Source organism: Patagioenas fasciata, chromosome 2 (genome assembly GCF_037038585.1).
Source record: "Patagioenas fasciata isolate bPatFas1 chromosome 2, bPatFas1.hap1, whole genome shotgun sequence".
Lineage (NCBI taxonomy): Eukaryota > Metazoa > Chordata > Aves > Columbiformes > Columbidae > Patagioenas > Patagioenas fasciata.
Window position 1 is genome coordinate 70,350,243 of NC_092521.1, and position 144,179 is coordinate 70,494,421.

General features: G+C 38.4%; 1 protein-coding gene across 3 annotated transcripts; it reads left to right on the forward strand.

The window, feature by feature from the left end:
- The first annotated feature begins 491 nt into the window (after positions 1-491).
- Positions 492-87,829, forward strand: TMEM245 (transmembrane protein 245). 3 transcript variants are annotated; one of them, XM_065830594.2, is made up of 19 exons: positions 514-1,293; positions 13,241-13,358; positions 14,592-14,693; positions 15,644-15,751; positions 19,705-19,791; positions 21,176-21,391; positions 26,412-26,581; positions 31,402-31,425; positions 37,473-37,577; positions 38,804-38,886; positions 40,148-40,238; positions 41,015-41,113; positions 44,333-44,464; positions 52,171-52,293; positions 58,003-58,148; positions 75,283-75,383; positions 76,818-76,992; positions 79,715-79,909; positions 80,897-87,829. In XM_065830594.2, the coding sequence occupies exons 1-19, from the start codon at positions 667-669 to the stop codon at positions 80,940-80,942; spliced, it is 2,748 nt and encodes a 915-aa protein (XP_065686666.1). In that variant the 5' UTR covers positions 514-666; the 3' UTR covers positions 80,943-87,829. The 3 variants fall into 3 exon arrangements, with proteins under 3 accessions (XP_065686667.1, XP_065686668.1, XP_065686666.1); XM_065830595.2 differs by lacking the exon at positions 31,402-31,425 and having other exon boundaries at positions 492-1,293; XM_065830596.2 differs by lacking the exon at positions 19,705-19,791 and having other exon boundaries at positions 492-1,293.
- The last annotated feature ends 56,350 nt before the right edge of the window (positions 87,830-144,179 follow it).

Genomic DNA, 144,179 nt, shown 5'->3' on the forward strand with positions numbered 1-144,179 from the left:
TCTCTGGGCAGCCTGTTCCAGTGCTCTGTCACCCTCAATGTAAAGAAGTTTCTCCTCATATTCAGATGGAACCTCCTATGCTTGTCTGTGACCATTGCCCCTCATTCTGTCGTTGAGCACCACTGAAAAGAGTCTGGTCCCAACCTCTTGACACGCCCCCCCCCCCCGCCTTGAGATATTTATAAGCACAAATAAGGTCCCCTCTCAGCCTTCTTTTCTCCAGGCTGAACAGACCCAGCTCTCTCAGTCTTTCCTAAGAAAGATTCTCCAGACCCCTAATCATCTTTGTAGCTGCTTCTCAGCAGAGGTAACGATGATGCTGGAAAGCCTCGCTCAGCACTCCGCGGTAACCGAAGCGGGAAGGACGAAACGAAGGACTTCCAGTTCACCCCCGCCGCTCCGTCAGGCCGGGCTGCGAGAGGGGGCGCTGCCGCCGGTTCTCCCGGTGCAGAACTACATTTCCCAGCACGCTGCCCGGCCGGCAACTCCCCTTCCCCGCCGGGCTGGGCGCACGCCCGTGCCCGGAGCCGTGCGGCGGCACTACCGTGCCCGGCGCTCCCGGCCGCCTCTCCGCGCCCTCGCCCGTGCGGCAGCGGCGCGTCGACCCTGGCAGCGGCGGCCGGAGCCGCGGCCGTGCCCGGCGCTGGGCAGGAGGGGGCGGGCGCCATGGCTGACAGCAGAGAGCTCCCGGCGGCTCCGGCCGCGGCCCCTCCGGACTCGCCAGCGCAGAAGCGGCGGCCGAAGGGATCTCCCAGCGCGGGTGCGGCCGGGGCGGAGGGCGCGGCGGCGGCCATGCCGCGGCTGCCGCTGAGCGGCCCGGGCGGGGCGGCGGGGATGTCGCTGCCGCGGCTGGAGAAGCCGATCAAGCAGGCCTTCTACAACACCGGGGCGCTGCTGTTCGCGGGGCTGTGCTGCGGCGCCGCCGTCCTGGTCTACTTCATCCTGGAGGCCTTTCTGCGACCGCTGCTCTGGGCTGTGCTCTGCGGCACTTTCCTGCACCCCTTCAAGAGCTCCCTGACGGCGCTGGGTCGCCGCTGGCTGAGCCGCCTGCACCGGTCCCGCACGCCCGTCCTGCTGGCCGCCCTGCTCCTCCCCATCTGCTTCGCCAACTACGGGGTGGAGGCGCTGGGCGAGCAGGTGCTGCGGCGGCGGCGGCTGTTGCTGCTCCTGGGCGCCGGGGGGCCGCTGCTCTACGGGCTCTACTGCCTGGGCAGCTCCCTGGGCGTGCAGGTGCTGCTGGCCCAAGCCGCCCGCCTCATCTGCCAGGGGCTGGACTACTTCAGCAGCCAGTGGGTGAGTGCCGCCTGGGACGGGAAGGGGTCTCGGAGGTGGCTGAGTTCCCCCGGGGCGGGGAGCTGGGCGGCTGGTGGCAGTTGCCTCCGCCCCGCTTCGGAGGTGCGCGGCCCACCGGGGAGGGCTGGGATGCGGCCCGCCTGCTTGCAGGGGGGCGGCCGGGCTACCTCGGGGGGCGGCTGGGGACGCAGTGCCGGCCGCCATCTCACTTGTTGCGCCGCGGCGGCAACTGGCAGCCGCAGACGTTTAAAACCGTTAAGGTGCCTTTTCGAAGCCGCCGCAGCCTTTTTATCTATTTATTTATTTATTTTTAGGCGAAAGGACGCGGGGAAGTGTCCCCACAGCACGTAAGCCTGACTGTGGCCGCGGCGCTGCTCGGGGGGTACAGCAGAGCCAGGGCTTCCCCGGGGCAAAGCACCAGCGTCGTGGTGGTGTAGGGCAAACCCAGTCTTCACTGGAAAAAAAAACATATGCAAAATAGCTTTAGAAAAGCTCCCGAGTTGTAACCCACGGCACAGAGGGGTGCTGTGTGTACCCGAGTGGGCGTAGCAGGAGCAGATACGTTTTCTCTGCCAGTATTTTAGTCACGCTGCAGTTTTGAGATGCTTTTAAGTCAAAGGTAATTCAGGTGAGGTCTTGGGCAAACACTGTCTCCTCTTGAGCTGTGAGATGTGTATCAAGTGTTGTGAAACAGCAGCTCAGCTCCGCTGGTGACTTGGAGTGGGGGGGCGTAGACTTGTTTCTCAGTATACTGATTTTGGGTTTTTTTTCAAAGTATCAAATGGTGCAAACTCAGTTTGAATGTTAAAAAATAAAGCTGGGGGTTTTAACTTAGAAATTTTACTTATAGTAATAAGGATTCTGGGAGGCTGCTTTTTTCTGTGTTGTCTTCAGTAGGTAGACTAATTAAAACCTCTGGCAGGACTAGTTTTCACTTTGTTAGTTATAATTGAAAATGCAAAAAATACTATAAATCTGAAGTAAATGGTTATGTGAAAGTGCAGAAGTTCAGTAAATTTTACTTTTATTAAATCACAGAATCACAGGTTGTTGGGGATTGGAAGGGACCTCGAAAGATCATCTAGTCCAATCCCCCTGCAAGAGCAGGAACACTTGGATGAGGTTACACAGGAATGTATCCAGGTGGGTTTTGAATGTCTCCAGAGTAGGAGACTCCACAACCCCCCTGGGCAGCCTGTTCCAGTGCTATGGCACCCTCACTGAGAAGTTTCTTCTCAAATTCAAGTGGAACCTCCTGTGGTTCCAGTTTGTTACCATTGCCCCATGTCTTATCATTGGTTGTCACTGAGAAGAGCTTGGCTCCATCCTCATGACACTCACCCTTTAGATATTTATAAATATTAATGAGGTTGCCCCTCAGTCTCCTCTTCTCCAAACTAAAGAACCCCAGCTCCCTCAGCCTTTCCTCATTAGGGAGGTGCTCCACTCCCTTAGTCATCTTTGTTGCCCTGCACTGGACCCTCTCCAGCAGTTCCCTGTCCTTCTTGAACTGAGGGGCCCAGAACTGGACACAATATTCCAGATGTGTTCTCCCTAGGGCAGAGTAGAGGGGAAGGAGAACCTCTCTCAACCTACTAACCACACCCCTTCTATTACACCCCAGGATGCCATTGGCCTTCTTGACCACAAGGCCACAGTGCTGGCTCATGGTCATCCTGCTGTTTATCAGGACCCCCTGGTCCTTTTCCCCTACACCGCTCTCTAACAGGTCGTTCTCCAACTTATACTGGAACCCAGGGTTGTTCCTACCCAGATGCAAGACTCTACACTTGCCCTTGTTATATTTCATTAATTTTTGCTCTGCCCAACTCTCCAGCCTGTCGAGGCTGATGTATGATTGGCATGCCCAGATTGCCTAGTGTCAAAAACACTGCTCTAGTTCTTTAAACAAACAAAACAGCACCCACCCCCCTGTAGGTGGAAAATTACATACAAGGTTTAATGGGGATATAGAGATACATGAAGATAAAAACGAAGAACTATCTAAACCTGATCTTTTTATGTGGGCAAGAGAGAGGAATTGCCAACAAAAAAGAACCAAAAAACCCCCAAAAAACAAAAACCCAAACTATAACAAGCTTGTCCATGTTTCTGATTTTGAATTGCACATGTTCTTTGAATACTAATTTTATCCCTTTGATGGAACTGGTGCATGCTGATACCTCAAACACAGCTGTGAAGGTGTATACCTGAAACAAAAAAGTAATAGATCTGCTGGATGTACTGACAAAGGATATTTTGAGCTATTTCTAGTGTGAATAGGATGGACTGGAGGATGTGTTTTGTCTCTTGAAGGTGAACAAACAGTGGAAGAAGGGATTTTCTAGGCTTTCCATGCTGAAGTGTTGTCATACACTGGAAAATGTCAGGAGAGGTCTGTTTCTGGTCTGTTTTGTCCTTAGAAGTATAATTAAAACTGAGTAGATAGACAGAGACACTCTATTTTTATAGAGGCAAGATGCAACCTTCTTTACCTTCAGCTGAGTGGTGGAGGAATGTAAGCGTGGCTTGATACTGATGGGAAGCTTTGGTTAGTTGCCACACAATTTACTTGATAAACTTAAGACTTTCCTGTGCATTGGCCTACCCGTTTTATTTTTAATAATTCAGCGATATTGCTACACTAACTGACTTGGCTACATCCAGTCCTTTATTCAAACTTGGTTAATTAAGCTGGACTTACACTGGGTACATATAAGGGTACAAAAGGAAGTTGCAGTGATTTAACCTCATAGCTATGGTTGAAATGCACTGCTGGGTGTCTGTGCATGCTCAGTGCAATTTTGTTTAGCAGTATCTGATACTTCTGTTTTGCACTGGTGTTTCTCTTATAACACTTGATTTCATTGAAGTGCTGTTATGATTTTAACCAGGGAAAAGTTAAGTTCCCAGAACTCCTCTGACTTGAGTTCCATTGGAAGATTTTGGGTTCATGTCAGAATAACTGGCCGTGGACTTCCTTGAGCAAACCAGTTGCAGTAGCTTTCCAAGCAGACTGCTTATGTTTATTTCTGGGACCCTACATAAGAAAGAAACTGTGAGCTTCCCTTTGTAAATAACCTCAACTCAACCTGGAATCATCTGTATGCTTTACAGTGTTTCATCGTTCCAGTTTTTTTTAATTTTGCAGCTACCTGAGTTGTATTATCTCAGAGCTGTAGCAGAAAAACTGAATTTTATCCATGCTGCTGAGGAGCCTTGAGCTGGAACAGTTAATAGCATCTGATTTAACTTTAGTTAGGCATTTTAAAGCCATTTAATTGCTGTATTATACTGTAGGACTCTGCATGTGTACAGTCTACCTGTTAGCCGAACAGGAATTTTGGGTATTGTGAGTCAGTTTGCTCCATTGCACTGTTCTTCCCTGGGATCCGAATCCTCCATGGTTCTTTCTTTATGTTATCTAGCATGAGCATTACAACTGTTATTGTTAGTTAGATACTCTATGTGATAAATAAAAGTAATGGTATTTTCATTTCTTTCAGTGTTTCTTTTAGCAGCCCACTAAGCCAGTCTTTATTTCTGTGTTTTGAAATATTTTGATACGGAGTAACTTAATTAACATAAAATAAGTAGATTTGCCCCTTAGCAAAGAATACGTTCTTGCCAAGAATATGATATATAAATCATTAAAAGCATAAAAGAGATGAGCAAGTGTGAAACCAGTATCTGACTAGCACAGTACATTTGTTTATGGTAATTTTGATCTTGTGCTCCAGCCACCAGTGATTTTGCTGTGGGTTGCAAAGGTGTACAGGGTATTTATTGTTATTTCGAGCTTTGCGCCGCTTGGATGGTGCTGATACTTACAGAGAGGAAGCACATGCAAGGTTGCCTTCTCCTATTCTGGTTCCTTCTGCTGTACTAGAGAAATGAGAGAATTTGACTTGGAACAGTATAGATTTTGGGATATCAATTTGGTGTTTTCTAAAGGTATTTTTATGGTATCTACTAGGCCATGAAACAGAAATTCTCTTCTGTTCCAGGAAAAAAAAATTGTTCTCCAAATGCAGCAATGGCATGTGAAAATGTTATAGTGAACTGTAGCTTGGCACCAGTGTGTTACAGAGCTTTGTTGTACTGTTGTCCTTAAGTCTGGGAAGGCCATTCATGGTGTTGATGAGTGAAGGTATGCAAATGGTTATGTTCCTGTCTGTGGTTCTTAAGTCACACCTGCAATTTAGGAATTAAGAACCCTAGATACCTCCAGGATAGGACTGTTTGATCGATGATTGCAAAACACTGTATTTGAAGAACAAGTCCAAGATCTTAGGTTAGTCTACAAGTGTCTTGTTCCCACTGTCTCCTTTTCTCTCTCTTTGTGCTTTACAGTTCCCACATCATCTTTGAAGAACCTTGCTCAAGAAATGTAGTAGGCTGCTGGGCCTTAAAGCTAGGAGCTGGTTATAAATTCCAGATGAGTTCCTTGCTCTGACTCCAGCCTTCTCTGTGGCTTGTTTGTAGAAGTCTTATGTAGAGGACATGCAGTCTACATGGACTTCAGTTATGTGTGATAGGGAAGGTCAATACTTTTCTGTGTGGTGTTTTGTTTTTGTTTGTTTGTTTTGTTTGTGTGTGTTGTTTCTTTTTTTTTTTTTTCCTTTTGTGAAAAGGAGTGGAGTTTGTCCCGTAGTGGACTGAATATACCCTGACAGGTTTATATGCTATGGCAATTTCAGCATGATTACCCTTGCAGTTAGCATACCATCTGCAGACTAATCATGGACTTCCTTGTCATCCTGGTTTTGTAGCAAGTATGCCTTGTATCCAGCATTGTATCTAAGGTACGGGAAATTGTTCTGCTTTGTGGCAAGAGTTCAAACTACTTTAGCCTGATGTTTTACACTGATGGTAATATACAGGAAATGCCAGCTATTGGTTGTATTTATTTTTTTTTCAGAAGGGTTCACATGTTCATGTTTATTTAGAAAACAGTTAGTTTGTCCTAGCACATGAAATGAATTATACAACTGTTCTACATTGACTCTGAAGTTCATCCTAGTAAATTAAATTGGGTGCAGTCATAATTGACAGAATTCTTTGGAGTGAACTTGGTTACAGGGCTGTCAAAATCTTTCTCCCATGGCAAGTCTTTCTTCCTTGGTTTGTCACAAGTTACTGGTCAGGGTCAGAATTGTTTGCTCATGTGTGTGCATGTCACTGTATTTTTGTGTCTCTGTACTAAGTACAACTTGCGTTGTTCTAGCACAGTTAGCATGCAGTTAGGAGGCCTAAACAATCCTTTCCTCACTACAGTGCTGGGCAAATCTGGAAACACTGGAAAACTCAGTTTGTGTTGGCACTATATATCCGCAGTCCCTAAAGTAACCCTTGCAGGCTGGAATTCTCAGACATGCTTCTTGCAAACGTTTTGGGTTTCAGGTGCCAAGATGCTTGGTTTCCACAGTGCTGTTGAATATCACCTATGGAGGCAAAAAAAATCAATGTTTTGTCAAGTTTATCTGATGCGCAATTTCTATTGTAGCAAAGGAAAGGGTAATGTTTGACTATAATGTAGGTATAGCTATAAATGAGAAAAAGAGAGTTCTGATTTTTAAGGTGCATATAATTTCTGTTTCTGGAGTGTTTCAGTAGGGGTTTTTTTGTTGTTTTTTCTTCCCTTCCTTAGAGCAAGCTTGCAGGTTTCTAAAACTTGTCCAGCATAAAAAACCCCACACCTGAAAAAGCCCTTAAGTATTCTTTCTGCTGTTTATATTAATCCTTTCATTATTTGGTATCATGGCATATCAGTCATACAGCTAGGTACTGACGGCAAACATATCTTACCAAAACCACAGTTTTGGGTTTGTTTTCACAACTTGGTAGAGATCAACTGTGTAGAGACTATGTGTGGCCTATTTAAAAACAGGATGAGGAAGGGCAGGGAAAGACTGAGATGTTGATAGTGTTTTCTTTTCCACCTTTAATTTTTCCCTTCCACACCCACCCCCAGCTTTGGGAGAAACTGCCGTGAGGTACCTTTCATGAAAAGGCTTATCAACTTATTTAGATTTATATGTATAAACTGCAGTCGCAGGCAGTAAGCTGAAGCTAGCCTTGAGCCTAATGATATATGCTACATAAAATTAGTTATATTTTTGTATTAATATGTATTATTTGAACACAAGATTTCCTTTTTTTACCACTTCTGAAATGCATGGCTATTATGGAACTGTCCAGCAAAACTGTGCTCTCTGTAATAAAGCAAGAAAATGAAGAAGTTGTGTATGGTGAGGTACAATTTCTTGTCAAAGTGTTGTCATGAAGCGTGTCAGAGGACTGTTACTCTGTCTGCAGGGGGAGAATTTGATGTGCTCTGAAAAACCCCTTTTCACAAGTGAATCTTGAAAAGTTTGATTTCTGAATAGCATTTTTATTAATGGAGTTTCTCATAAATAACATCTGTACTAAGACAGAAAAAGTGAACTAAAGGGGGAGTACTTTCAACATCTGTAGCTGCAGGCTTCTGGATATCTTAGATTTAGTGGATTTCCTTAAATTCACAGAGTGGGAAGGTTGCAGGACACATTGAAAACACTTTTAACCTGTGTGTGACAGTGTTGACTCTGATGGTCAGTTCTCTCACCTGTCCCAGGATTCTAATTGAAAGTTCATAATGTTACCGTTTCAGAACGGGGTAGTCTAGCTAAACACCAGGTTTCTGTTTCACATGGTTTAGCAGTCTGTGTGTTAATGCCAAACATGTCTACATGGATATATGAGGGTTCTAGAAGAAATAAAACTGATCTGCTGTTCTAGTCCTTTGGGTAGAGGACTAGGAATAACCCAGTCTGTCATGTTTATGTGTACTTACGTTCACTTAGGAAAAAAAAATCAGGATGTCATTTACCTGCTTAGAGGAATGGCAGCTTCCTTAAAGAAGGAAAGAGGTGGTCAAGTTTGCTCTGAGGTGGGCAATAGTATTAAATGCGTGATTAGTTGGTTTTGGTTGTTCTTTTTTTGTTTTGTTTTATATCTGTTCAACAGAGACTGTCTCTATGCTAATTGAAGGGCAGTTATACTTCCTTTATTCTACCAAACTCTGCACATTGTGGCATATTTCCTCCTGTGTACTGTGGAATGTATAGTAAAGCCACATGGAATCAATTTTGATTCTGAAAATTGTCATCAAAATGATATTTTCGTAATTCCTCACCTGCCTCATTATGTTTTTATTGTTTAGAAAACTATTTTCAAATGAACAGACAAAAAAAACACTGTGAGGTTCATATGGAAAACAGTTTGGCTTTTAGCAATGCATTTAATGCCTTGTGTCACTTCTATTTTCAAGTCCAACGCTATTCTGCCCAGCTTTTGCAGTAGGTTCATTTTCCTTCACTGGCCTGCATTGCCACTGAGGAGGAGGTAGAAGTAATGAATTGCTGTAATAAGATCGCTTCTTCAGTCGGGGTTGCTCAGTGCAGCACTGTTTTACAAGTTTGCAAAAGTGCCGTGTGAATGTTTGGTCCATGTTTTTAAGGATTTCCTATTTTAAGAAAAACTAATGAAAATCTCTATTTCCAAATGAAAATTTTATTTTTAAATGTTAAAGGGAAGTGGTGAGGTAGTTAGGACCTTTTTTGATCATAATCCTGAAACTAACTGGAAAACAGGAAACCGTTTGAATTGGATCCATAGTTTCATCAAATGGCTTTAGATATCTCAATTTAAAATAAACAAGCAAAACCAACCAAGAAACAAAATAACCAAACGCACACAGAAACCCAAACCCAAAACAAAACAAACAAACAAAAAAATCCCACCTATACAAACGCTAAAAAACTTCGCTGTATGATATTCAAGTGGAAAAGGGCAACCTGGAAAAAAAAACTTTGAAATGGCAAAAGGAGGGTGTACAGCTACAACTAGAAAACAAAAGAGTTGAGACATACGATTTGGTATGTCCTGAATTGTTAAAAATTGGGAACTTTTGGAAGGTTGGCAAAAGAAGTAACTCTGGTTATTCTACTGAGTCTTCACTGTTGTGTTTACCATGGGGTGGTTTGCATGAAGCAGGTGGGAAATGTGTTCCCTGCAGGGTACTGAGTTGTTGAGGCGACGTTCTGCAGAAGTCTGAGTCCTTCCAACAGCTTTGCTGCCCCTGAGGAACTGTTCTTGCTTATCCAGACTTCTGAGATATGCTTCAGTTGCCCCATTGTCAGTGCCTGTCATCTCCGTGAGTCTGTTTAGCTATCACTGACTTAGATTATAAACTCTTGGGTTTTTTTTCCAGGTAGTTTTTTATCAGCTGTGGGAGCTTGAGCTGGCTGGCTGAATGTTGAAGCTGGTGTGCAGAAGAGGTGGGACCCACCTGACTGGCAGTGGGAGGAAATAAACCTCCACTTTAAGTAGCAGTGAGCTATTATTAATGATTAAGCTTATCTGTAAAACCTCTCCCTTAGAGATTAGCATGCTGATAGGGGAAAAAAAAAAGGGAGTAAACTGTGTAAATAAAGAATTTTACTCATCAGTATAAATGTGGTCAAGAGTTTAGTAGTAAGAAAGAGTTTGTTCTCATTGAAAAATGATGCCAAAGCCACCAGTGTCTCACATTGTCAAATTCTCTCACCTTTAATTGGAACTGGAAGCAGACTTTCAGTAGCACTGGTGATGCGGTCATGCTGATAAATACTAGACTTTCCAACACTGTAATTTAAAAGAAAAAACACTGAAGCAGATGCTTGAGTGTAACATAAAAGCTGCATCTTTCTATGGTGTAATTTTGCCTCCAGTTGGCAATTTAAAGAGAACTGAAGCCCTTCAGACTTGCCTGGACATCTCTAAACCTGGCCTTTTAAATTTACCACTGCAACACAAAATTGGATGCTGAAATCCAATAAGTTGCCCTGCAGTATTCCAGCTGTTTATTCAGGGAAGCAGGCAGTTTTACTTTTTATGTCTCAAGGCAAACCAGCATTTCGTTCAGTTTGCAAGGGGTGCTACAAAATGCGGAGGAGATGTGAGAAATTAGGTATTTGTTGTCTGTTCAGGCAGTGAAGAGATGTGAGAGAAGGAAGAAGGAAAGATAACAGTATTAAACTATATATACTGGAGTTAGAATCTTTTGGTTGGAAGAGACCCTCATCAAGTCCAACCATTAACCTGACTCTGGCACTATACCATGTTCCTGACTTGAGCTACAGGTCATTTAAACACCTCCAGGGATAGTGGCTCCACCACTTCCTGGGCAGCCTGTTCCAAAGCCTGACAACGCTTTCCATGAAGAAATTTTTCCTAATATCCTATCTAAACCTCCCCTGGTGCAACTTGAGGCCATTTGCTCCCGTCCTATCACTTGCTTTCTGTTAATTGTAGACAGCAGTAAGATCTCCCCTCAGTCTCCTGTTCTCCAGGCTAAACATTAGATTATAATTTATGATATAATTAGAGTTGTGCATGTCTATAAATACTGTGAGTGAACAGACATTTAAAATCTCAGAGTATGTGGTGAAAGGCATCTGCAACTGACTTCAGCTTGATAAATAAATAGTTGTGGTAGCTAATGTATTCTGCAATATCAAAAGTGTTACTGGTTAGCTGTATACTCTCATAAATCAAATTTATAGGTGTTTTGGTTTAGCATGGAATCTGTATCCATTCTAGTTTCAGTGCAGTAATTGCAGTAGCTTAACTTTAATGAAAGTAGGCATTATCTTTTATTCTTCGTTTCCATGGTGTCAGTTGTTGAGATGGACATGTAATAGTAAAGAGGCTATTAATATTCTCATGCTCTTTTGACCAGAACTATTGGAGGCCATTCAGAAAAACAGTGAGAAAGGTTCCATAACATGCATTTAAAGGGTTAAGGGAAAAAATAAGGCTGTTGGCAAGTTAATATGGGATGAATTCCTAGTCCATGTCAATTTAGATTAATTTGCTTTGTCAGTTGCTTTCAGCTGTGAATTGTTGGAAGTCGGCTACCCTAGTTCCCATGCAGCGTAGGGAAGTGCTTGGCTATAACATTAACTGATAAGGAACTGATTACTCCATGGTATCACTGAAATTAAACTCCTTGCACCAATCAATTGATTCCACAGGTTTTTAGGATTGTTATTGTTTGATCTCTGAAACAAGATGACTTGTTTACTTTAAAATAAGCTGTTGCTCTCTATTCAATAGAACTAAGAAATAATTTTGCTTGGATCATCTGCTAAGCTTTTAGAAATGAGAACTGATGAATAATTGTAACTTACAAAAAATTATTGAATACCTAAACCCTGAAATGCTAGCTTCTAGTTCAGCTACCTGGATAGCTAAAAGCAGTTCAACATGTTTTGCTTTGTTGGCTGTTAAACTTAGCTTTGTGCCCTTTTAGCCTCCTTGCTTTTTTTTGGTGTTTTATCATACAAATATGCTGTGTGGCATATGTTAGGGAGTAGGATAGAATCTTCATGCTGAGTTCTCTTGCAGTTACTGTTATGCACTAATATGTCTTGTGAATGAATTTGTTACGAACCTTTGCTGTTAAATAGGTGCTGTCATGTATTTAATTTTTTTGTTGTTCATGACTTTAGTCTTAGTGTCTAAGAGTTGTGTTAGTTTTAGGCGTTTGTCTTGAGTCCACATTTGGCCATACACAGCTCTGTTGATGCAAAACAGAGCTACTTATAGCAGTGAAAAGCTGGACTGATCAATTTTGATAAGAAAGATTGGTATGAAAAGGGTACATCACTGCTTGTCTGCTGAATTCGGTACACTTAAGATTTCCTCAATTAGGTGCATGGGAGTAGTCGCACAAACCTGCTTTTCACAGGGACTGTTTCCTCTTCAGCGTGAGTCATACGGTGCAGAGTAAAGAGGTGGAAGCTCTTGTGGTGTGTTCTGTCCAATGGCTCATTCTGTGCATCTGCCGGTACACTCTTACTTCTTATGGTGACATCTGATTCGTTAGATGCTGTTAACAGAAGTTATGTTTAAACTCCATTAGGCTAGTATTGATTTATAAGTGTCAGTTTGAAGGTGTCTTAAGCTGATTGTGGATAGGGAATGTTTGTTGACTTTCAGCCAGAAATGTCAGATTTTTTTTTTTTTCTTTTAAGAATGCAACACAAGTCTTCATATCTTCACAAGTCTTCATATCTTTCTTATTTCACATCTGCTGAGTAGCTGCTTTTCACCTCCTGTTACGTCTTTTGGTTTCTGCTTGATTCTTTTCAGCATTTTCAAGCTCAGATTCTTCATCTGAAGTTTCTTAATTAGAATTTTCTACTGTGATTTATCCAATGAGCAGAGGTGTAGAAGGCAGTGAGAAGCAGCAATCTGTCTCTTGATATGTTGTCACAGACATTTTTCTGTATCTTTAGTGGTTTTAGTTAAATATTTGATACAATTCTGTGTCACGAGTCATTTAAAAGCATGGCTCTTTTGTGGAAAAACACTGCTGAGGAAGAGCAGTTTTTGTTCTGCTTTCTAATGGCCGTGTTTGGCTTAAAACCCCCTTTGTCTCTTTGGACTGGAACACAGGAGCTGGCAAGCTGCTCTGTGCTGGAACGAGTGGTGCTCTGCTGGCTCTGTCTCCCTGTGGCCCCACTGGTGCCACTGGTGGCCCCGTTTCATTGAGGTTCTCACCTTTCAGTAGTAGTTCAGAGTAGCTGCTTGGTCTCAGCTGCAAAAACATCTTCGTTCAGGGTTTTTGTCCAGCAAAGCGTGTATACTCATTTGCATTAGACCCATACTGAAGGCAGACCAAAGATATGTCTAGCTTGTCCATACACTTTGCACAAACTTTACATTTCTCTTACGTGGAGCAAAAACTCCTGTAATTAATAGAGAGTTCTGAAATGTAGGCTTCTTAATGAATAGAACTTGACTTCAGTTCTCTCAATATGACAGGGGAGTGTGCACATGTGTGTATACACACACATCAAAATATAGTTGTATTGTACTCCTGTATGTATACATACCTGTGTGTATCTTTTTCTTAAAGATATGGACGCTGGTAGTTGGTTACCTGCTGATGGTTTCATTCAAGTGGAATATAAGCACTGAGCGTTACTTAAAAGCAGTCTCTGTCCCTGTCTGGATTATGCTGCTCTTTCACTTAGGTGAGTAACAAGGAGTTATTATTCTAATGTGTCTTCTGGGATTCTGTTGTCTGGCAAATAAAGCTGCTCGCTTGTCCTTCTGCTAAATCGTTATAGTGGTGTCTTAGCTGACATGCAGGCTGTTTTCTCTGCTCAGTAATTCTGGCTGCATGTGGCCAGCAGAGAGTCTTGGAGTAAGGAATGGGAAGGCTTCAAGATTCTGAGCGACATACATCTTCCACTCCTTCTGCCCAGTTGGTACCTCCCATGGCTTTCCCTGATTTGACTCACTGACCTGGTACTGACTCCCTGACAGTGAGAAAGGGCTGGGGTCACATGGGGGTGGATTTAGACATACACTTGTGAAGATTTTTAATATTAGTATTTTCTTGAAAGCCTGCTATTAACCGAGGCTCAAGCTTTAAAATTAGTTTCATAGTAGGAATAGGAGAAAAAAAAATACTATCAATAGTCAACAAGAATGTTGATATGATATCAACAATGTCAAATAAAACTTCTAGTAATCTGTATAATCTGTTAATACAAATATAACATTATAGTAATCTATTGGTATTAGATTTATTTTACATATTTAATATAACGGATTGTCAGATTATATTATCACATCAAAGAGTTTATGGTAGAAGTATCATGCAAATAATAGAATGCTGTCATGATGGAAGGCTTCACAGCATACTTCAGGATTTACTTTGCTTTAGCAGCAGGTTTCAAAAGTTGTTCTGGCTGTGGGGGGACACTTTCCTGAGGCTTTAAGCTACAAGTAATGGCTTTGCATTTGCTTACATTTTGACAGTCTTGTATTTGCTGGGGAGTACTAGCTGAAAAACCAAAACCCAAGAAGGCACTGCTTGCTGCCACTCAGTGGAGATCTAACATAAGTGTAGACTTTTTGGTGGAACTTGATTTGCCTCTGATATCTAAAAAGTTTTTATTTTGTGTGTATTTTCATGTAATTTTGCATATTTTTTTTAAAAATTGTTCACTATATCAGCATAGTTTAAAGTCACTGAAGACAGGAACAGTAACAACTTGGCTTATTCATTGGGAAACTTGTCCACCTGTGTTTTACATTCTTCCTTTTCGTGAATGTAGAAAACTTGTTTGCTTTATGGCAGTTAGTTTCTGCCCAGATTGTTCCTGGTTGATGTGGTGCCTTTCTTGGTTTTGTTAAATGTAGAGTTTATTAATAGTGTACTTTTTCTTGTGAAAAAACCTCAGTGCTCTATCTTTCAGCTTCTGTGGCAGGTTCCTGGAGAATTCCTGTGTTTCTGGTTATAGTTGTTCTGATGACTGTAGGCATGTTGCACGAACAGCAAAAGGGAAAGGAGTCTTCTGGTAAGGAACAAGTCACTATTTCTTTTATTGTTAGAGGCAAAGTTTCTGTAAAATTCAGTGAACAAATCTGGCCCATATCGCTGTAAACTCAATATCATGTGGATTGCAAAATCTTACTATAAGATTTTTTAGTATGCTTGTTTCAAAGTGGTTTATTCATGCTGAAGTGCATCTTCTATTCTTTACAGAAAATCATTGTAATAGACTGATGTTTCTTTTCCATAGGAAAGCAGCAACTCTCATTATCAAACCTGATTGCTCAAGTTTACAGAATCCTATATGTAGTTTCAAGCATAAGGAAAGCCCGGGAAATTTGGTATCCGAGTCTAATTTTGAAAGAAATAAGCAATATGGGTTGGGTAGCTCCTATAATATTGAGTATGAGAGAAACAGAGACAATTCCATTCAGCGAATTTCTTCATTCATTTTTAAAAAACAGTTTCTTAAAACTGTGGTTTGTGTTTAGATTTTGAGAAAGATAGGTTTTGCTTGTTGCGGGTCAATTTTGCAAAAAAATAAATGCCAGGTGTTCTTTTCCCATATTAGCTGTATGAATATTTGGGGAAACTTTTGTCCTGTTTTGCTGTTTTAGTTTTCTTGAAACTCATCATAATCTTGGTTAGTAAAATTTGATTATCTGCTATAAAGATTTTTACATTAATCAGACTGCCAGCAACTGTGAATGACTTAGTTGGTAGCAGTTCATTGGTAGGGAAGGTGTTAAACAGAACTAGTTTTGCCTTTTGACTCCAAGTGTATTATAATATTAAAATTATTAGCATGCATTCCTGTTTGATTGTACTAACTGCATATAATACATAGTATAAAAACTAACAGTTTCTCTGTGTAGAATTTCTGTTGCTTGACAGCTTCGGTGGATATCAAGCAACAAATAAAGTGTTTTAAGACTTAAGCTTTGATTTATTTGCATACACATATACATTTTACAGGGGCAGAGCTTCGTGGTCAAATGATTTCCATTGCTGCTTCAACAATTGCCATGGCAATTTCAATGACAGAAGATGAGTCCAATAATGAACGTTCCTCACAACCCTCAGGTGACTGAACACTCTGTAAGAAACATTTGAATTTGCTCTAAAGACATGACATTAGAGGGAATTAGGAACAAATTTCAAAAGAATTCCTATCCTCTTCATCCTGTCCCAAACAGCATATTGATATTTGCCTTGTGAAACAGGCTTATTTGTTTTTTAAAATGTTAAGAAGACAATAATATAAAAGCTATCTTGCAAATGATGGTTTACATGGATGTGTGTACATTTATAGTAGAAGGCCTGACTAGAAGGATTTTTTTTTTTAAGAATGAGGGTGTTTTTAATTTTTTTTCCCCCCTTCTTTCTTCTTATTATTTTTATTTTTTCCTAACCTTCTTTTGATTTGTTGGCAGTTTGGAGATATAACTGGATTTTTGGACCAGGTACAGACAGACTAGAATAATTTTTATGTACATCACAATGACAAAAAAACCCCTTTGTTTTCTGTTTGAATGTGGTATGCTCAAAGTCTTTCCTGTAGTGAGTTTACTTGACATTAGCTTCAGTCATGATACTTTCACTTGCAATAACACAACTATAAATCTGTAAGAAATTACTTGAAAGAGTTGCAAAGACGATGTTTGGATGTCCATCACTGATTTTGAACCTTACCATCATTTTTCTGGGTAGGCATTTGACGGAAAAGATACAAGAAAAATAGGTTATTATGGAGAGCTCTGGAAATTGAAAGGTTTCATCCATTTGCTGCAAGTAGACAGAACAGGTCATTCAACTTGACAGAATGTGAACTTCCAAAGCTTTAATTTGAAATTGGCCGTGTCTGAGAGTTTCCTGCTTCAAGGCAGCATGTTGTTAATATTGTCTGTAATGTGTAAATCGTGCTCCAGGGGAGGAAACATAGTGATTGTGCAGGAGAGAGTGGTTTGAGCATGTGGCTTTAAAAACTTATGTCTAAAGGCTACCATTTGTGAAACTGAAAAGTTACTTCAATGATCAGGTGAAATGGTGTAGAACAAGCTCTTCAGAAATCTTTTGATGAAATATAAACACACTTCCTGATTTTAAATAAGCCAAAAGAAGCGGCACTTGAAAACGTTTCATTTTTAAATATAAAAAGGCAGCTTTAAACAACTTATTATTTTCTTATCTTTGTTTCTACATTTTACATAACTATCTCAAAACCAAATATAGAATCCTAAGAACGTTATGTACTGAAATATGAGAACGGAGCATTACTCTAGCCTTTAATTTTGGAAATGAGATAATTTATTTAGCTGGCTTTTGAACATCTGCTTAAGCAACAGACTCCCACAAATGTGCCATGTAAGTGTTTGTGTTTTTTTTTTTTTTTTTTTTGTTTTTGTTTTTGTTTTGTCTTACACAACAGATTTAATTTTTTTCTCTTCAGGACAGGTTTTGTCTTGTTTTTTCTATTTTCAAACTGTAACCTCTCTTTGCCAGAAGAAAACTGCAGTGGTTTTACAAACGTTTTTTTAAATGAATGTTTTTTTGATTTATTTTCTTGAGACAATTAACCAGATGGTTTTTTTGTCTTGCAAATTCTGTTGGTTTTCTCCTTCAAGACAGGAAAAGAATAAATATGAAGTTTCCTGTTTACTCCTAACAATAGCTCAAATAATTTTCCAACAATCTGTTGCAAATTAGCATTCTATTCTGTGTTATGTGTTAAGCATCCTTTTGGTCACCTTTGATTTGGATCTTCTGCATGAATGGCGATGAAACATTATTCTTGTACACCAAACGATTTTACCTGCAGAGTTAAGAAATTGCAACTCTCTTGGTTTTCCTCTGCAGTGATTTTTGGATGTTTTGTTATCTTGCTTTGGAACTTGTAGTGTAATGCACATCTATTTTATGACAAGTATAAGATTTTGGAAGTTTTCACATCTTCAGCCAACTGTATAGCAGACTTCAGGAGGAGATCTTCCTTATATCTATTCTAAATATGTCTATGGTTGTCAAGGTTGATTAATTATCAGTAGCAATAAGAATTCTTATATTGTATTAAATCAATTATAGTACAGTCAATGCTTCATGTTTTTCTATTCTGCTTACACTTAAATTTGTTCATGAAAAAACTAAGAGGGGACACGAGCTGTGCTGATTTATTGGTCTTTCTGAACACTCATGTTTTTCCTAATTTTTTGTCAAATACTGATATTTAGTGTTGGGGATGAGGTGTTTGATGATAACCAGTGCAGGTGGTCTAACTTGTCCTTCCTGGTGTGCCGAGAGTTTCTAGATGGTACAGCAAATGAGAAGTCCACAATTTAAGAAGTAGATACCACTGCAGTATTTTGTTAGCTGCCTTGTAGGCAAGATTCAATTGTTTTGTTTGGCTTGAATGTGATAGCTACTGAAATCCTTGAATGTATCATGACTCTTAGCCTCCCTTTCCTCCACCAACTTATTTATTTTCTTAAAAAGAAGAATAATCTTTCTCTTGAAATTACAGAAGGACGTTGTTAGTAATGAAGGGGTACCTTCATCCTGGTGTCCTGAAAGACATTAATAATAATAAAGTCACTATTTCATCTAACCCTCTGTTTCTTATGACCAAAACACTTTCTCTTTTTAGGAAGACTTCTGTTTACAGGTAACTTTCTCTACCCTTACAGAAAATGAACTTGTCTTTCTCTCTGAAGTGTAGTTTTTAGGATAGGGCGGGCCTTTGTCCCTTTGAGACACAGAATCATAGAATTGTTTTGATTGAAAATGACCTTTAAGATCATTGTGTCCAAACATTAACCTGACACTGCCAAGTCTACCCCTAAACCATGTCCCTAAGTGCCCTATTTACACGTCTTTTAAACAGCTCCAGGGATGGTGACTCCACCACCTCCCTGGGCAGCCTGTTCCAATGCCTGACAACCCTTTCCATGAAGAAATTTTTCCTAATATCCAATCTAAACCTCCTCTGGCACAACTTCAGGCCATTTGCTCTCATCCTATCACTTGTTACTTGGGAGAAGAGACCAACACCCTCCATGCTACAACCTCCTTTCAGGTAGTTGTAGACAGCGATAAGGTCTCCTCTCAGCCTCCTTTTTTCCAGGCTCAACAGCCCCAGTTACCTCAGTCGCCCCTCATCAGACTTGTGCTCCAGGCCCCTCACCAGCGTCATTGCCCTTCTCTGAACTCTCTCCGGCACCTCAGTGTCTTTCTTGTAGTGAGGGGCCCAAAACTGAACAGAGGATTCAAGGTGGGCCTCACCAGCACCGAGCACAGTGGCATGATCACTTCCCTAGTTCTGCTGGCCACACCATTCCTGATACAAGCCAGGATGCTGTTGACCTTCCTGCCCACCTGGGCACACTACTGGCTCACGTTCAGCCAGCTGTCAATCCACAACCCCACATCTCTCTTTGCCAGGCAGCTTTCCAGCCACTTTTCCCCGAGCCTGTAGCGCTGCCTGGAATTGTTGCAACCCAAGTGCAGGACCTGGCACTTGGTCTTGTTGAACCTCATACAATTGGCCTTGGCCCATCAATCCAGTCAGTCAAGATCCTTCCTGCCCTCAAGCAGATCAAGAGTCCCACCAAACTTTTTGTCATCTGCAAAGGTGCACTCAATCTCCTCAGCCAGATCATTGATTAAACAGAACTGGCCCCAGTACTGAGCCCTGGGGAACACCGCTTGTGACCAGCTGCCAAACGGATTTGGCTCCACTTACCACAACTCTTTAGAGCCCAGCCCTCCAGCCAGTTTTACCCAGCAAAGAGGTTTGCCAAGAAGCACTCCATCTCAAGCTTTTGCTGTGTTTAGCTGCTTACAGAGTTCCTTCTTTCAGGTTACATGTTGTAATTCCTTTGGGAATATTCTGAAGTTCCACCAAATATGTTACCAGCAACCAGCAGATGTTTCTGTCATGATCCCAGTGTCTATCAGTTGGGTAAATCAATAGATTTGTGTTGTCGTATTAGTGTGGTGGGGAAGTTTTTATAAGCTCTAAAAATAATTCCACTTACTTGTAGAACACCAGTGCAGACTTCTACAACAAGAGAAGAGTGTTTATCCAGTGTATGAGGCTGCAGAATTTGTCACTGACTACTACTGTACACGTATGACAAATCGGTCTTGTCTTTTTGTACATTCTAGCTGTCATGCTTTAGGCCAGGAATGGCTTTAGTGACACAGTGCAGCTAAAACTGCATGTGTGGAACGTAAGTTGTTTGGCTGATATGCATGTAATGTATTGTAATACAGTTTTTACAGCAGTTTTTCTTTATGGAAGGAAAGTGGCTGGCGGTGATGGGACACAAGTCCAGTGAAAGAGTTGCATTCATTGCTTACCTGCTGCAGTATGTACCAACATAACAAATTGCCTTTTATTGTTCAGCATAGAGTAACTATCCAGGATTTCTTCTGTGTGCATTCTTCCACTATGGCTGCAAATTTTTCTCAAGTAATGATGTGTGGGAAGTCCTTGCATTTTGCCACCAGCATGGGGCCTCAGGATAAGTTAATACTGGTGTTCTCAGGGAGAGTTTCTATATACAGCGACTGAAGATGGATTCGGTGTCACCCATAACTAGACAGATTTACCGATTAAAAAGAGAAATAAATCAATAAATTACTATGTTCTTTATAGAAGAATTTTAATTTGGACATTAAATTTTTGCCTGAAATTACTATTTACTGTTTATCTATAAGTGCATTTAATACATCAGTTTACTTTTCTTTTTTAATTCAGTTTCATGTTTACTAACAATGAGAGAATGACAACATTTGTTACCCATTCATTTATGCTTGCTGTTGTTACTAAAATATTTTACACAAGCAAGTAATTTAGGATCACAGTGTGAGTGCTATGTTTGTAGTGTGAGTGTTCAGGAAAATAAAAAGTGTAGTAAGAAATTTGTAAGATAAAAGCTTTCTCTTCAGTGTTTTGTTTAAATGAGCTTTGAGCAAATCTAAGATTTCTTTTTGAGTACTTAAAGAGAAATCACAGATTTCTTTTAAGACCCCTGATTTCTTTCAGAAGTGAATTACACTTTGTGTTTTTCAGGGTTTTGTGGTTCTTTGATATAATGTATTTGGCTTGTAATTTACCTGCAGTGACAGGAGGCCTCTTAGAGGCTGTAGTATTTTTTCTTCTGTCCTCCTCCCAGCACTGCTTGGCATGGTGTTGCATGATGTGGGAGAGCTTACGCACCCCTGTTCTGGCATTTCAAAATTCAGATCAGCACCAAGGCTGTATGTGTCTTGAGAGAAATCACAAAATAACCCCCACAAACAAACAAAACCAACCAACCAACCAAACTCCAAAACAACAAATAATAACCCACAAAAACCCTGAACAAAACGATAAACCCCAAACCAAACAAAATCCCAAACCAAAACAACAGCAACAACAAGAAGTTAATTTGGGACTATGGAATGTATTCTGTTCTGTGGTGAACATTAATGTGATAATTTCCACTTATTTGTTTGCATTTGTTTTAGGAGCAACAGAAGGTGATCAGTCTCCACAAGCTTCATCATCATCTTTATCCTCTTCTTCATCCTCTTCTGGGAGCAGACAAAGACCTGAGATTGGAGCTTTTTTTAGAAAAAAGAAAACTAGTGATATTTACTTTGTTACACTTGTGTGGGCCATTGTCATTGTCCAGATTTGGCTAAATTTCTGGATTGTGCAGCTATTGCCTGTGCCTTTTGCAGGTAATATATCCATTTATTGTACTTAATGTATATTAAATGAGGACTTTGGATAGCCTTAGGCTTTGTGTTTAAATGAAATAGAAGGAAAGGCTTGTTAAGGCTTTTTGTTAAGACAAGATGAACTGGAGCTTCAGATAGGAAGACAGATACGCACTGTCTGTTGCTATGTAGCAGACAACTTTGTAAAATTGATTTGTCTGTTCACGGTTGTAGTTATCTGGAATAATTTAGTGCCATACCTTACATTGTAACAATACTTCTGGTTTAGAGTACATCTTTCATGGTTTTTGCCCCTATAGATAAAGACTATTTTAGCTGTTTTTCAGTAGCCAAGTACAGCTCACGCTAACTTTAAATTTACATTAAAAATGGGTTGCTAGGCCCTGTGGAGAAGTCACAAGATAAAATTGGTTCTAATTCTAGATCTAAGGTTAATTAGCGTTGTTCTTCACATCTACATGCATCTGTTCTCTTATATATCAGGCAAGATTGGAGTAGTTATGATAGGTATCGAAAGAGTTTATTTTAAAACTAAATTACACTTTTTCCAATACTCTTTTGGGAGGTGAATAGGGAAGATGGGAACTCTGGAAATATGCATGAGCTACTATGAATCTGTAGGCATTTCCTTTCATTCCCCTACGGTAAACAAAATTAGTTTCATAATTTGTTTGGATTTTCTCTAAACTTCACTTAAAATGCTATTTTTCAGCAGTTCTAAATGTATTTAACACTTAAATCTAACTATTTTCCCATTTACCAAGTGTGGTGATTTAGCCCCAACTGGCAACCAAGTGCCTGCAGAGCCAATACTGTTGTCCTGTCTTCCGTCGTGGGCTCCCATCATGAGCTGCAGCTCCCTTTTGGGAGGTACCAGCTCAGGCATCTCCTTATCCCTGGGCCACAGTCCCTCTGGAGATGTGCCTGCTCTGGCATGGGTCATCCATAGGCCACAGTCCTTCTGAGGGTTGTGCCTGCTCCATGGTGGAGTGCTTCTGCTCCCCTGGCCTTTTCATTCACTCTGTTCATCCCTTTGTTCTGTCTTCCTCTCTACTTGCTTGCTCTGTGTTCTTTCCTCTTCTCCCTCTCTAGTGTTTTCTGCCCTTCGTTAAATACGTTTTCACAGAAGCACCACACTTGTGCCTGATGAGTTCAGCTTTGGCCTGTGGTGCGTCCATTGTGGAGCGCCCTGGAATCAACTGTGTGTGGCACAAGGCAGCCCCAGCCACTCTGCATGGAGGCCACCCCAGTGGCCACCCTGCTACCAAAACCTTGTGATTTACACCCAATACACAAAGCCACGATAAACCATCTTGTTGTGCATCTGGAAATCACGACTGTTGGGGCTGTGCTTACAGGTTCGAGGAGCTGTGAACTCTGAGAGGCACAGTGAATGAGGGACATGGTGAAAGGAACAGCTGCAGATTTGGCTGCAATACTGTAGGAGCAGCTAAAGGGTAACACGATGGTTAGGAATATAAATAGCTGAAAACAGAGTAAGCGGAGAGAGGGATTTGATCTTTGTTTCATTGCAGTGTAGTTGCAGCAGAAGAAACTGCCTGGTTTTGTTGTCTGGTCATCAATGGAACTGGAAGGCTGGATGTAGCTCATAAATAGATAATAAAAATTATAAAGGGATTAGAAAATAAATTTTAGACTTCCTAGAAACAGAGACTTGCATGGCTTAACTTATTGAAAAGTCAAGGAGTGACTTAACCACTGTTAAGAAATACCTACTTGGATGGAAGAAAAAATCGGTACAGTAGTTTTATAATTAGGTAGAAAACAATAAATGGTTTTAAGCTTGAACCAGATGAATCTAAATTAAAGTACACACCTATAACTGTAATGGGTGAATACTACTGCTTCCAGTCATTAAGTCCAAAATAGCTACCTGAACAATAAACTCATGCCAAATTAGGAACTGAATTTGAGAATATTTGTCACTTGGTGCCATAGTGGTGACATTGGACTATTTGAGTGCTTTTTCTTGGCATATAACTGAGTATAACTAGATCACCACAAAAATATTGTGAGAAGGGATTGTAATGATGAAGAAAGCCAAATTTAGAACAGTGATTCACATTAAGTGTCAGAAGGTGAATGATGGTAACCTGGATTGTTAAAAGAGAGGTGATATTAAAATATTTAGTAGTGGAAAATAGGGAGGCTTATAAAGCAAGTTGCCTTACAGCTGTTCAAGTTTGAGGACACTAATAACTTTAAGCAGTTCTGAGACCTTAAGAAGAATGTCTCTAATATGTAAAAAACAAAAACTAAACCACCCCAAAACCTTAAATAGAAAAGTGTTAAACTCACCAGAGTTCATTATATTGGTAGACTTCTGTGAGGTACCATTTAGATTATTAGAAATATCTTGGTACCATTAACATTTTTTCTTGAATGCAGTTGTACTTCAGTAGAATGAGATGCTCTTTTAAAAATGTTAATATAGAGGCTGGAAAAATTATACCATAATTATACCATAAGATGAAAAGGTGAAAAAATGACTTTTGAATTTAAAAGCTATGCAATAAACCAGGTTGTGGAACACTTGTAGGATTTTGTTCAGTGATATGAGCCTGGGAATCCTGGTATTGTCTCTTTTTAAGATCTTACATTTACTTCCTTACTTGTTCTGCTGTCTCCTTTTTTAAGTCTATTTTTGTCCTGAGGTCATTTTGTGCTTCCTGGAGATTATTATGCAGTCTTCTCTTCTTTTGCTCACAACTTTTTAATAACAGTCCTCTTTTAACTTTTTCTCTCTTGCCTTTTTTTAACTCAATAAAATTACAGCTGCATGATTGTAGCACCTCCTGACATCGCCTTTGCAATAAGTGTACACTCGGTTATTTTACAAGATACTATTTAAACACTTATTTTTAAATAATAGCAGAAGGTTAGAATGCCATTCAGATATGTTGTTCACCTTGTAAAATTCAAGGTTGCCCTGCTTTGCAGCATTAAGTCTATTTACCATGAGTTGTATTTCATCATACAAAACTTCAGCCTGCAAGTTAGGTGCTGGCACTTGCACTATATTTTCTCCTTTTTTTTTTTTTTTTTTTTGTTTGTTTGCCACATGATCTTTAGTGGAAAGATTATTTCTTCAAGAGAATAAATCCCATATTTGCCATGTGGTGGTGCCAGAGGGTAAGTAAACCAAATGTCAGCAAATTGTTGAATGAGCTCTCCATGAAAAAGAACTATTACACAAATGGCTTACAGACAGTAGGTTCTTGTTGAACTTTGATAAATGCCCTCTGGATATTAAAACTTAACCTTTTTGACTATGTGTGTCACTTTACACATCTCCAAGTAGAAGCGTGATGTGAATTTTTGAGGATGAGGGTGTTGATGTAAGGCAGTAGTAAGTAATGAATCTAGCTTGGAGAGTAGCCTTTGTAATAAAAAACCACTTTATTAAAAGTGCACTTCAGTGTAATGATGGGGAGTTCAGTATCAAATGTTGCTATAAATATAATATAATTGGAGGAGTACTGCTAGCATTTTCACATTTTACTGTGTAAGTAGAATTTTTAATACTAATTGTAATTTTTTATCTACATGTGACATTTGTGGTTAATAAATTCTGGGTTTAAAAAAACAGGTAGAAATTAGGAGAATTATGTGATTCTTTTGCTAATGGTTTCACTTTGTTTTCTGTTAGAACTATAGTTTTCAGTGTTTGGGGATGTAGCGTTAATTATTTCAGAGGTTTGTGTATCAGTAGTTCGTGTCAGGACTGGGTTGTGAGATCTTCTGGTCTGTTACTGCTATATATAATAATGCTTTAAGTTGGGGGATCTTGTAATGATATTTTTGTGACTGGTATGTTTCCGTTAATGCTCAATTAATTCACATTATAAACAAAGATTTGTATTACAACTGATGGCACTTAACTCCTCTGTTTTGATGTTAAAGTTGCTAGCGGCTTTGGAAGATTACTCACTTTTCTTCTTTTCAGTGAAGACAAAATAGATAGTTTGAGTGATCTAACATTTTGTTGAATTGAAAAAGTATATGGCAAATATTTCATGACTGTTAAAGACCTATTTGCTTCCAAAGAAAGTTTCATATGTACCATGCTTTTTTGCTTTTATGTTCCTGATGGTGATGATTCACAAGTGTTGCGTGTATTGTCAGTAAGTGAGAAAGAGCAGTGCCCTTGCAGAATTGGAACCATAAGCCTTGTGCAAAAGTATCTGGGCTTTATTTCATGGCAAGTAAACAGACATGAGCTTTTATTTCTGTGATGATAACACTAGACATTTCTAGTGTTGCTGAGAAGCTCTTTATTTTACAGTGGATATGTGTTAGGAGTGTTGGAGAAAAGCTGTTTGCGGTAGCAAAGTGCTTCTTTTGGGGGGAGAAAAAGTTGAAAATTTATTCTGTTGTCTGGTTTTGAGAAGTAGTATGGGTTTCTCTGAAGCGTTGTGATCATCAAGATTGAAAGCTGATCTCAAAATAATGTTTTTAGGTTTAAAAGTAAAATTAATCAGTAGCTGTATTTCAATTGAAGGTTTAAATGAGCACTTCTTTGCTGTGAAATTAGGCATGATCTGCTGTAATTGTCTAAAGGCCTAAAACTTAAGAATTGAGGCTGAAAATTTTCTTTCATGCGTAGCATACTGTTAAGTTCTGAATGTGGTATTTTGTGTGTAGTTGTCTGGTGTGGTGGATGTGTGAAGATGTGATAAATCCACTGTATTGGGACTGTGCAATGGCAGCTTGATACGTGCTTATCCCAGGCCTTGACCAAGTCTGTTAGCTGCATGATTGGGTAGTGTGCAAGCACCTTCTGCTGCCATCTAAATTCCATGTGGATAAGCATAACTGTAAAATGAGGGATGAGATTAATACTAAAGCCACTTGAAAATTCTAAAAACAGTTTCTAATCGGAAATAAAACTCAATAAGGTTTTTATTTCTTTTTCATAGGTCTTTCAGAATGGAGTAGATGCAGTCTTGTGGTGCTCCTCTGAAATCTCTAATACTTAATTTCCTTCTTGTGGTTACAGTTTGGGCACTTAAAAAACTCGTGGTTCATTTTGGAGTTTTGAACTTCATGGCAAACCATTGCAAAAGTTGGTGGCAACTCATTGAAAATTTTGTGAAGGAACGTCAGGAAGCTCTTGCTCCACGGCCCATCAGAGGGCTTGGAAGAGTCATACTAAAGCTTGACAGTAAGGTATTTCTACTTATTTTCTTAAACAGCCTGAAAGTTTTATTCTCTGTTCACTGTATGCTGAAGTGCTCTAATTCTAAAATAAATGTCTGTCTCTAATGGACATGTCTCTCATGTAAAACTTTATCTGTTTTATGGTGTATTTTAAACCGTGTCTCTTCTTTCACTATTCACACTTAAGTACACATTTAAACTTTGTTAAATGATTACATGCAAAGCTTGACAGAAGTCACTTTTTAAATGTTGAGTTAGTTTTAGAAGATTCCTTATTTGAGAAAGGCGAACTTCTCATGGTTCAGTCACCCTACCTGATTACAAAGACTTTAAAATAAAATTTAATCAGATGTAATCTGAAGGATGAGATGTTCCTACTTCTGTTATGAAAACTTAATTGAAAAAGCAACCCATTTTATTCTGTAAATAGGGCCTGAGCTAGTTTGAACACGTTTGTTTACACTGTGTGGAAGTATAGTTGTTGAATATGGTGGGCTGGTGGTACAGAAGGGAGGCTTCCCTCTGTAAGAGAAGAATACGGTATTTGGGAAATGGCATAGAATAAGGCTTCTGTGCTCCCCTCCTTTCTCCCCCTCTCAAAATGCACCCACATTTGCATTGCAAATGGAAGAGTTGGAAAGCTCCATAAAATCTATGAAGGCTTCTCAGTTTTAACTTAATCTGAAAGATTATTTGTTCTAGTAGCTTTCTGTAACTGTGTTGTTGAAGTATTTTCTGCTTTAGAAAAAGCTATTGCGTCAGACTTCCTATAACTGAAGAGCTGAACCCTGTAAGTACATTCGTCAGAGCATCTGCACCTCAGCAGATCCATCTCCAATTTATAGCTCTGAATTCCTATAGGAAAAGGAAGAGCTTAAGTCCAGATATAAGGGGTAAATGGATGTCAAAAGGTCAAAAAAAACCATTACAATGACTGTAGGAAATAAGTAATAATTTCACAGAGTTCATTAAGGAAGAATTTGAAAAAGGAAAAAAGCCTTTCGGAGTACAGCTATGGACAAGATAAAAGGAGTTTCCAAAGGCAGTGGAAAGTATTAACATATTAGGATAAAAGCTTACATTACACAAATCTTTTAATTAAAACTTCTGTTTTGTCAGTAAGAACACTCTCTAGACACAATGTCATATGTATTGTATTTCATGAGTTGTTGAGATTAGTATCCTCGTATTGCGTAGCTATATCGTATAGTATCCTTCCTAATTCCACTAAGACTTTTGTCCTCAAAGGAGGTAGGGCTTTTGTCATAATGTGCAGCAGATCTTACCACTCTTCAGCTTACATACATTTCAAGTCAGTTTATATTCATGTTGTTCTTGTCTAAGCAAAAGAACAGTGTAAGCACAACTCATTTCTCTATCTCCCTTCTCCTCCCCATTTTTTAGGTGACAGTCATATTCCTTCTGAGTCTGTGCTGTGTGTATTAAGGCAATTTAAGCTCTTCTGGTCATTATAAGGACACTTGATACTCTGCATGATGCTGTTGCCCTTGTTTGTGCCTATTCTAATTACAGTTCGTCTGGCTTTATCATGGGTGACTGGAATTATAGGTGGTCTTCCAGTGCTTATCACACTAATGCTTTCATATCTTTTAAGTTCTACTGGATACGCTTATTCTGTGCATTGTAGGATCACAGATGCATCTTACCTCTGAGAATTTGGGAAGCAATGAGATAGGATATTGGCAATTTTTATTTTTGCGGGGACAGGAAAAGGAGAGGAATGAAAATGACATCCTTGCAAGTTTTTTTTTTCAAAAGGATGGATGAGTGGTATTTAAATTCAATTACCAGACATTTTAGCTTAATTACGCACTGTTGAAGAGGAAATAAAAATAATGCAAACACAAACCAGAAATTCATGCAGTAAATTGTTACAGCTTACCGTTTGCGGGTATGTGAGGAACCAAGACTGAAGGATGATTTCATTTGCAATTAGATGTTTAATTTTTTAGTATTTTATTTGTGCTTTCCTTTCTTGGGAGCTGAAGCTTCTTAGTAATTTTTTGTTTGTTTGGCTTGTTTCTGTTTTTTTTTTTTTGCATACTAAGTTAACTGGAGGCTGAATCTCAGGCTCAGGACATATTGGTGCTCTTAGCCAAGTACAACAAGCCATTGACAAGGTCTGTTTCACACACCTGTCTAGTGGTACTACTTGGTCTTTCTAAAGTAGTATGGCCTGTTAGGAAACAGTTCTAGTTCTGAGTAAAAGGTAGTGAGGATGATGAGACGTCTTCAAATGGCACGTCTTTTTCTCCCGTATGAGGTTTAGGACGCTAGTGTAGATGATCCAGAAAACAATGCATTGTGATAAATAATGGGGGAATACTGTTTATACGTGCAAATTTCTGAGCTTTACTGATTATGTCTGTTTCTTAAATAAAAGCAGTAAGGAAAGAACTGCTCTTCTTCTTTCCCACTGTTCATCAACTTTGAGTTATGCTGGAAATCAGGCTACTTTTCACTCAAGTTCTGATCAAGGCAGAAGAAAGTAGGGCATTGTTTTTCATTTTCTTTATAAACAGTAGATCAAGCTGGGCCTGTATGTGCAGGCCTGCTTTAAATATGAACTGTAGAAATAGAATGTTCTTACCATATTCTTTAGTCCCTGGTTGTGCATTTGCCCCATGGAGCCCACAGAAGTAGCAGTTCAGAGATGAGAGACTTCCTGGAGGAAAGAGAAGTTTCTGTTGTCACCCATCAAGTCATCTTAAAGCTTTATAGATATGGTATCATGTGTGTTTTTATCAACAGTCAAGAACTAATGATTTGTTTCACTGATTTTTTTTTTTTTTTTTTTTTTAAAGACTGTCCTTTAATAAGGGCAGTTTTATTTTAGCTGGAGTTTGCAAGAGAGTTCAGCAGCACGCACTACGCTTTTTTAATTAGAATGTGCTAGTATCAGTGAATCATGTAGTTATTTTATGCTTTTCCTTGGTATAGCGTACTACAATTTTATATATGGAGTACCGGAATAGTTTTTTTTGGACTTCGGGTAAAGTCAAGGTTTGGTTCTTCTGGTACCAAGTTTACCGTGCAGTTAAAGCAAGGACAGAAAATAGGGATAATCTCTGCCAGTGCATATATTATTCTAGGAAATACTTCCGTAGACATGTAAGGTCTGATATAAGTGGTTGTTCAATAAAATACTGGGAAAGTGGCTGTAGCCTTATTAATTTTGGGTGACTTGAAGATCAGAATTAAGCTGTAGCCTATTTTTAAATGTAGATTGATTACATTTGTAGAACTACTTAAACATTAGTAAGCTCGTAGGCAGGTGAGGCCTCCCAGATATAATCTAAAACATTAGTAAAAAAGATTGATATTTTTGATATATAGTGTTACTTCATAGTTACTGTATTTATAATGAAATTCTAGGAGACTGAAATTATAGAAAAATACCAAAGACTTCCTTTCACATTCTACTAAAATCTCAGGGTAACAAGAGAGCTCTAGCTTTTGTTGTGTTGGATTTGCAAAGTGGAGAAATACAGGAAGAAACTTAGATCTCATGGCTAATATATAGTGGGTTTTAATATGCAGAAGTAAAGTTAAAGGCAAAAGTGTGTTGTTGAATCAGTAAACTACCTTTGTTCACTGATTAAATTATTCCATAGTTGAAGAGGTGGAATAGGAACAAATTCTGCTGTCAGTTTGAGGCTTTTGAAGCCTTGTTATTGCTTTCCATTACTGTGATTCTTTTGATGAGTAGTAAAAATGGATGCTTTGTAACATATTTTATTTTAATGTTTCCTGTGTTCATGTTTCTTTCTAAATCTGTTCCTTGCTTCTGATATAACTTAACATTCTGAGATTTTATTTTATTTTATTTGAAAGGTTCTTACATTTTGCTTTCATTGGGAGCTAATATAATTTCTGGCAACTAGTCAAAACTCTAAATTTGACCATTCAATGATCTTGTTTTCAGGGAGAAACAAATTTATCTCACTTGATCTTAACCTCTAACAGAGATGAATAATAACGATAAAGCTTTTAACTGTTGTGCTGATGCTGCTAACTGATTACTAATGGCAAGAATTAGGAGTATCATCCTACGTAAACTAGGTCCTAAAATGAGTGTACATGAGCAGTATGGGTGAGAATTAGTTAAGAAAAATAACTGTAGTACAAAAGGATGAATTGCCTGTAGACAAGTGCAAAGAACTCCTGCACAACGAATAAAATTATATGAAATCCAAACATTTATTTGATCTACAATTTGCTGTTGTGTGTATATCAGATTTAGTTACGTATTTTATATTGTGCTGTTGAACGTGAATGTTGTAACATGAATGTGATACTAAAAAAAATATAAAATTTAACAGTAGGTGACATAATAGGAATGTTTTGAAATACGTAGGAAACTGCCTGAATGGGAGTATTAATGCAGTGAACAAGTATCTCCTGTTAAGTTTTGGTGTTTCAGTAAAGTGCTCTTCTCAAAATACTTTTGCAAGTCCTGCTCTGAAATCTGAAATGTTAGCTCTCAGTGTAATTAAACTGGAATTGCCCAGATTGTGCTGATAGCTCTGTTAATAGCATTAAAGTTGTTCTTATTTGTTATGACTCTCTTTGTTTCAAAAAGCGCATGTTAATAGTAAAATCTAGATGCATTCATTAGAAATTATGATCTTTTCTTCCTATTGCAATTTACCTTTCTGTCTGGAAAAATTTCATTTTCGTTCTGTGGATGACTTTGCCTGCCTCTCATTGCTTTTATTTCCCCTCTCTATTACTGCATTTTTCAATGATTTTCCACTGTGTTCTTGTCTTTTTTTCCCTTTCTCCCATCTCCCCCTGCCACTGACAAGCTGTGGCACTGGCTTAATAAGAAGGTAAATAAGCAGAAAAATTGTGATTCCAACTAATGGATTCTGTGGTTTTGGGGAGGTTTTTTGGTTTTGTTTCCTTTTTTGCAGCATGAACACTCCTTAACATGCCTTGCTTCTTAGTTTTCTCATCCAAGTGTCTCTCTCCAGCTCTTGATATAAGCTACTGAAGGTCATATAATTCTACCTGATCTCTTGTCTTCTACTAAAATGAATGCACATAGTTAAGTGTTTGGTACAGCAGAAATATTACACTGGCCTCTCGAACAGTCTGATTTAGTGACACTCTTATTTAGGACCAGGTTCTTACTTGTATGCATAACAAAACCAGTTCTCTTCTGGATGGGAGAGCTGTTCATTGCTCAGAGAAAGCATCAGTTAACAGGATTAACATGGGAGTTGTGAGGGTGAAGCATGCTTGTAAAGCCATGAATGTGCTTGCAAATAGCGCATTGACCGGCTTCAGTCAGTCCTGTTAGTCTTGTACTTAAGATGTGTCAGACTGGCCTGTATATTCAGTGGTATTCAGTGTAGCAGGAGTGAAATGAGAATACTCACAGTCTCAGAGCTGCTGAATCCAACGTCAGTCTTAAGGGAAGTGAGGGTTTGTAGAAAAATTTTTAAAAATGTAAGTAAAGCAGTTGGTATAGCTAAAATATTGTTTCTTTTGTGTAGCTTGTAAACATGTGGTATGTGTTTTCTATGAAATTTACTCCTCAATTCCTGTGGTTCATCTTAATCAACTAGAGTTTATTGTTCTTTGGGGAACTGTCACACCAAGAGAACTTAAAACCTATTCAGTCCATGTTTGACCTCATGTGTGACTGAAATCTGGACAACTCCTCAGAGCAGAGAGATCTCTGGGACTTGGACAGCGTCATTGCTTCCAACCAGCACAGAGCTGGAGAGGGATACCTGCAGCATGTGTGACTGCAGGACCTCAGAGTTTTAAAGATGAAAAACTAGTATGTGATCAAATGTATGAAAACCAGGTAGGGAATAAGACTGCATGTAGTGTGCAGGCTGAGCAGCTGTAATGAATTTAGAAAGGTTGATCTTCAGTATTTAATCAGTAAACTCAGGGTTACATGGTAGGGGTCTTTCTGTGTTTCTGAACAAGAAGGTAGAGTTTCTTGGTTCATGATTCAGTTATAATTATCCACTAAGAAGGCAAATTTTTGGATGTTCTCTTACCCTTGAACATAGTTTGGTTGTTTTAAAATTAGATTTTTACTTCCTGACTTTGAAATTTTTGCATGATGTGAGTGACTTATAATTAGTAAATATGTGTAACCATAACCCTTCATAATTTTTTTTTATTAGATATTGGTTTGTTATCACAGTTTAGGTGAAGAGCTGAGTTCAGTGGGCCACAGGTAAAAGTTTAGTCTTGGCTATGTTTTTCTGGCTCCAAGATTGTCATGTGCTTGTTTGAAAATTCATGTAGGTAGATCAATTTTTTTGTTAGTATTGATAGGTTGCAAAAATAATTTCTCTGTAATTGCTTTGAACTTTAAAATGTCTAGATTTTATTTTTAGTTTAGAGATTTGCGTTACTCTGTAGATACAGTTTCTTAACAGCATTTTTTTTAGTTCCTAGGAGCTATTTTTGAAAACTACTGGTTTATTTTGCAGTTTCATAGGAAGAGATCCTGGAAGTCCTGTAGTGTTACAGGCAATGTTGATCCCAGTGCATGAGAAAGTAGCAATAATATTATAATCAATATTTTAAAAAAGGTAAAAAAAAAAAAATGCTGTGCAAACTGTGTCAGGTTCTTGCAGGTTTGTTCTGTTGAGTTGTGTTTGGTTTGGGTCTTTTTAATAATTACGTTTAAACAAATCATACTCTACTAGAGGCAAATAAAGGAGGACAGTTGTAAGACTGGGAGGCAATTAAAAAGTTGTTTCCTTTGCACCTTTCTCCTTTTTGCCTGTCTTTGGAGGGAGGTACTCGAGAACACCAAGATAAATTTCTGATAATCTACCAAGAAACTAAAAATATACCGCCTAGAGATGGCAGAATTTGAAATGATGGCTTATTGTGGCTGCTAGTGATAAACTTTTTTTTTCTTTCTTCCTATTCCGGTTCTAAGAGCTTCTGTCAATGACCTACTAGAAACATTTTGAGGTTTTTTTGACAAACAAGGATAATATATAACCACATAGTTTAACACGGTATATGTAGCCCAAAATATAGAATAGGTTCAGTTGGGCTAGCATGGTTTATTCTTCATAACATTGTCTATGGCAGGAGTCTTTAGAAAGAATTGCTAAATTTTGCAGTTGGAGGGACACAGGTATGAACAGACTTGAGATCTCATATAGACCGTTCTGTCTTTTCTCACTCGACTAGTCATCTGACTCATTTCAACGTAACCCTGAGATGTGTCCTGATTATAGGCTTCCACTTCTTCTCTTCAGATGATATTAATAAGATGATATCCTCAAATATTAACTGAACTGAGAGGAAATGTCAACAAGCCTAAGAAATGTCTTGGGGGAAAAAATCCTGGTAGATAGTGAAGCTGTTTAAAGAAAAAAAAATAGTCCTTTTTGGTAATGTTATATAGATAAAATTGGAGCAGATGTTCAGATATGCTTCACTGTGTGGGTAATGCAATAGATAAAACATACCAGAAAAACTAGCGTTCTGATGGCTGTGCAGTGTGAAACATGACAATATGAATTAATAGATGATGTATCATACCACATAACATGGAGAACTTGTTTAAATAGTAGGATTCCCAGTTGTTAAGCATGAGCTGTAGTTATGTTACAGCTCAGTGTATTTTGGTTTGTTTCATCACCCAAAAGTTGAAAGCAGGGAGTATTTGCAAATTGTTGAGAAGCATTTTAACAGAATGTAGTTTATCTTAAAAACTTTTTTTTACAGTGAGCTAAATTGAAAAATTTAAAAAAAAAAAAAAGTTGAGACCTTTCCCTTCAAAACTGTGACAATTAAGGGTAGTTTTTTTGTGGACAGTGTATCACAAATCAGCAATATTTCAGTTTGGTTTTTCAAGTGTGACCTTCTGTAGCTTAGGAGCCTTGCTTTCCTTTACCTTTGCATAATATTGGGTGTTGCAGCAGCATCAGCTTCCTGCTATTGACTAATCTTTAGATTAAAAACTCAGAACTGAATTTAAAACTTCATGATCTCTGGCTAATGACTAGTGTTCAGTTAGTGTATGTTTGTCTTTGTGTGCATGCCCATGATTTACAGGAAAGGCGTAACGAGGGTCTGGCAGGGTTGGGGTAAGAACAAAGTCTGGACCTGGTTCAGTGGTAAGTACAAGCGCACAGGGAGTTAACAGTCCAGCTTACCTGCAGTAACATGGCACCCGTGCATTATTTAGCGTGAGTGTGCAAATGTGAGTGTTTCCTAGGGAACTGTTGTGGCTAAATGTAGAGGAAGGAAGAGAGGTTTAATAGCAAGCCAGTTAAAGGAGGGGGAGTAAATATAGCCCTAAATGAATGTTGTGCATCTGATTTTACTTGTACAGTACTCAATCCAATGCAGTCTTCTCCTGTGATTTGTCTGTACCAGCTGTATAACTTGGATCTCCTCGAGACTGGGCGAGGGCTGTGCTTGCAGTACCTGCAGGAACACCAGAGCTAGCTTTCATCTGGCTTGCTTGGGCTACCGACCCAAACAAATAAACACAAGGTGGGCTTGGATGGCTGCGGCTGCTGCCTGTACTGGTACAACACCAGTGCTGCCATTGCTTATTGACTAGATTAAATGTAATTCAGGACTTCTGTGTGCTGCAGCCACAGCTCAATGGCAGTGTAGGCTTGCTCCAACCCACAGTAAGGAGAGTCTAGAAAAGATGCCCTGTTTGTCACGTTCCAGTTCACAGAGCGTCCTGATCCTGATCTTTTGGAGCTTGATCTTCCAGTAGTTGCTACTGTGGTGAAACATCCAGCTTCAGCTGCACTGAGATTTCATCTACTGGATACCACTCACGCAACCATTGAGGCTGGCGTTTTTAGAGATTTCTGACAGTACCTCCAATTTCTTGGATTCAGTGAGCCTCATTAGGGTGTTGTATGTAAGACCAGCTAGCAGATTACTTTTATCTCTGCCTTAGAAAGCAAATAGCAATTAGTTTGAACTTTGTTAACTAAGAAATAACAATGGCAGCTTGAATTTTAAATAGCTAAAATTTGAAGCCCATACTATAAAATTTCTATCCCCTGGCCATCCAGTATTTTTCAATGATGTTTTTAATTTCTGGCCTTTAAAACAGAGGCTTTTATTTCTTGCTTCTCTTGCATAATGCTTAGATGTATGTGAGGCTTGGAAAGACACAGCAAATCCTGTTTTCAGTCTTATTTCCAAAGAGGTAGCAGCGCCGTGTATAGGCTACTCAGAGTTTTTCAGAAAGCTGCAGTACTGCTGCGGGCAGGTAACCTCTGTCTGGCACTGGCAGGGCATTTCTCATTGCTGAAATATTTCGGCATTGCTGAAAAATGTTAATATCTAAGACAAAAGATTTTGCAGATTCTGTCAGGTTCTCTGAATTCCTTTCTACAGGACATAATATAAGTACAGATTTTGTTACAAAAACTTGCTGGGTCAACATCTTGCTTCCTTTGAAAGGATTTTGCTGTCTTCCAGTTTTCTTCATAATTTCCAACAACAGTTCTAAAATGCTGAATATAATCCTTGTGTTAATTTAGATCAAACAAGGAGCTTGTTGTAGAAGAACCTGAAGTTGAAAAATAATTGCTTAAAGTACATTAATTGCTCAGATGCTACAGGATGAGCACCGAAAAAAAGACCCTTACTTTTTTTCAAATAAGAGGTACAACTTCAGTGTTAACCAATTCAATCATCACACAGCAGTGTGTGGAAGTTAGTTGTTCCAGGGCCAATTTCACATGTAGGTGTAGGGGAAATAATGGAGAAAGAACTAATGTGAACCATCAGCAAGCATATTAGTAGTTTAGTGAGATCTCTAACTAATAGGTTACCAGCCTAGTTGCTGAATGTGTAGCTTGTACGTACTTGGAAATACTTTCATCTACCACACACTGGCTTTGACCTCAGTTCTCTTAAAGCACAAATCTTACAGCTGTACTTCTGCAGCTTTTTTTTCTTCAGTAGTGCCAGATGGAGTAGAAATAACCTTGGTATTTGACCCATAGAAGCTAGAAAAAATTCTTTGTTTATTCTTGCATGGCTTTCCCAGCTTTTTATGTGAACAGTCAATATATGTATGAGACAGAACTCAACTTGCGGTATTGTAGAGCACTCTGCATAGTCATGTGGCTGAGCAGTTCTGTCATTTTGAATGACATTATCAGAATTTTTCTAATCTTAAGTGGTATCACTATTTGTTTGTGGACATGTGTACAATGGGCCTTTCCATAAGCTGACAGAACAACTTACATGCCTGTTTCCTGTATCAGTAGGTTTAGCTGATGCGTATTTAATGCTGAGCATCCTTTCAAGATTGACAGTGGATAGAAATAGTCAATGCTGAATAATTGGCCAGATGTTCAATAATGTAGAAACCTCCAGCCCCATTTAAGTTCAGAAGATGATAAGCAGCTTTAAAAATTTGGTTACTTGCAGAAATGCATCATTTGTTGTTTAGATGCCAATTAGCTATTAATATTTGAAAGTTATGGTTGTCCTTTACAATATACCTTGATAGCTTCCAAGTCCTGTGCATACAGTGTCTGGAAGTTTCCAAGCTCTGAAGGACAAGAAACAAAGACAACTTTCTTGGTTCATAGCTGTAATGAGTGCTAGCTTCTTTAGGTCTAGTAAGCAAACATTGCATTATTGCTTGCTTTTCAGAGAGCTTGCTGTGTCTTGTGGTAGTGTGTAAATGTCGTTTGCAAAATCACATATCATGACCTTAATCATGCTAACATCGCTTGTTAATTGTTCATCTCCAAGCTTGAGCATAAATGCTGTTTGATTAGCGCCTGATTTTGCACTTTGATTTTAAATTAAGATAACAATACTGTCGTATAGCATTGTTTTCATTAATGATTGATTTATATGCTGTGATTTTTTTTTTCTTCTTTTTTCTGCGCAGATGATCGTGTGGTTGGAGAAAATGCTAGATAAAATAATCAGCATTTTCATAATATTTTTGCTAGTGATAGGAACCCTTCTGCTAGCCCTGCTACTTACTGCAAAGGTACAGTGCTCTAAGGAATGTAATGATAGAGCTCATTTTAAATGCTGAATTAAAATTACTGATATTTGTGCAAAATTATGTAGCTTAAAGAGTTCTTTGAAAAATTTAGCAACTAGATGCTCTGTAGTTGAACTTGTTGCCATTGTTATATATAAAAAAATCTCTATATATGTATTTATATCTTTATTTACATATATGACAAAACTAATATATAGACACTTGGAAATAAAAAATATATTCTAGTAAAAGAATTACTAGCTTGTATTACAGGGATAGATTTCTTCTGCATCCTGTTACACTTTTCTTGTCAACAGCAGAGCCACTTAGAGTTTTTTCTTTTTAATTTACATTGTATCAGAATCTTATTTGCAAAATGCTTAAGGTGTATTTGTCAATTTGTGTAATTGCCTGTAACAACCTCATGGTATCCTGTTTGGAGTTTAAATGTGCTGAGATTCATGATTAGATGTTTTCAGAACTGATTTTTTTGTCTGTGGTTGGGTTTTTTTTGCTCACCAGAAGAGGTCACTCATGTACCTATTTTCCCACCCCTTTTTTTTTTTAATGGGCTGTGTTCATTCTTGAAACTGTCAATGGAGATTGAATGTTTGACTTGAATACAGTTACAGAACAAAAATCAATGGGTTCTCTTTTACCCAAAATGTAGGCTTATATAATGTTGAGTACTTAAAATTGAAAGCTTTAAAAGTTGTGCAAACATTCGTGCCTAAAACCTCCTTATATTCGTAAAAGGAACATGAAGGTATTTATAAAAGGTGTCTTTTATCATTCTTATTGAAGAATTAATTTGGTGAGCCGTTTCATAGCATGGTTGGTCATGTTAGAGCTGAGCATTCATTAATTGTTATATTTCTTTGATCCATGGCTTAAAAAGAAATATCTGAAACTGTACTTTGTATTTTAGCACTTCCCTTAACAGCACTGCTGTATTGGTGATTTTTTTTTTCCACGGATGAAGTAAGGTTTGCATTTCCGTTTGCTATTACTAGTCACACAGTGTGTGACCAAAGCTGTCAGAACAGGCTGATGATATTTGTATTGACTACTTTTTTTGGTTAATGGCACTTCATTCTTCGTAATGACTTGTCTGTGTTGGAAGAATTATTCTTTAAATGTACAGACTAGTCACCCCCAAGAAAAAAATGAATGTAGGAAGAGTTCTAGTTTGCATTACATAACATTTCTCCTCTCTATATTTGATTTAGGTACATCAAGAGAGCGTTCACATGATTCAAGTCACAAGCAGCTTGATCAATGAGACAGTAGCCAGTCACCCAGAATGGGCAAAGTAAGAATGCTGAAGTTAAGCGAATAGTATAGGGTGGATGAACAAGCTTCCAGGTGCTCTTTTGCATAGTTTTTAATAAAAAAAATTCCCTAGGTGTGCAGAAATAGGAGTGACCATTACAGACAAATGTAAAAGCTGAACTCTCGTTTAGGAGTAGTGTTCATGCATTACTCTGGAGGACTGTCAATGTGGTATCTCATCTGAGATCTCATTGGACTTTGGAGAACGATGGCTGCATGAACTCTAGTTACAGTTTCAGAGAAAAAAACTTGCGTAGTGCAGAAAATCAAGAGGTCAATATTCTTTTACCTACGAAGAAAAGTAATGGCAAAGAGTGTTCTCTGTGGAAGGTTGTGAGATGAGCCCAATTATTTTTTCAGTTTAGAGAGCTGGCTGCAGAATGCCTTTGAGGGAATAGGAGTTCAAGAAAATGTTTTTGGAGTTAACTGAAAAATGGTTCGATGGTGGAGAGAAGGGTGGGTGGGGAGAGTTCTGCCAATGCAGAACCTTTCTGAAGGGTTAGACAGACAGAAAAACTTCCATGTTGATGTTCAGTCAGGCAAACGTATAAAGCAGTTCTATTTCCTGAATGCTTTCTTGTTTTAGAGGGGCTCGACATGTGCCATTGAATCATGATGTGGAAAGAAAATCAAGGCAGAGAACGTGTGCCCTGTGTTCCCAAGTGTTGAAATGCTGGCAGCTCAGTAGCTCCATTGCTTGAAAGTGACATGAATCACTGAAGAAATTCGAGAGCAGATAGTTTGGTGGGGATGTAGAAATAACTAGTGCCTAACCCTGTTGCTTCATCTGGTTGCTTTTTCAGGGAACCTAGGTTAACAGTTTACATTCGGCTCATAGTTCAGAAGATTATCTTTACAGCTCGATGAGACTGCTTCATATAGTATTTCCAGAAAACTAGAACAGTAAGAAAATTTGTAAGAATGTAGTGTGAATAGCACATATGCAGATTGAAGAGCAGATCTCTTTTGAAAAAGTTGAGATACCAATTTAACTGAAGTTTCAGGAACCTTGGAGAATTCCAAATGCAATTATATGCCCCAAATTCAATTGTGCCTTGCTTATGAGAAAGTCTGTTCCTTGATCTGTAGAAGAAAATACGCTAGTTGTAGTAAGTTTATGTGTATTTAACCTTAACTGTTTGTTGTTGTTTAAAAATGTTAATTTGTAATGTGTTTCTGGTGTAATGAAATGGGTAAAATATTCAGCAGTTAATTTTGTTTTCCTTCTCTAAAAAAACTAGCTGGCTTCCAGAGGCCCAGGTTATTCAGAAGGCACTCAATTCAGCAGCTAATAATGTATACCAATATGGCCGAGAATGGATTACACATAAGGTAAGAGTGAACTCCCCCTACCTTTTGTAATGTTTTCATTTCTTGTATTTCATAAAAGTAAAAAGAAATAAAAAGTTTTTTTCTCAGTGATTCTCTTCTGTGTGGTTAACAATTTTGTTAGCAGATCTGTTCTTTCCATTCTGCAGTTTGTGAGTTCAAGGAAGGCTGGGTGTGATTTCAGTAGTCTTTTCTGCTCAGGGGAATATTTATTTTTAAGAGCTGAAAAATCTCGTATTAAAATAAGATTGCCAATGAAAATGCCTCATTTAAAGATGAGTAATATTTTTCTCCTGGCTTTAGCTGTCCAGTTTTAGGCAATTGAGACATTTTTTTTCATCACCAGTATTCTAATTTCTACGTGGGCTGGACCTGGTAGATTGGATTTTTTAAAAAATTATGATTTTTTTGAGTTAACTTTGTGCAGGAGAATTTACCAAGATTCTTATTTATGCATTTTTGTATCTACCACACATCTCAAATTATTTGAATTATTTACTCTTAAAGGTTATAAAGGATTTTGGATTAAGCATTTTAGAGGCAGCCTTCGTTTTTCAGTGCAGAAAAAAGTGCAACAGAATATTTTTTACAGACAAAACCTTCATGTTGTGAACCATGTTGTCTGAACTGTATTCCCTACTGATACTCAGCTGTTCTAACCATTTGGGTTTGAGCCATGCTTTTACTGACAATCTTAAGTGACTCTTCTAGCTTGGAGTTTGTCAGTAGATGCCAGCTTCATTCTGTCCTGTATAATAAAAGATTTCTATATGTTTTAGCTCCATAAGATTTTAGGAGAAAAAGTGAATAACACCGCTGTGATTGAAAAACAAGTGCTAGAGCTCTGGGACAGGCTTTATCACTCTTGGTTTGTGAAGGTGGGTAACTTATTCAAATGGTATTTATATAAACTTATCACTTAATGCTTTGAGGTAATTATGCTAAGTATGCATTTCTGAGAAAGAGATTAGCAAACAGGTGGAATGCTGAGTAAAGGTCATAACAAAAAGCTGATAAAAATGTCAAGTGTGTAAGACAGATCATTCTTCAGTCACAGTTTGAGCATAGCCAGAACCATGTCCTTCACTTAAGTAGTTATGTGTTTTTATGTATGCCATTTAATTTACACTTTGCTCACCTTTATATTTAGTATTTCATAGCTTACAGTTTTCTGTTGTTTTTTTGTGATCTTGAGGGGTTAGGAAAAGGGAACTGGTATTCTACCTGATTGTATAACATTATTAATTTGAAATTTTGAGAAAAATTATCATTCCACTAAGTTTCTTACAATGCAATGTACTAACCATTCTGTAGTAGGTTCTGCACATTGCATCTTGAAAAGGTCATAAGAGTTAAATAATTTTCATGCTGCCAATGCTGTTTACCTTTTAAATTAAAAAGCAAGCAATTTGTTAGGCATGCTGCAATGGAAATATCGAAATCCAGAAGTCATATCCTTGAAATACTTCTCTATATTTAAATAATTGCAATTATAGTATATTAACATTTTTCTTTATACAGTCATTTTTAAATTACCTCTCAAGTTTCAAGATCTCTTACTCTGAAGGAAGAATTTCAGTACAGTAGTCAAAATAGTAGGGGAAAGAATCAGTTTCTTTTTGTGACAATGCTGTTGAAGAGCATGTGGAGAGATAACATGACTCTGAAGAACATGGGACCATGCATGAGAAACTGAAGCTCTATCTACAATAGATCTTGCTGGCCTTAAGCAGTTTAGTATTCAGCGCTGAATGCTTAACCGAGAAATGTGCCTACTTTAGATACAATTACACTGATCAACGTGTTGCTGTTACTAATCTAACCTGTGTGCCAAGTGGTTCAGCGAGGCTGTGTGTCACCCTGCGTGCTGTGGTGTGCAGCACAGGGGGTGTTCACTGCACTGTGTGATTTCTTTCCTGCAGCTGTTACTTGAGGGAATACTATGAGGCTTCTTCCTTGTAGGTACTCTTCTGGTAGGGTAAGAAACAGCTTTCCTGGCCACCAAAATGGCAGAAGAAGCTGCAGGAACGCACTGATGCTCACTGCCTTCAATCCTGAAGTCTGTTCCCCTGGCTGCTGTTTGCATATTAGAGACTCCATGTTACTATTCTCATGATAGGCTGCAACCAGTTGTCTGTGGGCTGCAAGCATCTCCTCCGGAGTAGATTTCTAATCTTATTCCTTCTGTTGCACTCCATATCCACATAAATGTCTCATGCGAGTGCTTTGCACCTGGACATTTCCTTCTGTAATACTGCAATAGCCTTGCATGGTCCTTTGGTGCATCTGAAAACTGGTATATGAGATGATAGTGCAGTGTGGAGGACATCTGTATCATATCTAACTCTTCTGGTACAGCTTTCAGGTTGTTTCAATTTCAACTATTTCAGTTGTACAGGCGTAGTTTTGCTGTAGTCTGTAGGTGACTGAAGAACCCAGGCGCAGGTGATAGTCTTCTGTGAAAGCTGTAGAATTGAGGAAGGACCGCCAACAAAATGTAAATTTAACCGTTATCTGCTACTTTCTCAGAAGATCAGTAGATTGCAAATAGCGTATTTGTCAACAAGGTCTGGGGATGTTGTGATAGATCAGATATCATTGTGTCTATGTACCAAATGAAGTGACATAGAATAATAGACCTCTTGGAAGCTGATGGCCTAAGTCTGCAATCAAGGTGTCCTTTTCGAGGACGAGAATCTCTTCTTCCAAGTCCATTCAGGTGTGGAGTTTTGTTTTTAAGATCTAGTGACTTTGTTCAAGAGGAACCAGTTGACAATTTGAGTCCCTTATTTATCAATATCTGAGGCCTTAGGTGCTACACCAGTATAGTTGCTTAAAAACAGTGAACTTTGAATGTGTATTAATAACAATGTTAAAAAATTGGCCAATGATACCTGATTCTGCTAGTTAATGATGGGAGCTGTCTTTGAAAGTAGAGCTACATGAATGGGAAATAGGTTCTTGACACAGTTTACAAATACAGAAGTCCTACTGGAGGAAGATTTTTGACATTTACGTGTTTCTGCTCTAAATAGACTACCAGCTCAGAAGAAAGTTCTCTGTGTTGTTGTGGATTGTTAAAGAGCATTGCTAGTTGTGCATAGTAACATGTAACAATCCATTTAGGGAGAATTTGTAATAAGCAAAAAATGTAATTCTTAGATAAATCGGTGCAGGGACTTCATTTGGGATACTACTTGCCATGTATGCCAAAAAAGATGTCATTACAAACGCAGGCTGGTGAGGTTTAAAATCTGTGGAAAATTCTCACAGAAATAGTGGGATGCTTATCTAAACATCAGAGCTGAGAACTTGAGGAGTCTCTTGCTATTGAAGAGTAGGATGAGATCTGTTGTAGTCAGTGTGTTTGCTTAGACTAGCGTACAGTAGAATTTTGACATCCTTCTCTGAAACATTTGTCACAGTTCCAAACTGAGTCAGTCTCATGCTAGTCTGTGATCAGGTGTGATTTAGTTGGACAACAAACAACTTCCTAATTAGGGTGAAGCTACTTAAGAAATTAGTTGTGGTTATGCCCGTTTCCTGTTGTCTTGATGTGTTGTAGTTACAAAGCTGTGTAATCAGATGAAATCCTTGTGCTTCCAGTTTAGCTTCTAGCTTTTGCATGACTGAACATTGCCAGTGGAGAAGTAGACAGTAATTGTGAGAAGACTTGGTTTGACTTCTGCTTGTATTTTCTGTGGTGGGTTGTACTGGGAGAAGTTGTATGTTGCAAATAGTAAATTATGTAGGCAATAACTGAAATCATTACTTCTTTCTTGTGTGCTTTCATAAAGAGCAAGGTGGACACCACTGTGTCAGTCAAGCAGTAAAGCTAATGTTTAGCTGAGGTCCATCAGTACAATATACAGAACTGTAATTATTTGGGATAATTTACTATGATTTTCTGCCAGATTTTAATTTTTCCAGTGTACAGAGTACTCCCAGGCATTTTTGAGTATGCCAATTAACACAACTCTAAGTATCTGGATGTATGATTGATCTGTTCCTCATTAAGAAAATGTTAATCTTTGGCTTTCTCATATCTGAGTTATTCAAATGCTTGTTTTCTTGACATCTTTGTCTCTCTTTTTAAGAATGTAACACATTCTGGAAGACACAAAGGACACAAATGGCACATAAATCGACAAAACAGCTGGCTTGGTGATATTCTGGACTGGCAAGATGTTGCATCATTTGTTCATGAAAACATTGAAACATTTCTTTCGGTATGTATTGTTTGCCCTTATTACGAAATTGGTCTCATTTTTAGCTGGTAACAATTCCTCCTTAGACTACCACTAAGGTTATGGGTTCAAGTACATGGAAAATTATGGAAAGACTGTTGCTGTTACTTATAATAACCTAAGCAATTACAGCAAGCCTACTTAGGATGTAACCATACTATAAACAAAACTGTTTGTGATGAATAAGTTTCCTGATTTCAGCACCTTCATTAGTACTAAGTTCCTGGATTTATTCTTGAGAGAGAGTGTTACTGTAGGAGTATTACCTGTGTCACCCGCAAGCTGGTTTTAAATGCTTTGTATTAGGTAGTATTAATTTTTTAAAAGAAGAGGCCAGTTTATCTAGATTATAGTTGAAGAAACTATGGGCCAAGAGTTTGTGGAAACAAAATAAAAAAATTAAGGCTAATATATATATTTCTCAAAGTATTGTTCATTGGGTTGAAAGCACCTTTCTTGCATGGAAGTTCTGTGGAGAATGAAATTAATGTTTTGCACTCTGTGAATTCCTGTATTAATGCACTGGACCTTTTACCTCATGAGAAAAAAAGCATTGAAAGCAATCCAGACTGAAGCAACTACATTTCTTTAAAATTGATACTAAGTCTGAAATACTAATTACTGTTTATACTAATAATATACAGAACAAACTTCTGATATAGTTAATCTTTGACTTCAGCTGTTGTCATAAACTAGGAAGTATCATCTGGTTACTACTTATCCATTTTGGAAGAATATGATTTATACCTAATTCACAACATAACTTTAATTGCATCCACAGACACGTTAGTATTTGCCTCAAGGCAGTTCTCGGTTTAGACTGATGAGCATGTGTGCTTTTTCTCTCCTCCCTCAACTGCTGCTGAAATGGTTACAGTTTCTATCATAGAATGTGATGTGAGTCAAGAAAATTTGAAACTTTTTATTGCAGTGAACCATTTTTCAGTTAATAGTGGAATTTTCATAATGTTTTCTCAAAATTGACCATGCATGCTTGAGGCAGAGTTACAAAAATGCACAACACATTGTCATTTAAAATCAATGTGGAGTTTCCTTGTAGGCAAGAGGGAGAGAGGGGAGGAGTAACTACACAGTAAGTAGGTTCTGGATATGCCATTTTCAGCATTGCTACACAGTGTTCAGAAATCATGATGATAAGTGTGCTTCAGTAATCTAAATAGGCTAGAATAATGCAGGAAATAGGTAAAGATAATAAATATTTAAGACTGAAATACATTAGTATTAAAACTTTCATCTAGCTAGCCTGCTTTGCTTTACTTCTAAAATCTGGTTTAGAAGCTCAGGGAAAAAAGTGCCAGCAGTTGACTTGCTTTCCTGTTTATTTCCATGAACTCATTACTCATCAGCTGTGGGGAAACACCTGTCCTTTTTCTCCATACGGTCATGTCCTTACTGACAGACTGTAAACCAGTCTGCATAGTATATAGCTCTAAATCCTGATTTCACATCCTTACTGGGCAGCATTTTCTTTGCTGGCTTTTTCATACACAATGCATTGCATAAATATTACTCAACACTGGTATTTCAAATTAAAATTTATGAAAATCTGATTTCTGTACATGTTTAAGTCATTAAAACTCAGAGATGATAAAAATAAGAATAGTTTTGACTTCAGTCTTGTGTTTCTAAGCAAGTAGCTTACCTACCCTAGGGTACAGTGGAAAGTTACTGTATTCAGGATTTACATTTTTATCAGAGCATGAAAATCTTTCTCTTGGTATTTTCAATAGGAAAAATGAGTTATTAGAATGGCATACTGAATTGGGAAGGATCAATATTTTAAATCCTGTGGGTGCTTTTGAGGGGGGCTCTTTTGGGGAGTTTCTTTTTTCTTTTGGGTGGACTTCATGTTTGGTTTGGGATTTTTTGGTTTTTTTGTTTGCTTTTTGTATTTTGTGGGACTTTAAGTGAGATTTTTTGGTGTGTGTGTGTGCATTTTGTATGATGGGAGGTTAAATAGGTTAACAATAATTCAACATGTAGGATGTTTCTGCATTTGGACACTTGAAATCAATGCTAACCTGGCACTTCTTAAAAATATAGCAAGACACAGTCCCAAAACTGCTTTGACTTTTTTTTTTTTTAAAATACATACCATTTAAATACAATGTGATAACTGTACAGAAGAATGTGAATATGTTATAGTGAGATTTTGTCCACTTTTGGAAAAGAATAAACTGAGATTACACTACTTGTACGTAATAAATATGTATGCATAGGTTAGGCTAGAGTCTACCGTATAATAACTGTCTTGCTAGTAGCCCCTTGGCTTTCTGAAATATTTTGGAATAGTACTGATGACTCTGTTCTCTGAAATCACAGCTATTTGACAGTGTCATATGGCAATCCCAAGTGGTTAAGCTCTTTTCCATTGATGGAAATCATAGGAAGTGTTCATCCTCTTTAGTAAGAGAAGGAGCATTTGCTGTAAGAAAAACGTGAAAGAAGACAAATGCAAGTGTTTCACTTCAGGCTTTTTCCATAGTGGAAGAAACTTTCATATTGGAGTTGCAAGCATCTAATTAAATCGTTGGTACAGCTGTACTGGGGAATTACTGGCATTCATTTAATTTGTAACAATATGCATTGATTTGGTACTTTGAGTATCAGATAAAGCACAGAAGACTTCTGTACCACCCTCAAACTGTGCTGTTCATTATAGCACATATGCTTAGCTTTAGTTTGATGTAGACAGATTTAAAGTCATTCCCTACATAAACATGTAAATTGCTTGAAGATTTAATATGAAGATAAGCTTTTCCAAATAATTAGCTTTTTTTCTAAAAGATTTGGTGTTAGCAGCCCTGCTGTCTTTCAGCTTTGGATTTTTCTGGTATTCTTGAGAAGCAGTAGTGTTACAAACCAGTTTATCCAGTGATGTGTTTCTGAAGTGGAGTTTATTTCATCCTATTCTTAGTTTGGGGAAAGAACTAGAGTGGATCCTCACTATGCCTTGATTTTTACAACCCTTGCTGTATTCTAAGGTAGTTGTTCAGATGAATGAAATATGCAGTACATTGCTGGACTGTGAAGATCTAATTTCTGAAAAATTAAAAAGCTCATTCCTTCCTTAGTCACCTGCTTTTCCATTCATACCTTTTCCCTCCATTTATTGAAGGCTTGAAACTTGAAAAAGTAAACCACTGCTGGCTAAATCTGTGAATGATCACTCAGAGCTCAGTTGATGGTCTATGAGACGTTACTAATGTCTCCTTTAATTGATCATTTTTGCTTCTTGCACAAGAAAACTCATCATTACACCAGCAGCCAGTATCTCATTCAGAGATTTCTCAGACGGGAAGACAGAAGACCTTCCATCTCATCCGCAGTGAGCTTCAGCTCAGTTAAGCTTCTCAATCTGTGCCCTTAGCATGACTGATCTGTGTGTTCCAAAGCAAGTCAGTTCCTCAAATATTTCACTGAGTTACCACATATCCTAATCTTTTCTGTGGCCATGAGAATTTCTTTGAGTAATTCCCTAAGTTCTTCAGTAATAATTCAACTGCCATGCGTATTTTTTTTTTCTAGTAAGGTAGGCATTCAGAGGTTTGGTATTCTCCTTCTCATCATGGGTGTTGTTTTTTTCAGGGCAGGTGAAATTCAACCTTATGCATATTTTTAGAGTAGGAGTCAATTATGATCAGAAAGACAAAGATACGATGCTGGAGGATAGTCCTTTTTCTCTTGCTGTTTTGTCTCTGTTTCATGTAATGGTCAAGCAAAGATTTTTTTTTTTAACAATAAGCAGTGGAGCCCTGAAGGGTTAGCCCAGAACTTTATGGGTAAACGTTTATTTGGAAATCAGCTTTTAACTGGAGCAAGAAGCCTTTGATCTTGTGCGTGCTGTATTATTCTTCACAGAGCCCACTGCTTGCATTTTACCTTAAAGGTTGATTGGCTTGGTCTGTTGCTGTCATTTTTGAGTCATCAGGATGGTACATCTTTCTGAACAGAAAAAAGTACAGAGAAAGACAAGTTTTTTTCCTAATACCTTTGTGTTCAGTTTTATTCCCTTTATAAATGTGTTCATGATCTCTATGATCAAATTAGGTACATTAATCTACCTGGCTTCCAGAAGTTTGTTGGCTTGAAGTTCTCAGCAAATAATTTCTTTTGGTCAAGTGCCTTTTAAACCTTGCTTTCAGATATTGGCCAGTTTAAGTAGCTACTAGTATACTAGTATACCTTGGATGGCTAACAGCATTATATGCAGTTTGGATTTCTTGCCTGTTACAGGTTGGAAAGGCAGCACAGCCACTGATACTGATGGTGACACATGACGGTGTTATGCATAAGAGTCTTGAATTCCATACAGCTTTGTAGCTCTTTTAAACACAGATCTCTTAAGGTTACTTACAGAGCAGTATTTTGAGGAAAGAGTTGTGGTTTTCTGTTATTTAATAGCAGTAATATTAAAAGTATTATTATTGCATAAATGTGCACACTTAGTTGTGTTTTGGAGAACTAGTCTCAGATGATAAGGGGTTAGAAATTTTTCATGCATAGTAATAGAACTCATTAACTCAGCTGCAGGATGCTCTGGGAATCAAACAGCATTATGAACTGTTAGGTACAGGTACCTGTATTTTTATTTTGTGACTGTTAGTGAAGTATTTGAGCACTTCCTGATATTGTATTTAATAATGATTAATGTCAGCTATGCTTGTCTTCTCATCCTAGCAATGAGAGGCATGTGTCTTGAAATTTTAATGGTACATGGGCATAAAAAGGAACTTACTTTGCAGCTGGAAATGAGTCCAGAAATATGCATGTGCTTTCATAGAATGTACTGAAGCTGAACAAAAGGCACTGTCTGCACTTACTCTGAAGCAAATGCTATGATAACTAGTTCAACAGTAGTTCAACAGTTCTGATCAATGACTCTACCTAACGAGGATGTTTTTCTAGGAGAACCATTCCCAGTATTGATTGAACCATCTTATAACTGCATTCAAACTAACTGCAGTTGCATACTCCTGGTTGTCAGCTCCTTAGGCTAAAGCTTCCATGGAAAGTGGTAAACAAATGCAACCTATGCTGGAGGAACATACTATTTTGAAGGAAACTTCCCCAGCCCACACTAGATTTATGTTCTCTTGTAGCAGATGGACCAAACCCCTCACCAGTATCAGCTCAGCTGAAATGTTGCAAGTGATGGGGTGTGGGGAAGGGAATTAATGAATGCTGTGGTTGCTATTTAGAAGACTGATCAATTAGGCTGATTTTAATCTTTAAACCAAAATTTTACTAGACCAATTTTCATTAACAACACACCTCATGCTAATGGTTTGGTGTAAAAACTATTAACTATCATTATATATTCAAAGTGGTCAGTCCTTAGCAGTCCTATCCTTCATGAACTGTGAGGATAGATCACCATCGTGGTGATGCTGTGTAGTTGGCACCAGTATCCACTATCCTTGATGGTCTGAGTCATAGAAGTCAAAGTGAGGAAGCTCAAGAGCTCTTAAATAAGGAAAGCTGGAACTGAAATGGACATCTTCTTCCCTCAAATTAAGGAGCTTGTCCTTTTATTAGGTGTTTTGGTTTCTGGACAACTCCCACCCCTGGTCCTCTGCCCTGGACTAAGTCTTGTGTGATATTTGGAGAGGCATTACTTTCCCAGGTCATCGTAGGTGCCTTGTCCTGTTGCTTGACTGTTGCTTGTTTGGTGTTTTTTGGTTTTGGTTTGTTTGTGGGTTTTTTGTTTGGTTAGTTTTTGTTTTGTTGTTGTTGGTTTTGTTTTGTGTTTTTGTTTGGTTTTTCTTTCCTTCCATAGTTGCTGCCATGTTTTCTTAAAGCAAAACAGTCTTTTCCTAGCTCTTAAGTTTGTGCATCTTCAATGCCTTCTTCCTCAATGAATTGCTTGTGTTTCAGTGACCGTTGCTTTCAACTTGTGTCCCTATTGTCAACACCTATGTTGCTGTTCTTTGATTAAACACCACATCATAACAGGAGACCTGTAGCACCAAGCTCCTGTTCACATGCCAAATTCTAGTAACAGGCTTGAACAGCTGGGACAGGAGCCTTGCACAGTTAGCATACAACTTACAGCAATGGCAGTACTGTTTTTGTTGAATACCAATGGAAATGACTCTGCTTTAGCTACAAACTGTTCCCTTGAAAATCACTGTTCTCTGTGTTTACAGTCCTTATAGTGTAATGTACATTTAATAAAGTACCTGGCAGCTGCATGAATTTGTACCACTGCTGCACCCCCAGAATTAATTTTTAATCCATAGAAGAAGGGACAGGTACCAGTGAGAGAATATTTTTCAGTAGAATATCTTCTTGTAACCTCACTTGAATTCTCAGGAGACACTAATAAAATCTGTTCAGAAGATGAGCCTTAAAATTAATAATTGCCATTAAATAGTAAGAAGCATGCACTAAGTAGATCTTTCTGGTTTTACTATGTGTTGTAATTCCCTGTCACTTCTCCTAGCACTTATTCCTTCCCAAGTTAATGCTTAATAAATTATTTTCTATATGTTTCACTCAGTTCCAAAGGAGAGGTGATCGCTTGGCTCACACTCTTTTGCCTGCTCTACAAATGCCAACTACTGGTGTTTTTTTTTTTGTTTGTTTGTTTCAATTGAGTCTGACTGATTTAAGATATTCATTAAACCAAGAGTAACAGAGTAACTGTTGCTAGTTTTCAATTCTTCATTTACAGCTTTGAACCTAGAGAAGGGCTTTTGTGGCGGAACTTCTACAATTTTTCCAGTGATATTTGTCCGAAAGAACTTACAACTTTTTCTTTGTAACCCTGCTTCTTTTCTTTGTTTGAATCAGTTTGGCTAATACATGCTTACTGTATTTCTTCTGAATGAAATATTTGTTACAAAATGATGGTGCATGCATTTAGGATGCCTCCTCGTGCCATGTATTAATGTTCGTAATGTCTCATGAAGTTGTTGCCCTATTCAGATTGATGTGTCTGCTTCCATACATAAACTGATTTGGCAGTAGTGGGTATTTTGTGTTTAAAGGCATGTCTCAAAACCACTCCTTAACTCATAAGCAATCAGTTTCCTAAGCAGTACAAAATTTAATAGATTGTCTAGCATTGTTTGATTTGTTTTCCATAATTGCTTGACTAACTGATGTGCCCCTTCTCAAAATCACAAGTTGTGTGATCTGCAGACATTATAAAAAATATGCGTTTCATTACCATAAAATATTTTTAAAACTAAAGTAGTAACTCTGTTATTTCATTTGAAACTTTCACCAGATTTATTTCTACCTTGTGATGTTACTCCTTTTTTGTGTCTTAGCATTTCTTCTTTTGAAAAGATGAGGTTTTTTTCTCCCAAGACAAAATATGCTTTCAGTTGATGGTGATGGTAATGGTAATCGAAATAAGAAAGTGGCTTAAAAAAGTGATTTAGATTTTTTGCAATTTTGTATAATGAAATAATTTTGATCATTGGGAGAAAAATTCTATAACATTGTAACCATCTACATAGAAACTTACCTTTGGTAAAGTAGACATTTCATTTGATATTATCTTCTGTAATTTAAGAGTGAGGAAAGACTTTTTTTTTTTTTATAAAATGTCTTCTTTGTATGGCTTGGTGGAGATGAAACACTCTGTAAGCAGTTCTCTGTCCTAGCTAATACCCTCTGGTCCCTGACTTTGCCTTTGCTTCCTCCTGCTTTTCCAGATCCTGGAGTCCCTGTGGATAGTCATGAGTCGCAATGTGAGCCTCTTGTTTACTACAGTTACAACATTAGTGACAATCGTTTTCCATAGTGGGACAGCTCTTCTCAATTTTGTGCTTTCAGTGGTAAGTAGGATGTCATCGGTTTACATGGTCCATTGTACTCAAGGAAGCTGATTGCACTTGTTGTAACACTGAAAAATCAAACCTAAAGCATTGAAAACATCTTTTGACCTTATCCAATACCAAAAATCTTTTAAGATGGTGCAGCTTTCAAATCTGGGGCATTCTAGGCAAAGGGCAAGATTTGTGCAACTTCCACATTAAGGAGCTGCCACTCTTCCTATCATTCATGGAAAACTCTTGTTTCTGGCCTTGAGGATACTGAGCTGTAACTTGTGAAATACTATGTAACTGAAATCTTAGGGCATGCCCTCATAAACATAAACATATCCTTAAACAAGCCAATGCTCTTGGAAACAGCTTAAAATTGTTACAGGGAAATGTCAGCAAAATAATTTATTATTTCACAAGGATTACTTTATATTCCCATTTTTAATGAAGTGTCTTCAGCAAATCTGTGTGAAGGGGTTGTTACATTGTTTTTATTTAAAAACTGTGAGCTCTTACTTGCAGAATGCTTCCTCCACAAAGTTAATTCCTATTAGTATTATTGCTCGCACTGACTAGTAGTCTCTGAAACCCTTTTATTAAAGATGTTTTCTTTAAAGGATGTATTATTAATACTTTTTAGGGTATTATGTGAGCTAGATGTTTATAGTTTCTTTTGTTTCTAAATGCCACAGCTGTGTGGAGTAGTTATAACAGTAGAGGTAACTTCTTCTCATTTGCTATGACAGCTGTTACTTAAAATAAAAAACTCCTAAAACGCTGGCCTGGGACCTTTTCCTGCTTTAACTTAACAAATACTGATCTTGGAAGCTTGACTGAAATACACGTCCTGGTTTTTAGTTCAGGATTCAAAAACATTTGTTAGAAAACAAAGTGTTTTGCCAGTTTAACTTTATCGCCTTCATTGATACTTGCTTGGGAGAGAGGTCTTTGTAGACAAAGCTGCAAAATTGAAATAATATTTAACAGCATTTCAAGGCAGCTGTGTGGATTCTCTCCAATATTTAAGAAAGAACAGATCACAATAAGACTTAACGGGATGGCTGTCTTAAAGTGAAGAAAACACTGCCACTTCATTTTGTTGTTCTCTAATTATCCTTCAGTTAGTAAAGAGAAGATTTCGTGGGAATATTTCATTTATTTTCTTCCTTAGCTCACAATTTCACCCATGATGAGAGATTGAAAACAGTGTCTGAGAAGTTAGTATACGTAATATTGGATAGTATTTGGATAGTAGCTACGGATGATTTCAATGCACTTGTTGGTCAGACACAAAATTTAGCTCTAGGTGCCTAATGGCTTATACCGAGTTCATGGCATACTCTTGCTGTGATGACTGATCCTGCCTTTTTGTCGATCAGCGGGATCCTGCTGCTTGCTGGGGACACTGTGCAGTCAACTGGTTTAGCAGAACTAGTTGGGATATTGCTATGGTGGAATTATTTGAAAGATTAGATGCCATAAGGGCTACTCTGTTTCCTCCACTGCTGTTGTAGGTTGAACATGTTACTTACAATTGTAATATAAAGCTTTCCCCACCAAAAGACATCAGTCCTGTACTCTTGATTTCTTGGATTTGAACCATGAGCTTATATAGGAGAGATCTGTTTTATTAAATATATGGATTCTTTCTGTAGATTCTTGATAACTTTAGCTTTTGAAATGCAAACAGCAGAACTGGTAAATTAGAAATACTTAAACTTCTAAGAAATAAGGCAAAAAAAATCACTGAAACACTTTGTTCTGTTAGCCCTACTTTAAATGCACCAGGGTATGGGGAAATACTTGCTTCCATTTCTATGCGCTGGAAATGTCTTAAGTCTTGGTGTTCTTGTAACTGCGTGAATTATCTCTTTTGAAGGCATTTAAAATTTGCCTGCCTACCTAAAGAGTAGTTATTAATGCTGTTAAGCTCGGCGGGAGAGTGCTATAACTTAGTCTTGTTTGCACTGTACATTTTACAGGCCATTGTGTCTATTCAGAGGCTTGGTTTCTTATCTTTAAGAAAGTCTTTTGCAAAAACTCTTGCTATAAAAACTAAACAGATTTTCTTAAAACACGGAAAGATAAATTAATGAAACTTGTTTTAATAATGTTTGGTGTGGGTTTGTTAACAGCTTATGACTGAAAGGACTTAAATTTAGGATATTCAGTAAATAGCCTATGCTAAATAAAGATTAATACAGTCCATTATTTTAGGCAATAAATAAATGAAAATGGTAGTCATTGTGGAAATTTAGCTGACCCTTAAAGTACTTTTTAGGATAACTTAACTGTTGTGGAGACCATGTAGAAATAATAAAACTGGTTCTTAGTTTTTCCTTGTGTGTTTTTGTTGTTGTTATTGTTGTTTTCCTCTTTCCCTACTGCAACAGCTTAATGTGATAAGCAGAGAAAATCCAAATATGACTCTAGGATAAATCACTGCAGATTTCTTGACTTTCGTGATGTGTATTGTGACTGAATCCTATTTGGTATTATGTCACTGTTAGGTCTGCCCGCTATTCACATTCCTTTCTTCAGAGCTAAGGAGAAACACTCTCCAAGAGAGAAGATGATGACCAGAAGTGACCTTGATGGTTCTTGTTCTTGTGGGGTCTCAAGGCATACTTACATCTTTTGCTGTAGCTTGATTTTTTTTTTTTTCAATAATTTGCTTTCCAAGGGTGCATTTAACAATTTTTTTTTTTTTATGGCTGAGATTTCAGCATGAACTGTTTCCTGTTCTCTTTTGGAAAGTCTTGAATTAGGAAGTTTACAGTTTCCTGGGAAAACTCTCACTGTTCTCCAGTAAGGAGAAAGAGTTTTTGTATAGAGCTCGTTTTGAATGTGAAGGCAAATAGCTTCTGAGTTTTTGACTGTTCTAGCCTAGTTCCACCTCTGACTGCTACCTCATGCAATATCCTATCCCCACCTCCATTGCTTTTTAATGCAGTTTTGGAAAGGAATTTTTACATTTTGAATGGACTGAACCCTAGAGCTAGGTAGACAGATTTTGAGCACGTTTTATATGTTGCTGTGGTCCAGCCAGCTGTGTCAGTTGAAAAAACTGACTGTCTTGAAAATGCCATGTCTGTGTTTTGACAAAAGATATATTTAATGGGCTACTGAGGGAAGTTTTTTTTCCTAAATGTGAAACAGGAGGAACTCTTTTAAATTGTGTCTAGGTGGAGCTGTGTTTAAAAGAAAGCACTCTCCTCTAGCTTTAATTGTAGTCTTATTTTTCCATTTTGCAGGATTCTTAGTTGCTACAGAAGAGTTTTTCTAGTTTGAAGTGGCATAAACTAATTTAAATTTTCTAACAAGATAATTCCTGATATGGTTAGCTTTTCAATCAATTACATTTCAGTTTAGTTTTAGTCATCTTGAATAAAAATTGAAATAGTGAATTATCCTTTAATTCAGTCTGTGCCCCCTCAAATTAGAGAATTTAATATTTTGGGCTACCAGACAAATTCTACAGCAAGAAATAGTACTCCATCAATTGTTTAACAATGGAAAAATCTTATTATTTTGTCTTCAGTGGATTCTTCCTCATAGTCATCAGCAGGAAGTTGAAGTGTTGCATAGGAAACAATTGAAGTAATGTCTGAAATCTCAGGTGTCCTGTAAAAGAGGTCTGAAAATGTTCAGACTGCAGTTGATACAGGATAGGACATATCTTTGTGCTGCTGAATGTACTATTGAGGCTGTTCTACTTGCTTGAAGAGTCAGTAAGACACTTCATAGTAAATTATCCTGTTTTGTGACTACTGCTTCTTTTTGCATTTCTGTACCTATTAAGCTAAAGCAAATATGTTAATTTCCCAAAATGCTGATAACCTAACATGCAGTTGATTTTGTATGGTGCTGTGGTTACATACATCTTGTCTTAACAGGAAATTAGTTAGATTTGTATCTTTTCCTAGGTTGTAATTCAGTTTAACACCTTTTTATTCCATTGCTGTTCATCCTCAGCTGTCACTTTGCCTTTTACAGTTCAAGTGGGTATGTGTAGATTGGTGTGCTATTACTCTCTGAGAAAGCAAGTTTCTTCTGTAAAGATCAGGGAAGAACAACCTTTCCGGTCAGTACAGGTGCTGTGTGTGCTGCCACGTGATCTAAGTTGAAAACTGCACTGCAAGAAGGATCTGTAGCCAGATCCCAGTGGAAGGAAAACACTACCTGGATGCCTGCTTCAGGATAGAGAGTTTTGCAGTGAAATCAGGAAATAGCACAGTAACTTAGGCCCTATCAAGGAGGAAAAAGAAAATATTGCAGCATTATAGAGGATGCTAGAATCTGATTCGGGTTGTAAAATTTACTCATTTGAAATTGTAACGAAACATAGCTGATACTGCCACTGGTACTGGATCATTGCCCTTTAAGCCAAGGCCTAATTTAGATTGTTTCTATAATACTCTCTGAGTGATTGTCAACAGAATGATTTTTAAATGTGCTGAGGTAATGACGTGTTAGCTGATAGATTGGTTTGTCACCCAGGCAGAAGTTACACACCTTGGGAAGATGGAATACGGACTACACCTATTAACATACATGATGTTTTGGAAAGTGGTCACAGTAGGTGAACAGCTGATTGTGACTTCGAGTTAAAGGCTGAAAGTAGTAGTAACATTTCACTGAGTAGAAAAGAATTAGGAACAGAGACAAATGGATGGCGTTCTTGAGACTGGTTATAGAACAATGCCTGCTTTTTTTTTTCTGAACATCTTCAGAGAGAACACAGGAAAAGGACATGAGGTGTCAGCAGAAGGGATAAAATCCTTGAAAGTGAGAGATTTACGGATGTCAGGCTGTTTGCCTTATCAAAAGATAACAACGTGGTTTATTCTAGCATATGAGTAGACTGGAAATAAGGAAAGTAAAAGAATTCTTTTTAAGCTTGCGGAGAAAGAAAAAAGATCTAAGGCTTACAGATGAAACAAATATAAACTGTGGTTTACCATCGAAGCGTATAGAATGGATATTCCTTGTTTGAGGTATTCTGTTTCAAGCTGGACACATTTCTGTGATGTATGCTTAGCCCAAGAAGTTTCTGAACCCACTAATGGGAAAATAAGGAAAACAAGGAAAACATAGTAGACTGCAGTGTACAGGAAGGTAATACCATCTGATTGTATTTTTTTTTGGTCTTTAAACTGAAACACTGAAACTGTCATCACTTCTGCTGAGACTCATCTTCAAACTCACAGTAGGAATATTGAAGTCAGGATTGCCAGCCTAATAAATATTATAAATTTTCTGCTAGTGAGTTTTTATTCTGATCATATCTGGTATCCAGCTGCATAATTACTCTTGAGAAAAATCAGTTATTTGGCTTTCTTTTTTTTTTTCATAGGTGTTACTATTCACCAGTTCCTTGATCTGCTAAACATGTTGGAAAAACCCAGAAAACAAACAAACAAAAAACAACTAGAATGTTGTTCTAGGTAACCATTCTAGTTGTTTGATGTAGTTGTGACTTTGGGAAGAGGATAAACAGGGGGAAAAGTTTTATAACGTTTAGCTCTAACTGTGGGGTACTTTGTGGAGCAGGGGAGAAAATTATTCTTCCATCTCTGCGTTTCTCTAAATCCGAGCTTGTGGAATAGTATTTTATTTTGTGCCTTTCCAATGAAGTTCAATACCTGAAGCATAGGTGCATACTATAGTTCTGGGAAGTATTTATTGCCTTTTAAATAAAAACTCCAATTTGTTTTGCAGGTGATTTTTCTGACAACACTCTTCTACCTATTGAGTTCCAGTGATGAGTACTATAAGCCAGTAAAGTGGGTGATAAGCCTGACACCTTTGTCTCAACCAGGTCCCTCCTCAAATATAGTTGGCCAATCTGTAGAGGAAGCAATAAGGTATGTTGTTGATTTCTTGCCCTTTCTGGAAATCTCTTTTTTTAAATTTGATGTTCAACTACAAATACTTAGCAATTGCAACAACTCATGTTTCAAAGATGAAGAGTGAATCTCGGAGATTTTCAAAAACCTAGCATTGATGATTGTTGGAAGAGCGATTTGACTGGACTTGCCTAAAAAAAATTTCAGAGGTCTGTGCTGTAGTGAATACTGCTATTTTATAAAACTGATACACCCACCACATCCCCAGCCCATCAGGAAGTGCGGTGCTTGCAGCTGTGTTGGCATTAACGACTGCTGCAGCTCAGTAGGAGCAGATTTGTGTAGCAAAACAGTTGAAATGGAGGACCTGATATCTGTGCTGTACACATTTCAGAGTTATTTAGTTTGAACTGGTTTTCATCTAATGGTGGGGACTAAGTACCCATTTGCAGCTGACGTATATTTGATGTGCTTCTAGAGTGCATTTTCCAGTTCAGTTTCATCTGAGAGAAATCTAGTTCATGATCTCCATGAACCAAATTACACCAAAGGGAACAGGAGAGCGCTCTCCTTATCCCACTTAAAACACTACTGTGCTGCACCTCCAGAGTGCATCCACAGTGTTTCATGCTTAGTTGCCATTCTTATGTTTCACCTCTAAACTACTACAGTAATTGAAGGAGGATTTTTTGTGGTTTTACATACGGTTCACTGAGATTTCGCAATAAAGCAATTCTTGAGGTGGTTCAGTAGTGTATTTCATTCATTGCAGATGAATGAAACTGTCAGCTTTTACCTGGAAGCAGCTTGAAATATAAGTTGGTAACATAATAAAAGGATTTAAAATATGGTATTTAAGTCATAGCTCACTTTTTTGAAAGAGCTAATGGACTGGGCAAAGTCAACAGGCTCCATACTAAGTTCTATACAGCCACTGTGTCTTAACACCAGTGCTTTCTGTGTTGTCTTGTGTATACAAACAAAATATCAGTAGACTTTAAACAGGCCATATTAAAACTGGTTTCCAAACTCACTGCCAAATGTTTGCCATTGTTACTAGGTGTACTTTACAAGTGAGTGTTGGTACCTGTTACTGGAATTAAGTGCCTTTTGGGTTCATTTTAACAATGAGAAGGTTATATCATGCTGCACAAAATCTTGAACAACAATGTTAACTACTGTAGTTGTTTGATATAAAGGGACAATCCAGGTAGAAAGCAACAAATTTGGAATTCTACCAAAAAGTTAATAGCCCTTCTCTAGAGTGATTGCTATTGAGTTTTCATTGATCACATATTTACTGTCTTAGTTCTGTCTCTTCTGAAGAATACAAGCAGGTTTAGAAACTGAAACTTGTCTAGTGAATTGCTCTGTTTAGCTGTTGATAGAGCGGAACAGTGTCAAAAAATAGGATATGGATTCTCTGGACATGGATACTCTGCAAAGAGGATTTGACTTTATAGGTCTGTGACACAGATGACCCAAGGTATTTGTCAGACTTTAGAGTGGTGGAAAGCAAATAATGTTAGAGAAGCCATAGGAAAATGGGTAAGAAAGAGCCAGTGTGCATCAGTAGCTGCAAGTATGATGAGAAAAGCCAATGTCTGAAGAATGTGGTATGTGGAGGCTGCATGTCATATCCAGGGGAATTCAATCTGTTTATTCACTGAGGTAGCTTGGATCAGTGATTCGTATTTGCTTATTTAGAGTAGCCTTTACTTGGTGCCTTATTTGAATTTTTTTGAACACTTCTGGGATTTTCTGGGTTCTTCTCTCTTGCGTAGTTCTACCTAAGAATTTACCATAATGCTTCTACATTACCTTGCATTCCACTCAGTACTTACTGTGGTCTTCAGTATGTAAATATGAAAATACAGTAACAAATTCCCATTAGTTTATGTAGGCCTGATTTGTTACCACATGAAAAACAGCTGCCGCTACAAGCCATTTCTTTGTCACAAAGTAGCAGCTATCCTTTGTTTTTGAATACAAGTTGTTGCTAGAGGGATAGGAATCTAAAAACAGCTTACTCCGCTTCATCTATACAAGGCATGTAAAATGGATGTTAATGTTTGATCATAGCATGGAAGAGATTCCATTTGTGTTATGGATTATCAAATAATAAAACTTCTATAGTCACTTTCATCATTAGACTGTGACAGCATTACATAACATGAATTCAGCCTTAAAATACGCATTTAAGTTGAGGAAAGTAGAGAAAGATCAGGTTATAAATCTTGAAAGTCATCAGCTGTGTTCCAGCTCCCATCATTCTTCAGCATGCTGTAGCATGTTAACAAAGCTAAGAGTAAATCTAAATATTCCTGTCCACAGGGCAAGGATCCTCCTGGAAAGTGATGCAGTTACATCATTGTTGCTCATGGACCAAATGACATGAAAATACTTTTCCTGTGTTGTTAGTCACTTCTGTTGTTCTTTTACTTAAAATGTGTTTGTGAAAAGAAGTAGGGACCTTAGATATGGTTGAGAAAGTCTCTTCCTTCGTGGCCTTTGCCATTTATTTGTGAGCAGAAGAGCAAGGGGTAAATATGAGGAGGGCAATCGGCAAAAGGTTTCTGTAGCTCAAGAAATCCCTCAGGTTGAAGCTGTTATCCAGCAAGCACCTAATCAAACCAAGCCCATTTCCTGTTGCAGTTTCTCCTGTTAGAACTGTGTTGTGATTTTTATTGTACTGGCTATAAGTAGCTATAGATTTTTCTGAATAATTTTCTAACTGCCCTGGTGATGAGTTTGCAAAGAAACTGTCAGTTCTTTGCTCACGTGTATTGATCTACGGGCTGTATTGAGGTAAGAATGATTTTCAGCCTATTTTCTGTCAAGTATTGAATCTGTTTCTGTCACAGTACCTCAGATACTAAATTTGACTTTCCTAGTCAAAGACAGAGACCAGGAGGTGTCACAGAAGTGCAGATCCATTCACCAAAGTGCCAAATAAGAGAGGATGAAAGCATTTTTATTCTTTTGTTGTTGTTTATTGTCCAGCCATGAAGATGCGGCAGCTGGGCCGCAGGTAGGGAGCCAGACGGGTGCTCTTGTGATGCTGTTTGGTGCCATCTCTGAGGGCCCCTTTCCTGGGGCTCCCTCTCCCCTGCCATGTTGCTTGCCCAACAGAAAGGCTGTCCCTCGAATATAGGGAACGCTGTCCACCTCCTGTCATGAGCCCTGGGCTCCAGCCCCCTCCTCATCCCATCCCTGGGATCCCCTCAGCCAGATGGTGGCAAGAACGTTCCAGGAGATTTGGGGCTCCTCAGTGACCCCACAACAAGCTGGTGCCCTGCAAGTGGCACAGCCCCCTGCGCTTGACAGTGGCTGAAATGGGGCAAAGCATCCAGACATCCCGCTGGTGGAAAGTGAGGCCCAGCTGGCCTGAGCAAGGTCTGCCAGCACTCCATAAAAGAATTGCTGATTGCCAAGTGTTGTCTGGCCTCTTCTTCCCCGGGTGTCCCCTGGCCCAGCCCCTGGAGCGTGGAGAGGGGCCATCTCTGGTGCACAGAGCCCTGGGGCAGAGGGGAGCAGAGAGCCTGGTGTCCTTGGGCTGCTGCACCAGCTCCAGGCGAGGAGCCTGTGGGAGGCCACTGAGGGAGGTCCTTGGGGCCGGGAGGTGGGAGAGGGTTCAGTCGGAAGTTTACCCTTGCTCTGTTGGCTAGTGAGCAGTTGCTAGTTGGCTAGTGAGCTAGTGAGCAGCTGGTCACTGCTCTCAGTTTCATGCTTCCCTGTTCTGAGCAATAGCTCTCCTGTTTTGCTGGAAGACTCAAAGGCAGGTCGTGAACTAGAGGCTTCCAGCAGGTTTTGTGGAAGAAGCTCTTGCCCTTCTCAGCCATGTGCCAAGAAGTGGCTCAGATGCACACAAGCAAAAAGGTGACATCAGGGAACAGGCAGCACAGCTTCACCAAGGACAAGTTGTGCTGGGGCCAACACGAGCTTTGCTTTGAGGAGGAGACTGTCCAGTGGGACAAGGGGAGAGCAGTGACTGCCATTGACTCTGACTGGGGCAAGACCCATGATGCAGCCTCCCACAGTGTCCAGCTGGGTGAGGTGGGGACAGGAGAAGGGGACCACCTGGCGGGAGTATCCTGCCTTGTGCTCAGCAGGACAAATGCCTGCCAGGGGCAGCTGGAAGGGCTCGGGTACCGTGGGTCAGTGGTGGGACTGATGCTGGTGATGTTCTGAAGGAAGGGCCTGGGTAGTGGTGGGACAGGCCGCATTCAGCAAGGTTGTGGGTGTCTCTTCGCATCCAGGGAAGGCAGGACAGCTCATGCTGAAAGAACCTCAGAAGAACAGATTTTGAGCGAGGTACTTAGAGGTTTCACCTCCAAATTGCAACTTAGAGCAGCTCCCATTGGATCCTGCTGCTCAGGATTTTCTTTAATCATGTTTGGATGCCATCAAGGATGCCTACTTCACAGCCCCTTTCAGCGCCTGTGTTGTTTCTGAGTAGCTTTGTTGTAACACTCTTTTCCTTTTACCTACTGCTGATTTTTCCTGGGCCTACTGCCCTTCATTCACATTTAGTCAACCATGAGGTCCACCTGAAGACTTCTCACTGTAGATAAGAAGGTAGGTTCCTCCACTTGCCCTTGTGTTCCCCTCACTGGCTCACAACCTTTTAACTGCTTCCATAATGAATCTTTCCTGGAGTGTTGAGACCAGGAGTGGACAGAGGACTCGAGATGAATTTTTCCAAAGTACCGATTAAGAGAGGAGTCTTATTTCCTGGTTTTTGCTTTGTTGTTGTTGTTGTTTTCTTGTTTGGGGTTTTGTTAATGGAGGAAAATCGCTTCCAAAGACGTGTGACCTCAGGGTTTTCTGTCAGATGTATGAAGTACTGGTGCTGCTTCCAGTAAAGCAACTCATTCAAAATTCAGATCTTTCTCACTCCAAGTTTAACTTTCTTGTGGCCACACTTCATTACTATTTCTTCCTCTTGGTAAATGCTCCATTTACCTTTCGTCCCTCCTGCAATTCTGTCCTTTTTTTTTCTTTTTTATTTTTTTTCCTGTTTTCTATATTAAGTAAGTGGGTATCAGCATAGAAATGTGGTAAATTATGAAGGCAGTATTGCACCTTCATCGTGTGCAAGAGTTTCCCTTGACTGGCAATAGTGTTTAGTAGCCTGTGAATATAGTGAATAACTTGATTTTCTTCCACTGAAAGCTGACTAAAAGTCAGCTCCAGGAACTGGTGGAGGAACAACAGTAGGGAGGGCACTGATTACTGTGGCAGAAGGGTTGTGCCAGAGTAGGTTGAGCTACAGGAATTCTTTTGGAGGAACTCTTAGACAGGATTAGGGAGATTACGTGCTTTGAAAATGAGAACCACTTGGACCACTTTACTGGATTTAGATAATATTAGTTCTTAATAGAAGTGAGTGAATTTTTTTCATTGTAGTTATAATTATGTTAATAATGTAGTATTTTGAGGATCAGTGAGAAATTGTCTGCACGTATCAGCATGAGACTTGCTTTGTTCAGAAAGATTTTGTAAAATCTAATTCATAAGTCACCTACCTCACCGCATAAGTAGGAAAGTTATGTCCTGTACGACTGAATTGGGACATGGTGCTCTTGTCTGGATTTTTTTTTTCTTTGAATGAATGAATGAAGCAGTAATTCTCCGATTCACAGGTCTCCAAAGTAGTAGCATGCACACCTTTGCCTGAACCATTTTCCTTTCCCTGAGCAGCATGTCGTTCTCTTCCTGAATGCACCATACCCTTCTTCCCTGAAGCTCCCATTCTGCTTGCTCTGGTGGAGATATTGCACATTACTAAGTTGCATGTTGTCACGGCCTCAGTGCAATTTAGTGTGTGCGATACTTTCACATGAGTGCATGCACACGGGTATGGCTGTGGCTTAAAGTTACTGCAGCTTTCCGTTTTGGTGGGGCCTAATTACGTTGTGAGAGATGGTCTTAAACCCAGATTGGTATTTTGATTGATGCTTTGAAACATGTGTTAGTGGAAGTTTGTTCTGTAATGCCAGGAAGATGAGTACTGTTTGTTTTCAATTTGAGAAGGGTTATCATTATTTGCTTCATTTTCTTCATTTGCCACACACATCTCAGATTTGATCAGATTTTTCATTGGTTATATAAAATTTATTTAAAATATTAGGAGTTTCTAAAGAGGAAACACTAATCATATCCTTAATTGAAATTTTCCAGAAATTCAAGGAGAGATTTGATATGAAGAAAACCTATAGTGCCTTGATGGCTGAAATAGGTTCCTAATGTTTTTTCAACTTTTATTTATTAAGATTAAAGAGATCTGAAATGAGCTGCCATGCAAACAAACAAGTAAACAAAATCTCAGCTGTTTAAGCATCTAGCTGGTTTGCTGTGGCATCGTGGCAGTAATGATGGAGAAAATGAGATGGTGATACAATTCCCACAGAAAACAATAATCTTCCAGCATGTTAAGCTAATGCTTAGAAAAAGCAAAATGTGTGATCTTGTTGATTCTACTGCAACATTAATAATGTCTTTCAGATTAATTTTTCAGAGACAACTGTTAACTGACTATGTCTTGACTGAATTTTTGCATGCAATTTATGTTCTTTACTAGCAGGAGTATCTCTTGCAGAAATCTCTTGACAGAGGAATGCATTTAACAGGACCTTACTGGGATTTTATAAACTCTACTTACGGTGTATGTTACAAGATAGGAATAGAATTGAAAGTGATTCTGTCTTAATGAAATCATTTCCTAGTCTAAAATTTGGAATAACAGGTACTTTTTTGGTTTGTTTTTTAAATTACACTGAGGAAAGGAAAGCTTCAGTTGAGTTACTGAAAAAAAAAGTAGAATGTAGTCAATAAATGTAGAAGAGATGCTGCAATGGTTCAATACGTTTACAGAAGCAAACTGACAGTAACTGTAACCTGGTTATCCTGGTGGGATAGACAGTAGTATTTATTGGTTGAATGTTTTATTAGCAATAACCACGACTTGTTTATACCACTATCTTAGACTTAAATATTCTCCTATATGCAAAAAAAGAAACAAGTCTTTACCCATACTTCCTTTTTCTTTTATATCCAGAATATTTGCTCTTATTAAATACAGCTGTCTGTATATTGCTTTACATACGCATGACTTTAAAAAGTTGTTCAAAGAATAATTCAAAGGAAAACATTAAAATTTCAGAAAAAAAAAAAAAAATTATTGGCTCATGCCTAATCTTTATTCTTTTTTCAAGTTTACCTGAAACGATGAAAAAACATTTGTTATTGCACATACATAATTTGGGTCAAGCATGTTACAAAGTCTGTAGGAATTTTACAGTTTACTACCCCTAATTCATGAGTATGTAAGTGTGTAATCTGATTCTGACACAAACAGTTCTGTTCTCTGCGCCATGCAGGCTGGTATAGTGTATTTTCAAACATATTGATGGGTTATTGAGGGCTTCCTTGTTTTATATCAAGCAGCGCCAACATTCTGCTATTTGCTTCGTTCATATTCCAGATGGCACATTCTGTATGTTCCAAGAGCAGTTTCCTTTAGTGCGTTTTTTGTAGTTTGTAGTTCTGTGACTATCCAGTTTGTTTAAAACTGAGAGTATCTGTGAACACATAGAGGATGTGGGTTACTCTGTGTGTGTTTGTGTGCGCACGTTTAAACACATAGGCAGATTTGCACGCAATCTTTAGGAATAATGTTGCATCTTTGATGCTAGTCCTTTAATTACATATTGCATTTATGCATGTATATATGTTGTTTTTCTATGCCAACTTTTTAAAGCAGCTATTTTTATCTTGGAACTTAGAATCTTTCTTTGAATTAAAGTTTAGTTGGTACGTGACAGAGACTGTATCAGTAAAAATAGTGACGCTTACTTGCACCTGGAATTCAGCTCAGCCATATTTTTTGTCTTTGCTGCTAAGGCAGGCCTAGTAGCTAACTGGGAGGGATGGAAAGACAAGGGTTGCTGAAAGAATTATTAAATATATGGGGAAGAGGTCTTCTGTCAGGCATTTCTAAGAATAAAGGGATACTAGGAGAATTATGTTTAATATAACATTTTGCAGGATTCTGTGCTTGCATATCTAATAATTCTTTATGTCTGTGTTCAAGGTTGTGGTATATATTATTATAACCTTGGTTAGATTTCTACTGTTTAAAATACAGGTTCATTGTAATGTAAGAAGACAGCATGAAGCCTGATATAAAACTTCGGGATTTCCTGGCATTTCAAAGATTTAGCATCACAGCCTTAGCTTTTTGCGTTTTAGGTTTTTTTTTGGTCCTATTAGGTCAAATTATGAAGTCAAACCAGTATTTATTCTCTCCACCAGCATAAACAATCAAAATACTCCCTTCTCTAGGCTTCTGATTCATAATTTAATAATAATAATAATAATAATAATCTGAATAGACTGTGAGTTTCTTAATATAAGATGGCAATGGATTTTGAACTTTATTGAGTCCAGCTAGCTGTTGTTCTCATTCATGAGTTTTTCAAGGTAAAATGGGGATCTAAAAGAATTGCATCCTTACAAGTGATGTGGAGAATAATAAATGTTCAATATACAGTGCATGTAACAGCTAAGAAAGGCTTGAGTAAGGCTAAAAGGAGGGCTGACTGCACAGCTGAACAGCAGAGCAACAAAGGGCACAGGAAATGAGAAACCATCCTTTAAAAAGCTGAAGTTTTAGCTAACTGAAGAAAACAGAAGGTTCATAAAGTTTAGCAGATAGAAACCAGCACAGAGGGATGTGTGTTTGTGTGATTCATTTGCTCAAAGCTCCACAAAACACTATTAAACCAAAATACCGTTTTTTATATGCAGCAGGAGCAAGAAGCTCTCAAGGGGCTGAGGGGTGACGAGGAGCAACAATGTTGCTGCAGGCTGTTGCTGGGGGGCAGGTGTAATAAACTGATGCTGTGTTGTTTCGTTGCTGTGAAGGTAAGTGGAGGAAGTCACATTGTAAAACCCTTCTTATGGGTGTACTGCAGCAGAATCTCTCAGACATTACAGTGACTGTAGAAGTTATAGAAGAGACAGATGAAATACGCAATAGCAAATTGCTGAGAGTGGATGATATTAACTCACCAAAGAAAACTCAAGGGCAAAATTTAAAAAAAAGTTCCAGGGAACCCAGGAAGTATAGACATTTAAGCTGTACATCAGTACTGTGCAGCTTAGTAGGAACTACAGTTAGGGACATGCCAGCATCTGCTGAATATGATTTAGTTACAGAGCGTCAGTGAAGTTTCCACAGAGAGAAGTTTTGCCTTACTCTTCATGTGTTTTGAAGTGGTCAGCAAGCAAGGCCATTAATAAGTTGATCTGGCTGCTATATTCTATGGAAGGTTTGTAAAGGCTTTATACAACATCTCTTTCCAAAGACTTTCAAGGAAATTAAGTAGTGATGAGGTAACAGAGAAGGTTTCTGCATGGATAATAGTGAGTTAATAAGATAAGGGACAGAGGGCAGCAGTAAATGATGGTGTTGAGGTAGGGACCTCTACTATCCCATCTATTCGTAATTTCTTGGGAAAGAAGTAGAGATGCACGCCTTACTGATGCTGCAAAACAATTTGAGCTTGTAAGGATGAGGATTAATTATGGAATTGTAGCACGATTGTAGACAAACTCAGTCAGAAGACAGCAGTGTCTGGGGAATAAAATCACTGATGAAAGTGATACATATGGGTGAAAACCAGTCCTAACTTTACATATGAACTGATGCCCCCTGTGCTGTTTCCACTTGGGAGATACGTTTTCAGGTAGGCCTGCTAGCTCAGTGCTCAGTGATACAGACATCTGCCGTGCATATCAAAGAGTAAGATTTGTTACAACAGACAGGGACAAGAGAAACACAGAATATTACTTCCATATTATGAATCTGTGGTGTGCCTATACCCTGAATTGTGTGTCATTCTAGTTTCTGCATCTTGGAAAGCTAGGAGGGCAACAAGACTGATCAAAGAGATGAAAGTATGCATTTGTTTCTCTATGAGGAATGGCTGAGCTGGTTGGGACTCTTCAACCTGGAAAAAGAATGTTGCACAACTGAGGTTTGCAAAACCAGCGTGGAAAGGATGGCTGGGGTTGAACTGCCTGTGGTCTCTTCCAACATAAAATATTGAGGTCGTCAAAAAGCAAGCAGTTGGTTTCAAAACGTAAGAAAGATGTGTTGGTTCCTGCAACAAGCAGTAGACATGGGGAAGGTCTTACCAAAGAATGTTGGACCTGCAGCAATTTGAAGTTTTGGAGAGGACTAAGAATACATATCAATTTAAGAGTGCTAAATAGCCTGTGTCTGCTTCATTATATCCGCTGAGGTGGAAATAGAGGCTGGAAAAATGTTCAGGGGGATTGCTAACTGTTTGTCCTATTTCTTTTGTTCCCTTAGTGTCCACTTCTGGCCTCTACTGCAAATGGGCTGCTGGCTAAACAGACCTTTGGTCTGAACTAGTATGGCTTTTTATACATTATGTTCCAAGATCCATGTTAAGAATAGTTAGGTGTTGCCCTTTGTAAGCATTGTGGCCTGCTCATAACAAAAATTTGGAAATGTTAGAAATAGTTGAGTCAGAAATAACTAATGATTTCAGATGTGCTTCTCAGAAGAATAATTGTAAGTTTGTGTGGTATATGTGACTAAAACAGGCCAAAATAGTCATTAAAAATCATGATGAATATTACAAATATGAAAGTATTGTGAAGAAATAATCAGAGGTAGAATTTCTTACAGTTTGGACTACATGTTAATTGTTCGTTTTCAGAGAACATAGACATGATAGAGAAGAAAGTCTGTTTGCTGCTGTGTCCTTCGGACTGGTTGCCACTGTTTAAAAGTGAAGTTTTGATACAATCATTGGAGCCCTGTCCTGAATTGAGAGGTGTAATATTTGCATTAGCCACACCATCTCGATGACCTATGCTTTGTTCAAAGCTGTATCACTGTATCTGATTAGTGTCATCACTAGGTTCCGTATGTTGGAGCTGTTACCTCTCTTTGTATGGTGTGTCATTGCTAAGGAGAAATTCATTTCAACAGCAAAACTGTTGAAATCTTGTAATGGAGTCATCTCTGAAAATTACTTGCGTGTTTATATTGCTCCTGAAATGATCTTACTCTTTTCAGAAATACTGTCACTTCTGCTTTATTTATAGCTGGAATATATCTTAGTGTTCTTTGCTTATTTTAATGTGTAATTTGAAACTGAAAAATAATGAGTTTCTTTTTTATTCCTAGAATAACAGAACCCTTAAAGACAGTCAAAGAGCAGCTTAATAGTTCTATTTGCGAAAGGACTTGTCTGAGTCATTTAATTTTTCAGTGTTCTCCCAGTGATCACTTGAAATTTGGGAGATCATTGTAGAAGAATTTTTCAGTCCTTTTTAAGATAATAACTCTCATTGGGTTGTCACTGGTAACTTGTCTTTTGCAATGGATCTTGGTGGTGTGTGAAGGAAGAAAATTAGTTATTTGATTTTGAAGTTATGGTGACAGCAGCTGCTTGTTTCAGCCGGAATAAAACAGTACTGTTGTGCAAAGATGAGCTCCTGCCCTCCAGCCACAACTGAGCTGCTGCCTTCTCACCTGCTGGGAACACAGCTGCTTGTGCCGCTGCTCTATGAGTGGGACAGGGAGCAGAGAACTGAGCTAGTTAGCTAAAACTAACACAGCAAAAAATAATTATGAGCTGAATTCATTGTAAAAACTGTCGTGGCACATAAAAGAGACTGTGCTGGCAGGCAGGCAGAGGAAGAGTGGTCTGGGGCAGGAGTGAGTGCTTGAGAACAGGGGAATGGGAGGGCTCTTTTCTTGTGGTAGCTCTGAGTTCACCTGTTCTGAAATAAACTGTGAAACTGTGCTGTGACGTATGGAATGCATTATGCTTGCTTTTATGTATTAAACCCTCTATTTTAAAGATGTAAAAGTTGTCTTCTCAAAAGAAATGGAGTAGCTGGGGTTTGTTAAAGCATCATTTTGAATTAGTTGGCTCTGTATACAGGAAGATTTTGCAACAAAGATACAGTTACAATCCTTGTAATGTCTGCTTAGAGTATATGGGAAACTACCAAACATCAGTGGTGTAAAGATGGTGAAAGAGTGAAATTGGTTTTTTTTCTAATAGTATTTTTGGCTTAAGATGTTCTTGTTATGAAACTTGCATTTTAATTGGATTGTAGACCACTGTAAATGCTAATTCTTGCAAACATTTCCAAACACAAACGTCACTTTTGTCTAGTTTTCACTCTTACGGCTGTTCAGCAGCCAGGATCAGCATACCTTCATTATAAATTCAATATAGTAACCAGTGAATCTCTCTTCCGAACTTACATGCTTATTCCAATCTTTCTGGAAACTCAAATTCTCATTGTTTCAGCACATATGTTCTTCTTTCCTCCAGTGCTCCAGGGAGATCTAGAAAAACAAATTAGTTTTGAGATCAGAAAATGAATGCTCTGAGCTGAAGCTTTTTTCCTTTCAACTAGGGTTGTTATAGCATTAGGTTGAAATTTTTGAAATTTTGCCAAGTCACTAATGGTGAACAGACCTTACCTGTGGGCTTTGTGAAGTGAACCTGAATTCAGGTGGGCATACATCTAATGTAAACTTCAGTAAAAGCAAAGTGGAAACTGTAGACTTTTTATGGCAAATCAGTAAAAGAGAAAAAGAAATTACTAAACCCCACAAAATCCATGAAATGAAGAGGTGGCACTTTCCTGTGTGAAATCAGCAAGTGAATTCCCCAGCTTTGCGGTAAAGTAGAAAGAACTTCAAAAAATATATTTAGGTCAGCTATGCAGAAACATTTGACAATTTGACAGAAGTTTCTTCAGTTTTAATCTGAATAATTTGAAGTATTTTTTTTTTTTTTTAATTTTATTTTACATGCTTTTCAAAGCTCAGTAAAATGGAATATGTACGTCTTAGGATGCCTTCACGAAATTGCTATGAAGTGCTCATAAATTACACACTTGCAGATGACAGCTCTTGCAGGTAAAGTGGTTCATCCAGATACAGTGCCAAAGTGAGACATGAGCAGCAATTGGATTTCCTGATTTCTGAAACATACAATTACTCTTCTATATAAAAGGAAGCTGTATGTATGCCAGTAACGTATTAAGAGATGAAATTAATTTACTGTCAAAATTTCGCCAGTAAGGTTGGCATTTTACAGATAGTAATAAATTCTTTCAGCATTTGCTCTAGCATACCACATCGTCTTTAAGATCTGGTGTCACAGATGCAGAGTAGCTGAACCATACTGTGGATGAAGATTTTGGTTAAAGTTTTCAGCATTATTTTTTTAGCTTCCTTAACCCTGAAGTCAAATAGATATGAATTTCTAGAGACTTTAAGGGATGATTCTTAGTTCTTCTGACAGAAGTAACAAACAGGAGTCTTCAGGGAGTTCTCCTGGCCCACACTCGCCACAAAGTAGGATCCCCTGTGCTTTTTCTCTGGCTCGTTGAACCAGACACAAAGAAAGGTGAAGGAGAGGAGGAAAGTGAAATTAGGTATAGCCTCCTCTTGCTTCCTGCTCGACTACTGGCACCTCACAGCTTCTCAGCACCGTGTGGTGCCTTCTCATTATAGCTAATTAGTTGTGTGTGCCACATACAAAGAGATAGTGATGCTGGACTGTTCTACAGTCTTTTAGAGGTATATACTATTTTGCTATTGAAATAAATTACATATTAACTTGCAGAATGACATCAGACCAGGCCATACCTGTTGGTCCATGAATAACTTTACTGTTGCTCTACTAATGCATCTATAATGAATAATGGACTTAATAGTCTAAAATTTTCTTATAAGCTGATGACTACATCAGCGAAACACATGACAGAACTTGAATTTAAATTTGAATAAAATCAATCTGAGGATAAAAATTACGCTTATCTTAACTGAAATGTGAAAACTGTTGAAATTAGAATGGCAATTTTGGATGCTTTCTTATGAATGAGAAATGGATTTGCAGTTTCTCCCTAACACAGTTAAATTCACAGCAATTAATTCTGGCTATTGGTTTGGGTTCTGGGTGGTTGTCTTGCTTTTGGTTACCATAATGAGACTGTCTTCCATTCTTTTGTAGTCTCTGTGGGAAAATGTAAAATGATTACTTACATAAAACGTCTTTCCTGTAGTTGTAGATGAATATTTTAATTTTAAGCGAAGTTAATACCTCAGATACCTGCTTTAAGCCTGGGGCCTGCCTCCCCCTCTATATACTGAAATGTAGTTTGGGGGCATACTTACAGAAGGTTTTAAGACCTTGTTCATTTTACTACACTACAGAAAACAACTCTATGGAAAATATGAGGAGATACTTCAAGGACCGTTTTAAAATATGTTTGACAGCTGAGATGTATTTGTGACACAGTTCCCGTTTGATTGAAAATAAAAAGATTTACTTAAAGATTCAACTATAGCATGTTGAACTCTATGTTCTCATAGATGCTATTAAATATTTTGATTTAATGCTTCATTCTAAGAAATTGTTCTGGATATGTTGAATGTTTTTTCTTTTTGTTTTTGTTCTGGAAGGACCCGGAAAATTGCATTAAAAAAACTTGAAAACTTTGTGTCACCAATGAAGAGTTTCAGAAATCATGAGATACCTCCTTTTTAGTGCAAAGGGATTTCTATGGGACAGGTCTAAATTTCAAGAAACCATCAAGGCTGAGGGACTTGGGTTTAGTGGGAACCAGGAGTGCAACCAGGAGAAGTGAGGGTTTTTTTTGTTGCACCTTCATGATCATTACAGTACAGATAACACTTCATCTCTCCAGCTACCTGGAGGCTTCCTTTGCCAAAGACCCTACTGCACTTGTTTATGTTCTAAGTTCTTAAAATCCAACCGCAGATAACTTGCCAGTATGGATTAAAGTGGTGTTTAGCCCTCTGTTTTTGGAAAGTATCCTTCAGTAAAATGTTGATAGATTGATTATTTTTCTCCCCTTTGTATATGATATTTATACTTGATGGCTGACAGAATTAGTTCCAATTAATAAACAGGTTCTTGTTACAAAAATATTATGCTCATTTGATATCATCAGAGAGAGTGGACATGAATTAAATGCCACAGAAAATGCAGAAAATTGAGACTTTTGTGTAGCTGAAGTATGAAGAAGTCTTGAGTTTTTCGTGCAAACTCACATTTAGCATTCTTGCTTTGGCTTTGGGGGTCTTTTCTCCTCCTTGCCAATTTTTTTACACTAGAAGCTTACTTTTCTTGTAACTAAAATACAGGTATTTAACTCTTGAAAATCTGTATTTTCTATATATTTTGGTTGGTGCTTTTCCATTTTAATATACGTTTATCTAAATTGTGAAGTATTCTGTTTTTTTCACTGAGGCCACCATATATTTGTAGCTATTCCTTCACTTTCTTCATGCATCACATAATATTTGCCTGTCAAATGTTGGATTTGTTGTTTCAGGTCATTTTTTTAAAGCTTGCTTTTTTCCATATTTTCCCTTTCCCTCTTTTTTGGGGGGAGAATGGCTGACAACAGCTGTTTCTAGTTAATCTGTTAAGAGAATCTTTCATTTTGAACAACACTGTTGATGTGTGAGGTTTATTATGCACTCATAACTTCCAGTGGATGAATTTCAAATAAGAGAATTTTGATTCAGCAGTCATTTGGGAATCTATGTGTGCCTTCAGGTTGGAAAGGAGGGCAAAAATATGCAAACTGCCTATGGAAATAGTAGTGAGGATAGTGCTCAAAGATGCAAAAACTGGGAGTATGGGAATTCTTGCTGGTAGTTCAGAGAAGATTCTACCCAGTAGTTAATAGCAGAGAAGGTTTCTTTCCTAGAAGGCTTTATCAGCTCAACAGAGAACAGAAAGTGCTCTTAGAAGCTCTTGTTTCAGAAAGGGCTGATTTCTGTACAGACTGTGTTCCTCTCGGAAGGGCAAAGAAAACCTTTCAACTAATCATCTGACTCCATGATTGGAGTTGTCTTCCTGTCCTCTTTGCCCTCCTGCCAGAGTTCCCAAACCTTCAGAGACAAAAGCATTTCACTAAAAGCGTGAAATGTAAAAAAGGAAGTTAACATCAGCAAATTTTGTGTTTGTCTTTGCTAAGAAGGGGTGTGTGCCACCACGTCTGCAATGATCTATCTGTTAGGACTGAGCGGAACTCAAGGATAGTTTGGTTACTTAGATCTAAGCTAAAATAGTGGTTTCAGGAAGCTTCATACCTTTCTCAGATAATGGTGAAAAACTGGTGTAATTCAATGGTGAGATCTACTAGTTTTAGAGTATATTTTTTGTGATTATAGTGCTAAGGCACAGGCTTTCAGTTATAGGGTTACTCCACATGTGTAAGTACTCTAGTGCTGTAGATGTGGCACAGCACTCCTCTGCCTGTTTGCTGTCTTGTGAGGCTGTGGTCACAGCAAAGAGAGGAGAACTTTGTTTTGTGGCCAGCATATTGGATGTAGATTTGGCAGAATCAAATTAGATTACCAGACTTTCTGTTTGGTTTTCAGTAATGTAACCTAGTAAGCAACCTAAAAGCTAGGAACATAAAGATATTGAGGCTAAAATCTAATAATGAATATGAGATGTTCAAATATTCTCATCTGGAAAGCCATGTAAGTATGTAATAGAATCATAGAATCATTTTGATTGGAGAAGACCTTTAAGATCATAGACTTCAACCATTAACCTGACGCTGCCAAGTTCACCTCTAAACCGTGTCCCTAAGAACCTAATTTAAGCAGCGTATTTCACTTCACAGACGAGTGGTTTTAATCCGACAAGAATGAGCAGGTATATAAATGTAAGCAGGTAAAGAAAATGAATGAACAGTTACAAGTGGAAAAGTAGTTCATACATAGAATGATACTCCTTCTCATAGATAAAAGATCGTTTTTGATAGAGGATGTGATCTGATGCTTGAGCAGTTTCTTTCAAGGAATTTGTCCCTGGAACCCATTGTATGGTAGAGTCTGTGTTTTTTGTGTCTAAATAACAGGTGTGATGGGTGCTTATTCTTTTCATAGGGAATAAATGTATGAAGTGTAATGTTTTGAGTTGTATAATTTGGGGCACTAAGCGTCTCTGCAGTTTTTCAAAGCAGCTTATGTATATCTTTGTAGATCCCAGAATCCTATTGCAAATAAAATTTAACAGTGTTTCTTTGATTGTTTTAGAGGTGTATTTGATGCTTCCCTCAAAATGGCTGGGTTCTATGGACTCTATACTTGGCTGACTCACACTATATTTGGAATTAACATAGTCTTCATACCATCCGGTAAGAATTCAAACATAATATTACATAATTATTTATTATGCAAGTTCAGTAGGACTAAATGTTGCTGATAAGATTACTCTTGAAGTTATTTTTAGAGAACATTAAATCAGAGGCTGGCAACTGTCAGAATTTGAGTTGCATAGACAACCTTAATATGGTTGACTTGTGCAGATGTCTTAAGACAGTTTCTAATTACAGGATTGGCTACTTTTTTATTATAGCACCCGAGTCTATTGATGAACTCGGTGTATGGTATGAACATAATGAGGAGCTGCTCAGAATTTTTTTCTTTATTCCTTGTTCAGTATGTAACCTTATTTTTATATCTTGTTTATTGTTCAAACCCCAATATGAAAATACAATGACAAGTTTAATACTTTTGTGATATGCATTGTGGTTCCATAAAACTTAGCATTGATTGATTCTTCCAAGTTTAAATTAACTGCCATACATCTAATTATCCTATGGAGACTGTACAGCTTTTCATAGCTCTTATTTTCAAAATCTTTGGTTCTGACAGTGAATGTATGTAGCACTCCTGGACTTATTCCAGGGGTGTTTCAGGATGGCCATGGTAGGATGGAGAGAAGTCTCTGAGTGGTATCTTACCTCTGAGATTTGCCTCTTTCTGTTTTCACAGCAGATCCCTTGCTATCTATTTTACTTATCCATCTTTTGATGGATGTAATTCTTTCTCTCTTCTATCCAGCCTGAGCCTTATTAGGTTTTAAAGTTTAATTTTTCAAGATGCCTAAATGCAGGAATGTGTGGTGTCATGAAAATGCATAATAAAGGCGTGCTTCTTATTCTCAGTACTGTTGCCTGGCTGTTTTACCAGCCTCTGGTTTTGTGTTATTCTTTGATCTTAGCTTTGGAAGTGGCTAAATGGTTTTCACTGAAAAATCTTCTATTCCTCTTTTGCCTCTCTTCCCCTGACCAAAAAAAAAGTAATTTAAAAAAATGCTGTGCCTTCATGTATGAGGGAACAAAGGGGAAGCTATAAACCAGCAAAACCCGATATAATAGGAAATGTCTTGATTATGAAGTGCAGCTATGTTAAATGCATTGGTTGTCATTAGACCTACTTAGAAGACAATTATTCCTTTTCTTTCAGCTACCCGCAAAATATTAAAAGTTTGCTTTCTCGTTAATGAGACCAAAAAAAAGAGGGGAAAAAAAGAAAAAACTATATTTTTTTTGTATTGTGTTTATTCCTGTTGCATTAAATTAGAATGATAGCAATAATGCATCACTTGAGATTAAAACAGGTATTTGTATAATGAGAAGGGTGTACACCTGTGTGCATGTATGTGCATACAGAAATATGTATGTCATGGATTTTACATTTACCTGGTTTCTCACAGTACTGTAAATATATTTATGGAATACGTTTCTCTGGTCTTTTTTTCTCACCTCTTGTTCTGTGTTTCCTAGCATTAGCAGCAATCCTCGGAGCAGTGCCGTTTCTGGGGACATACTGGGCAGCCGTCCCTGCAGTCCTAGATCTGTGGCTTGTGCAAGGACAGGGGTGCAAAGCCATTTTGCTCTTGGTTTTTCACCTCTTGCCAACCTATTTTGTAGATACAGCAATTTATTCAGATATATCAGGGTAAGTACATTGGAGACTTTTTAAAGTTAAATGTAAAAATGCTTAATGATCATTGACACCTTTAATTAAACTTATTTTCTGAAGCATCCAAAACAGGATCTTTGAGCATAGTAACAGATGTAAGATGTCTTACTGACCTTAAGTGCCTTTACTTTCCCAGGCTTCTCTTCTGTGATCTTTGTCACTTCAGAGGTCTTGAACTTGTTCTCAAAGTCAGCAAAATCAACTGTTTTGGTTGCTAAAGTAATTCTGAGAATATCTTTGCTATTTATCAGTTCATTGACTAAAGAAGTATAGTATTTTCCTATACATCACCTAATGCCAGATGATGCTGCAGAACAAACAAGAAATCCATGAGCTAGTTAGGGACCTGAAAAAAATACTTTAATTTTCCAAAATGGATTGGGAGAATTTTGAGAATTTTTATGAAGCCAGCCTTTGTGTTGTGTCACCACATCTGAGTGTAAAAAGTTTTGATTATGGATTGATCTTTAAATGTGTTGAGAAAGGTGAAATTGTGAAACTGGAGACAGTAGCCAGTGCTGTTTTCCTATTGTGGAAGGTAGGCACAGATTTATTGAAAAAAAATTCCTAGGTATTTGACTGCCTCGGTTAACTTGAAATATCTCCTGGTTTTGGCTCTGAGTTTGTACACAGAGAAATAAAGTCCAAGTTACAGAGTCAACATCTGCAGTTGTATCCAGAGTGCAACTGTAATGTCCACTGACATTTTCTGCTGCTGAAATGTCTAGGGAATCCCTTTATGCAATTCAAATTAGAAGGTAAGGCAGCACTGTTTAACAGAGCTGGTGAAGATATGAACTACCAAGTTCATGTCCACAAGCATGCACAAGGTAGACGTAAAGTTGTACTCCTCTAATCACTGCTTCAGTCTTGATCATCAGAAACAATCCTAGGAAACTGTCTAAATCAAGAACTTCATGGTCCAGACTTAAGTTACATGCTGGTACTAGTCCCTCATTTGTGCTGGTTTTTATTACAGCAGAGTTAATGTAGAATAAGGACATTAAGTGTATCAGTTCTCTGTTAAGTTTGAAATTAGTATTTTTGTTTATCAAATACAATTATACTGAGAGAACCTAATGATAATATGCAGAATATTAATAATAATTTTAATAGACTGTGGCATTAGTTACTTTGCATGAATCAAAACTATCAGGTGAAGTATAATTAAATTATGATTTTTTTTTCCAACAATAGATCATGGATAAATTTAAGACCAGTAGGTATTTAATCAGCCAATAATTCCTCTACTTATTGGAATACACTTTTTTTGCTGTGGGGGATGCAGGCTCTGTTTCGTGTCCAGAAAATATATATGGCAGGAATAGATTTTCTGACAGTGAAGCCAAATTGTATTCTTCCCATTAGATAGAACAGTAAGCATCATACTGTCTTGCAGATTAGATTAAATCTATTTGAAATAGCTATAATTAGGTTATGCAGGGTTTTTCAAGTGCATTAAATTTATACCGTAATCCAGTTTCATCAGGTGATCTGTTGCTTAATTTAGCAAAATAGCCAGAAGAACATTTACAGTGATACAAATGCTGGAAAAAAAATATTTGAAGTTATTAAAAATTTAGAAAATAGTCGTGTGTCTACTCTTGAAGAAACATAAAAGTTAGAGCTCAAATCTGTCCTCTCAAAAAACCAATCTAGCCCTACCAATAGATTAAATTTGATCTAGGTAAGACATGATTAAGTGTATATGATGTAACAGGTCCTGTTTCATGGTCTCGTTCTGCACACAGTTGTGCTGAAGGCAAAGACTGCCCATGAGGCAGTTGGGTAGAAGTCAGGACCATTGTAGAAACTGCCAGAGCTCTGAACTGACTGGCTGGTATTTTTACTCCATTACACTCAGAATTTAGAGCAACTTCCTGAAAACTGGGTGCTAAGTTGAAACTATAGTTTTTATTATATAATTCCGTATTACCATCATTCTTTTCGCTACCAAGATTAAGCATGATGAGCAGATTTTGTGTAAATGTTGTTGATAGGATTCATGTTGTGCATCTGCACTGAAAGATAGAAAAGAAAAATGGCATCGTCTGCTGCCATAAAAGCTCATCTCAAAAGCTCCATTGGCCCCAACTTTCTGGTAAATATATATTAGTAAAAATCTGCTTTTGTTTTTCATCTGAAAATGGTAACAAACAATCTGAGGGGTTGTTTTGTAACAAGAAGAGAAGACATGGCCACCTATTCAAAGAATATATGCTAGCTATTCTCTGAAAGATGAAATGCAAATTACGGTCATGAGGTAAATTAATGTTGTTGTTTCAGGGGCGCTCATAGTACATCTTGCTAGTTGTCTTAAAATTTAACGATTCTTGACCACAAAGCACAAACCTTCTTTGTAACCAATCGTCTTTCCATTTTCAAAAGGGAAATGGTTTTCTCATTGACTCCTTTAGACATTCTTCAGAAGATGTCTATGAAGTAACTACTTCATTGTGGATATTACGAGCATTAGATGCTATAAAACACTGATCCATTGTGCAAATACAGCGCAGAATACAGCTTGGAATAATTGTGCAGCCATTTAAACAACTGTTTGTAGTGTAAATATGGGTATCTATAGCTCTCTATGTCATTTCCTAAGCTTAATAAAACTTTATGATTAATTCACATTTCATAATTGGTAGTATTGTTGCTTGCTGTTCTTAATTTTATTTTTCTTGTGCCATAATTCCAGAGGTGGTCATCCTTACCTGACAGGTCTTGCGGTAGCTGGTGGAGCATATTACCTGGGGCTGGAAGGAGCCATCATAGGACCAATTCTGCTTTGTATACTTGTGGTTGCTTCTAACATATATAGTGCCATGTTGGTGAGTCCAACAAGTTCAGTGCACACTCCATCACAAACAGCGTGGCCGTTACAGATTTACCGGTGAGTTATAAATGTCTTACATGTGTGCATCAGGTTTTTACTTGGATCAGTGTATGTACACATAGGTATAGTGAACATATGCATGAGTTTTATGTGTCACTCTACCTACACACCTACATGAGTATTGAAGTATTTAAATAGAAATCATGGTGAAATAAAAACTCACTTGTAAACTTGGAATGTTTCTGTAATGTCTCTCAGCTACTTACAGAAGGCTCTTTTAGAAAATTCACTGGTAATACCCTTGTATCTTATAGTTTGCATGTTGCCATTGTTCTAGGAGGTGGTCAAGCATCCCTTTTTCTGTGTAAAACTATTATTTATGGATATCTGATAGTCAGTGTTCATTGTCCTTAATAAGAGACCTCCCTGCAAATATTGCATTTTTATGTGTTACTGTACCATTCTGCAAAATATAAATAAACATACTTGAATTTAAAAAATGATATAACATTATATGCCATTATTCCATTAAAAGTATGGTCCTTATTAATCTCTTTATTGAAGTTACTGAGCATGGAGTATAGAAATGTATCTTTCAACTGTACAGTTAAGGAATGGGATGAATAAACTCCTAATTGAATACTTAATTGGAGTTGAAAATCATGTTGTGAAATTATTAATGACTGTAGCCATTTAAATGTTTCTACTGTCTTGTTCAATTACATAGGTTAGCTCATTATACATTTCTCTTAAAGACGATTCCGTGCTTGTCAGAAATAATCCTTTGCTTCATTCACATGAATAATGTTGTCATCTTTTATATGGGTACTGATGAGAAGAAACACTAATTGGACCTGTCTGTAGTCTCTGACTTGTGGAAGTTCCAAGACTTCCTGTATATGCCGTAGATAGAGCTGCCCACAGTACACACAAAAATATACTTATGTGTTTATTGCCTGTTTCATCTGTAGGTAACTAGATACTTCTAATGACTCAACAGATTGGCGTCTTTCTTACTTTTTTTTTTTTCCTTCTGACACCTAGGTCGTCTAGAGAGAATCTCGAGGATATTAAAATGGCTGCAGAGTGATGAAGCTGCTGTGCTGCACCTATTCAACATGAGAGAACCGCTGTCTTCTGTCTCGAGTTCACCAGAGCCATGGCCTTCTGTCCTTTTCCAGCTGTGCCTAGGGACAGCTCACCAGAAAGCATAGCTTGGGTTTTAGGAGAAACCACTTCTTGAATATCTGTTGGCCTTACATTATTGTGCACTTTGCCTCTTCAGGAGAGAATGTCGACTTCCCTTGGCTTTGCATACTAACACACAGTTCAGCTGCCTTCTTGAAGACATTGAAGACCTTCTGTCTTCATAAAAAGAACGGTTAAGAGGACAAGTGTATCCACTGAAGTTAAAATTTACTGAAGTGACTGAGTAGGCTTTTATTTATTGGGTTATTTGTGTTATTAAATTGTAGTAGCTGTAAAGAAAGGTAATTCTAAAATATTTATTTTGAGTTAATCTGGTGGCAAAAAAGGTGTAAACCACTTATTGTTAAATGAAAGTAGAATATAATTATTTGCTGCTCCTCAAAGTATGTCCTTAGAGGCTTTGGCCATCATCTGTAACTTATAATAACACCTAAATATTATCCTCTTATACACACTGAAATTTAATGTTGTTGGAGGCTGGTATTTCTAGTATCTACCTGAAAGTAGCAGACATACAAATCATTAAATGCAGGTTTTCCTCATGTCTAAATAGGAGGGCTTGTTTAAATAGTTTAAATCTTGTCCTCATTTGCAGTGAGATCTGGTAGTGTGTTGCTGTTTACCCACCATCCCAGTGGAGTCATCTTGTCAACTAAATTTAATCAAAGGCCTTAAGTGTTTTCAGGCAGAGGTAATGTATGATTGTCACGTCTGCTTCCAGTAATAGGAAGAAGTTAAATGAGGATTGTTTAATGTTGGTTTTCAAATGCTGTGGCTGGGTTCAGTTAACTTTTCCAACAAATGCAACTTTATTTCCAAAGAGGAAGGGGAGAAAGCATGGATTTTGTTTTAGTTTAGTTTGTTGTTGTTTGGTTTTGTTGTTTTTGTTCTTCCTGTAAGCCTCTAGCCAAATATCTTAGTAAGATATAAGATATATCTTATATATTAAGATATATCTGAATAATAAGCAGAGTTCTTAAATTCCTGAAATGGTGCATTGCCTAAGTCACAGCATCAGACTGCTCTAGTGCTTTTCTTCCATACATAATTTGCTTAAATTGCAGTTTTGGTGACAATTAAGGCCTTTTGTATTGATTGTTGAAATATTTTGAGACAATGGATCTTTATAAATGGATCCTTTTTATAAATAGGAAGTGTGGGGTTTTGGTAGAAATTTCGTACTTGAACAGCTTTTTGACAAATATAGTGAGGCCCCAGGTACAAAGTAGCACGTGCACATGCTTAACCAAAGAACCACCTTTCAGTTTCTAGTAACTTCTCTTGAATTTATATCAGAGTTTGGTTGATGATGAGTTATACAAAATACAGGCATGCCTTCCATTCATTGTTGACAGTAATGGAACTGTTGGAATAGTTCTTACCTTGAATTAATGATATCTAAGGTTTGCGTAGAAACAGCTCTCAGTAACTTGGATGTTTGTTTTACTCAAGTTGCAGAAGTGCTGGTAGATTTGGAAGGCTTCTATTTTCATGATATTGCATGTATTTTTACATTGTTTCTGAAACTACTTTGCCATACAAAGCTTTGGAAGGTATTCTCATATTTACTAAGCAAGAAAATCCTGGTGCAGGTTTGTGATAAACAGGTTTTCTATTAAGAGACAAATATTTACTCCTCAGATTCTGCCATTTTATTGATGAAACTTTTTGCTTAAATGGAGGGTTTCAAGCATGCTGGTGTTGCACTTGTAAACTTGCAGGTATGTGTTTGGAGGACAGACTCAGGCTTAATTTAGTGGTTTGACTCAAGTTCATTGAAATACAGGTGCACCCCATTCAATATTTTGAATGCTGAATGACCTATACATCAGTTACAGCGAACTGAAGGATGTATTGCTTGACTTAAGTAAATGTCCTGTGTTTTAATTTCTTTGGTTTTGTGGATCACATAAAATGTTTAATAAAACACATTTTTGTAATTGTTACTGGCTAGGGTAAAGTATAACGAAGAACCTGAGTCTGTCCCTAAATATTCCCCCAACATTCTAACCAGCCTGAATGAGACCACCATCATACTTGAGAAACTTCTGTATTACATTACCTTTTACTTCCGAATTTTGCACTGAAATGTTGTGTTCTCATTGTAGCTTCTGTAGTCAGCATTTAAAGAAAATTCCTAGCAAGAAATACACATCTTTAATGTATTTCCAGTTTTCCATTGCTTATCTTTACTCACTGCTCAGGACTTTTGTATTGCCCATATTTGCTATCCCAGTTATTTCTGAGACAATCTTTCAGATTCCTGTGGTACTCAACATAGTCATTTTGAAGAGTCATTATAAAGCATTCTTTTGTTTGTTTTTAAGCTTTTCTCTTCTCCATCCCCCATCACCCAGCCTTCTTAGACTGAAGAATGGTCTCTGTTGGAAGATAAAAATGGTATTTCAGACACAGTTATCTTCAATAATGGCAAATCAGTAAAATCAACTGAGAAGATATGTTGCTATTTTGAAATGCTTCTTTCACAATGTGAAGAGAAATAATTTCGTATAGAGAATTCCTTTCTGATGTAGTCTTGTTAGTTTGCCCTGCTTTTAAATGGGGTTTCATATTGATGCTTCCTCTTTCAAATTCAGTTAGGACTTGCTGTGGAGAACCACCCGTAGTACAGTCTTTCCCAGTAAATGTAGCTTGAGGAGCTCATGTATGTGCCATGTGTGATTGAGGAACCAATTGTGTGATTCAGTGGTGGTACAGTAAACAGTATACTGCCAAAAAGAAACTAAAAAGAAGAACCAAAACCTCCAATAATACCTTCTTAGAACATGAAATATTCACTGAATTTATCCATGTTTAAAAAAATACCAACAAAACACCACCTTATGGAAAAGCGTACCTTGATTATTAATGGTTGGTCTTTAATACCTAATTATTTGTAGAAATAGAAAAACTTGTCTGTGTGTATTTAACAATCTGCATTATTTTCTGAAAAGACTCAGCCTCTTTAAGAACAGTTTAGTTTAGATCAATCTCACACTAATGTAAAAATAATCAAACTGGTCATTTTGACTTCTGAGGTGCCAATTTCTGGTTATATTGCCTCATCTGCAGAAGCAAGTAGCAGCTCCGTGGGCGAAACTCCTCACACACTGTTTTCTGTAGTGGCATTAAACTACAGTTTTCTTAGGAGAGACCATCTTTTTCATAATGCTTGTAGGCAGGTTGATGGTCTTTAGCTTTACAGTCATTCCAGGAGCAGGTATTTACTTGTATTTAGTACATTTGATATTCAGTTTGAACAAAACCCGTTTAGAATTCTGAAGGGAATCTTTGTAGTAAACGAAGACGATATGTTCTCATGGTACTGTAAAATAAAACTGTGCGGTTTTTTATCATTCTCTTCTAGCAAATCAGGCTTGTTACAAGTAAGTGTAGTGCCAAAGGGCTGGTGGTAACTGGTTTTTGCACTGTTAGCCCTTCCTCCCCTGCTGAACCTTAACTGAACATTACTGTGTATAGCAGAGCTAGCAGAAGTGAGCGTGTGCCACTTTACAGCCCAGCGTGTTAACTTCAGGTCACTGTAAATACTGGCTTAATTTAATACATGAAGCAACAAACTGCAATGGGCAGGGATCCGGCACATGTTCATTTTGCCAGCCTTACTACAATAAGGTGACTTGCAGCACAGATACACTGTGACCAGCTGGGAACAGTAATGTCTTAGTTTGAAAGACTACCCTTTGTTTTTTTCTTTTTTCTAATGTTATAGTCATACAAATGATACACATTTTTCAGAAATTAAATTCATACCCATGTATCTAATAATGGAGACAGCAGTCAGATATTTCCAAGTGCAATGGTATGTATTTGCAGCTCACCTAGGGTATGTTCAGATTTATCTGATTTCAGGGGCTATGTGGTTTCTCTTCGGGATTTTGGGCAGGAAGATATACTTATGTATATTTTGTCAGTGATTATTGGATTAGGAAATCCATAATCTGTTTAAATGAATAAAATAAGAAAAAAGCGTTGTGTAGGGAAAAATGGATGCTACCATGTGGGTATCAGATGTATGATACCATGTGGTTATCAGTGTACCTTCTGAAATAGGTGTACAGCTGCAATGTCAAACATTGTTTTTCAGAAAGCCTGAAAATACAAAACTAGATAAAATTGTTCCTCAGTAGAAGCAGCAGCAGAATTGCTATGCTGCTAATCCCTAGTGCTGGTGACAGAATGCTGCAAAGAATGTTGCCTTTCCTATGGATCTGATATACTAATGATGGGAAAATGCCATTATTCTGCTACGAATCAATGCCTTTACATGAGTGCTGGAAGATGCTCCAACAATTGCCTTTATTCAAACATTGTGTTCGTATTATATTTGGTTTAGTGTGTCAGAGCAGATGATGCCACCTTTGTAGATACTACCTCTGGAAACAGCTACAATTTCTTCCAGAAGGTGCTGAAAGCTGTTGGGATTGGAGTTAGTATTCATTATATTTGATAATGGAGGTAGCGTTCTTCTTCTAGACCTGCAGTTGTTTGCCTTGAAGTTTGCAATTTTACAAGAGAAACTTGGTTCCCATGTTAAATAATCTTTGCTGAGTGACAGCTGGCATCTCTTAAATCTGTGGATGCATCATCTTTATAAACTGTATCTTGTCTTATATTTCTAATGGTTTATTATTATTTCTTATGCTTTTTGGTGATGCATACTTTGGCAATTCCCTTCTTATTTCCATTTCTACAAAACTATAATTGCCTAAAACTCCTAGGGAAGCTTGATCTTTAACCTGATACTGTTGATCTGTTACTTTTAGTAAAATACCTTAATGCTCTATGGAAAAATTTTCCAGAATTGCTTTTAAATTATGAAATTGGAAATTAAAAAAAAAAGAAAATTGTGATGTGGAAAAAGAACTTGGTATTTTGAAACCAGAAACAATGCCAGAAGTGATAAGCATATTCAGGCATTCTCCATTGGGTTCGTAGGTGTATGTATTGTTATGCAGTATTATTCAAATATGAGCAGTGTCTATTGTATTCAGCTTTTAACTGAAATTTTTTTATTATTTTTTAAAAGATATCTGATAAGAAAATAGTGCCTGTATATAATGAAAACAAGCAACATTTTCTGGGATTAATGTTTACCTGATAAAAGCTGGGGAAGAGCCAGGTAGAGTGACTAGAACTGTTTTGTTGTAGTTAATATGAAGTTGGGAAAAGCTGTTTTTCCATTTGGTAATGCATTGCTAAGAGATTACTGTTCTTGAAGGTATTTGCACACATCCACTGAAGAGCTGCCAAAATTAATAGGTCATGAATATGCCTTCAGTTCCCCCATCTCTTAACCTCTTCCACACCTCATCTGGTATCGTGGTTTAGTACCTGAGAGTGTTGCTTCATCCTCTTTTGAAATCAGTTCGAGGACCTGAAGGGCATGCTTGGAGTGTCCATACTGAAATGCTAAGTCCAATTCAGGAAGGAGTTGCTATTCAACAAGTAAATGCATCCTTGATGTGCTCTGCTTATGGGTGGACTTGGACAAACACAGCTCATGTTGCATTGAATTAGAGGTTACTATTTGGATATAGCACTATGTAGCCACACCAAAGCTTGGTTGGATATGTAGCAGGGCGTATTAGCTTGCAGCAGGATGCATTCACAAGCTAATGAAGGCAGAGTGAGTGCTCTAGCATCTGTGAATGTATCTGAAGAATTTTCAGCATGATGGTTTTAAACCAAAAATGTTGATTTCGTTTCCTAGCCATACTCTTTGCCACTTGTTCATTGCATACAATGATCAGTGAGAACCTAAGGTCAAAGTAAGTTTTCATGGTATTTGTGTAGATTAAATGTAAGAGGCATCACAAAACTAAAAAGTAGTCACAGAATAAAAAACTCATTAAGCTTAAGAATTGACATCCAGGCCATAAAGTTGGAAAAAACAAAATACAAATTTTTGCCTCGTTTCTGCCAGTCTCATCTCCAAACGGAAGCTTTTTCAAGAATTATCAGTCAAATAACATTTTTGTGCTGTTTATAACTTACTGGCTGTGTTTTCAGTTTCCAGTGTCATCACTGGTATATTCTGCAAGCATACAGTTTGTTCAGATTGTTAAAATTTTCTATGCTTCAGTGATGGTTGGAAACCAACTTTTTATACTAATAGTTACCTGTTTACCTTTATCTATATGTGTTAACTAGTGTTTGATGTTTTGGATGGAAGACTGGGGAAGTTGTTTTTTTCCCCTTTGATAAATTTCACCAAACCAAATCCAAAGAAATTTTTGACATCAGGTCCTAAGCCTGGCCAGACCCTACTCAAACCAAACAGCAGATGTTTTGTGTTACAGAGCATGGGTTGTTCTGAAGCGCGCATTCCTACCCAGAACCTGTGGGGATTCGGAGCAATAACTTCTGTTGTCTGTTGACACAAATTTTGTCTGTAAATGTACGTGTGATACATCTTCAGAATGGAACTATGTTCAAAACTAATGTTACCATAATTGGGTTTGGTACAGTACCTGGTTTTGCATGTGTAATATTGAAAATATAACCCCTGTGTCCATCTGGTGGTGGAACAAAACATGTGAGTTAAGGTCGAGAAGTACTCATGTAGACTGCAGAGGTATTTAAACTACATAATTTTGATTGTATGCACAAGTCCTCTTCCTAATAAAAAAGTTTTTTTGTAGCAGGTTTAAGAAGCTTTTAACTTGGTATTGTATTCACACTGCAGTCCTTTGTAAGCACAGAATGGTTAATATATTTTGAAATAAAAAGCTGTTAATGTAAAGAAAACTGAGTTGGATTTGAATAATGGGATCTTTGGAATGAGCCACAAAGGCAGCAGTTAATCTGGTGAAATAACAGGTTCTCTGGAGATGAAGTACAAATGCAGCAGTGGATCTGCAATTCCTGGGCATAACTTCATTTCACTGGAAGAAGCCCTACTTTTCTTTTATCTTTGTGTTTTCAATGAGGTACGGAAGGCCATGGGCCTCAACAGTAACTCTGGTTCAGCTGACGTCTGGCACTTTGCTACACTGTCTGCGGGGACACAGCCACGCATCCAGCCCCTACAGAAGCTTATGTTCAGCAGCCATAGGTAATCCCAGTTGCCTGCATTATGGCTTACTCTCTGAAATGCAAGTGGTTGTTTAGTGTCTAAGCATAATTTTATTTCATTCTGTTAACTATAAAGCAAAAGTGATCAAATCGTCCCTGAGTGACTGCTCGCACCTTTTAAAAAGAGATGTGGCTGATGTTCCACTTTTCATCCCTCTCACTGTTCTGTGACCAGACTCATTGCATTGAAGTAATTCATATAGCACAGTCAATTTTAGGTAATAACTCTTCAGTTCTCTGGAGGGATCAAACCTTGTTTAGCTTAGTGGATGCAAGCTGGGTGGTTTTTTTAGCAACTGATGCAGGTAACATAATAATGATATCTTTTTTTTTAATATATATATATATATATATATATATTTTTTTTTTTTTTTTTAATTGAGGCACGTCTTCCAAGATGCTTAGAATTCCTTTTAGGTTGGAACCAAGACAAATGGCATCCGTAATGAGGCAGCCCAAAGCACATGCACTTCTGTGAAAACTCCTTCACTCTCATTTTTTCAGTTGTTTTAATGGGCAGATACAGTGTTTCTTTTTATTAAGAAACCAAATAGTTCCGCTTAGCACCTGTGGCAGCTAAAGCTTTATAATGCTGTAGCACCACTGAAACAAAGTTTTTGCTCTGTCTCAATTGTTCCCTCAAAGCAGTTTGGGGGGTGCGCATCCTGTGTAGGTCATTCACATTTGGGGGGTGGGAGGGCAGAAGATATGAAAGAGTTATCAGGCACATACACAGGCAGAAATTGTGCTGAAAGAAATATGTTACTGATGTATTTTGAACTTGACCAGAGATATAATTTAGAAGGAAATTGTTTCGTTGTAAGAAGTCATCATCGCTTCCAAGCTACAAATTTATTCTTCGGAGAATTCAATTGGCTTGTTAATCGAAGCAAAGATTTCCTGGAACAGTGATTTATACTGTAGTAGATTTTCTTGGAAATTAATTTCTCTCTCATACTGATGGCTTTTTTTTTTTTTTTTTTTAATTTTAAATTTGTCATCTAGCCTCAGAACTGAGTTTGCTTTGCCAACTCGGGACTGCATTGCTTGTTAAAATGTCTCTGTCACTTTTGAGGAGGATGTGCACTTAAAACATTCAAACCTCTGCAGGCCTTACACATTCTTGGTTCTCTCCTCAATTCTACTTGTTGCAGTTGATTTAACATTAAAAATTAATTGCTGGGGAAGGAGTAGTAAAGGCCCCTCCCTGGGATAGTTTCAGCATTTAATTGAAATGCGAGCAGAAATCTGTGGTCAGTAGCTGGTTGTTACTTGCAAGATTAATCTGTTGTATTTTTGGGATTAGCAGGAACTAATACTGGAAGAGTAGCCTTTACCATATATTGCATTTTTCAGCCATTCTGAAATAATTGGTTTATGTTCTATAAATTGGAACAAAAATTTTATCTTAGATTGGTTTCTAATCTGTATTTCAAAATATTTCAAGATGAGCTGTGACACGTCAAAATAACATGTGTCCAGTGGGCATCAAAGCATAGCAGTTCCCAAGCAGTGTCCACACACAAGTTACAAGTCTGTGGACCTCCAAAAATAGGGCAAAAGAGCTGAATAATATTGATTGATAAATAAACAGTAACTGGTTGGGAGTTTGCTGCAGTATTTTGTGACAGTGGGGATATTGATCTTGCAGTGAGAACAGTATGATGCTCCAAGAGCACGTGGTACGGGCTTCTGTCATAAGATTTGCTTTAATGTTATGAGTTTCAAAAAAACAATCTGTACAATTCAGAAAAGGAATTTAGATCTCATTTTTTATGAAAGGAAATAGTTGCTTAGATCCCTGTCAAAGAAAGGTGCTAAAAAAATTATCTTTCCCTGAGGTGCTTCAGAACTTTTTCTTGGTCAAGCCAGTTCAATTCTACTCAATTCAATCAGGTAAAAATCACAGTTTCATTTTCAGATGTCTGAGTCAAAGCCTATAACCAGTATATATCCCCAATAGGTTGTAGCAATGTCAGATTTTCTTTAGATAGGGTTTTTTTTGTTGTTTTCTTTTTTTCCTTTAAGATAATAACCCACAGAGTTCTTCAAAGAAATTCTGTTCTGTGAAGAGCACGGCTGCTGGCTTTCATCAAATGCTGGTTTTGCTGTAGACCTTCAAGAACTGAGACAGTGGTGGGGGAATTCAGAAGCTTACACACTGGGAATGTCAAACATTTTCTTGCCTGCTTCTCAGTGGTCTGTAACTGACATGTAATAAGTTATTTCTTCGCTTTACGAAATACAGTTGGTAGACAGTTGCAGCCAGACTGTGGCAGCTGTACTATTGCAATTGTTCTAGCGGTGGTTAGTCTACTTCCATTTTTTGATACATCCTGACAAACTATAAACTGCTAGCATGCTCTAAACCCAATTTCTTTGTGGAGATTTAAACTATTTTTTTAATGTGTTCCAAATAAAACTACAGAGATGGCAATTAATTTGAACTCCCTGCTTTACAATCACTAAAAAGCTTGCCTTCAAAGCACTTATGCTCTCTTACGAGAGCAAATGAATGTCCTGTGGTGAGAAACTTCCAACATATTTAATTTTCTGGTCAGAACAAACTACCTTGCACTGGTAGTTATTAAGTAGCTAAACAGAAATTTCTCAATACCTGTAGGAGAACATCAGATTTGTCTGTGCGCTTTCAAATGTCCTTATTCTCTCTGTCTCTAAGGAATAAATATTTGAGGAAAATGAATCTTGAGGTTAAGTTATTCCAGCTGGGAAAAATCCACCATACCTGTGGCCACAGAGCGATGACATTTCGTCTTAGATACAGCAACTTATTTCTACTGTTATGTCCTATCTTTCAAAGTAGAAGTGCTCTGAATGTTCATAAGAATTAAATAAAATATGATAAGTAATTCTTTTGCTAAACTGAAATGACTCTTTGGTAAAGGGGACTCCTGTCTTCTGGTCAGTCATGCACATGACAGGTCTTGCCTATGGAAATGCTTTCATTTTAATTGATTGTGAAGAATTTTGTTGACTTGGTGTCTCACCTCCTGTGAGAGCTGACAAACACCATGTCAAAATAACATCAGGATTAAAAAAAAATGGTAGCACACAAGAGAACTAGATGGATTATACACTCATCAAGTCACTGTAAAAAGCATAAATGAGAATATTTGTTCTAGAAAGCATTGCAGTGAGCTCCTGTGAAAAACTGCTCTGCTCTGTCACAATATTGTTGAAGTATATCAAGATAGGAAGAAAAAATGTAATTATTTGAAGGTTAAATGTAATAACTCTCAGTATTTGCAATGACAGATAGAAATTCCTTCTGGACAAACTTGGTTACTTGTCAAGCTGTTCTCATTTTAACAATGTATACATTAATGGAACTAAATGCAAGGTGATGTATTCAGGATTATACATCTTTTATGAGGATCATATTTTGCAAGCCAGTGCCTCCTTAAAGCGTTTGTGGTTCAGCTTAGATATCTGACAGGATGAAAACTCTTGATGTTGGATGATTGTTAAAACAAATATAATCCTTGTATGTGTAGAAAAGATAGCACCAGGTATATGTCTATGGCATTAACAGGAGAACTGTGAAAATAATTGGGCTAGTCCTGAGGCTCATGCATTGAAAAGGATGTTGGATAGTAGAAAAAGTTCTGAAACAAGAGAAAAGAGTGATTCAGGCCTGACAAATGTTCCTTCTAATGAGAGATTAAAGAAACTCCATCTTTGGATTTTGGCCAAGAAAGGGGTTATTGGCAGTGGATTGATTAAACCCTAAAGAAAAGCAAATTTAAAAATCAGAGGGTCCTCTTTCAAGCAAGAAAAACTGGCAATATCAGATGGCTGGAAGCTGATTCTAAACGAATTCGGACTAGAGTTAAGGCACATGTTTTAACACTAATTAACCAATGGAAAAATCTCTCTGACTAAGGAATTAATTATCCTTGAGCATTTAAAATCATTCATTATATTGTCTAGGACAACTGAGTTTCTGAATGAAAAAAATTTGATCATCTTTGTTGTGTAGGATGGAAAACAGTGGCTAGAACAATCCCCTTGTCACAAAATTCTGTGCGTGCTTAAAATAAGGAATGTTTCATTCAGTTAAAACCCCTCATGTACTTAAAGCATCTGTAGTTGTCTGCAAAGATAAGCAAGGCCTGCTGTCTTGGCAGCTGTGAGATCAGCACCTGAAATTTCCTGATGGTTCCTTGTATTCTACTGATTTTTGTTCTTTAATGTATCTTTTTATTATAACACAAAAATGGTGGTCGCAAAAGGGCATTTTATGGAGGATTTAGGAGTAGAAATGGGTTCATGAGTCATGCTGAAGCAAGGTACATTTTTCAGCTTTTTGTGGCTTTATTTTGATGTTAGCTTGTTGACTTTCATGTTTTCCAGGTAAATATTTGTGATGTTGAGTGAGAAAACAAAACAAAACAAACTAACTAACAAAAACACGAAAACACCCCCTTTTTTGTTCATGTTTTTTTTTTTAAATGGTACTTTGCCTTGATCTCTCTCAACGGTAACATTTCTTGCTTGCGATGCTGGAAAATGCCATCAAGTTTTCCGGCTTTCTTAGGTGCTACTTCATTTTCTTCCAGAGTCAATACATTTTCTGGAGTGGCATGTAGTGTCCACCTATCCTCCAAGTATTCATTTCTCTTTAGTGAAGAACCAATCTAATCCATAAAACTTTAGGGAGCACAATAATGACCTTGTAGCTTTGCTGAGTTGATAAAAGTGTAGGAAGGACTCAGTGGCACTGATTGCTCTTTTTGTTGGCTTTGTTTTTTTCTCCTTATGAAATCCAGAAGAGGAACTGGGTAAAGTGTTGCTGGCTGCAGCCTCTTTGTCACATTTAAGTAATACTGAAGCATTGGTGCTATGTTTGATAAGAAACTTACTCTTTTCATTTACTGTTTGCATACATTTTGAGCAAGACTCTTGACTGATTTATATCTTTAAAACTATTTTTTCCCCTCATATTCGAAGTATTTTACTAAAAAAAATAGTTAAACATTTTTGCTCATACACGGAGTCCTTTGTGGAAAAAGATGGATATTCCTACTGCCAGACAGTTCCTTCTCTTTCACTTCTTTCCAGACAGGGATGTTTGGGTAACTTGTTAATAGCACATCTCAGCCTACTGAGAAGTGGGAGACTGTTGATAATTGTTTATTACTCACAGATAAAATGAGGTAGCAGGAAATTCTGGGTGGGATAAACAATGTTGATGTAACTGTGCTTTCATAACAACCAGAGGAGTTTATTGATTGTTTCAGTGGCACCAGAGTCAAACCAATGTATCAAGTGATTTTGAAAAATCCCACCCTGCACGGTTTGATTTGAAGATGGAGGAAGCCAGCGGTGCAGTGGTAGAAAGGATCAGGGATTTTGGTTTCCTGTATGCTCTGCTATACACAGGATACATCTGCTACACCCATGTGTACATACTGGCACCAAACCTGCTTCATCTGAAACAGGCTTTGGGGTGTTACCTCTTCAGCAGAAAATGTGCATTTGCACAAAGATGAAGCTGAGTGATTTGGGCAGGTGTGTCATAGCGGGTGAAGGATCCCTTTAGGTGTAACTGGACAAAGCCTCCAGAAACACTCCTGTCTCACACCCAGCCACCTCCAAGTCTCCTACCTTGTGTCCCTTGGCTGCCTGTTTCCCTGTGATGTTCTGCTCTGTGGAGCAGGAGCAGCCCATAGAAGTGACATCCCCCTCCTGGATCTGTTCTGTATTTGTCTTTTGGTACAACGGGCACCCTCATAACTTCTGTGGGTTTCTTTAATGTTCCATGGCAGTTGTAAACTTGAATATCCTTTGTTGCCCTCTGCAGATTGCATTTGAAGCTCCCTTTTCCCCGATGAAAAGCTGGAAACTAACCATGGCTCTGCTGGTGGTTCTGGCAATGTTGCTGTGTCAGGGTTTCCTCGGGCTCTGTCAGGGGTTTGAAGTTGTGGCTTCTCATCCTGACCACTGGTGGTGTTAATTATCTTTTGGGTTTCATTCCTCTTTTCCTTTCTAGGCAACCCTTTGCTTTTGTTTGCCAGCAAGTATAAGGCATTGACAAGCAAGGGAAGCTGTTATTTGTATGTTGAGACACATTCACAGAGACACAGAATGGAGGCATGGGCTAAAGGTCAGATCTGGAAAGGGAACTGATATTTATATAGCAAATATTGCAGTTGCTATGTTGAACTATTGCGTTAATTTTAATCCTCAAGGCAGCTAAAGTCTGTAGGATTACTGCTTTTACTACTGTGGTCCCCAAAAATCTGTGCTTGGGTGAGCCTTGAAGCCCATCGGACTGGCAGAGCTGAGTAATAATCAGTAATAATCAGTAATAGATGTGGACTTGAGGTCTCTCAAACCTGTACTAGGTGTCGTTCCTCTGCTTCTATTAAATGCATGTACACTCAGCAGACCTACTCTGCGTTGTATATGTTGTGTTGGTTGGTTGGTTGTTGTTTTTTCCTTCTAAGTTAGCCTGGTGGCCTACGTATCCATGGAGGTTGCAAGTTCGGCCTACTCTTATTCCTGAGAGTAGCCTGTGTGGAAGAGGATCCAAGTTCCTTGCTGCTGCTCTGATAACAACTTCATGTGAAGTGAACTTAATTTTTACCTAGGCTGGAGGTTGCTCCTCACTCTGATTTAATTGTTTAAATACTCAGCATGCAAAAGAACAACTTCGACTGTGAAAGAAAACTGTCTTCCTAGCTGTAGATGGAGGAAGTAGTAAAGAGGGAAGAGTCTCTTTAGACAGAAAAGAGAATTGATCTCTTTCAGGCAGGTATCCAAACACCTGACAATTGAGCAAAAAGGGGCTGAATGCAACCCTCTTTGTTTTGTCTGCTTCATAGGAAAAGAGTTGTTCCTTGCTGATCTTCATCAGAAACGTGCTTTTAGGAAAAGGTCCCAAGCTTTTGGTCCTAAGAAGAGTGTTGCTTCAATTTTGCCAAGCAAGGTTGCTTAAGCACCACTGAAAATGGATGTAAAACACATCTTTGCCATAGATGTCCAGAAGGTAGTGCTCAGAGTACATCTATCTGCGTTGGAGGAGAATGGAAGAAAAAAACCCGGAGGGTATGATTCTGAATTCTGTAGGAGTTGTCTATTTAACTTGCCATTTTGAGAACATCTGGTTAGTAGATTCCCGAACAGGTTGGAACTTCATGAAAAGCAGATGCTGCTCCTCAAATAATAGCCATTTCAATAAAAAGCAATGACATCATAGCACTGGCTGTGTAGTATACCTCATTTTCAGCAGTAGATATGTTTTCATGGAAGAGTAAACCATCTTACTGTGGGGTGAGACTGCACAGCTAAAAATGAAATTGCTAATGAAGATCTGCTTGGCAGCTCATGTAACAGAAACTTGTGAAGACCTTCATGTTTAGCAGGTTCTGACGTTGCTGTTTGCAGCTGTGCTCATGACCATGTTCTTTCTAGGAGCTGCAGTTCTTTAGAAAGGATGATAAAATTGCAAAGAATTTTGATGTTTCAAAATGAAATTTTAATTAAAACAGGAAGTGAGATCTTAGGGAAACAGCACAAAATGAAAAAATTTCCCACCAGAAATGGCAAATTAAAAATGTGGGTTTTTTCTGAAAACTAAATTTTGTGTTGTTCTCATCTGTCATCGACCAAGTTACGGATTTTTTTTTTTTTTCTCCAAGGCGAATATTAAAGCAATATTTGGTTTGAACCCATGTTTATCACTTGAATATTCCTCACCAGTTATCTGAAATAGTTACTGGGAATTGTCACATTCCTGTGGGGAAAAAAAAAGATCAGTTAAGAAGCATCTGAGAGGAGGATTATCTGTGCAAAATTTTTGTTGTCTCAAGTTCAGAGGATATGGGAGAATAACCAAACAAGTCTATCAGGGAAAAAATATAGTGCTGGCACGTTGTGGGGCACACCAGATTAAAATACAAATTTTTGCCTTATCTTCAAGAACAGACAAAAGATGTGGAAGGATGTTTCTTAGCAGACTTCTTGTTTCATGAAGCAGAAAGTCAAAACCTTCATTGATTCTGCTCTGAAGAGTAATTTCTGATAAGGAAGATCCTAGAGATTATTCTGGGTCTGTCGAACTTCAGGATACTTTGGGTGTGCTCATCATGACTCCATTAGGGGAACGTTCCTGTGAGCCCAGGGAACAGCACCCGTGCCAGCCCCAGGCAACTTTACTGTGTGTTGCTACAGTGGCTGTTGGCCATGGGAGAGATGCTCTGCTTACAGCTTCATGCTTCAATGACAATCTAAAGCAGACTCTGAAGAAAGAAGGAAATGTCAAGACTCTGAGCTTGTTGTACACCATCTTGATAGTTTTGACTTAGACTAATACTGTGTGAGCAACTAAAGAAAGAGCGTGATGAGCAGTAAGGAGGAATACCTGCTTATTATGAATCAACAAATTAATTCAAGACTACCTTCCTTTTCAGAACAGTCTGGAACAGTAGCTAAAATAAGTAGGCATATTGCTAAAAAATAATTAGAAATCAAATATCAATAGCTGTGTGTATTATGTGGAGTTAGCAGTAAGAAAAGGTGGTTGGCACAACATATGATTAATGCAATGGTTGACATAAAATACTGTAATATGATTGATTATAGAACTGTGTATTTGACAAACACGCACAGACTTCAGTAAATGAAAGCGTATACAAGTGATGTCATAAGGATTCTCTCAAGGCTTGTATTTAACATGCACAGTCCATATTGCCAGTCAATATTGTCACTTTCTCACAATGTTAATCCAAGGCTACCTTAGTTTGTAGTTGCAATATATTTTTCTGCTTAACAGAACATTGCTGCCAGGGAAATGCACATAATCTTGGAAGCAAAAAGATACCAGATCAGCAAAGCAACAAATAGACCTTGAATTTCATAAATGGTATTTTTAGCATAAAGACATTGCTACCAATCCTATCCTTAGCTTACAGATAGAGGATTTGAATATGCTGTTTGCTGCAGCCTACCAAATGATTTTGGAATTAGGAATTTCCATGTCTACTCTATACTTCCTTAATCCAAAAGCTTTCATAAAATAGAGACTCAGCAATGACTTTAGAAAATAAAGGTAGTTCCTTTGGTTCAAGAGAAGTGTGATTTGCAAAACTGATCTCTCTGCGTCGTCAGAACAGTGATTCCCAAGGAAAAGATCCTGATTTGAAGTGAGTTTATCTGATTACTTGCTGTGGCGTGATAAACTGTATTATCTTTCTAATGTGTACTGTAAATACCTTGGGAGAGATGTGCGATATTTGCATAAATTACATTTTTATCTCATTGACACTTGATAAACAATAATAATCTCATGATCTTCAGTGTCAGCAAATAGTTTCATCCTGGGAACAGCTGGGTATCCTGTATTCATCAGGCGCAATTATTGTCTAACTCTTAAGCCAACAGTACTGGAGAAACAGCTACTTCAAGTGGATTATTTCAGAGTTTAGTATGCAGTGCTGTCAACAGACTTACGTTGTTGTAAAGTAAGCCTGTTATTTCTTGGGGAAAGTAACTATATTGATTTGCTTTGTCTTAGCAGGAACTTGGAAGCCTCTGTTGTCTGATGCATAATTAACATCTGAAAGTAAAGGTCACTTGAAAGCTTTAGCATGTAACAGATAATGCTGGCATGCATTTTGTGGTTATTATTATTATTATTATTATTATTATTATTATTATTATTATTATTATTATTATTATTATTTTTGTCTTAATAAAAATATTAAAAAAATCTAAACTATGGCTTTCACGTACATGGTGGAGCTGGCAGCTGTTCAGTCTACTCTTATACATCTTTTCATATAGACACATATATTTCCTTGGCAACTGAACGTGTCTATCCCAAGTCGTACATTTTTCATTGAAAATGTGGCACTGCTGCCAGTTTCATTCTTAAGCCTGCCAAAGAAAGGGTACTTAACTGTTAAAGTTTTCATTGGGTTTTCAACTGTTGCTGTAACTTTTTACTGCTGTTTTATACCGTCTGTCTTGTTGGCCAAAGGAAAGGAGGAGATGCAAAGCAGAGAAGACATGAACTGCTTAGTAGGTGTTTTTGAAATGGTGTAGGGAAGTTTCATTTTGAGTAGTGTACTGATTGTTACCTTTGGAGAGCTCAGCTGTGTCCCTGGGAAGACATGCTAGGAATCCAGACGTGGTAGATGGCCCTGTGAGGAAAGTACATCAGAGCGAGATTGTACATGTCTAAATGTGATTTAGTTGGATTTATAACAAGGGAATATAAAAGACAATATTGGCTGTGTGTTTATATGTATCCATGAAGAAAGACTCACTGAGACAAGGCAGATTCCTCTTCAGCCTTTGCTTTTCTGAACCCCTAGCAGGGTCCCAGCCTGTGCTTGAGCCCAGGGGTAGGGAAGAAGTTCTTGTGCAGGCAGGTGTTGTCATCCTTCTCTGCCTTAGGCACAGGCTACAGATTTCTGCTTTTGTCCCTAACATTTAATTTAAGCAGTAGAGAAGTGCTGTAGCTACAGAGACCCCAACCTGTTTGATGATGGAGTTTCAGGTGAGGGGCCGGGATAGAGATATTTCCCTCTTTCCTTCATCTCTGATTCCGTTTAACATGGAGTTGTCTGATAGTCGCACTGTCAAGGCCAAACATTCAAACTGGGGATTGAGTTATGACATTTCTGCATTTCTTTCCGTGTGTTCTTAGCTCTGGGCAAATGCAAGGGTAGTTGACTGAATAACAGGTGTTTCACCAGAGTTGCCTTACTTTGCATTTTCCCTGGTACTAGAGGATGCCCATCAGCTATTTTTAGTGTTCATAGGACCCATGGTGACTTGACTGTGTGTTTGAGCCCTAAGGTGTCACCTCTGGTAAAGACAAGGGAAAAACGTATTTTGCATGTGTAGCGAAGCACAAAAATAGAAATGCTTTATGATGTAGCTTTGCATTATAATTTCTATTGTAACAGAAATATAGGGGAAAAGTTAAGAAACCACTGGATTTACTTTGTAATAGCTAGACTTTAGAGGTGTAAAAGTTTAAAAATTATGACTTTTCTCAATACTGCTTGCAATGTTCCCCATGAAGTCTAAATTCTGTCATTTAGAAACAGTGTGGTATGCCCTGTGCGAACTGACTTGGAGCTGCTAATATGTACCCTTTGTGTATAATAATCTTGAGGTCTCAATAATGCTCTCAGAAAAGACAGAATTCAGCCTGTACTTCAGCAAAGGGATGTTCTGAGATGCAGGACAAAGGGCGAGCCAACTGAATTACTTTAGTTTGTCTTGGTTCCCTTTTGCCTTGTTATGCTACTGCAAGAAATCTAAGAACAAAGGGGATCAGATTATCTTTTGTGTTCTTTGAGTGAGATAAACAAGAAAAGATTTTTTTTTAAATATCAAGTATGTTTATTCAAAACAGCATTTTTTTTTTTGTAGTGGATGATCAAACAGCTGGAGGTCAGTATCCAAGGAATATCATAGCTATTTTGTGTTTGTGGCTGCATTGCTGAGAGAGTAAAGAATTTCTTCAGCTATAGCTGAAAAATCTGAAGTGATAATTACATCTGTGTGTTTATCAAACATCTGCAAATTTTCCATTTTGGTGAATGCAGCTAGTGCCTACAACCGGTTATTTGTAATCACCCCTCTGAATGAGTTTAATGAAGAGCTTAGGTTTTCAGAATATAAGAATGCAGTTTGCTTTTGTGGAACTAACCAAGTTACATGCTGCCTGATGAAATGTCAGCCGTAAGGTACTTCAGTCCTTCTGTTTCTTTTTATGAGGGGGCATCATTCCACAATCCCTCCAAAATTTTTTCTCCTTCCTTTGAAACCTCACTTTTGCTATAAGAAATTGTGGTTTTGCAATCAGTTTTGTTTTCTGGGTTTTTTGTTTGTTTGTTTATTTGATTGGTTGTTTTATCTTAACTGATTTACTGGTTAGCTTGACTCTTCATGTAGAATGGATTTTGAAGTAAAGAAGTAAATCAATATATTTGAAAAGAATGAGTAGTTCTTAATTGTAAGTTATTGAAATTGCATCTAGTTAATGAAATGTGTGTTGAGATTTTCTCCTTGAGAATTTTATGAATAAATTACAAATATCCTTTCACTAGAGATGATATAACGGAGCTGTTGAAAAAAGAAAAATGGTAGAAATTCCCCTAATTTATACTTTTGCATGTGTGCTTGTTTTTTTTTTTTTTTTCCTACTCTTCTGTATTTTTTCAAAACTCTTTTTACAGATATTCCTCTCCAATGTCTTTCCTCTTCCCTCAGCTGATTTGATTTCCATCGGTATGAGCTGTTGGGTCCAAATCTGCCTGTCATTCAACTGTGATTTGTGATCTTTTCACGGTAATTCAGCAGTATTGTGTCGGAACAGACATTAAAAACCCCTTTCCTTCTAAAATGAGGGTCATCAGCTTTCAGTTTCAAGGAGAGGGAGGAATCCAAGGTGCAATCAATGGATCAAGGGAGTCTTTTTGGTTATTGACAAACATAGGAATTACTGCATAATGCTAAGAGATTCAGTGCTGGTTGGTCGCTGTGTAAACGCTGTCTGCAGTACCATCCAGTCAAAGGCCTGTGGAGTGTGGGGGATGAAGCTGGTGTGCATCTCTGAAGATGAACCTTGCTCATGAGAGAAATAAAGCTATGAAATGGTGTTTCTGAGTCCGTGAAGTGCAGTAAATCACCAGGCACACAAATGGAATTCTCTCTGCTTCCCTCTTGCTCTGTCTGAAAAATTGTGCAAAAAGCAGTACTGCAGGGAAAAAAAGTTTCCCCAAATATGTCAAGCTACACTTCTGTGAATAGATTTTTTTTTTTTTCTCTAAATGAGGTGCCGTGGAGGAAAACCAAATCACTGTTCAGTCTGTCTTTCATGAAGGGTTAAACTTTCTTTAGAGCTTGTTTTTTACACAAGTGCAAAATATAGTTGAGGCTAGGTATTCAATACACTGCATCTATTTTCTTATTTAATGAATTTTTTTTCTTAGTGTTAAAGATGTTGGTGCATTTTGCCCAGTTACATAAAATACAATTGCAGTTTCATATTTGATTTTAACATGTTCAGTAAAATCTGAATACGGAAATATGAAAGAATAATTTGGAAGATCTATGTAACTTAAGTGATAATGTAAAAAAGTCCCCAAAAAACCTAAAGAAAAAAAAGCTACCAAAACCACCACCATAAAACATAAGGATGCACATTCTGCAAATTTTAGCTGAGTTAGAAACTCTGTTGTGACAACATTCGTGATACACAGTGAACACATTCTTCAGGTGGAATGTTTCATATGGAACAGATCATCAGATTCCTTAATTTTAAAGCTTCGTTTTTGAGTACCTACCAGCGAGCAATTTATATAAAGAATTAAGTAAATAAATCATTTAGTATTTAAGAACAACTTAAGTTTTAAAAGACTAAAGCCACATAGGCATCCATTAATTTTAATATGTTCAGCTCCATAGACAACTTCAGTTTCCCAGAATAGGTAGGTGAAATGAGGTTAATTGCATTTATATCTTTATACCTTGTTTTTCTATACATTGTGAATGAAGGTGGAAATATATGAGGGTGGAAATAAGATCTGATTTTGATAAGATTTTTCTTGGAATCAGTTGAAGCTGATAGATTTAAGAAATATAGAGGAACTTCTCAGGCCTCTCTACACTTCTGAGAGTCTGTAAGTGTAAGTTAAGTCCTTCATATGTATTTCGATACTCTGGGCGTAACTGATTGTCGTGAGGAACAGGCGTTGCATTTTTGGAATAGTTAGCCACCTTCTCCCCTTCAGACAGCTGAGAGGGGCTCTCTCCCTAGTCAAGTGAGCCTTAAGAACCAACATTTTAAAAAGTCATCAGAAGAATCTAACTGCAGTGGCCATCTGCTTGTACATTCCCAAGTTAAGATGGGTTGCGCCTTGTTCAGTCATGAGCCACTTTCTGCAGAAACATCTTTACCCGGGATATGGGGTGCGGAAGGCTCTGAGCTAAATACAGCTTGGTGGCCCTTTTGTAACCAACCGGCTGCCCTGTCATCCAGCCCATTTTTTTGCCTTAGACTATAGGAGAAAGCATGCAGAAGAATCACAAGAAATGGGAAAACTCTTAATGTATACTTTTAGTTTGAGTAGTAAGTATGCATTTGTGTGTTTAGTTTAATACAATTTTCCTTTCCTACAGTTTTCCTCAGCGTGTGCTTGCCTGTATATAGGTCATCTTTGATGCCTTGTTGCGCATGCATTTGTTTTGTTAAAATGCTACATGCAGGTGCAGATCTCACTTCAGGGAGATGTTGAGCACCTGCAACTGTGGGAGTTCAGGGGCAGCCAGGAGTGTTCAGCATTCAGGTCAAGCCCTCTGTGGCGAGGCCTTCTTGCTGATGAAGATAGGTGCACGAATATGTGAACACATTATGAACATGATGTGAAACTATTCAAGAGTTAGGTATTTGTCATACTGTGTATTATTAAGTATGTATAGTTACCAGACATACTAATTTTCAGAATAGAAGCACTGTAACTCATAAAACTTTGTTTTTGAGAAAGTGTAGGCACAAATCCAATTTGTTTCGTAAACATAAGCTTATAAAGAAAATAAGTGTACATTTTCATAAATCTCTGAGGTATTTCTTTGTTTGAAATGTGGAAAAATGTGATGTTTGCATTATGTAAAGTGTTTGTGACTTTCTTCTCTATTTTCAATGCTTCATGATGATCCAATAAGCAGTGTGGATGGTTTGCTCATGCCAGCATTTCACAAGTAGTTAGGACTTGCGAGGTAATGGTGTAGGATAGATGGAAAAAGCCTAATGATTTCAAGTAAACACTCTAGTTACGAATAAAACAGTTCTCTGCCACAAACAGTGACAATCCAGTGATGCCTTCTAGAAGCTGGTGCAGAATATTCTGATGGGAAATAAATTCACTAGCCAGGAGACAGAGGGCCTTGCAAATGAATCACCCCTGAAAACTTGTATGATTAACAGAACAACTACCCAAGCAGATGCTAATAATGAACATCAAGGCCTTTGAAATTCTTAAATCCACTACAGTGGATACTGATGTGGGCAATAAGAAATATTTCCTTAGGGAAACACTTGATAAAAGAAGTGATTTTGGGAAGTGATTTTATAGTGGATGTGAAGAAAGAGAATATTTAACCGAACAGCAGTCACTGTGATCATTTGTGTTTCTAATTTGTGTGATGCTGCAGCATCTGAAGAGTTCGAGCACCTCTCCCCAAGTCTGCAAACACTGCCGTCATCAGGGTTATTCTGCCCTTGACAGGAGAAAGGCTACTGCTCTCCACGTGTGATGGAACATGTTCATGTGATTGCACATGTTCATGAGCTCAGCTGGGAGAAATGTGCAGGGCTGTAATGTCTGTTTTCCAGGAAGGCTCTGCCTCTGTGAATGGGGGCCGCAAGGGCACTGAGTCAGAGTGTAGCTCTGCAAGAGCGTAATATCCCCAGTGACAGGAGCTGTGTGCCAGCTTCTTCCAGCATCCCCAGATCTTCAAGTCTGAAGGCCCAGTCTGCCACTGCTCTGAAGATGTGTGGCAAAAAAAATAGGAATCATTATGGACAGATCTTACCTCAAGATTAGACTGCCTTTTCCAGCAGCCCAGCTTCTGCCACACCAACGACATCAACGATCAGGATTAGGTTCTTTGCATGATGCATTTGTGCTGGGATACTGGAGTGACAAGCATGTTTGAAATAGATGCTGAGGAAAGAGATATTAGCAAGTGGAAAGGAAGACAAGTGACCAATGACAGGTTTTCTTATGAAGAAGAGTAACTTCTCAGTTTATGATGCATGTGTATTTGCACTTGCATGTTAATGTGATCTTAAGCTACGTAAAGCTAAATAAAAATACCTCTTTTTCTGTTACCTCTCGCCTTCTGTTGCAGTCTAGATGTGCTCGACATTTTTCAGATGCAAGATGAGCACTGCCCCTGAGGCCTGTTCAGTCTGTTTTGTGCAGTTGGAACAAGGCAATGATGTATTTGCAGAGGGTGAGGACGATGTCCGTGAAAGCAGAGACAGAGGTAGACTCAGGAGGAAGCATTTATTTACTTCACCCCTTTTCAGTGTTGCTCACTGGCTGCTACTCATTGCCCTGAACATGGTGTCTTTTGTTTGCATTTTTTAATTCTTCTATCCTTTATTTTGCATTCCAAACCTATTGGTTTGGCAGGTGTTGTGATGTCCCCTGTTCGGATCAACGTGACTTAAAGGAGTCTGAGTATGTGGAGTCTGAGAGAAGGTGAACTGAAGCTTGGTGGGACCAGCGCCCAAGGGTGCAGCAGGGGAGACCTCATGGAGTGGTGACTAAAAGGGGTGAATTAAATGGGAATGCAATGGAGTGTAAGAAGACTTCTGGAAGATGAGTTTAGGTACACATCTGGTGTAACTGGAGACACTCAAATGAGTAGTTAAGACTGGGTATGTTGCAAAAGCACTTTGATAGGGGAGTTTGAGGGATGAAGTGGTATGGTAGCAGTGGCAGGGGAGGTGGTCACTGTACATGATTATTTTCAGCATGTCAGCCAGATGGGAGAGAAGTGGAACAGGTGTGGAGATTGGAAAGGAGGATGCAGATACAGACCAATGAACAAATAAAGGATGTAGGGATGCAAAAATGGTAAAGGAGTGGATTTTGTAAGACCAGATTATTTTTTAGTTATCGTTAGAGCTGAAGAACAGAGGCAAAGTTTGTGGGATATTTATATCCATCAGACTTTTTTTATAAGATATATGTGACACACAGATGTTTTTTGAGCGAAGTGAAATCCAGGTTTTGTATACAGCAAGTTTCAGTGTGGTGGATCTCTAAATTCAGATTCCTGAATTTTTCAGAGGCAGGGAGGAGGAAGGGGATGATTGACCATATGTCTAGAGTTAGTTAAATACTTTGATATATTTTAAAGAGGGAGAGAAAGAAGAAATGTCAAACTTCTAATAAGTGTTAAGCATGAATAGTTTATAGGATGTGTCTAGAGCAGTCATATATGCCGATCTTATTAGGGAAGCAGCTGCCTCTTATCTCTGGAAAGAGCATAAGAATACCATTACCTAGAAAACACTTTGCTGAAAAGAATCTGCCTTTTGCAATTCTCAGTTTTATGTGGTAGGGGAAAAATTTTTCTTTGTTACAGGCTAGAGGAGTTGGGATCATCAGGGCTGCTTGGCTGTTTTGAGTTTTCTGGAACCAATATTTAGCCTCAAGGAAAAACTTTTATAAATTGTGATATCTCTTTGTGTTGTAGTACCAAATACGACATTTAAGTGCATTTCGATAAATATGGAGGGCTGGATGCAGCTGTGTCACTGCTGGGAACAGGAGGGGAGGGAAAGTGGTGTAGATCCATGTAAAAAATACTGTAACCTATGGCTCAAAATATATTAAGAGGTGCTGATAGGAGAAGTGAGAAGGAGGGGATGTGTGACTTTGGGTTTGTCCTTGCTTGCAAGATTGTTTCATCAACAGAGAGTGATCAGTGTCTCATTCTTCCACTTCTGCACAAGAGGAAGACTTGGAAGCCTTGAAGAATGCTAGAAAATGACATTTGATATACCTTTTCAAAGGCAGCAGTAGCTTGGAATGGGTGAGGTCTCTAAAGGTTTGTGAAACTGCTCTCGGAGATCACAGAAGCAGATTGAGTTTATGACCTTATAATAAAAAAATTGTGGTACGTACAAAATCTCTGTAATAGAGTTGACAGAAATAGAGATAGTCATGGAAGTAGAATGTAATGGACCCGAGGTAAAATGGAAGTCAATAAGATTCAGCTCAAGTAATTGCATTTCTTCCGTTCCTAAGGCAGGCATTGTTAGCCATTCTTCTGATTGCTACATCACAGTAGTTGTTCAGGTTTGTTTGTTTTAAAACATCAGCAGCTGAAAACAACAGGGAAAAAAAAAAAAAAGAAAGGTTGAAAATATACTTCAAAGTGGCCAAGGGAACCTAGATAATGGCAGTTGTAAACTGAATCCAGGTTTGCGAGATAAGGAATGGAAAACATTCTACATTAGCTTAATGATGTTTTAAAGCACTTAAAGTTGGCATTGTGGCATACATCATTGTGTCCACTGTGTCAGTTCACTAAGGTTCCTGCAACTTGAATTTACTTTACATTTCTGTCACTGCCTCTCCAGGTGAAGCTGCTGAAACAATTTCATGTGCAGGGTTGTGGGTTTTTTTTTCATCTGCAAAATGGGAATAATGATATTTATCTTGATTTGGAGTGTTTAATGGCCTACTGATGAAAAGAAATGTAGGAGTGGAAAAATGGAATGAGTATTGGTTGCAGTTTTCCCACAAGCATAGAAGTAGCCTGACTTGTATCTCTATTGGTATTGAAAACTCCCTCTGCTTTTGGTAGGACACTGTGTTATCAAAATTGTTATCAAAAGTGCCTTGTACGTTTTTAACAGCAACTAAAGGGATCTGAATAATTTAGGCACCTGTGTTGGCTGATGAGCTTCCTCTCTGTATCTTTGTAAAGGTGCCATGCAATCTACCTTTGCCTTCATGCTTGATCTCTATCCAGGAGAAGCATGCATAACTTAGTGGCTGCTTCCAGTTGAGCCTTTTCAAGAACAGTTCTGTGTGTTTTCCTTTTACAGGCAAACAGTGATAATGATAAGAATTTACAAGTAACATTACAGTTAATAAAATACAAGAATTATAGTCAGGAATCATTAAATTAATCAGTGTATTTCAATGTCTATGGCTCGTATGAATTTCCACGGATCAGGCAGGCTTTCATGCAACAGCAACATTGCTTCTCTTTGTTCACAAGTTCACAAGATCTGGCTGTTGCTTGTTTGAGACCTTTTTGAGTCTTAGAGCCCTTTATATTTCATCTTGGGTTGTCACCTGATTCTCAGACATGTCCCTTTTGGATGACAGCTTTACAGGGTACTCTGGTTGTCTGGCTTGCTTTTATCACCACTGTTGCCTTTGCAAGTTATGCTCAGTATTACTTACCTGACTTGGTGCCAGCTCATGGCACTCCAAATTATAATGATTTGCTTTTCTCTTGCTTGTCTCTTTTGTCTTGAATATTTGTAGAGAATATTGTTGTGTTTCTCACAACACAGACATTCTTATTTCCTGTTGAACAGAATACTAGCAGCTCCTAATGCAAGCACCATTCTGGCTCTTCAGCCCTGTACAGTGCTTAGGCAGAGGCTTCTTTGCCTGCTGACAGACTCCCTTGGACTTATTTTATTTATTTGTTTATGTGTTGCCCCTCCACTGTATGTACCATCTAGGTATGAACATGTTCTTATCTAGTAAGTCTAAAGTGTTAAAAACAGTACTTGTTCACTTTTCCTACTTACATGTTTTGTCTCCCTTTTCTAGTGAGGGTTAGCTCGCTATTACAAAGCCTATGAACATGTTTTGTGACATCCCTTCCACTGCTGATGTCATTGTTTCTGATAGCGTTAATTGTGCTCCTATCCAGCTTAAGTGCTCCAGTTGCTTTCAGGCTAGAGTTGTGATCATCTGCTGCTGCAAAGTTGCCCACAGTTCTCACTGAAATGTTCTTATCAACCTAACACTGCTATCAGAGTCTTGTCTTGCAGATCATCAGAAAATTCCAAGTGCATTGACATGTCAGAAGAATGCTTGTTCTTTGTTAGTGCTCTAATTACTATAAATGTATAAAAAAGTGTTTTTTTCTGCCACTTCCCTGCTATGTGCTTTAATACAATGTGAGGTTTTGTTTTCTCCAAAGCTTCTTACAGTGTTTAACAACTAGAAAGCATTGGTCTCATCCAAAACCTTAATTTGATGTTCTTTGTGATTCACTAGTAAGTATATGAACTACCTCTTGTCTCTGTCACCATCCTGGTGTGCCTTGCTGTTGACTTCGGTCAGGTTGAAGAAGTTGGCTGTTTATCTGTTCAGTTTCTGTTGCTCTCTTGCTTTTTTGTCATACTGTGAGCTAATGAGAGGAGGCTTGACCGACTTTTCCAAATAAAGCTTCTATGACGATCATTATCAAAAACTTTCAGAAACTCCAGATGAACACTTCTCCATGTTACCTTCAGAAACACTACTCATATATTTTGTTACATGATGGATAACTCAGAAGCTGTTTATTCTTTTCTTCCCACTTTATTTGGATTAGGGAAGTACTTCATTTAGACAAAAATTTTGGCATGATCAAGGAAGACTTTGTTTCAGCTTTCTCTGAGAAGTTCAACTTCAATGTTCTTTTTTTTTCCTTTTGAAAAAAAAAGAAAAAACCTTGCTCAACAAGGAAGTTGCTTACACACAGTTATGTAAGGCTTTATTTTCATAAAAATAATGCTCTGTGACACTACTTGCTTCTTCTCAAGGTCAGAATGAGGGACATAGATTATTGTTTTATATATATTTAAAGGGGTGTGCAAAAGCATTTATTTCTGAGACTTGGCAGATTTGACAGGCGAGGCATCAATTTTCAGAATTACTCTTTGTAGATATTTTTGTGTTATTTCTAAAGGTATTTGTGACACTCTTCTGAAAGGAACTGACAGGTTGAAGGGATCACGTATGTGGCTGTTAAAAAGTGTGTGCACAAGTGGTTTTTAGTTGTGATGGAAATACCCGTATTGCATGGCCACCTTCTTCTATAATATGCTTTGGGTTTGCAGTCTTATTTTCCCACTGTCATGATACAACCACAATGGCAAAGAGATGTTTCAAGTCTAATTACATTAAATTGATTTGGTCAGAACGTTTCAAGTCTCACTTCTCTCTGTCCTTGATGGAAAGAAGATACTGAGCTAAAATCAATATTGTTTACTTTCTCAATTATCCTGTGTACTTTTGAGTTAAGTCTGAGCTTTTGCAACTACAACAACCATTAGCAAACCACTCACCAATCATCCATTGAGGTATGCTAATTTTTCTCATGTATTTACTTTGATTTGAAGGGAAATGAGAGAATAAACTTCATGTGACTTCTTAATCATGTCTGCCTGAGAGCAGTTATGAATGTACTGGAAGTGTTGCAGTATCTTTAAGCAATTTGTATCCGTAAGTAGAAATCTAACTTCTTCGTTTTCACAGGCACCTTGCAGCTTAAATAGTAGATTAAAAAACAGATGCAGAGTAACAGCTCTATATTCCTGGAGGCTTTGGCGTATTTGAGGCTGAATAAAGATCACTGGTGGGATGGCAGATAGTCCAACTTATGGTTAGGGACTAAATACATTATTTGGGTTAAAACATGGCACTTCTTAGAAATTTTCTTTACAATCTACAGATTGGTGTTTGTTTGTTTGTTTTCCCAATAACATCTGACCTTCTAGGGAGAAAGATTAATATATTTGCAGTGCTGTGACTTGTCTTTTGTTGGTTGATGTTATGAAAGAAACAAAGCCTGACATGGATCAGGCTTTTTTTTTGTGGGCCAAACTTTATTTTTTAAGCAGCTATCTTCAGTGATTTTACAGGTAAGATAAACCTGCAACTCTAGCATGTATCTTTACTGGGTGATGTATTTTCTGACTGTTGTATCCTCTTACAACCTGTATTTTTTGGTTCTGGCTGATCAGATCTCATTGGAACTTTTGTGAAGTTGCTTAGAGAGACCTCCAGAACTCTTGAGGATGTCTTTATTTGACCCAAAGCCCCAGAATAATACTCCTGGAGCAATTTGTCTGCCAGCTACTGTGCAGCTCTGTGTGTGAAATGGAACAAAAAGCAGAATATGGTGCCTTTCTTGAACTAACGATAACTCTCTCACACACCACAGCCTGTTCCTTTTTATTTAACAGTGTGGATGCAATGGTGGTAAGAGATGTCCTCTTGATAGGCTGTGGAAGAAGATTAACTAGAAAAAAGATGACTGTCATGCATAAATGTACAGGTATGCCTTTTGGGAGGGGGAAATTTAAGGAATTTTCTTAGGAGCAGTAATTAGTTTAATCTCCATAGGTCTGGTCTCTTCTGCTTAGTCTTTTAATTATTGGAAAGTGTGATGATGAGCTAGTTTTGAGACAGAGAAAATATATTGCAGCCACACACTATCACCTGGCCTAAATGGAAATAGAAGTTAAACATGACGCACAAAGTAAGACACCAACAGTTGACTTTGAGGTAATCATCTCTGCCCTTGGGACAACACCAGTACTTTTCAAAGAGCATTCAAATTGTGTAGTTGAAGACTGTGAATGCCAGAGGAAAGGTTACTGGTGTAATCTTCATTCAAACGTGGACCAACTTGGGTAGTCACAGCCCTTAGCTTTAGCAGAACATACTGTGTTTTTCACATAGCTGTCCTAGGCTTCTGTGAGTTGAGCTGCATAACCCTGGTAGATCAGGGTTTCTCTCATGTGTGGGGTGTCTGTAGAGGGTGTATCTCTAACCTTTGGCTACAAGTTCAGGGATCTAGTTGAAGATGTTCCGCCTCACTGCATGGGGGTTGGACTAGATGAGCTTTGAACGTCCCTTCCAATCCAAACTATTCTGTCACTCTGGTAGGCAGCATATTTTCGAACATGGTTTAATGAAGTGTAGCTTCATTTTCTGGCAAGGTGTAGCATGGAGGCTGAAGCAGTGCTCACACACAGATTCGTAGCGTATGCAGGTCTGTAGTCTTGACCTGTTTGTTCCAAAATTAATGGCAAAAGTGATTAGATCTGAGTCTCCTTTCTGTTTCCAGTATGCCTGGAATGCCTTTGGGCAACTTCCCACTTGTCTGAGTGGGAAAATCAGTGAGACACCATTGCAGAGGGAGATACAAGCCCCCATTTGTTTAAGTGCCATGAGGTGTGCAGAGGTCTTTCTATGGGTCTGTGGTGTACGCCAGGTACGAATACATGGCTTATTCCCTAGGCAATAATTTGGGGACATGATTTCAAACATATTTCTGAAATTTTTTTTTTCCATCAAGCATTGTGAGTACTGAAACCCATAAACAAGTACAAACGAGGCCAGAACATCTAGGGTGAGGTCTCAAATGGAGATCTTTCAAGTGAAAGTGACATGCTCCAGCATGTCATTATTGTCATGACAATTATCTTTTCAACTGGCCATCTTTTGCTTCTCAGAGGCTGAATAGCATGCTGTGGTGACACATTCTTCTTTGTGCTTTATTTTCTTCTCCGAACTCCTGTAAGAAAATATTTCTCGAATGCCTTTCAGCAGAAAGTTGGATTCCCATGGCTTGTCCTGCCTTACAAAGATGTGTGTCATTGTCCTGAAGTGCTGGTCTCATTGCTGGGTTGCAAGCAGTGAACTCTCTAGATTCTTTGCTATGATCCTGTGACTTCTAAAAGGAAGAGGAAGCAAATGATTTTCTAAATATCTTTCTCTTCATCACTTAGATGCATTTCTACAAAAAAAACCCCCTACAACCTATTTCTTAACCTTTTCTAAACTACAGGTTCCACCATGTTCTCTGCATGCTGAAGAGTTGCAGGGGGTTGGAGCGTGAGGAGGAAAGTGTAGAATAGACATCTAGGGAAGCAAAGATCCAGTCTAGATTTTGCACAGCAATTGCCACAACTATGAGTAAAGAAATCAATTGAACATTAGCTCTCTATGGAGCTGAATGGTTGTTAGCCTGTAGGAGCAATTTCTGGACTACAGCCAGAAATTTCAATACAGGCTGTGAGTGGCTGTAGTGAAAATGTAGTGAGAATATTAGAATATTAGTTACATTTTTGTTTTGTTGATTGTGGAAGAAAAACTTGGTCAAGTGGGGTTTTTTTGTTTGCTTGTTTTGTTTTGTTTTAAATACTAGACAAAACCCCCAGTATTAGGGCTGTTCAGCTTTAGGTATTAGTACATTATAACTGGCATGCACATACTTAGCTGACCACGAATTTCTGTTCAGTGTGAGTATTTCTATTGGAAAACTGGACATCGACAGTTCTGTGGGTGGATGTACTGGCTATTTCTGCACCAGGACACTGCTACCTTGCAATATCATTTCTTGCTGAAGGACATGAAAAATCAAGTGCCACATTGGTGACCCTCTGTATCTCCCTCTGTACAGGAACTGGGTGATGTCCCTCAGCTGTGAAAGCTTCCTCTAGCAGCTTTCCAGTCTCCTATGGAAGCCACTCAATCTAAACAGAAACACTATGTGAATTTAACCAGGCTTTATAGGTAGTAAACAGGACTGCGTACAACCATCTATACATGTGCAGTTTCCTTGTTACCTTAATCTGTATTAGACACAACCGAGTTGTGTCTAATGACAGTCCCTGAAGTGTTTTGAAGTGTTTTGTGACTGCTTCACTTTTTTTTTATAGTGGATAGTTAGTTAGGCTGGAATCTTGGTATTTTGAATTTAAAGCAATTTAAGGTGTGGGGTTTTTTTGTTTGTTTGTTTGTGTGTTTTTTTTGTTTTTTTAAGGAAAACTACCTATGTACTGTGTGTAAATCCAGATGAAGGTGATATTTGAATGAATACCATTTAAATTTGCTTGCTAGTGCTCTGTCCTCTTTGTCTTTTTGATATAGATGACTGAAACTGGTGTTGTTCTAGGCATGAACACGCATGTCACAGGGTGATGTGTCTCATGCTGCTTTGGAGGGTAGAAAGGTGGAGGTGCTGAGACATGGGAACTGCAGTGTGTGAGAGGGGAAAGGCTGGGGAGTGGTACCTGTTGGAGATGTTGGACTGAGCTGCTGTTGTTTTTAACCACCTATCTTAACTGCTTCTGAACTTCAGCCCAATGGACTTGGTCTGTCACTAATTGTAGGCACTTTTCTGTTGGGCAGCTTAGCAAGAAGGAGGGAGAATCTTGCACTCTCTAGTTCCATGATTTCTTAGCTACTGTACGTAGTATAGACTCATCAAATTCTGGGAAGAATCACTGTACCAGATTACTTGGTAGCTGCTGCAGCAGATGTGTGAGGTTTAGGCCTATGTAAGCCAGGAGAATTAGTTCTGTGAGCAGATTATTCTTGTATTTGTATCCTGATTCTAATACCTGCTCTTTGAAGAGTTGTGCCAATCCTGTTCGGTGTCTTGGTTTTGTCTCTTTTAAAATAGGTGGAGGTTTATTGACATATGGAATATTATAATGGCTTCATACTCAGGTGATTGTTACGGCGTGCTTGATTCTCCTGTATACACTTCAAGAATTACACTGAAAAAGTGCAGAAAGGCTTGCAAAGCATGACTGGGGAACTGGAAGATACATCTTCCAGTGAAGGACTTCCTCCCTTTGTTTATCTTTATTGCACAGAGAGGTGACTGGATGAGTGAATTTCACAAGTATGTTTCTGAGAAGAAAATAATAGGTTCTTAAAAGGCCCTTTAATCTTGCCGAGAAAAGCATAACAAGAAGCAAAGGCTGGAAGTTAGAGACGGACAAACTCTGTCTGAGAGAGAAATAGCTGAGTTTTGGGAACAGTGCACATGTTCTCAACAGGTAGAGTGATTAACTGCTCAGATAAACTGACAGATTCTGGAAGTTTTCAAGAAAGAATGTGATGCCTTGTTGCAAGATGTACTATAGTAAAATATAAGTTCTCAGGCAGAAGTAGGCTTGACCAGTGTTTATTGTATAGCAGATTGAAGTAAACGATCCAATAGTCATTTCTGGGTTTAAAACAGAGAACTCTATCCACACAACAGGTGCCTTTACCAACATGTGTGCATGCAGCAATTTTAAAATAGTAAATATTGATCTATGTGAGTAGATTATACTTCCACAATAATTAGCATTTTTTCAAATACATAGTGCAGAGCAGACACATGCAACTTTTATTGATTTTATTTACGTATGAAGTAAAAATAATTCATTTTTTGGTATAAAGATAATTGTCAAAATTGAAATGTGGTATTGCTCAAAAACACCTGTGTTTCCAATGTCTGTAGTTGTTTTCATTGATATTAGTGATGTAATTTTACTTTCTTGTAACTTACATTTTTCATGATAATGTGGAAAAAAAAAAAAAACAAACATTAAAAAAACCAAAAACAAACAATCAATCAAACAAACAACAAAAAGCCCACCCCACAACACAACAGAAACAAGGAAAAAAAATCACAAGTCAAATCATGTATGTGGATTTGAATAATGGGCATCCTTCCAGTGTCAGAGGAATGGGTGTCTGAAGGCCAGTGTGTTCATTTTGGATTATGTGTGCTTTGTTTGGTTTGATATCAAAACACTATCTGAAAGTGTGATAAACAAAAGAATTAGTCACATGAGCCGTGTAGGTTTATGGCTTTGAGAAAAATCTTCCTCTGATTCACTTGTGCTTTTAGTTTGTGACAGTGATTTTATTGTGTTGGATTTTTTAAGAAAATAGGCTCAAGATGGGGTGCTCAGAGTTCATTTGCAGGTTTTTGGTTTAAGCTAAGAAAATACAAAGAATAGGATTACAATAACCTTGGTTCTATTTTTGTTGTTAATAATATGTGTCGATACGAGTGCTTTAACCTGTTGCTTGAAGATTTCTCTGTCAGACCTGTTCTGGAAACGTTCACCACCCTCCCGTCAACAGCCAGCTGACCCACCCCCAGGTAGTGAATTCAGTATAAATACCCTGATTACTAGCAGTGCACACTCTGAAGCTGCTCTGTTTCATCCTCTCTGCATTTCAGGGCATATTCTGGGCAGTGACATTTTTGGAGGTCCTGAATGATGCAGAGTTACTGTATGGAGAAGGATTTTTCAGCCTTTTTGACAAATGCAAACAAGGTGCTTGTGTGGAGTTTGCTTTGATTGTTTAGAATTTGGGGGAGGATTTTGCAAGTATATATAATCTAAAATGTGCTAGGTTGTGTGTATCACAAAAAACTTGGGAAGAGGCTGGTACTGTAGCTTTTCATATTTGCTTTGTTGCCTCCTTTATAATAGAAAAATAGTGAAGCGATCTCTCCATTAGCAGCAGCTGACATGGCCACTGCAAACTAAGACATAAATACATGGAGGAGGGGGAGGGAGAACTGCCTATTGAAAAACAGAAGTTGAAGAACTGATGCTTGTATGTGCATGTGTTCATACACATACATGTGCACACACAGAGTTCAGTACAGTTGAGAACTCCTGCAAAATAACATCTTTCAAGCGAAAAGGCAAAGAACGTTGGCACATGGAGGAAAGCCAGAGGTGAAAGAAAACATATTTTTCACTGTTAATGCGGAGCATTTTGAAGAAGAACGTGCTGCAGTGAGGGTTTTGGCTCTGCAAGCAGCCATAGAAATGTTTGTCAGATCATAATGAACCTGCTTTTGCCTTGCTTTCCGCATGAGTTGTCAGTGTTTGTGTTTCCCTTTTTCCTTCCTAGCTGAGCTTCTTTCTTTATCAAAGCTCCTGTTCTATTTTTAAACTTTTCATTCCTGTAAATGATTGGAAGGTCTCCAGCAGACCTCTGCTAAAGCCAGAGGGGACTGGAAGCGAAGAGCAAGGACAGACTCCAGGACAAATTACAGACACTTGGGGGACACTTCTTTAAAGCAGCAAGAAGCAACTTCCCTTCCTCTCCTCGCATTTTAGCTCTTTCCAGTCCTTTCTATGGAGAAGAAAATTTCATCCTACATCCTAATGCAGGAAGAGATGTCAAGGAGGCAGGGAAAGACCTTGGCAGTTCAAATAGCTTAGATGTTTTTAAAGGATGTGAATACTTATTTTTGGAAAGTTAAAACAGACCATTCATTCTGAAGTAGGCAGCTGCATGTAAGATTTAGACTGGAATGACAAGTTTGAATGCAAAAACATTAGGACTCAGCCAAAGGGCACTGTCACCTGAACAGTTTATGCCCCCAAAAAACAAGGATAGCATCTCAATATTTACCAGGCAAGAAGTAACAGGCAACGGTAACCTTTCTGCTCTGTGTGGCTGGATGCAAAAAAGGCGATGCACTCTGGAACTGATTCAAGCCCCTCTTTGCTCTTACCTGAGGCATGGAGTGTACCAGGCAGATGGAGAACAGGGTGAGGACACAAGGTGCTCAGGTTGTTTACATTGCTGATGCTAGCCTTGCATGACCCATCTGTCTCAGTCTCTTCTTCTATGAAAGGCCCATGGATGATGGATGAATGCTACGATGCCATTCCTAGTGATGATGGCAACAAACTGAAAGAGTCTGTTAACATTAAAGCATCATAAAGGTACTCCCCAGGCATATTTCTCTTCAGGCATATTTAAACAGCAGCTGTATCTTAGTAACTTGGTTTACCTAAGTGGTCATATTCTCACTAGCTCTTAAGCCACCTTTTTTCTTTTTTTTTTTCCCTGCATAGTTTCCCTGTTGACCTGCTGAACTATCTCTATTAAAGTACTAGTATTACTGGCAGAACAGATTCATATTGATGCTAGCTGGAAAACAGCTCCTTTCCATCAACATTAGTGAGATCCCCTTCAAATGTAGTCCAGCTTTTGGGTGGCTCTCCATTCCTTTTTCAGCTTTGTAAAGGGACCTGATGACCTTCTTCCAAAGACTGCCAAAGTCAAGCTAGTTCTGGCACGAAGAAGTCCATATATTTTTAGGAATGTTGAAGTTTATTAGGCTTTAGAATTAACTAGCCTTAACTTAAGGAGACATTGTCAGCTTAAATCTCACCCATCATTAACATCTTATATAAATAAGCTGTAAAAATACTAAGCCTGAGAGGGGGAGAGAAAATATCTTCTCATTTTAAAATAAACAAAACATACAGGCATTTCCCTGGACTGTGTGAAAACCCGAATCCCAAAGCACAAAGGACTTACCGTATGTTGACAGTAAGTGTAAACAGAAATGAAATAAATTTTCTGTGTCAATACTGAAAGAAATGCAGGTAGTTTAAAAAGAAAAAAAATAAATATTCCATTTTCGGGAGTAACAGGCCTTGAACACCACTGATACTCTGTAGTAATATCACAGTCCTGTCTCCTTCATGGGTGTCAGGGAATGTGGGACACAACAGTTTATGAACAAAACCATGTTTCCTATGAACTGTCCTGTCACTGGTGTAGACCTCTCCTACACTCCATGTGGTCTGGATGAGCCAAATGCTGTGCATGAGCATCATCATCCCATGGTCAGGCCTGGTGTTGTTTTGTCCTCCTGCAAGGTCAATAGCAGTGCTGTAGCCCAGCTCTGTGCTGGTTGCTGTTTGAGGAAGGGAACCTGAGTCCATCCCACTCCTACCAGTTGGATACCAGTGCCAGTGATAGATGTCCAGAGCCTGGAGAAGGATCACAAGTCAGCACCTGAAGAGAGGCAAAAAGGAATTTCAGCCACTCCAACCGGTAAATCAGCTTCATTGTGAGCTCAACTTAAATATCTCTATGCAAATACATGTAGCATGGGGAACAAACAGGAGTTAGAGATGTGTACATGCTTGCCAGACTATGGTCTTATCGGCATCATGGAGGTGCGTTGAGATGGAAGGATACAGACTCTTTAGGAAGGAGAGATAGAGGAGGCAAGGAGGGTGTGTCACCCTCTAAGTCAATGACCAGGTGGAATGCATGAAGCTTTGCCTGGGGATGGATGAGCTGACCCAGGGCTTATGGGTCAAGGCCAAAGGGAGGGCAGAAACAGGTGACATTATAGTGCGGGTTCTTCTTCAGGCTACCTCGCCAGGAAGATGAAGCAGATGGGTCCCTCTAGACAAACAGGAACAGCGTCACATTCATAAGCCCTGGTTCTCATGGGGAACCTCAAACACCCTGATATCAGGTACATCAGTGATAAAAGGAGGCCTAGGGAAAATGTGGGCACTATCTGGAAAGAAATGGGAGGTCTGGTTACCTGGAATATGGAGAAGGCTGAGAGACTCAACAACTTTTTTGCCTTTGTCTTTACTGGCAAGTGCTCTAACCACACTGCTCAAGTCACAGAAGGCAAAAGCAGGAACTGGAAGAATGAAGAACTGCCCAATGTAGGAGAAGATCAGGTCTGAGACCATCTAAAAAACCTGAAGATGTACAAGTCCATTTGACTTGATGAGGTGCATCTGTGGATCCTGAGGGAGCTGGTAGTTGATGTTGCTAAGCCACTATCAACCATATTTGAGAAGTTGTGGCAGTCCAGTGAAGTTCCCACTGATTGGAAAAGGGGAAGCATAACCCCCATTTTTAAAAAGAGAAAAAAAGGATTAGTCAATGAAATGTTTCCTACAATTAGCATCATGCTCCATGTATAACTACAGTTGACTTTTCCAGCATATTAGTTCCCTTAATTTGCTAGTTCCATTCCGGTTCAGTTCCATTGGAATTTGGCCTTCTGCTATTCTTCTGATTTTGCAGTAAGCCTTTGGCCTGTTTACCTTTTACCTTTTTGCTCTCTCGCTGGGATTGGCAGTTTGGGACAAGGGGCACCCTCCTTTCCAGGACTGCTGTTTACTGTGACTGGAGTTTGTGAGGGATTGCATTGAATATAACTTACTCTCTATATATGTTTATTATTATTATTATTATTATTATTATTATTATTATTATTATTATTAGTGGTGGTAGTAGTAGTAGTATTTTGTTGTCTCATTGCACTCTTCTTAGCTCAAGTCATGAGTTTCTCCCCTCTCTTTCAGTTCTCTCCCCTATCCCACTTGAGGGTGATGGGAAGAGAGCGAGTAGTTACTAGCTAGTAGTTGCTAGCTGGAGTTAAACCACAAAAATCTCCTTGCCTGTGAAATACAGATAATGATCCTGTCTGTTGTTCAAGAAGTACTATGGAGATAAAGCAATTATTGCTATTCAACAACAAAGCAACACATATACATATATTAAAAAAACCATACATAACATATATGTAACATATATATATCTATATGTGTATAGAGAGATAAAGTGCAACAGGGCTATTCAGCTCTTACTTAAGAGGTTTCATGTCCATGACATTTGTGTAGGAAGCAGTCATCTTTTCAGTGGGAAGTGATGCATACTCATACCTGAAAAGTATATGTAAATCTCTCTTATTAAGTTAGCCTAGACCACTGGTGTTGAAAACTAGTGACAGGTGGGAATATGCTGTTATTACTTTACAAAGCTCTCCCTGTTCCTTTCACAAGATACAGATCTGTTCTCTCAGTGAACAAATACAACAAGAGAAAGACATACAAGGGCTATCTTTTAATTTCTATTTGCACATCAGAGAAGCTATTTCTTCAAAAGCCTTGTGACAGATCACATTTTTACATTTAATTCTATTATTTTCCTAAAATGAGAAGCCCCTGGGACTCATATGCTGGTCAGACATTTGATCGCCTTTTGTGCAGCACTTAGAAAGTTTGGGGTCACATTCCAGTAGCCCTATAGTAACACCACAGCTGCCAACTGTGAGACTTGGCAGTATGGTCTTGAGAGGTATTTGCCAGCAGACACTTGAGTTCCCTATAGAGATCAAGGAGAAGGGGAAAGTTGTGAAGAGGTGAGGTGGGTTGGCTTCTTAATAGACTCCCACGAATTCCTTCAGGGTATGTTCCTTGTTGGGCTTCACCATTTTATGTTCAGGTCTGTGTACAAATTAATTTTTCTCCATTTGAAAGCAATCTTCTGCACTCCCAGCAAACAGCCTGTCATACACGGAGAAGGATCAGAGATGTCCCATATTCGAAGCAAAATATAATCTAAAAATGTGCCCTTTTCCTTATGGATAAGTTCTCATTAGATAGATGACATATAAATATTGTGAGTTTTGTGTTCCCTAGACATAAATTGTTGTATGTCTTGGTTTCTAAGTAGGTGATTTAGAAAGGAAGAAGTCTACAGTTAACTTTTTAGGTTTCCCTTAGGTGCAGACAATGTTAAATTTGAAAGCTAGTGCTGGAATCCTTTTGCTGTTGTGTGGTACATGTTCCAAGTGACTACTCCAACAGGCATTTTTTTTTTCTGTAACTACAAATTCTTCGAACACCTAATTTTTATATCGCTTTCCTTATGGGAAATAGATGAAAGTGAAATGAGTGTATCCTGGTGTTTTCTGTATAGTCACCTTTTATAATGGTTACTTTTGTTTACCACATTCCTTCCTCTTCAAATTTGCTGTATAAATTATACTGTTGCATACTTATATTCCCTTCTCAGCCTCTTTCTGCTAATGAAGGAGAAGAGAAGCCATCAAGTTGTTCCAGAGAGGATGAGCATGAATTCTAATTTAATTCCAGCATAGCTGGCTTCCTACGTGTCGGTACATTTTTATCATTACTGTGTGACCTCTTCTCGCCTAACACAAGAATTAGAGAAATCAGGGTAATTTGGCCACTCAGGCTGTTTGAGAGCTTCCGGTGATCTGCAGCAATGTGGAAAAAGATACTGAGAACAGAGTTGCAGCCAGGAAAGTCAAATGTACATTTCAATTCCTGTATTTTAGCAGAAATAGAAGTAGCCTAGATTTTAACACATTAAAGGTTTATCTCTGAAGGTAAGACTGATTTCAGAGAGTCAGTAATGTGGAAAGCACAAAACCTTGCTGGGAGGCAAAACTGGAACCACTCTGAACAAGTTTTTACCTGTGTTGTGATTTCTCAAAGTTGCTACAGAAACTGAGCTCACAATATGCTTCTTTCCCTCTCCCTGCTGAAACTATTTAATAGAATTGTAGAATAGAATCATACAATGTCCTGACTTGGAAAGGGCCAACAAGGATCATCGAGTCCAACTCCTGTCCCTGTGTCTGACAACCCCACAGTTCTCACCATGTGTCTGAGGGCATTGTCCAGTCTCTTCTTGAACACTGTCAGGCTTGGGACCGTGACACCTCCCTGGGGAGCCTGTTCCAGTGCTCCACCACCCTCTTGGTGAAGAACTTTTTCCTAAAGTCCAACCTAAACCTCGCCTGGCACATATTCCTGCTGTTCCCTTAGGTTCTGTCATTGGTTACCAAAAAGAAGAGATCAGCACCTGCCCCTCTTCCTCCCCTTGTGAGGAAGCTGTAGACCATGATGAGGTCTCCCCTTCGTCTCCTCTTCTCCAGGCTGAACAAATGCAGTGACTTTAGCCACTCCTCATATGGATTCCCCTCTAAACCATTCGTCAACCTCATAGCCCTCTTCTGGACACTTTCTAGTAGCTTAATAACTTTTTTATCCTGTGTTGCCCCGAACTGTGCACAGTGCTCCAGGTGACGCCTGCAGAGCAGAGCAGGACAATCACCTCCCTCATCCATCTAGCAATGCTGTGCTTGATGCACCCCAGGACATGGTTGGCCCTCTTGGCTGCCAGGGACACTGCTGGCTCATGTTCAACTTGCCATCAACCAGAACCCTCAGATCCCTCTCCGTGGAGCTGCTTTCCAGCATCTCGTCCCCCAGACAGGGTTACCATGTCCCAGGTGCAAAATCCAGCACTTGCCCTTTTTGAACTTCATGTGGTTGGTGATTGCCCAGTTCTCTAATTTGTCCAGATCCCTCTGCAGGGCCTCCCTGCCCTCTAGAGTGTCAACAGCTATTCCCAATTTTGTGTCATCGGCAAACTAAGTAATTCCTCACGTCCTGCATCCAAGTAATTTATGAAGACATTGAAGAACGCTGGCCCTAAGATGGATCCCTGCATAACCCCCACTAGTGACTGATGTCCAGCCCAACACAATCCCATTTATTAGATTCCTTGGAACCCAGCAAGTCAGCAAATTGCTCACCCACTGTATTGTGTATTTATCCAGTTGTATGTTGGACATCTTCTTTCCTATATTCAGCAGGAGTTCTTGAAACCCATTTTGCTCTTCTCTTTTAAATAACCCTTTTTGGTTTACGAAAGCCAAATGGACAAAATCTGTGTAGCAAAAGAAGACAAATAGACACTATACACTGTTGCATGATGCTGCCTGAAACTGCTGGTGACACAGTCAGTGTCTGACTGTTGAATCTGGTGGTATAAATTTCTATATTGTCTGCAACATGGATGACATTATGGCAGAAAAAGGTAGTTGATCCAAAATGATTTATTTCACGAGTGACAGAGCATTCAAATTCTTTCTTATTTCCTCTCTCCCACTTGAGTGATGTAGCTGTCCTATGTCCATGTATATGTCCATTATGTTCATGTACACAAAAGTCTGGAAAAATCATGCAGCATTTAAATAAGTGTGTCTGTGGTTTTTTGTTTTGGATTTTTGTTTGTTTTTGTTGGTTTGTTTGTTTGTGTTCTCTTTGTATTTTTTTTTTTCTCCAAATGTCCATTGTACCATGACCATCTCAGCAACATAATGTTTTGGACCTTATTTTGTGCAGGCTCTTCTTTCGTCCCATTAAGTTCCTAAACTCATGAACTAGTTCTGCCACAGCAAGTATATGTTCTGTCATTATAGTACTAAAACTTTCAGGAAGTCCTTGCTTACCGTAGCCTAATTGTTTAATTCTTCTTACAGAGCTGAGTTTCATCTCCTTGATGTAAATCCTTTGGTAACCCATGCAACTCTGCATGATACAGAGTTGTAGTGAGAGTTGGTAATGCCTATGGCATACATTTGTACTTTCTCACTACCTATTATACCATCACTGATCTACATTATGGTCCCACCACCATTCTGGAAACACCATTGACTTTTTTGGACTTGGCATATGTATCCATGCGGTATCCCTTTAACCTTTAGGCTTGCAGTACCTTAAATAACATTTTAGCCAGTTTGCTATGAACAACAAGTGTGAATAAAATGCAGAAACAAGCTAGGATAGGTAATTTCCCTGTCCTGTGGGAAAGCTGATGCCAGACGATTTCTTGTGTCCTTAATGATAATTGTTCTCTTTCAATTTCTGTCAAGACTGACATTTTAACATCTTCTAGCAAGGTAGATTGTTTTACTTCCTCTGATTTTCCTGGTCGCATACAGATTTTTGGTATCATGCCCTGGACATTTTGCACATATCCTGTTGTTGCGGAGTGATTTTCCCACTGTTGCCTTCACTGTTTGTTATATTTGGCGGGGGGCCCCAGTGGTATTTTATTTCAGCTGAGATATTTTCCACCTTGTTCACAAACCTCAGAAGCATAGCGAAGAATTGATGACTTGCCCGTCTCAGGCATTTAATGAATTGTTCCTTATCCCCATATATAATTTTCATTATTTTGTCTGTTCTCTACTAACACATTAAACAGATTTTTTTTTTTTCTGATTTGCATTGCATCTTTCTGCTTTCATTTTGAGTAATTGTATTTACAGCTTCTAGTAATAGCTAGATAGTTAGAAGAGATGTAGTTAGTCATTGGAGAAAGTAATCTTTTTCCATTTCTGTATGCATTTATTCTCTCTGGTGATTCCATTGTAAACAGTTGCCAGAACCCTGTAGGTGTACAGCTCTGCATTCCAGTTTCTTGCCACAGTATAATCTGGTAGGTAGTCACAATCACCTTGCAAGATGAAAGCTGTATGATGTGTTTGTATGATAAGCAAGTTGAGGTGTCTGTACAATGCATCTTCTGAGGCTGCTGGTTACCAAAAAGAAAAAAAAAAAAAGAGCTGGGGTTAGTCTGTTTTAATGTTGGTGAACAGTGTTTTGGCCCCTGTGTTCTTAAGCATAGCTAGAATCCATGCAGTGACTCATGTCACATGCTAGGACAGGGACAGGGACTATTGAGCAATTCATTTGTGCTGATTTAAAAGAGCCATTATAGTGAAAAGTGAAGGAATTAACACTATTTTTTTCATAAACACTGATCAGTGTGAAGTCCCCTTCCCCATGTCATTGTGACTTCTTATGACTGGTTGTGCTGCTCCTTCTATAGGACAGCTTCTTCTAGATCCATGATCAAACATTTTTGTTTTCCCTTCCCTTATTTTCTCTCTTTTTTTTTTTTTCAATAATGAGGCAAGAACAATTTATGGTCCAAATGACTGAATACAATTGTGCTCATGAAAGCAGAACTGAAAATAACCCAGTTGAGGTAGCCATGGACTATAACTAGATCATTACACTTTCATTTTTATTTTTCAGAAATGTCATTCTAATTGAATATTCTGCTTAGAATCCTTTTTGAAGTAATTAGAACAGTGGATTGAGACATGCCAGATAGTAGATTAGAGACAATACATTTGGAACAACTGAAAAGAACGTGATAAAAAGAGAAACCCACTCCTAGTAGGAAAATATGCTAGCTAAATGTCTGTGATGAGAAAGTTCTTTCTCAAAAGGCATAAGACAGAAAAAAAAAAAGAAAAAGAGAAATAATAATGAGCCAACAATATCTTGTCCCACCTAAGCTAGGAACAAAATCAACAATTAAGTGCTTTAATTAAGATCCAAAGCAATAATATCTGACATTAGTTGAAAGGGGAAAAAAAACCAAAACCCATAATTCAAATGTTCCAAGCGGTGAAGCAGGAGAAAAAGAAACCACACGCTGAGATGCATTAAGATGCCGAAGTGATTCATCACAGGCACAACTAATTTTATTACAGGAAAGTTGCATTTTCTTCATGGTGCGGGCATTGATTCAAAGCTAGGAAATGAACATGAAGGTGTCTTTAGTAGTAAAAAGCATTAAATTGCTCCTCAAAATTGTAGCTGTGCTGTTTACTCCATCAAGGAAGGATAATGAGACTGCTTAGGGAAGTCCAGCCAGCCAGCATAAGGAATGTGTTTTGTTAAATTCTAATTAAAGACTAATTTCTGCTGAACAGTGTCCAAGCAGTGAATTATTTATTAAAAAGAAGCAGCCCAGGAAAACAAGCAAAAAGCCAAAATATTCCTCTTCAGCTGTCTGGAAGCCACCTACAATTTTAAGTGTGTTATTGCCCAGGTTAACTGTTCCTTTACCTTAATTGCTTGCCTCCTAGCCTAAAAGGGAGCTCTTCCTTCATTCTGCGTGGGCTGTCTGGTTTGCCTGTTAGCTGAAGGCCCCATCCAGTGCCAGGCATAAGCTGATGGGTCTCACTAGAAAGTGGAGAAATTAAGTAGCCTGGGGCAGAAACAACGCTGTGGAGATAGTCTAGGTCTGAGAGAGTCAGGGCACAACTCAGACAAACTCTACTGAACCGAAGCTGGTTTGCAACAGCCACTGTAGTATCTGGACCATGTTTTTCTGTGTTTCACAGTATGCAGGCTCTCCAGGCATTTCTGTTATTTTTGATATCTGTATACTACTTTCTGAACTGATGTATGATAGACTGCAATTGCATGAAAAGATAAAGTGAATTGAATCCAGGTTAGGTTACCCAGAGAGGTGGTAGATGCTTCATCCCTGGCGACATTCAAGGTCCGACTGGATGGGACTCTGAGCAACCTGATCTGGTTGAAGTTGTCCCTGCTCATTGCAGGGAGTTGTACTAGATGACCTCTGAAGGTGCCTTACGACCCAAACTATTCTATGATTCTATGAAGCAAGGCAAAACTAGAAATATCATCATTCATCCCGCTTCAGGTCATGAATCGTCAGTTTAGCTTGCAAGCAACTTCGCCTTGCTTTCTTAGACCATGGACACTTGTGAACCTACTGGGCAGTTTAAACTAAATTCCTATGCAGAAAAAAGCAGCCATTTCAAATAATATTATGAAAAAAAACATAGACAAGAGAGCCTTAGCAAACTTTGACTTGACTGTCACATTCTTCTAAAACATAGGTGGAAAAAAAATGCTGGTAACTCAGCGTTGAGATTTGATGCTGAGTATGGACAAGAATAAGTGGATTTCTAGATGAACATAGATGAAAGAGCAGCCTGGGGAGAAGAGGGAGTGTGCTAGGTGCCCTTTAGAATTCTGGTAGATCTAAATATTTGGGACGCTCTTGTTAAAACTTCATTTGATTTAGAAGGAGAGGTTGGTACAAGTATGGGATTTCCATACATATCGAAGTGAAGAGCTCTCTTCTGCCAAAGGCTGAAGTGGTGGAATGAAGTTTCTTTGAAAGACAGTAGGCATGTTAGACATACTGTCCTGGAGTGTCTTCTGCGATGTGCGTATGGTTGAACACAGACCCCTAAATACCTTGTGTGCAATCAGGGGAGAGATCTTGGAGTGCATGTGGCTCATACCTTGCTTATGCCACTGAGTTCTTTCAGGGGATACCACGGAACGGGAGGGAAGGATGCACATCCTGGTCTCACCCTGATGTGCTATGTGGATATGGGCAGGGAATGCAGATGTGGAAGGCAAAATCTGCTGGGAATACGAAAGAAATGTAGCTCTCCCACAATGTAGGAAGACTAATTTACAAGTTACTTGCAATTTTACATGCTTAAAAGCCTGAGTCTCAAAAGAAGGTGGTTTTGTGGTTGATGAGTTCAAGCAAAAGGGCTTAGATTAAAGTGGAGGGTGGCATGGGTGGAGTGGTATCACTGTGAAGACCTTGAGTTTGTTGCCATACTGGTATCATTAAGAACATCCTGCTCAGCATCCAGCTGTGATTGCTTCTGCTGGAATAGGTAGTAGAACACTTAAAAAATGGGGGCTTCCTGCAATTAGACCCTCGCAAGCCTGGTCAATGGGATATAATCAGGAGAGAAGCCTTTTAATGAACTGCTAGTGCTGGCCAGGCAGCAACTTGCAGATATTGAGGGAAGGCTGGGGTCAGGCCTGCTGCTGAAGTATCTGGTTCATTATTTGGACATTCCAAGTTTACATTGCTTTTTCTTTCCTTTGAATGAAAGAGATGTTTGTTTAATTGTAGGATTTTTTGCATACATGTGGGCATACTGCTTATCATGAATGCTCATGTGGTGTAATTTAATTTCTGAATGAGGACTCTATGTTTTCTGAAGAGCTTTGGAAGTCAAACTGCCTGACAGAAAGGTTAGTACATGACAGATGAGAAAGCTGATAATCACTGTACTTGTATAAATCTGTAAACAAGTTGGTTGACGAACCAGTCAAAGAAGTTAAGCTGTCTGTTTTTCAGTTTGAAAAGTGAACAGGACCATCCAGCTCAGTGCTGGAGAAGCACAGATCTTAAGGGTCAATTCCTGTCCAAAAGCACAGCCCATCAGAGCTTGGACTTTAAGAATCTTTCTCTACGGGTAGCTCCCCATTGCTGTGTCAGTTTCAGGGACCTAGAGTTGTTTTTGAACTTTGCTGTTCCCAAGTCAGATCTGTTAGCACCAAGGTCCCGAGTGTAATAAAGTTTCAGAAAATGGGCAGTCATTCTTCCAACTTTCAGAAACTTAGTCAGATCAAACAGATTTTAGTTAATGCCAGCCCACAGAGAATCTTTCACAAGAAGCAGATTTGACCACATCCTTTGTAAAGCTTCAAGAGTGGTGTGACAGTCCACCTACACATCTTTTGTATTACAGCCTAATTGGCTAGAACACATACTGTGAGAGTGTGTGACCAGGATAAATTCCTTCCTCAGCCTGAAGGAGTTTTAACTTTTGTTACTCATCTACCAGAGTAGAAGCGCTGAGTGTAAGCTGTTTTCCCAGCCTGAACCAGGCTGTCTTCCCTTAAGCAGGGTTAGTATTTGACTGAGAGTGTAAGAATCTTTGATCAAAAGAGAGGGAGTACAAGGGGAATGTTACTGTAGTGATTGGGGCATACAGCTGGGAGAAAAATCCTAAGCTCTGTACTTTGGACCATTTTTCTGTTTGTGTCAGTGCCATTACAGGAGGAGGAAGTAGAAATCATGATCTCCAGCAAGACTTAGCAGGCTAATTATTGCATTCTCCTCTACACAGTGTCCCAGAATACCTGGAAAGTTTCCCCCATTTAGCCATATTTAGTAAGTGGTTGAAGTATGCCTTGAGGAGACAGAAAATATAAATTTGAATCCTGTCAGACTCAGTCAAGCATTTACCTTAAGTTTCCTATTTGCTGGCATACTGTTTTAAGAAGGAGGTGATTAAAGGTAGCCCACTGTGAAACCTTTCTCTCTTGTTTCTCCAAAGAAGAAGAGTGAGCCTTGCTTAGTGTTGGTTTTGGGTTTTGTTTATTTATTTGTTTGATTGTTTTTGTTTTTCTTATTTCTCTCACAGCTCTTAACACTCTTGCCTAAATTTTCTCTAATTAATACATTATATTATATTAACAAATTATTTCAATTAAATGCATTTTATTTTATTTCAATTTCCCAGGGGAGTCATTGCTTAGCTCATCATTATGTGTAAACTAACTCTTTATAGCTCTTTGCACAAACCATAGGATTTGGGGAAGAGAAATGGTGAATTTGAAAAGCATTTGTGGATGAAAAGGCTACTGATTTTTGGTGTTGTGGTGGTTTAGCCTTGGCTGGCAGCCAAATGCCCACCCAGCTGCTCGTTCATGACCCCTCCTCAGCAGGGTGGGGGAGAAAATAGGATAAGAAAACTAATAGGTGAAGGTAAAGACAGGAAGATGGTTACCAGGTACCAGTCATGGACAACACAGGCTCAACTTGAGGAGAATTACTTCCATTTGTTCAAATTAAAACATAATTGGGTAGTGAAAAACAAACAAAAAACCCCACCAAACATTAAAACAACATCTCCTTCCCCTTTTCACAGGCTCAACTTCAATAATTTGTTTCAAGTTCTTCTGTCCTCCACTCTGAGTGTCACAGGTGGGTAGGGATTGCAACCCCTAGTCCATGCACACCCAAACTCTATCAGATTCAACCCACAGACTATTGATGTGTATAGCTTCTCTGTCTTAAGTTTCAAAATGTTTTTTCTTCTTGTCAACATCTTTGATCCTCAGCTAGCACTCTGACAATCTAATTGTGGCCAGCTAAGGGTAAATTTGATCAGAGACATTACTGTGCCTCTGAGTCTCCAAAGGCATACCTTGCTCCTTGAGCACTGTAAATGCCACGGTGTTGATCAGGCCTCCAGGAATCCCTCTGTATTACAATGTGTCTGTCTCTATACTAGACAATATAACACTCTATAGACTCACAATTACTGTCTTGGTCTAATTTCCAGTCATCAGCAATTACTTTGGTTTTGTAGAGATTTTCCAAGGTTTGTGAAGAGATTCTCTGTTTCATTTCCCTGGCTTGTGCAGCCTCACATTTACTCATTTCAGGTTCTCTGGGGCTTTTCTTTCCTTTGGCACATCAACAGAACACATTAGAAAGAGTCCCTGCAGTTTGGTTTGGAAGACTCACAGAGGGTACATTGTTTGCAAAGTCTTGTAGTATCAGGTTAATTCAGGTCCTACAGCAATTCCTCAAGCACATCTCACAAAAATGTGTCTGCTCTAAAGCAAAAGTAGACTGGCTTACATATTGCCTTTATTATACCTGATGTGGCAAAATCTTTGGCTTGTGCTTATCCTGTTTCTAGCTAAAGTTGCTGCTTTGTATTCAGGCCATGAGAGCATGCAAAAGACTGAAAAACCTGTGTCTGCTCCAAAAACGCGTTTGAAAAGCTTACTGATAATTTCCAGTTGTTCTGACTGCCTTACCTATATTTGAGCTGTGTAAATCCCCCACTCCATTCAACAATTTGTTGCTGTCTGGTCTCATTTAGTAATCATTCGGCTACTGAGTCAAATTCACTTTTATTTTACTTTACTTTTCACAGCTAGGGGGAGTATTTCTGTTGCAAACATTCATAGTTCTTAGCGTTAATGTGTCCCTCAGTCTATTAAACATTTTATCTTTTACATCCATCCAATAGGAGAAAGAAAAATATGCCTATATCGCAATTTGCATCCACAGACTTTCCTTCCCAGCCCTTCTAGATTGGACTTAAGACTTTTGGTTTCTGTGTATCAGAACAATATATCTGGCAAATTGATTGTTCTTTATTTGTTGGGTATTTTTGCATCATGATGCCTTTTGTTTTAAGAAATGTTGTTGCTCGAATATATTTTCAGGTTTTTTTCTCTTTGTGAATACTTTCATTTTGTTATTAAAGCAGGCAAGAGTGAACAGCTTAACAGCTTTAACTTGCGTATCTAACTTTTAATAGGCCATGTGTTTAACTCCTGCTCAGTGTGGGCACCTAAAAAGGATGACGATAGATAGACTTAACCTGAAAGTATTTGAAGTGTAACTGGGAATGAGAACAAAGCAGGATACTATGAGAAAATAGACATACCACCTCATTGTCTGTTCAGTTGCCAAGCCAAGGAAAGTAGATTTTCAAAGTTAAACATGTACGTTTGAGCTGATTACTCTCACCTCTTTATAGCAAATGGAAATAAAAGGCAAATTCCAGTGTGAAATTCATCTCAGTCAAAGTTATGCAGTTATTCCCACCCTCCTCCTTAGCAGTCACAATGTTTAACAGGTATGGGTAACATCCTTCTTTTGTGGTTGCTCTGGAACCTGATGGGAGTTTCCTGTCTGGCTGTCAGAAAACCTTAGGTGGCAGCAATGGTGCTTGTTGAAGAGAATTTTTTCTCTCGTAGATACACGGTGATGTAGCCCTACTGTAAATAAACCCACGGAAAAGTAAAATGCTAATTTTCAGTCAGGTCAGCTTAGCTTCAGGCCACAGACCCTGAAAGCTGAAGTGGTGGCATTTAGGCTGTCAGGGCCATGTTCATTGATGTGGTGTAGGACAGGACTGCTGCTTCTGGGGCTGTGGTAATCTTGGACCAGTTTGACACTAGAGTTTGTGTAGGTTCAATCAGGGTATATAAAGAGGTTTCACTCAATGTGGGTTGATTTAAAAGCCAAAAATATTCATGAAGTTTTAGAAGGAGCTATATTTTGAGTGACTTTTTCTAACAGCTTGATACCTCTGACATCTACACTCAAACACACTACATAATTTCTGGAAGCCCTTTCTTGTTATGTGTAGTAGCATGGGGGACTTCACTCTTGACAACCTTTTTTGAAGCCACCGCTTCTGTTGAAGAAAAATTCATAAGTGCAGAGAGCACTGTCTCCAGTTCTGTCGGCTGCTTTTTCAGAAATAGTTGGGGGTATTTCGTTTGGTTGGTTGGTTTGTTTTATTCTGTTGTTGTTGTTTTGGTTTTTTATTTGCCTTGTTCCATTGATCACTTCAGAAGCCATTTAATAAAGTAGTGGTAGGAGACTGAGTTTCATTTTCTAGTCCCTGAGGTCATGGCTTTTCTGAGTTTATAAAAGGGTAATACTGGTGCTGTATATTGGGAACTAATGTTGGCTGGTTTCAATAACTGTTTTGACAGTGTAGGTCTTCGCAATTATTGCCAAAGTCATTATAACAAATAGCCATTTTAAACTTAAATCTGCTATATAGGGCTTCTGGACCAGTTAAGTATTCCAGGAACTTCGCTGCATTGTAGAGAGGTCACCAGAATTTCGCAAGTTATTTTTTAAAAACCACAACCTCTAAATATGTTTTATGGGATTGGAATATTTGAAAAGGTCTGCCTTATGTTTTTATTATACAATTGCTTTGGAATGCCAGGACTATTGAAGATCTTTCTTCTGCTGTCAGTGAGTAGCAGCCAGTAGCAATAATCCTTTCTCAAAGGGAGAGGTTGATTCCTGTTCTCTTGTACATAATCTGCTGTTTTATAATGGCAGAAAAGGCTTTGTGCAGTGTCAGTCTACATTAAATTACACCAGGAATGGCTGGTGTTTCTAAACTTTCACTCCTACTTCATAACATGTAGGCTGTTGTATCTCTTAGATGTGTTGTATAGTCTGTCCTTTCACTTTGCTAAAAAAATCAATGGATTCTGAGGTCAAATAAAGACGCGAGGAAACATACTTTTCTCTGTTACCAGAGAAGAGGGTCACTGAGGATTTTTGTGGTGCCACAACTGCAAAATGCTGCATAAATGCACATGTAACCAGTGGCAACTACATTTCAGTCAGTTGCAGAATTTTAAAACTCTAGCACTGAATGAACTTAGCTGCTTACAGCTGTGAAGAACATCTCTGACTCATAGTAGCTTGTACTGCTCAAAACACAGGCTCATCTTCAGGTCTTTGTGCCTCTTTCCAGGTTTCCTGGTCCTTCACTCTGCCTCTCTAAATGTAGTGGCTATTGGAGGCACTATTTGTATAGGCAGTGCTGGCTGCTCACTGCTGCAGTGGAAGTAAAATGGAGATCTGGGAATACAAAGCTCTGTTTTCACATTTCTGTGTTTGGCTATTTAAACACAGTGCTCTCAGGAAAAGTGCTTTTACATTACTATAGAAATGCATAGTTAATATTAACTTGTTGGAGAATGTTATATTTTTTATTGTTTTTCTTTTCCAGTTCTTATTGCAGCCAGTAGAGAAAGAAAACAGGGAGGAAAGGAGAGCTTTTGAGGAGAAACAGTCAGACTGTTCTCATTACTTCTTATAAGTGGGAGCATTTGTTATCAGTGTGACAGTTTCACAACATTATGTTTTATTTTCTTTAGCTTCATCATTTCTTTTGTCTTGCATGGATACAGCCATAATAGTTGTGGTGTCCTGCTGTATTCTCTTTGACATAGCAATTCTAAATGGATCTAGGTGCCTGTAAGCAAAACTGTTGTGTGTGCTATTCTTTGTGTTGTGAAACAATTTCTGTGTGTGGTATAGCAGCTTGAAAAGCAGGGTTATAAATTTTTAATGCGGCCTGTAGGTGATGTAGAAAAAAACAGCTATAATAATTTTTCAAGGCATTCCTCCTGAAACACATCCAAGTTACTCTTCCTGTTGATCCTTTGGGATTTCAAGCTCTTACTACTAGTCAGATTGAGTTCCCAGTCTCAGGGTGCCTTTCCTTTTCCAGGAGAGCCACTAGACAGAGCACTGGCTGATGCACTGGGGACTTAGCACAGATTTGTAGTATGACTTTAGACAACTCCGTTTTTTTGCTGCAGGCCAATGAAAATCTCTAACCAGTTTCTCTAGGATTATTATTTTTTAAAAATATATTTACAAACATGTACAAGCTTTACATACACATTTTGCAGGCCTCTGTAGCCATGAAGTGAGATGTCCTCCTCATGTAATTGCCAGAGTACTGAAGCTAGTAGGGAGGGTTGTTTAAAAATAGCTGAAAAACATCATGAGAGCTAGCAGTGTTATTTAATCTGCCTTGTTACTTCAGTTATTTAACTGAAGAATGGGTATGACACAGGTAGAACACAGGAAAATTTTCTATGTAGAGAAAATGTGGTAGACGTTGTCAGAGGCCTGCTTAGTCCCATTTAAACATTGTCGCAGAATTAGAAGGGGTTTGATCTCAAGATTCTCTATTATCATCAGATACCCTGCTTTGATTCTCTGACATTGGAGTCGATTAGTCTTGGATTTCTTTTTTTTACCTTCTATTAGGTTGGAGTTGGCAGAGGAGAGACAGTGCACTGTTAAGCAGATCAAGTAACATGTACTGTGCGTAACTAGTGAGTGTGCTGTAGAGGGACAATAAGAAAAAAGATATTTCAAATGAATTATATGCAGTACTGATGTTGCACATTCTTTACATCTGTTACTGTTTTTGAGATGTTTTGAAACTCATTAAAGGATATCATGAATAGAGAGAAATCCTCTATAGCAAAGTGCAAGTTAAAGAATTATTTGTTCTTACAGTTCTTCACTTTGAGACCAAAGCACACTTGGGCTTATGCTGTAGTGAATAAGAGTAAATAATCTAGTAATGAGCATTAAAGGGCAGTTCCCCTAACTGTTGAAGTTTCTATTTAAAAGCTCCACTTACTGCTTGAATGTTTTCAGCTGAACATTCTTATTTCTCCTCCTTCTCCTGGACTCTGAAGCACACCATGTAAAAATATTTTGAAATAAACAGCCTTGTGAAACTAATTTGCAACATGATATAAGAAATAGAATTTGCTTTGAGCAACTGGCCATTGTCCTCGTAGTTGAGGCCTTGAAGCAGAGTTGAGAAAAACAGTTATGGAACTTTTTTGAGATGCTGTGAAGTTGCAGCACTTGCAGGAAGAATCCTTCTTTTCAGGCTCTCCGTTTCTGGGTGGTATCACAACCTTGTGATCTCCAAAGTAACGTGAGTCAGTAGATGTTCTCAGAAGTTTTATGCTTTTCTTTCAGTCATTCAGAGTGTTATAGCTGAAAATCACGTCTGCATCTAAGGAACTCCCTACCTCAGCCTGTATTTACTGTTTTTGGAAAATGTCACCTCCAGAGAGGTGTTCTTCTGATTCGCTTTAGAAAACAGTTATGAGGAAGAAATAACTTTCTTCAGGTGCCTTTTTGTCTCCTTTGATTATAAAGGGCAGCTTGGAAAGAGCCAACACTTACATGTCTTTTAGCAGCCTGGGTTAGATGGAGTGAATCCCTCTTTCTGCCTTGGGAGGGGCTGAATTACTCCTGAAAGACAGAGTCAGGTTTTTTGGTTGTTGTTCAGTTCTTTTTTTTTTGTTTTATCTTGGTGGGCTGGTTTTGGTTTGGTTTTTTGTTTTTGGTTTTTTTTTTTTTTTTTTTTTTTTGATGAGAGGGCTCACCATTTCCTCCCAGTAAGGATGGATTAATAAAAGGACTAACAGACTAAAGTGCTGTGCTTGTAAGACTCTCACAGCTGTGAAAAGAATGGACATGATTTCTGATTTGGAACAGCCTGGCTTCTAGATCATAAATTGGGCTGATTTATGTCACAGTGCTGTCTCTGAGGAACATCATCCTTCATTGCTTAATAAACATTAAAAGCCAATTTCTGATATCCACAAAACACCAGGAAGGAGAAATATGTTGCACTGGAACTTGACTGCTTCAGCAGCAGAGACCAAATTCAACTTGTTCCACTAGTAAGACCCACATTACAAAGTAGGGCATCTTACAGCTAGGAGAGAAAATTAACTTCAGCTCGTCAGTACAAAGCAATCCTTTAAGTACAGTGTTACTGCTTTTGTGCTGCATTGAAAACTCCAAAGTCAATGTTCAATCTGAGTTCTGCTTTCAAGAAAAAAGTAAAAGAGAGTGCCAATCCATTGGATTATTCACTTGACACTGTGACTCTGGAGGGGCTTTGGGGCTACTTTCTAAACAGAAAATAATTTCCGTGTTTCCTATATATTATGGTTAACCAATACATCGGTTCTGTTTCATTTTGTAGATGCAGGTCTGAGTTGGTTAATAGTTCAGCAGTTAGCACCCAGAACAAGCTCTGTGTGGCCCAGTAGAGAAGCCCAAGATCCTCTGAAGTACGAGGAGGTGCAATGAAAACACAGAGGTTGCAAGACATAGTTCAGCAAGTGAATGTCAGTTACAAACAATGTGAAAAACTTAGGGATTATTATTAACATGCTGTTCTTAATATGCAGAACACTTCAACTTTATTGACAAGACACATTAGCACTAATAAAAGGAGCCGAATTTATGTGCTTGGAAATCAAAGCTTTTGACCAGCGAGTAGTGATCACATAAATGGAGCTCTGTTTCTAGATGGCAGCAAATAATCAAAACAGTGTGTGGGCTGCACAGGGAATCTGCAACATGCAGGTAGTGTCTGTGACTAAATGGGGACCAATATGGATTTTGCTTCTGATATTGCCTTTCCAACTAATTTCTCCATTCTTTTGCTTCTTTTGTACCAAAACACTGCTCTGGTTAAGGCATGAAAGGGATTTCCATCAGTTTAATTTTTTTTTTTTTTCTATTTTCCACAAAAGCAGTCGTGATTGTATTGGAGGTGGGTGTCTGTTCTCAGTCTTTACTCTGGATTTATTACTGCATTTTCATCAACTTTTGCCTTGCTTTTCACTTTGTTGGTTTTGATGATCTTTAGTGAAATCCATTAGTTTAAGGATCTTAATGATTTACACACCATCTGTTATTTTATTTTCAGTTTATTGTAGGTTTTATTTATAATTCAGTAAGTTTTGCAGATACCTGCTACTTCAATTACAGTGAAACGTGTATTGCCTTTACAATTTTAATATTACACTAAGGGTTATTTAGTACCCTAAACCATCTTCATTTTTGTCATGTAATGGTGCATGAATAATATTAGAGGATGGTAATGGTCCTTTTTCAACTTCAAAATCTCTGTCTATTATTTTGTGTTTCAGTTGCCTTTTAATGCGGCTGCTCATGGATACTATTTTTGTTTACAGTACAGTAACATAACATTTTGAAACACTGCAACATGGTGTTGCATTGTAAACAAAATTTTGCAAGTCCTGTTGAATTTTCTGGGTTTTAGAATATGTTAATTGTTCATAAAATACTAAATAGCTTGCATATAACTAGAAAGAGAACTGATTAGTGTTTTCACAAATGATCGTTCTCAAAGGCAAATGTGTATTAAACATGCAATTTTTTTTTGTCTTGTAACTAGTACAGGAACAAACAAGTTGTAGACTTTTATTTACTTTTTCCTTGGCTGTATTGCCATGACATACAGTAGAAAGAATGTTTTCCGGGAACACTTCCTGTGAGATATAGTTCTGAAGTGGCTTTCCATTTCCCTGATTTGTTTGAGGTTGAATCCCAGAATCACAATGTGTGTTCAAGAAATGTCCATCCTGCCACCTTTCCATTGTGTAAGATTGCCAGTGACAGAGGGTGCACTGCTCATGCTAAAGGGAATTATTTAGCTCTTTATCCAACTAACTTAAGAAGATATTATGCTTAGTGCATAACTGGCAAAAACTGTTGAGAGGTGTAAGGTATTTATGCAGTTTTGTTCTTTGCTTTATTTTCAGGTATCATTGACCTCATTGACTATGTTCTTTAGAATATATTAGTGCACAGCAGTTCAACTCTTGAAGGGATAATTACTTCTAGGGGAAAATCCCACTTAAATTGAACTTAATCCTTTTTTTTTTTTTTCAGAATTGAGCTGTTTAATTGTTGTTTTCCCACAGGTACAAATCAAAACAGTTGTTCTCCCCCTCTGATACAGTGAAGATCTGATAACTAAAGAACAACCAGACAGAAAGTCACACCTCTTGCAGCAGAGGACAAGAGGATGTTCTTTCACTGTCAGTATTTCCTGTGTTTGATGAATCAGAGGATCACACGTGTGTTGGGCAAGCCAAGCCTAGATCATAAGTTGCACACAGGCTTTGATCTTAGGCCATGCATGCTGAGGTTGGTACCCTTCACAGTCTGTGCCCTTGTGCTAAGAAGGTGACAGCAGTAATATTCTGGCTTTTATGCAAGTTCACTGCCATTTGCAGGCAAGTTGCCAGTGTAGGTCCTTCAGTTGAAGTGGGTTGCCAGTAACAACACCCTCGTTAGAATATGCGGTGAAATGGTTTATTCTAGTCAGTAATCTGCATAATTAGGGTGGAAATGAGAGTAATAAATATACGAAAGAGTTTGGAAATTACTTTCTTCCTGAAGATTATTCACAGGGTGAAAATTAGGATTAATTCTGGAGGAGGAGAACTGAACTTAAAAGCCCCATTACAATTGACCTTAAAGCCACCGTTCTTTCCAGTCACTGAGAAACATTTGCTAAAAATTAATTGAAAAGACCACTGAAACCTGACCCACGTAATAACAATATTGATACTGAATTTTTTTCTTATTATTTCTCTTCCTTGATACAGATGTGTTAAAACAGAAACAATGTCTGTCACTTCTGTAATGGACAGTGGTGAAGTTCAAGAGGCAAGGTGGTAAACTTCTGTCTGTGGATTTTTTGGGGTTAGGGAAAAGAACTTCAAATTAAAACTTTTCCCTGTGTTAGATTATTAATATACTTTAGTATACTTTAATATACTTTAATAATTATTAATATACTTTCAGTGTTGCTCAACAGACCTGTGTAAGTACAGAGCTCCTGAACATGTTTCTTTTTCTGTTCTTCCAGAAGGATGGCAAAGGTGTATTTTTGGGATTCACATATATGGGCATAAGTTCTAATGTAGAGTGCAAATATATAGCATACAAATTAGTCTGCTGTAAGTCGTAGTATAGACTTTTCTAGAGTCTGGATAGATATACAGCTTTAGATGCACTTGGACTTCTAATATTTTTCTCTCTGTGATCTTCCAAGCTTAAAATAAAAGCCTTTCTAATTCATATTTTGAAGAGACTTGGTGCTTAAATTTGGAGGGGAAGGGTATTACATGGTTGAAATATCCCAGTTTTGAAACCAAAAATGCTTGTGTGGGTATAGTGGCTTTTAAAATGCCTGTTGCCAATGGGTGACTAATATCTAATGGTTTTCTGGTAAAATGTTTTCATGCAAGTCTTGGAAAAGGTTTGCTGAAGGCTGGAAGAAAGCGGTCAGTAATTTGGTGGCTGACAACCTTAGCTCTAAAAGTGCAGGTGAACAGAGCCTGGCCTGGGGCTCATCAGTTTTGTCCGGACTCACCAATGGCTCAGCTGGAGGAAGGAAATGTTTGCTGTAAGCAGCCCTGGGAAAACAGAAGGAAGCCTGAGAAGCCTTTGGGGTGAGGGTAGTGGAATGAGAAGAAGGGCTTGGTGGAGGAGTTTCTGATTTATAAGGGTTGAAAGGTTGATCAAAAGGAAAGACTTCATGGAAGCCTTTTCTACTTGATTGAGAGTGGGCACTGCAAGTGCAGGTGTTACAGTTCTCTAAATAAACCACTCAGTTGGACTTCCTTATTATTTTTAAGACCTAAATCTTTATTGGCATGGTTTTAGGCACTGCTGCCCTGTGGTGCTGTGGATCAGGAGATACAAAATGGGAAAAACATGCAGGAGGCTCTTCGTTTACCCTAGCACATTATATTAATGATCCATGCACCAGAAGTAATAAATATTTTCTCTCTGCTGTGGTTCACTCTTGTGACTTAGGGTGCCTTGTATTCCACATGACACTTCACTGCTGCCAACAGCTGTTATGCAGGGTGGCACGCACTTCCGGAGAAGCTAAGAAACCAGAAGATATTCATAGCCAACAGATATTGACCGCGCTTGAGAAGAGGTGGTCATAGCGTGAGACTTGGTATGGGCCTTACACAGCTATGCTGTTTTCTCCATTTTTAGAAGCACCAATAAAGGCATCAGAAATGTGCTTAATTGATATAGTGAGGGACCAGACTGGCACGATCATCATGCTGGATGTGTTTCCAGCTGCTGAAGAACAAGAATGTATTACTGGTAATAAGCTGTCCTAACCTTCCTCAAATCCAAACAAAATTCTCCCTCTTTGTAAGTTTAAGCTCTGCTTTTTCAGTCTCTGAACTTTGGTGATATAAAACATGTAGCCTATTCTCTAACATGCTTTTACTTCTCTCAGATTTCCCATAAAGGAAGCACAAGCTGCTTTTTTTTTTTTTTAAGTGTATGTTTTCATGTCTGCTGTCAAATCATACCGGTATAAGCAAAGCATAGACTGGAGGGATACATGTAATGCATGAATAGTAACCAATATTGTTTCTGTATAGCACGATGTCCTGTTTAGAATTCCAAGCACAAAGGAAAATATGGAGAATTCAGAGCATAACCAATAAAAGAGACCTGAGAGATATTGCTCTCAGGAGTAAACTTCAGGTAAGACTGGTGTACAAAAAATACAATGAGGAAGGGGAAAAAATAGCCTGTTCTCTACAGCTGTGGTGCACAGGGCAAGAAATAATGGGAGCACATTGTAGTATGAGCAATTTCTCTAGGCTTAGGTGAGAAAAAGAGGCATGGAGTTGGCTCAGTCCCAGATTAGGTTGCCTAGGAAGCTGTGAGTGCCTCATTGGAAGCTGATAATAACAGGTGAGACAGATCTGTCACAAATGGTTTGTGTTTAGCTGGTCTTCCTGGAGGCTGAGGGATAGGCTTGGGTGAGCTCCCAGACCTTTTTTTGTGATTCTCTGAATATTTAAACGAGTCTTGTGTTGTTCTCATGTTTACTGGGAGTAAAGCAGCTGACAAGCTGCCAGACCAGTAAACGCAAAGTAGGTTAGAGCATTGACGCATTTGTAGCCCGTGACAGAGGGGAGCAGGGAGGTCTGATGTTGCTGCTGCGTAGCACTGTCTGCATACCCTTTGTTCATGTGATTCATGGAACCACTCTGGTATTATTTTTGGGGCAGTCACTCAGCAGCCATCAGCACAGAGAGAAAAGGATAGGAAAGGCAATAAGAAGAAACAAATAAACTATTGTTTATACTCTGCTGCTTCTTCTCCACCTGTAAGGCAAATAAATACCACAAGTAATCAGAAGCTAATTGCTACAGTATTTACCAACTTTGTGTAGTGTGTCCCCAGCTGGTATGACTCCCCCTCAGGAATCGAAAGATAAAAATCCCCAAACAACAACAAAAAAACCCACCACAAACAAACAAACAACAAATCCCACCCTAAACAACTGACTCGTTCCATTGTTTTTGCTCGAGAAAGCCTCTGTAGTATATTTTACTCAGATGCATTTCTGTTAGGTTCTTCCATAGGCTGAAATTTGGTAGACTTTGCAAAATTTCATAATACACGTGCTTTGCCCACTGCTCTGTTCTGCTTGATTTTGAGCCTATCTGAAAAATAATAATTTCTGGGAAATTTTTATCATTTGATGGGGGAAGAGGAGGAGCCACAGTCACACAGAAAGGGAAGAAGAGGTAATGATAGACAAGAGAAGCTGCTTATTTAAAGCTTGTTCATGTGCAGAAATGGATGTCAGAGTTGTTTGGTGGATCAAGTTGTACTAGAAAGAAGTTGTACTTGAAGAAATTCTGAGTGGCCTAGCAGACCAGTCTAACTCTCCTTGTCAAGTCTGTGGTACCTGGTGATGAAGAAAATACTTCTAATTCTGTCAAGTGAGGCTCCATTACATATGGTACGTAAGAGCTGAGCAACACAGTATGTGGATGGGATTGTAAAGGTTCTCTAAATAAATGGAGGTGTGAAGATACAATTCATCAGTTGATTGGCCAGTGTAAGCAGTCCTCAGTGTCTTAACATGAGTGAAGCTCTGGGCTTTCCTGGGGTGTGGCTAGTGCTGTGGAAGCAGTGCAATATGAACGCACCTGAAATAGCTAACTTGAGTTCTTCAATTACTTAATCAGTTGTGCATGAAGCTCAGCACAGGTGTGTCACTGAAGTCCCTCCCTACTTTCTGAAGTGGTCTTTTACTACTGTTTTGAGCTCAAGGCCAATGGTTCATCTGTTCAGTGGAATCTTTCTCAGATATGCCATTCAGTATTACTGACATGCCTGTCAGTGTATCCTAACCAACTTTTAGATCTGTGATGCAAGCTGTCTCTTTTTTTGAGGTTGACATGGTTTTTAGTACTCTGGGAAATATTAGTGCTGTGAGGGGAGATGTATTTTAGGCCTTCAAATTTTCTGTATCTTTGAACATTAAAATCTTATTGTGAGGTTTTGTTTTTGGAAACACTAAGCACCTAATGACAATTATATTGGAAACCTTTGTTAACATAATGTTGGTGGCTGTAAGTATTTTAAATCCTTGGACTCAATAGACTGAGCTAGAAACCACAAGATTTTAATATCAGATTCTTTTTTATTCACTTTTTTTTTTCTTTTGAATGTTGAGAGTGTATCCTCAACCACGTTTTTGAGTATTTATCAGTCTGAGGTTCAACAATATTTATTATTTTTAACAGGAGGAAATAAAAGCTTCTCTTGTTAATGTGTGAATCTAGAAATTGCAATTTTGAGCAAGTTAAACCTAGCATCCCTGTGAAGTTGCTGATTAGTGTCATGCATCTGCATTGCAAGATGTTTGAGAGGAGCTGAGTGCTGGTGCACACGAAGATGATACACTTTCACTGTTACATTCCTGCAATGTCCCAAGAGCAATTTGGATCAGACTTCTTTTCACTTCATGTGTGATGGCTAGACCTAATCAAAGGCAAGAATGCTGTTAGATGTTTATTGATTAAAGAATGATTTTAAAACTTTGGTAGGTGGAGGCACAGGTGTTCCTGTCCTCCTTCAGCTGTGTCCATTCTCAAGTGTCTAGGGCAGCACTTTGGCTTCTCTCTTTGGAATGAATGTGAGGTTCAGAAAGCTGGGAAGACATTGCTGTCCTGGGAATGTGGGTAGTGCTAGCATTGTGGTAAATTTAACTGAAGATGAGGGGTTTGAGTTACCCCTCAGTGCCTGGAGCTGAACAGCAAGCAGACATACTGCGTAGTTCATCCTATAGCAACAGAAGTGCAGCTCCAGGAGTGAGGCTGGTTTTGGAGTTCTTCATGCTGGTAGGCTCAGTATTTATATCCTCATTTTAATAGCCAAGTATCTTACTGTGCCCCTGACCCCTTCCCAGGTTGTTGGATGTTTCTTGAAGCGCAGCTGAATGTATACGATCTGTAACTGTCATGCCATTTCCTGGAATAGCTGTCATTTTTTGTATCTTTGATTTTTAGAGGGAGTGATTTGTGTTCAAGCCTCCTACTATCAGACCAGGAGGCTGTTTTACCTTGTCTATTAGTCTTAACAGATATTATATTCTGCTAGGAGTCAAAGGACCTGATGGCTTAGCTATCAGGTCATATGAGCCTTTCCATTGTGTGGCCAGCTCTCAGAAGGATTAATAGAAAAATTTTATTAAAAAAATAAATAAATAAATCTGCCCTTCACCCCTCAAAAGAAGATAACCTTTATAACTGTATTTCTAGGTCCCTACTGAAACCCACTCCCTTGCTTTGAAATTTGAGTATACTCTGAATATTTTCAGCAAAATCCACCTAGCTTTTAGTTCTATTGACTGTTCCAGTAGAACACATTCCTAATCTACCAAGGTTAAGAAAACTTGCTATAGTAAAATTAATTGCAGGTCGTGCATCTTCCTGCCTTATCCCTTGACAGATGTGCCATTAGCACACGTACAGCCTTGTTGCTTTGGACTCTATTAACAAGATAATATTAGTATTCGTTTTTATGCCAGTGCTTTGAAATTCAGAGCATCCCAGCTAGAATGTGGTGCTCAGTAAATTGGTAATTCATGTATCAAGCACCAACAGTGGCGCTCAGTGAAAAAAGGCAGCACTCCTGGAAAATTTTCATGGAATTCGACAGAAAAGTTTGAACTGATTTTTAATCAGAAAAAATATCTACAGACAGTCTTGCCTTCTGACTGGAAAGAAGTGAAAATGAAAGTAATTAGGGCAAAGATAATTTTTGTACTGGAAATGCTACCATGACGCCTCCTTATTAGCTGGGGTTGCTTATATTAACCGTTGACTAGGTTTCCTGGCAGGACCAAGTATCCCATGGAGTACCACGGTCCTGCAGCTTTCTTGCTTTCATTTTGGTTAGGTTATAGTTGGACTTGATGATCCTGGGGGTCTCTTCCAACTGAAATGCTTTTATGATTCTAATTAACTTAGCTCATGGAGTGTCTGGACATGGGAATATCCACTCTGTCTACTCCTAAAATCTTTATGTAATGCAACTTTCATTCAAAGAGCAGCAAAAAACTCAACATAGTAAATTATTGTATTTATGTAGGTGTTTTTATGTAGGAGAGGGATTGTTTGCATTGTATTACAGGTGTGTAATTTAACATTCAAGATTTCTGTGTATGGAAAGTCTTGGTGTGAGTATGTTACATGCTCCTGTGCATGTTTCATCTGCAGAGGTTATGTTGAGAGACTGCTTAGGAAATGGTTCACTTGTTTGTCAACCTGGATAACGGCAATAGGAGGAAAACTTTTTATCAGGCGGGAGGATGGATGTTCATCATCATTAGTGGTCCCCTGTGTGTACATGTGTACCCACATGCCTCTCTTGAGTGGGTTTGAAAAATCCTAAGGTGCTCTTCAGAAACTAAGCAATGGCTTTCATTTCAGCCAGTTGTTTCCAGCAGATGTGACTGCAAGGCTGAGTGTTGAAAACATGGTCGTTCCAGTCTGTCTGTCTGACAGATGTTGTGGAATGCGTTGTTAAGGTTGTTCTTTGGGGAGCAACTGAAGATGCGTTAGAGCCTGGATAAAATATTCAATCAGGTTCTCATGACAGGAGGTAATAATGCAATATAAATGCAAGCAAAAAACTCTACAACAAACTGAGATTATGTCAGCTCTCTTATGTCTGCTGAATCACCAATCATGGCAGTTGCATACCTTGTTTCCAGATCTGGTGCTTTTGAACAAGTACAGACATGTAATAAAAATTGAGATTGTGCATTCCCATTTATATATAGAGTGGTCAATCACTGCTGTTGCTACCTTTTTTTTTTAATCTGAGAATAATTGGAGCAGCAGCAAAAATGCTTCCTTTTTTATTTTTAGATTAAGTAAGTTCACTGGCTTTAATCAGAGGGAAAATGATTCCTGCTTGAGGCTTTGGGTCAGGTGCGATGGTGACTGGCTTTGGTTCCTGCTTTACATATTATTTAAAGAAAGCTGCAGCATTACCCCAAGCTGTGTTTTGTTTGTCCTTGGGTTTTATTTCCAAGGTCACACGTTCCACCTTCAGAAGTAGGAGGATGCCTAAGTTTAGAAGAAATCACAGAGCAGGTGAAG

Excerpts from the sequence above, each read along its gene's own strand:
- TMEM245 (XM_065830594.2), top strand. The coding sequence starts at position 667 with ATGGCTGACAGCAGAGAGCTCCCGGCGGCTCCGGCCGCGGCCCCTCCG. Across the intron at positions 31,426-37,472 it reads GGCACTGGCTTAATAAGAAG|ATGATCGTGTGGTTGGAGAA; the intron begins GTAAATAAGCAG and ends TTTTCTGCGCAG. Across the intron at positions 44,465-52,170 it reads ACATTGAAACATTTCTTTCG|ATCCTGGAGTCCCTGTGGAT; the intron begins GTATGTATTGTT and ends CTGCTTTTCCAG.